The sequence below is a fragment of the Trematomus bernacchii genome, unplaced genomic scaffold, assembly GCF_902827165.1.
Source record: "Trematomus bernacchii unplaced genomic scaffold, fTreBer1.1, whole genome shotgun sequence".
Classification (NCBI taxonomy): domain Eukaryota; kingdom Metazoa; phylum Chordata; class Actinopteri; order Perciformes; family Nototheniidae; genus Trematomus; species Trematomus bernacchii.
The window spans coordinates 1,123,601-1,226,978 of NW_022987608.1; the positions used below are offsets into that span (position 1 = coordinate 1,123,601).

At 40.0% G+C, this 103,378-nt stretch overlaps 3 protein-coding genes and 1 long non-coding RNA gene across 6 annotated transcripts in view; 1 reads left to right on the forward strand and 3 right to left on the reverse strand.

Annotated features, from left to right (window-relative positions):
• Positions 1–6,580: 6,580 nt before the first annotated feature.
• On the reverse strand, positions 6,581–80,093 carry LOC117483291 (glioma pathogenesis-related protein 1-like). 2 transcript variants are annotated; one of them, XM_034131561.1, is made up of 4 exons: positions 79,377–80,093; positions 16,011–16,259; positions 12,286–12,404; positions 6,581–6,769 (listed from the first exon to the last, which is right to left on the reverse strand). In XM_034131561.1, exons 1-4 carry the CDS (start codon positions 79,386–79,388, stop codon positions 6,649–6,651), a joined length of 501 nt encoding a protein of 166 aa, XP_033987452.1. In that variant the 5' UTR covers positions 79,389–80,093; the 3' UTR covers positions 6,581–6,648. The 2 variants fall into 2 exon arrangements, with proteins under 2 accessions (XP_033987452.1, XP_033987454.1); XM_034131563.1 differs by lacking the exon at positions 6,581–6,769 and adding an exon at positions 10,168–10,716.
• Positions 67,184–70,666, reverse strand: LOC117483286 (zinc finger MYM-type protein 1-like). The gene is made up of 5 exons (XM_034131556.1): positions 69,414–70,666; positions 68,950–68,963; positions 68,598–68,697; positions 67,518–68,045; positions 67,184–67,481 (listed from the first exon to the last, which is right to left on the reverse strand). The coding sequence occupies exons 1-4, from the start codon at positions 70,638–70,640 to the stop codon at positions 67,518–67,520; spliced, it is 1,869 nt and encodes a 622-aa protein (XP_033987447.1). The 5' UTR covers positions 70,641–70,666; the 3' UTR covers positions 67,184–67,481.
• LOC117483292 lies at positions 71,683–73,740 on the forward strand. Of its 2 annotated transcripts, XR_004555969.1 has the most exons (4): positions 71,683–71,790; positions 72,782–72,873; positions 73,287–73,438; positions 73,610–73,740. It is a non-coding gene; the product is annotated as an uncharacterized LOC117483292 (long non-coding RNA). The 2 variants fall into 2 exon arrangements; XR_004555968.1 differs by lacking the exon at positions 71,683–71,790 and having other exon boundaries at positions 72,637–72,873.
• Positions 80,094–81,701: 1,608 nt separating the features above from the next.
• cmah (cytidine monophospho-N-acetylneuraminic acid hydroxylase) overlaps positions 81,702–103,378 on the reverse strand; it is a 24,937-nt gene continuing 3,260 nt past the window's right edge. The window contains exons 4-16 of the mRNA XM_034131455.1: positions 96,878–96,969; positions 94,914–95,023; positions 92,569–92,759; positions 90,483–90,563; positions 90,311–90,377; positions 90,119–90,200; positions 89,370–89,507; positions 88,216–88,351; positions 86,363–86,506; positions 85,338–85,512; positions 84,829–84,945; positions 83,444–83,559; positions 81,702–82,502 (exon numbers count right to left, since the gene is read on the reverse strand). Of these exons, the coding sequence (XP_033987346.1) occupies positions 82,403–82,502; positions 83,444–83,559; positions 84,829–84,945; positions 85,338–85,512; positions 86,363–86,506; positions 88,216–88,351; positions 89,370–89,507; positions 90,119–90,200; positions 90,311–90,377; positions 90,483–90,563; positions 92,569–92,759; positions 94,914–95,023; positions 96,878–96,969 (1,549 nt within the window). The 3' untranslated portion in view covers positions 81,702–82,402. The remainder of the gene's footprint in view (positions 82,503–83,443; positions 83,560–84,828; positions 84,946–85,337; positions 85,513–86,362; positions 86,507–88,215; positions 88,352–89,369; positions 89,508–90,118; positions 90,201–90,310; positions 90,378–90,482; positions 90,564–92,568; positions 92,760–94,913; positions 95,024–96,877; positions 96,970–103,378) is intronic.

Here is a 103,378-nt window from a genome sequence, read left to right on the forward strand (position 1 = left end):
TTTCTATGTAATTTTGAATCTTCATTTTGATAAGTGAATTTTAACAATAGCACCAAGTAAATATTACCTAAATTATTGTATTGACTGTACAACCTGTTAAATCTATTAAAATGTACATGGGAAATGCAAGTTAACTGTGGGTGACGTCATAGGAGAGTATTTCCCGCACGTTGCCCCCGCAGACATGCACGGACAGTCTACTCAGAAGGTTGACATTTGAGTGGAACTTGAAGACTGCTTGGTCGACCATTTCATTTGAATATTCATCGATGTGGAGTCATGTGAGTATGTTTATGTGCTTGGTTAACTTGTTACATTCCTATTAGCTTGTCAACTGAAGTCAGTATTTGGTTATTAAAAATGTAAGGCTAAGTTAGCTAACATTAGCTGGCTAACTAGCTCATTATCGTGCTAGCAAACTTAGCCCGGTTTCATGCAAGTTGCACACATCAGATATAATATTTTTTTTTTAATGGCTTATTTGAAGCTTCAAAGTTGTCGGCTACGACAACATTCGCCGTTTATAATGGAAACTATGGCGCACTTTTTAAAATTTGAATAGTTTTTTATTTCGGGAGAGGGGGGTGTTCATGGCTCCAGCTCGACAAAAGAAATACTCAACAGTATGTGCGACGCTACGTGATGCGGTCAGTTTCACTGCAGCCTAGAGAAGGACAAAGTGGTCAAGGAATATTATATTTGCAATTAAATATGAACAGCGCGATTTAAAAGGTAAGTGTGTCTGTGTGTTTGCCTCGATGGATTCACTGTTGGCGCTTTTCCAGTGCAGCACTTAGCACAGTTTGGTTTGACCCGGCCCGTAACAACATACTGATACCGGTTAGTAAAAACCATGAATTAATGCTTTGACAAGTCTGCGGTTTGTACTTGTTTCACTTTTGTCTAGTTTCTGAACAAATATGAGGAGCTGTGAGCTCTGAGTGCTAACAGCTAACGGCTGATGTTCCGGTGTGAACGCGGCTGTTGAAGATTCCTGCAGTACAGGAAGTGACGATCCTGAACACGTTTTTTTCCCGGCCCCCCGAAGGACTCATCACGGAGGTGATGAGTCCGCTCACCATGCACTTTGGGTCGGCCTTGGTCAAGCCCTTTTGACCCCCCCAGCCTGGTTCTCGTAAAAGCCATTTTTCGCTCAAATGATACCATGGAAGAATGTAACGGGAGTTGACAGGGGACTCTCCCCGCCTCACGAGTGCCTATTTTCGGACACTTTTTTTCACATTTTCCCCGGTTCTATTCATTTTTATTTTGTTGGCTATTTCACCCGGTTCCTTCTAACTGGGACACTGCCCGGTCCGGGTGTCCCCCCCACGGCCAGTGTCCAGCCCCCCCTCCCACTCATCCATATATTAACAGATTTTGACATGTTTTGTTGCATTTTTCTCCTCTCCGCTCTGTGATCGAATGGCAAACGCGACCCACCATGCCCACGGCCTAGTTCTGCTGCTCTGGCGGTTGGTTCTTCCGAACTGCGGGTTAGACTCTGATGACCGGGAGGGTGTGCTGCGTTGGGGTGGGGGACTTCCCCCACTTTGCGTGTCTCTTCCTTCCCGGCCGGCCGACGACGCACGGTCTGACGGGTCCCACCACGGGTCCCGCAGCGGGGTAGAGGTTCAGGGCTGGAACCTCCCCACCTCCGCCGCGGTGCACCCGGCCAACACGGTTGTTTGTCGAACCCGCCACTGTTGTCTAGCGGGTGTAACTATACAAGATATCGTTATTTATTTATATAAAAAAATATATATATATATATATATATAATAAGTGTCATTGCGATTTTATTTTGTATTAGCGTGCATTTCCTGTTCGGAAAGTGGTGCTGTACTGAGAGTAAACAATACAATTGAAACAGTCGAGGGGAACGTGCACCTTTTGCACACAAACAAATTGCGTTTGTTTTGCTAATGTACCATTAGCTCCTGGGTTTTAGGCGGCGGAAGTGACGTAATCTGCCACCCAGGACAAGAGATAAAAATAACGCCATACTCAGAGAATGTATTCCTACGGTTTAAAACACATTATTGTACATTAAAGTTACATTCTGATGATTAGTGACATTTCATTTTATTTATTTCATTATTTGAAAAACAAAACACTTTCCACTAGGGAGGAAAAGGTCGGCGCCCTTTATTGACCAGCCGCCACTGATAACAATACTATTTCTGTGTCTCATATATATTCATCCTTTCATATATATATATATATATATATATATATATATATATATATATATTCATCCTTTTTTACTTTATATTAATTGCAATGTCTTCTATAGTAACAGTGACTTTAATGATATAGGGCTAACTAGATGTGCTTGCATTATGTTAGCTAATCATGCTTATCTGTTCCCTTCCCTTTTCAGTTTTGTTTTGGTTCTTAGGCAACATTTCATTTGATGGTTGGTGTTTTCCTCCAGCAGCCTGTTGAAATTACAGTGCCCTCTCACTGTACAACAGCATCAAGTTACAACAGCAAGACAAGACACCTGACCATGGAGGTAACTTTACAAATAATTGTATATTGTGTAGGGCTAGGTAAATTAAAAAAGTCGTCAAAACCAACATTCTTAATCTGTTACCGACCAAATTTCAGTCACATCGATAAGTTATGTCTATGTCACTTAGTCTTCAGCCAACACCATACAAACAAAGCTAAATGTAAATACTGTCGAAAAATAGCAGATTAGCACAGCCTTTAAGTAGCGTTTAGTGTGCATTGGGTGGCGGAGGAAGGGAGATGGTGTGGCAGAGCTCAGAGGTATAAATTCTGCTGTCTGAGTAAATGTAGTGATACATTTACTCAAATTTGAAAAACACAAGGAGGTTAAGAAGCTATGGATAAAGCAGTTATGAAGAACCGGATGTCTGTCATTGTATTGAAGGGTTGTATTTTGGATAAAAGTATTATTACGTTATTTTTACTTTGCGTATTGATTAGCCTTGAATGCAGTGACAAGTTGTATGTATACATGTGTGATAGAATTATTTTTTTAAATAACATTTTACATGATAAAAATGGCTCTGAATGTATATTGATGTGTTCATATTTAAGCAATAAATTGCAAGACAGTAAGTTCTGTAATTTACATAATTAATTTATAATGTACTTTCTATATATTTCACAGGTTACCAAGGGAAATTGAGTCATTCAGCAATTTTGTCTTCGACAGCTAATGCAGAGTAAGTTGATCAACTCAGTACTGTTAGAAGTTTAAGTTGACATAAATGTTTTTGTAACATGGTTTAGTTTCAAGAGGTTTAAAGATTGAATTAATTTGTGTTTTTTTCAGATTCCACTAGATGGGTGTGCAAAACATGTAGCTTTGAATCTAACAAAAGGACAGGATTGTTAAAGCACTACAGGCTAAAACATGTAACTGGTTTTAAGTTAAATGTTTATCAACTCATTTGTATGCACAGCTTGATCCTGCTTTGCATCCTTGCACCTAGTTGGTGCCTTCTTTTGTAGCAGGTTCAATTGACCATTACGCAACATCTTTTGCTTTCTCTCTACAATAATGTACTTGTCTGTTTTAACAGCTACATGTAGAAGATAGACGAGATGCCATCATCCGCTGCTTGATGGAGTTCCTTGGAGAGTCTACAGAGGAACTCATCAAAGACTACCAGGTAAATGTTCTGATGATTGTTGTATCCATAAACATGTTGTCTGTTCTTCAATATTTGTAAATGGATATCTCTACAGGTTAGTGACTCATGCTAGTATGTGGAAAAGGCATGTCTTTTTAATTAAGTTTAACATTTAGATGAAATAAATTGGTATTTAATATATTTAAAATAAAAGCAAACATTTTACTTTATTCCATTCATTCTTTTTTTCATTCTTTCTCTAATGATCTTTTTTTACATTCTGATTCATAATTTGGTTTTCAGTAGAATTGAAGATTTGAGCCTTTAAACCTCCGATCCCACCTCATTTTTGCTAAACTGAATCCAGTACTATACCAGCTTTTACTTCCTGCTTGGAACAGAGCAGCTTTTTTAAACCAAGAAATAAAAAGTGACTACAAATTCCCTACATAACTTACCTCGTCTTTATCTACAAAAGGAAAGGAACTATAAAATCAATAGTTAGTTAAATACTAGGGCTGAACGATTAAAAAAAAAAGATGTAATTGCAATTATTTTAACTGATATTGCAATTGCGATATCAGGAAATGATCATCATTATTCTCATTTTCATTGAAACCTTTTTAAATGATCATGGTGTGATTTTTGCGAGGATTTGTAGCAAACAAAAATGTTTTCTTTAGACTGTAGAATATGATGTGTAGGCATCTCTGCAGCACGACAATATTACATTTAAAATGCTACTTTGACACACATTTTTCCTTTTACAAATATCGCACCTGCTGCGATTTGAAAATTGTTGTAGGCAATATTGCAGTTTCGATAACATTTTGATTGATTGTTCAGCACTTTAACCTAATGAATCACCTTTTGCATATTCAGTCACTTAAAAGAAAACATGTACAGTATAGTGTATCTCAACACCAATTCACATGTTTTGACAGGATGTGAGCAAAGAAATCGTCAGAGAGGACTATGCTGAGCACGTCATGAAAATAGTTGTCCTCCGTGGAAGTGCAGCACACGAAGGCCCTGCCGATGTGTCCATCATCATCGAGGGAAGTGAGGTTCTTGATGACTGCAGATGTGTGTCAAAGGCTTGCCTTCTGCTCATGGGCTTCATATATGCAATGAACTTAAGTTATCCACCGAAGATGAAATACACTTTTGAGGTATTTCAGAAGCTCTTTCTTGAGCTAAATGTCCTGAAGATGTCTCCAAAAGTCCATGCATTGTGCAACAAACTTGTAGCCTAAGTGTATGCAAAGGTGTTTCTTCAACTTGCAGTTCAGAGGAAATACTTGGTATTTATGGTGTCTAGCAACAGTGACCTTTTTCATATGATTTGCCTGAGCCCACTTTGTACAACTACATGTTTTGTATATTGTTAAGATAATGTTTCAAAACCTTGTTTAGGGGGTTCTTGACACAGCACTTTTTAGTTTCCCCTGGAAACAGTTTCATTTGTTGTGCTTTGAGTATTTGCAGCTCAATGAGGCACTTGTCAAATTGGTGAAGATTTTTTCTTCATTTGATTGTGTTTTGTATGTTTTCTTGAGTGCGTTGAATTCTCAGGGCCACTGTACAACTTCATATTGTGTAATTATTCTCTATAACCAGGGGTGCACACAACTTTCTCAGTGAGGTACTCAGATGAGTACCTGGAGTCAGTGTTTGGTACTCCAACTTCTGGCGATTGTCAACGGGGGGGGGGGGGGTAGTGGAGTACAGAGCTTCGGAGCTACAGAGTGTGCACGTTGTGATCAGCTGTTTTAGCGCAGGGCTGCTGTACAGACCGACGTTAACAGCAGCCCTGTCTGTGCACACGGAGACACGGTGATCTAACCGCCTTCTGGAAAAGCTTCACATGTACGTCGGTACGCAAATGCGCTTTGTGACACATGTGACGGTACGCATTTCAGATTGTTGCCGCGCATGCGTACCTGCGTACCAGTTATGTGCACCCCTGTCTATAACACTAAAAGCAAGGGATGTCAGGGATGAGTGATTGCACTTAGTTTTCTTGCAAAGTCATTGTACTGTATAGATGTGCTGAATATGATCAGGGCCACATGTGATTTATTTTTTTTAAGTCGGAATTCTGACTTGAAAACTAAAATAATTAATGTTTTGAGCATGGCCCTAATCCTATTCCATAAAAATGACACTTTTGTAAATGTCATTGGACATTTTATCTGAGATGTACTGAAATAGATCACTGTGAATTCTGTCCTCAGGATCAGCCAGAGAATGTTGTTTTAAGAATGTTTCATCTTCACTGAGACTATCGGTAAAAAGTGTTCTAACCATTCTGTTTAGCTGCACCGATGTAGGTGCTGTGTGCACCAGATTGCATATGTTTAAACCATTGTAAACTGTTGCTTAGTCCTGGCTGGTACCAGTGTTTCAAAACATAAAGTTGCTGTTTTAAAGAGTACATTGTTTCATGTTTTGTATGCCCATATTTAACAGGGTATTGCTGTTAAAGGTAGAATACATATTATGTAAATATTACTTATATATTTAAGTAAAAAATACTATGCAATAGTGAGTACACTTAAATAGAAGACGAAATATTATGTAAATATTACTTATATATTTAAGTAAAAAATACTATGCAATAGTGAGTACACTTAAATAGAAGACGAAATATTATGTAAATATTACTTATATATTTAAGTAAAAAATACTATGCAATAGTGAGTAAAATTAAATAGAAGAAGAAATATTATGTAAATATTACTTATATATTTAAGTAAAAAATACTATGCAATAGTGAGTACACTTAAATAACAAAAACAGAAAGCACAGTAAAGTTTACTTGTGTACCTGTTGTTAGAAACACTTCTGAACTGTAAGTAGAATTTACTTGAAATATAGGTTGTTAAATTTACTTACAATTTCTGCGTGGAATATTGTTACAGAGGTTTTTCTAAGTAAATGTCACTCCACTTTTTTTTCAGTGCACACACACACACACACACACTTTACCTCTTTGTTTGTGGAGGCATTGGACTACGTTGTTTGAAGACTCCTTTTAGAACATTATGGGTTGTATGATGATGATATTCATAATATGTGTATGATAATAATACACAGGCCACCTACACACACCCAATAAATGCAGTCTGAAGAGTTCCTCTGTTACCAACAGCCATCTGTAGAGAGACAAAATATAGACCATGACCAAAGACACAGGTAATCAATTTAAAAGTTAAAAGTTCCTGAACTGTGGTGTGTCAGGGTCATTCAAGGAGGAATTTCTGACGCCAGTGAAAAAAAGCATTTGATTGTTATTATTGTAGAAATATATCACGAGTCAATTTAGACTGTTTAGCTGTTGACCATTGTTATCAAGTTATCATATTGATGTTAGGTTTGTAATTGTACTTTTCTCATCTGGCCAACATTTCAATAGCCTCTAATGTAAATTGATTGGCTGAGACCTTCCCTTTTCCTCTTTTCCAGAATAAAGTGCTTGCTTTTCTGTTCAGATCTCTGTAGCACACATTGGTGCAGGGTTATCTGTCCTTCAAGCTGGAAATAGATTCTGTTAAATGCTTTATCTTTTCATTAAATAACACAACCTTGGTTTGAACTTGTAGATTTGTTCATTTCTTACCAAAAGGTGATTAAGTGTGGAATTTCCACCACAGTGATATTATAGAAACATGCCCAGTGTCTCTTCTCAATGTACAAGGAAATAGAAACTTCAAATGGAGACTGGGCTCCCCATAAAACCAGTTCTCCCAGAGTATATATATGAGTCTACAGATTGTTATTGATATTATAGACTTCTTTGAGTCATAGCATATAACCATATAATAAAATTGCGAGAGAATGGATTACCGCAACACTGAGCAACATTCACCTGTTTGTCTGCTTTTTTCCACATCACGGCAGCTTTAGCATTTCAATACATATTTGATGATAACTGTTTGACGAGAACTAAATTCTCGCCTTTGATTATCTGCAGTCAGACAAAGGACAAGAGAAAAGAACAGGATAGGGGCACGTCACAACAACTAAAACCAGAACATTCTGTTCACCAAGGTGGGGGAAATGTCCATGACTTTCATGTTGATGTTACCCATGATGCCAAAACACACCCTGGCCTTTTGTGCACAGTTTCACAAAGCATCAAGGCGTGGCTTTTAATTTAAATGTTATGACACTTTGTTCGAAAAAGTGGTGGGGACACTTTCTTTTATAAAAAAACAAAACTGCATTAAGCAAATTCTTGCTTTACACAATAAATAGACAAATGGAATAATAAGCTACAGTTCCCTTCCCTTATTTATTTAAAAAAAAGTCATGATGGAATATAATGAATCATCAAGAGGCAGGTTTGAATGTGCTTCTCTGAGTTGGATCAGGAGTTGTTTGCTTTATGCTTCCGTAAAACCATGTGCTGGCTATGGCCCAAACAAAGGATGCATTATAAGTTGCAGCAATGCACCAGTATCAGATGACAGACATCCTTTCTCTCTGTCAAACCCTCACTTGTTTTTATCCTTATCCGGTCATTGGATTAACTTACAAATAGACAAAAAAAAGTTGATATGATTATATGATAATGGAAATAGTGATAATAATATTAATTATAATTATAAATACTATAACAATGACTATTATCATGATTATCTTAATTATCAGTTTACGTAAAAATAGGATGAGAAATGAAACTGTCTTGTTATCTGAACATGGACTTGTAGGAATTTTTTGTTTAATTCATTATTTTATTTTCACCCTGCAAATGGGTGTATGTATGTACATGTGTATGTATATTTAGAATTGTGTTTATCTGTGTGAGTATTGAATTACGGAATTATCTTTTTTTACTTTATCCTGCAACAGGAGGGTGACCTCTGAATAAACTCTGCTTTCTGCCTCCTGCTTCTTTGTTTGTTTTTTGGATGTGTAAACTGTCTAATTGTGAAATAGGTGGAAGCACCTTTCATAGCTTAAACAATGAAGGCCATTGCTGTTCTCTGCGCCATAAACAACTCCATTTCAAATTAGATTGTACCATGAATGACATTAGGATACCTCAGATGTAGCATCTTGCTACAGTCAGTAAGGCTACCAAAACAGACGAGGATTAGGCAGGAACAGGGTCAGGACACGAAGCTGGGTCAGGTACACGTGGAATTGAGATACTTGGAATAAACACTGCTGGAACGCTAGGAATACCAAAGACGAACTGGCTCTGAGGGGAATGTGGACGCAGACTAAATAGACAGGGGGAGAGATGATAATGGGGCACAGCTGAGGATGAAAAGCAGGTGGAGTTCAATCAAGTGCAAGAAAGCTGAAACTGAAATGAGAGAAACAAAAATAGAAACAGGAATGATAACAAAAACATCAACATGCTGGCTAGGGCCTTACAACAGGGATAACTAGTTAGGTACTGTAAGGTAAGACACTTGATATGCTTAATATCCAGTGTCCAATGAACACAAGTAGAGATCAGTCAGTAAGGCTACCAAAACAGCCAAAGGACTGTTCCAATCTCCAGCATACTTGGAATTCCACCGAGGCCGCGTCCTTGGTTTGGGGGAAATTTCGAGGCTGCACATGGGTAGACTTTGCGTCCTTAACACTAGAACCACCAACGGGGTCAATTTGACCCCGAGCTGTTTTATATTTGATGTAACTTTTTTTCAATAAAATATTAAAGTCTCCCAGTCCGTGACTTTTCCTGAAAGTGTGTTATGTACCACCCTCTGTTGTTAAACATTGTCAATATGAAGTCAGATTGAAGAAATCACCCAAAAAATTGCCATTTATACCTATTTCCGCCAAGCGGGTCATATTGACCCCACCCCTTTTCATATAAACATGACGTGTTGCTATAGCAACGCCTTTTGTCTACTGCGGTTCCTCCTTATAGATTGAGAGATAGATTGAGAGAGAGAGAGATAGATGGATAGATAGATTGAGAGAGAGAGAGAGAGAGAGAGAGAGAGAGAGAGAGAGAGAGAGAGAGAGAGAGAGAGATAGAGAGAGAGAGAGAGAGAGAGAGAGAGAGAGAGAAGAGAGAGATAGAGAGAGAGAGAGAGAGAGAGAGAGAGAGAGAGAGAGAGAGAGAGTCTGTAGTGAAGGAGTGTGCTCCCGCTCACGGGAGACTGCTCGCACTGCGCTCCGCAGCAAACAGCTGTGGGGCGAGTTGAAAGTACGTTATGCTGGCCGCGGTGTCTAAATAATGCTTCCGGCCCAGCGGGCCATTTATAATGTCGAGCCCTGAGAGTCCACAGATTATATTGGTATACGTTTCATCCCTGTGCGATCAAAACTCTCTGTTCAATAAAAGAACATTTTACCTTGAAAATCAATGCATTCTAATAGCGGGTCAATTTGACCCAGGTGGCGGTTTTAGGTATAAAAAATCTCTGGCGGTTCTAGTGTTAAAATCCCCACAATGCTTTGCGCATGGACCAATTTCCCCAAATCTGTGGCGGAAGATGTAATGCGGGGCCTCTCATATGACGCACACCTGCACACTTGCTAGCCTGTTCCACTCTTTGTTTTCCGAATGCCAGGAAGTATTCTTGCCTTGCTTCTGAAGCAAGATGCTCGGCTCGGCTGTGCTACCAAGCCAGCATCCTCGCGATTGAGAAACGGCCTCTGTCTTCCCTCTGCTCTCCCCTACAGGCACCTGGTTTCGGTTGAGTATGCTATGAGTTTCTTCAGTTGCTATACTTTGTGCACTTGCAACACTCTCACACTCATACATGTCCATGCAAGCCTCACCCTGCATTTACACTACTGATATCACTGACATCCACACCTCATGCTTTACTTGTTTTGCACTTAATTCATTTGGCTAATTTGAACCACTTGCTTTAATGAACATATTTTGTTAAACCGTTGATATGGTGTGTCTCCTCTTTGTTGTGGCCTTTTGAGCCAGGTCATAACAGGTGTCGATGAATTCATTTAATCACTGCACGTCTGTCAGTTAGTCATCCGTGTGAGAAAGATGATGATTAAATACCAATGATGCCTACCATGAACCGCATGTCACGTGCAGGTGGATTGATGGATGACCGCGCCCTGTTGTGTTCCTCCAAACATTCAATAACAAACCTCTTTGAAGGGTTTTCTGGAAGTGAGTCCGAACACACCTGAGTGTTTAATAATCCAGGCCGACAAGAAAATCTGCTTTTTGTTTTTCACTTTGCCATCATTTTATTCTCCCGTTTTAGATATGGTAATGTTGCTGGGGTTGTCAAACTGCTCGTTCTGTGGGTAGTGGCCTAACCTCTATTTGAAATGTATTACATTTTTGTTTTTTAATGTCCGTGATTCATTGGGACATTAGTGCAAAACCACACACTCGTCTGTCTGTTTTTAATATGCTTAACATTGCCACTTTCCCATGTTGCTTCTGTACACACTTCCCCCATCCAACCACTATAACATCTATACTTACTACACAAGTCTACTGGGAAAACAACAACATCAAAAGAAAAAAAGGGGCAACCATTGAGCGTGAAATGATCATACACTGTAATGTATGTTGTGGATTTACTGGGTTATTGTTCAATAATGAGAAACGTATCACATGACTCTCTTTCTGACCACAAGTGCATTTTGAAAGTAACGACCATCCCAACTTTCTCTCATGACTCCATCACTATCTCAAGCTCAGTCTCCCTTTTTACTTAAAGAGTCCTCTCCTGCTCCTTTTCAGGTGTATATAATATCAGTATGTAGTGTCTCTACTTTAAAGAGTCCTCTCCTGCTGATGTTCAGGTGTATATCAGTATGTAGTGTCTCTACTTTAAAGAGTCCTCTCCTGCTGATGTTCAGGTGTATATCAGTATGTAGTGTCTCTACTTTAAAGAGTCCTCTCCTGCTGATGTTCAGGTGTATATCAGTATGTAGTGTCTCTACTTTAAAGAGTCCTCTCCTGCTGATGTTCAGGTGTATATCAGTATGTAGTGTCTCTACTTTAAAGAGTCCTCTCCTGCTGATGTTCAGGTGTATATCAGTATGTAGTGTCTCTACTTTAAAGAGTCCTCTCCTGCTGATGTTCAGGTGTATATCAGTATGTAGTGTCTCTACTTTAAAGAGTCCTCTCCTGCTGATGTTCAGGTGTATATCAGTATGTAGTGTCTCTACTTTAAAGAGTCCTCTCCTGCTGATGTTCAGGTGTATATCAGTATGTAGTGTCTCTACTTTAAAGAGTCCTCTCCTGCTGATGTTCAGGTGTATATCAGTATGTAGTGTCTCTAATTTAAAGAGTCCTCTCCTGCTGATGTTCAGGTGTATATCAGTATGTAGTGTCTCTACTGGGACATGTCTCCATGCTTTAATGTTCAAAAAGCTCTTTATCTTTCTCATACTGTCTGTTCTGCAGCACCTCTTTTCACCCTCTGTCAGAAACCAGAGCCCCGTCTGCTCTGATTGGTTAGCTGGCCGGCTCTGTTGTGATTGGTCAACCTCTTAGAGAAGTCCCGCCCCTTAGCCTATCACGCACAATGTGTTGAAGCACGAGTGTTACATAGTGATGTTGCTATGTTCCAGAAATGTGGGATTTTAGCCTTAGCAGACCATCTGCATGCGCACAAACCTATAGAACACACTACAGGAAAGGGCCTTTTTAAATATGTTTTCTTTATAAATATCACTGTTGGAGTGACTTCAACTGTTTTTCTGTTGTACTTACCTAGTAGCATAGTTGCACACAAAGATAGCCCCCTCTCTAGAAGCAAAGCTTGTGCGTTCGACTCCGTTCGGGCACAGCTGCACGGCACAGCCAACCTTGTAGCTGCTCGCCCACACAACCTGAAGGACTTCCGAGCAAAGGGTTAAAATGTGTGACTAAATATAAAAACATCACAACCAGTTCCTCTTTGCTTGTTGCCTCATGCGATCTCTTGAAAAACATTTCCCCAAAAGGAACGATCTTTGTTTCTACAGAAGTGTGCACATCAGAATACTTCCTTAGTCCTAAAGAGGGGACATGTATTTGTTAGAGAGGCATGCATCAAATATGGGAGAAGGTGAAGTAGCAATATTATTAAAATAAGTGTAGCATGTAGAAATAGTGTGATAGCAGCCGGACAGTGAAAATAAAAGTATATATTGCACAGTTTTTAAAGATTGTGTTACAGTATTTGAATAGTCTAAATAAGAGATAGCAGCCAGTAGAGGTGGGAGAAGTACTCAGATATTGTACTTGAGTAAAAGTAGAAGTACTCAGATCTTGTACTTGAGTAAAAGTAGAAGTACCAGAGTGGAATACTATGTTATAAATAAAAGTACTGTCTTCAAAATGTTACTTAAGTAAAAGTACAAAAGTATTCACATCAAAATATACTTAAAGTACCAAAAGTAAAAGTAGTCATTGTGCAGATTGGTCTATTTTAAGCACTAGTTATCTTTTAATTATTTGATTGATTTTATACAAATTATTTGTGCATTCATTTGTTCTTCCCTTAAATGTTGCACTTAGTAAAGGTGGGGTTTATTTGAATTACTTTACACACTACTGGGTAGCCTATAATAATGTGGATTTATATTTTCTATTATTACCTACATCTACAAAGTAACTAGTACCTAAATATGTAATATAAAGTAACAAAGTACCTACATGTTTTATTTAGGTACAGTACATTACACCACTGTATATATATATATATATATATATATATATATATATATATATATTAGGGCTGTCAAGTTAACGCGTTAATAACGCGTTAACGCAAAAAAAAATTAACGCCACTAATTATTTTAACGCGATTAACGCATGTGTATTTTTTGTCCTCGGCCGCCGTAGTTTCAGAGCGCATCGAGTGTAAAATACCATCGACAAGCTGATGCTGACAGCCCCGCTCCTGCTGCCCGCTTGTGGCAGACCACACTTCCACGCTCACTGGCAGGCCCGGACTGGCCATCGGGAGGACCGGGAGGGAGTGTGTATGTGTGGCGCGACTCGCGCGAGCGAGGCACACCTTACGTGTTGTTGTTGTTAGCATCTGGTGCTAGCTAGCTGCGCTAACGGATATAAGGAGCTGTTTCAATGACATTTCGCCGACAACTGCGCCGAGCACTTGACTTTATGCAGGTAGCCAGACAGTGGGACATTGTACGAAAAGTCAGCACACTCAGCACGGATAGTGCGCGCAACATGATTGCAGCGTCCAGGCAGCACACGTTCGAGCATATATGCCTTGAGCTGCACATTAGAGATGGGCGAGTCCTGATTCATCCGGATCATTAACCCGGATCCTAGAAATGAGCTGGTCATGACGAGTCTCCCCTCTCCATTAACCCGAGTCCTTGAGTCCCACACTTGGTGTGACGTACAAATTAAAACTATAAAGTGCGTCACTCGCTACTCTCTTTATAACATGTAAAATCACATTACAACGTACCCCAAGTCCATCTACCTACCCTTTAGCAAGTATACAGGATAGCTGCCAGAAGTGATCGTTTGGCTCAGGGGAGGGGACGCAGATCAGTGGAACTTCCTGCAGACTCGTGGGGACTCAGAGGAGCCGACGGCTCCAACAGCAGACTCGCAGATTCGCAGATTCGCAAATCCTGACTCGCTGCAACACACAGCGGATCAGACTCGTGCGGACTCGGAGCCGTAACCATATAGCAGCAGATCCAGAGATCCAGCAGACTCGTCCTCATGCACGAGTCCACAGCAGACTCGGATTCGCAAATCCTGACTCACTGTGTGTGCAACACACAGCAGAGCAGACTCGCAGACTCAGATTTGCCAAATCGCAAAATAACCCTTTTTTTTGTGATCAACATTTTTTATTAAAGCAAAATACACTGTGTAGCGGAGGTTAATATAACGTCAGTTTAATAGATAGATAGATAGATAGTACTTTATTGATCCCAAATTGGGAAATTGTTGTTGTTACAGCAGCATAAGGCATTTTACAATAAAACAAAACTACAAAATATGCAAGAATAGAAATAAAAATAAAATAAAATATAAAATATACATGTCGAAATAGAAAATATACATGCAGATATTATATATATATATATACAAATATATATATGTATATTCAAAATATATGGAATAATAATATGCTCGTGAAATGCAACAACTTTTCGGTTTCACCAATAGGATTTCTACGGTCTTGGTCATGCTGACTCATATGACTCAAATGACTCGTATGATCCGGATCTCTTCAATGACTGACTCAGAAGACCCTGAGTCCGTAAAATGATCCGGATTTGCCATCTCTACTGCACATAGCTCCAACGATCCATCACAGTGTCCACACACACACACACACACACACACACACACACACACACACACACACACACACACACACACACACACACACACACACACACACACACACACACACACACACACACACAGAGTATTATTGTATGAGAGAGGTTCCAGGTTGAATTGAGGCGAATATTTGTAATGTTCAGGTTGTTGTGTTTAATATTCATGAGAATATTTGTCATTGTTCAAATGATAATAAACAAATATATAAAGCATATTTGTCCACTCATATGTTGATAAGAGTATTAAAAACTTGAAAGATATCCCTCTAAGGCAGTGGCGAGCCGTGAGCTTTATACCTAGGCCCTCTGACCCCCACCCCTTCCTTCGAAAAAAAGACATTATTACGTCACAGCGTATACTTCAGCGGAATATCAAAACAACGGCCCAGGGTGCAAAACGCATCAATGACAGCGACCCTCTACCACACAAAACAACACCTGTGAACCCAATTTGTGTTCTTTGACATTGAAAATGATATTGCATTGTGTTTGTTACTTTCATTGCAGTTGTATGTCTTAAGTGTAATTTGGCATGCTTTTATTTTGAAGGCGAGTTCACGCTGTTGACAGGAAGTTGTTGTTGCTATGGAAACAAGAACAGTTTCACAGCGGGCGGAACTCGTCATAAAGTCCGCGATAATAAAACCCACCCATTTAGAGGGAAGATATGATTGGTCAATTGTACTGTCATTTGACATTACTCTCTCGTTCAGTTACTATAGCGGGCCCTCTGTGAATCGCAGAGAGGCCCGCTATAGTAACTGACATTCAAACAGAGACTGAACAGGCAGATTCGAAGGATTTATTTCTTTGGAAATGTTATTTTATTAAATCAAGTTTTTTTTCGGTAAAACTAATGAAAAATATAACAAAAATAATATTAAAAAAATATATATTTAAAAAAAATATATATATTTTTAATGTTTTTAAATATTATTTTTTGGAATATCTTAGGCCCTCACAGAGGGCCTAGAGGGCCCTAACGGCTCGCCACTGCTCTAAGGTACATTTAGAACAGATAAAAAATGTGCGATTAATTTGCGATTAATCGCGATTAACTATTTTAATCGACTGACAGCCCTAATATATATATATATATGTATATATTGAATATGCCTGTGTGTAGTGGCCACAGACGCCTGAGCATCTGTTTTGGTCGAAGTCGTATTTGTGTACTTCATCCACCCAACTTTTGATCGCTGTCGTCACGTTGAAATGTGACGCTGGGGATCCAGCCCAGAGGTTTTCTCCCACAGAGGAGAAGGTAGGATGCACACGGCGGACATCTTCGAGGTGTACGTTGTGTACAAACAAACAGTTCCTCGCCCACGCTGCTGCAGTGATGGCAAGACCCTCGTCCCACGTCTGATACAGAGAGAATATAAAGCAGCTTCCTCTCAATCAGACACTTATTTAGCTCCATAAAGCTTAGGCTAAATAACTAAATAACATAATAACATCTTCTCACTTACTCTCCATTTGTCCAGGATTTAAAAACGGCCCCAAAACAAGCAGAGGTTGGAAGTAACTAAGTAGATTTACTCAAGTACTGTATTTAATTACAATTTGGAGGTACTTGTCTTCACTCAAGTATCTCCATGTTATGCTACTTTGTACTTCAATCAGGAGAGACGTTGATGTATGGAATACATATTTATTACCGGGACACATAATATGAATGTAATAATGATTGCCACAATTATAACAGGAGAATGGAATGGTGTTTGGCGATTAGGCCCCAGTTTGCAGGATAATCATTCAGCAGGGGGAAGAACCGCTCCGATGAAACCCCCCGGGGTCTAGACACTGATGGTGGTGATAAGTAGGTGGGAACGGACTGAAGGGAGAAGGTTTAGCTTGGTCCTGAAGGAGACGGGAGGCGAAAGGGGTGGAGGAGGGTTGCGTTTTGTCACCTGAAATGACAGCTGACAGAGGGAAGAGCAGATATAAAGGGATTAGCGGGAGCTATGATAGGCTTGTGAGAATGGAGAGAGGAGAGATTGGTTAGCTGGGGAGAGACGCCCCCGATCACTTAATGAGGAAGGAGAGTGTAATCTGAATGAAGAGCTTGGTCTTCCTGATTGAACTTACGCTGAGCTTCATTTCTACTCCACTAGTTCAGAGGTAAATGGTGTACTTTTCCTCCACTACATGTATTTAATACCTTTAGTTACTTTACAGATGTGGATGAATGATGTGAAATATAATCAAGTGTTAAATCAGACTTTAGTTCCACCTGGAGTAAATTCACAAGCTACCCTGCAGTATACAAAGTCATTCAAACTAGCTGCACCTTTACCAGCTTTGAGAACACTTTGATGATTACATTGTGGGACATTCGTGCAAAACCACACACTCATCTGTCTGTTTGTAATATGCTTAACATTGCCACTTTTCCCGTGAAGCTACTGTACACACTTCCCTCATCCAACCACTATAGCATCTATTCTTAGTAAGTCCTACATGTGCAAGTCATGAGCAAGTCTCAAGTCTTGACCTACAAGTATCAAGCAAGTCCCAAGTCACTGTGGTGAGAGTCAAGTGAGTCAAGTCAAGTCATTGCTCAGGTCAAGTCAAGTCAAGTCAAGTCATTGCTCAGGTCAAGTCAAGTCAAGTCAAGTCATACAAAATGTTGATGAATAAGCCCAGTTTCCGCATTTAAATCAGTTAAAAGACAGTGGTTATGAAAATGGATTCAACCCACACTATGATCTTCATTACATACACAGTTAATCATTTGAAATCTAATTTAAACCGATGACAATCATATTAGATTCATATTAACCCTAGAACTGCAGACAATATAGCTAGGACTCAGTCAGTCTGTTCAAAAAGGCAGAATTCCAGGTAAGAAAATCATATATGGCATTTGCCATTACACATATTTAATTTACATGTCTGTTAACACTAGAACCGCCAACAGCGTCAGCACCTACATAGATATCATTTTCAAATCATTTAATTTGTTCCTCTTCATAATTTCCTTATAAACTAAGTAGGACGATTTAAAACTCAGTTCATTGGGTTAATTTAGAAATTGCTTCAGTTTATCATCATAACAGATCAAAAAGTTCAGATTCATTTTACAATAAATCAAGGAATGATGCACTTCTACAAACAAAAACAACATAATTAAAACATTTAAACAAACTACTAAAAGTAGATGAACTACATGATTCAACAGTTTACAGAAACTTCTGATAACACAGGGGAAATAAACGAGGCATCTCTTTTCCTCTCTCTCTCTCCCTCTCCTGACAGCCTGTCAGTATCAGGGTTAATTAACACTCTTAATTCCAGCAGGATAGCCAGTAACCCAGTCTGCATTGGTTTACGACATTATGTGCGTGATTCTTACAGTATTTGCTGCCTGAAGCTGCTTTATAGTATAATAAGCTCCTTCACTTAATGAAATCCTTGCAGCATGTAGAGCCTCTACAAAGAAAGAATGACACACGAGTAGATGTGCTGCAGGAGCGCGCACAGAGCAGTGCTGCAGGAGCGCGCACAGAGCAGTGCCGGTTACGCACAGTCTGGCACTGTTCACCTTCATTAGATCTGATTACAATGCAAATAGGCTTCTACGGAATAACCACTCCTAACTCAACACACACCAGATGATCGGAAATGACCATGATGTGCTTTTATGATGAACGATACGTTCACCAGGGCGCACCAGCCATGGGCACGCAATAGCCAGCAGCAGCGGTGCACAATGCTTTGTGAAATCATCATCAGCATAGTATTAGCAAAGATATCTTAACTTGGTAAGTAAGAACCAAACGTTAGCTTTAACGCTGTCGCCTCTCAGCGTCATACTAATGGTGATGTCACTTAACACAAAATGCTGTACAAAAATAAAACAAAAAATGTTTCGGTGCTCCGTATGTTTTATTTGTTTGTGCACCTGTAACCACATTAAAAGGCGATGCCATTTTGTAAAAACAAGATTTTTAGCATAAATGAGTTTCTGGTTACACAGACATATATATATATATATATATATATACACACACAGATATATATATACAGTTTACTGTACCTACATGTGTAATATGCAGATAATGTGTATTCAACTATATTAGGACCCTTTTTGTAATACTGTTATGTTCTTGTCATCAATTGAAATTACTTCCTTAAGAAAGATTTCGGAATTCCCTAAGGTGTCAACTTTTTGTGAAGAAATAAAGTGCATATGAGACATTGACAAATGTTGGCTCTCCATTTTGTTGTACTTGACACAAAATACTTTTCAGGGATTTGTTTAATAAATTGAGACACAGTTTCATGAGTGCAGTCCTTTACTTTCCACACTGATGACTATTTAAAAATAATTTCAAGTTTCAATAGGTTTTGTTGTGATTTTGATCAATCATAACTGCATTGGACAACGATCGAGTATTTCAAATCAAAAGTTACCAGCTGCAACATCCATATTTCAATAGTTTTATTTACAATTCTCAAATTGGGTTTCATGTTGTCATTAAAAATGAATCTTCAAACAATCTTCATAAATGTGTCTTACCTCATCAGATGCTGTTCTGTAGAAGGCAGATCTGGATTTCCGTGTGAGAGCTTGTTGATAATAATAATAATAGATATTAAGCATATATATCAGGTGTCTTACCTTTCCAGGTTTTTATGCTGATAATGCAGGAAAGTTGGTCTCTGTCCCAATTTCTGAAATGAAGTAAGTCTTCATTGCGGAACAGCTATTCAAATGAATGTAACGTTTCATGCAAATATCGCAAGCAAAAAAAAGAGGAAGTAGTCAGTTTAGCTGAAATAAATGATAATGTTGATGATGAGAAAAGTTAAAACCTACCTGCCTTCTGCCCCTGGTCCTGCAATTTGCCTCAGTGTCTCTTGTTCCTGTTGGTGTGATTTGCATTTGCAAATTACCTTTGTTTCCTGTTCCTCTGCCAAGCCCCGACCAACTCTGCCTGCTTCCTACTGGTTTGTTCTGCTTGGACATGTTTGTATTTCTGTGTTCAATACCTGCCCTGCTCTGTACCAGCTGAGTTTTTAAATCAAACTTCATTACGAACTGTTCCCGGTTTCCTGTGTGCTGCATTTGGGTTCCAACGCCCCCTGTTGCAAAATCTCAATGTAAGGGGCTATTACGGATAATGAATATCCAGGGAGCGGACATTGAGATTGTAAAATCTTCCAAAAGCCTGGGTGTTCATCTGAACAATAAACTGGACTGGACTGATCACTCTGCTGCTCTGTACAAGAAGGGTCAGAGCAGACTGCACCTGCTGCTTTTATGATGGGGTCTGCTGGGGCAGTACAGCTCGGCTGATGACAGGAAGAGACTAATTGACTGGTAAAGAAGGTCAGCTCTGTCCTGGGGAGTCCTCTGCACACTGTGGAGGTGGTGGGAGACAGAAGAATGGCAGCCAAGCTGTCCTCCCTGTGGACAATGTGTCCCACCCCCTCCAGGACAGCCTGCCTGCTGCACCCCCGCTGTCTCACGGAGAGATACCTGCAGCAGTCAGACTTTACAACCACCACGACCCCCCACACTGTACAGACTGTGCATCTTGTGCAATACAACTGCAATGTGCAATATAGACATTTTTTAATATCAATAATCACCTTTACGTGCAAACCACCATTGTAATACATGTCCCACCTACATTTTTCTAATGTCTCAAAACCTTACATTACATACACTGATAAGCCATAACATTATGACCACCTGCTTAATATTGTGTAGTTCCCCCTTTGGCGGCCAAAACAGCCCTGAGAGGTCTAGTTGATGGACTCAAAGACCTCTGAAGGTGTGCTGTGGTGTCTGACACCAAGACGTTAGCAGCAGATCCTTTAAAGATCTCCTATCTTGCTATTTGTTAGGCATATATTATAGGTCTCAGATATATAAACATTTATAAAAAAAACATGTCTATGGAGTGTTTTGCTCAAAATACCAAACAGATCACCCATTCTAGCCATGCCTCATTCCCTTCAGCCCTGTTGGAGAAGTGCTGAATCTGGGTCCTTAGCTTTAAAAAAAAGAAAAAGGGGGGAGATTATGCCTGCTCAGAATTCTACCGAGATACTCAGCTAAATGCTGCCGTGATGAAACGCCATATCATGTTAAAAACCACATCAACGATATTTCTGAAACAGTATGGAGCTCAAATGCTTTTTCTCTTGTGGGTTTACCACAATGTGGATACCTTTTTATATCCTGCTTTTTTACACATATTCTCTCCAGTACAGGTTAGATCTGAGTGTTAGCGATGCTTGCTCTTGTAAACAAAGACCATATTACTTCCAAAACGTTGCACATTGTTTCTGATAGGGCCGTGGGTGTAAAGCCAGCCCACATTTCCGATATTACGTCATATTGGCAGCAAATCTTGATCATCCCCGTTTTATCCCGGGTTTTAAGGCCCGGACACACCAGGCCGTATTCGGCCGTCTTGCGTTGTCTGGCGACAACGCGTTCCTTGTCGCCCAAAGTCAATTTGGTGTTTCCCAGCTTTGTCCCTCAGCCTTGTTTCACACATCATTGCACAGCCCAGACTGAGCCCTTTCCATAGACATCATGCATATCAATGTCAGACCTTGTTGGGACAAACGGTGACCAATAAAGAGATGTGAATTATGTTTTAAACGCCTATTGCAAAAAACACAACAGGTGTTTTCTAAGTGTTGACCTGCTTCAAAATGCACTTGCTGCACATATTCTGAAAGCTTGGGATCTCTACTCTATACCAAGCCTTTCTCTTTCCTTCCCTCTTATATTACAGTCCATCACTCACTTTTTTTTAATTCAGTGTGAGAATTGAGCAGGAGCTTGTCCTGCCAGGAGTTTAAATCTGGGCTGAAATGGTGTCAGGGCCATTCTCATACACACATGGAGGTGCTCATTGGTTAGCCTCGGTTAGGCTGCCCTGGAACGATATTTAGTTTTATTTTGATATTTTGATCCTGGTGTGACCTCAGTTCTGACTTGAGAGGGAATGTTTGGTCAAACACTTTGTGTTTTGTCTCATAGTGGCGTTTTGGCACTTTTAATGAGCGCTACGGTCTCTGAACAAATGAGACCAACCTGATCTCACCAGAATGCGTGACTCCACCACGACTCCTTAACACTGCATTGCGTGGTGGAGTCACGAACTTTGTTACATTTACGTGTCTGCACCACGCAAACAACGCCAATGTAAAGTGAATGAGGCTCCTTTGTCATGGTGCACACACGCATTTCTACAACGTCCAGCAGTGAGCTTTTATTCTATAAAACGTTGATAAAATCTACTGTATAGCTTGTAGTAACTCACAGGAGGCTTCTTTTATTTTATTTGTATTCATAATAATTTTTATTTTTCGTCAGAATGTATTATGGTGCATTATTCACCAATGTTTGTTCTCAAAAAACAATGTATTGTAAGTAATACAACTGTGATTTTTATTAAATTAGTTCGTTTTTAAGGAAGGCCAGAGCTTCAGCTGTGTCAAAGAGATTGTTCCCTGTAGTTAACGTTATTTAAAAGATAATTATATTCCTATTTGATTAAGTACCCTTTATTGTATTACGGACCCAAAGAGCTGAGCGTCCATTCCCATTGGATAACAGAGCATTTTACACCCGGAAGTAAGTATTCTCCTTACTGTCCATTGATTTTATTTACAGTGATATCTGCACTACTCATCAACTCAAAAACACCAGATTATCCTTGTTAATTACACAACATTGATTGGTTTAAATTGTGTACAATGCTTTTGTATTTTCCCCTTTCGATTCGGAGAAACAAATATGTTTTCGGAGTGTGTGGATGGTAGAAGACACTACACTACCCAGAATCCTCAGCTATAGAGTGGCGAAGTCCCTCCCACTTACTTCCGGGGTATGGGACCTTATTCCGGAAAAGTTATGCATTGAAGTCAATGGGGAGAGAAAACTTATCTTTCGATCCCGTTTGAATTGTGCCATGAATTACACATATGATGTTTGTCAATCTTAAAAAATCATTTCCATGTCAAAAAAGTCACAGTTTGTCGTAAAACTGTTGAAATATAAGACTATGAAAAATACGTAACTAGAAAGACTACAAATCCCAGAGTCGCGTAAGTGATGTCACAATTGTTTACCTCCACCATTCAGATACCTAAGATCAGCGCAATATAGATATAATCTATCTATATGGTGCTGGCTAAGATAAGATAACTTTAACAAGATGCCTGTGTGCTTAGTACCAGGTTGTTATTATACCAGCAATGGGTCTTGCTCGTTCTTTTGCTTCCCGTCTGATGAAACGACCAGGAGTGGCTTGATCAAGTTAGCTACCTAGCTAGTAGCTAGCACGTTAGTTAGCATTACAGCCTTGTCATTTTTATTAGCCTTAACATGAAGTAACATTAAGTAACCCAAAATGTTAAACAGTAAAAGTAGTAGTCATATTTCGTGAACCCTTTGAATAGTACTGTCACCGGTGTGATCATTCTATAATACACCATTTAATTCCGGGGGAGAAATGCTAACGCTGACGTTAGCATCGGCGATCTTTTCTACTTCATGCTATCTGCACAAATGGTTGACATTAAACATTAAAACGACCAGGCAGTTCAGAGAGAATCAAAGGAAGGCAGGCTTTGCATGACATTCTTCAGGACGTGTTTCATTGTGGTGATAGTAAGGGTAGTCAATCGTTTGTTGACAAGACAGTAGTGACGGCCATCTTGGTGACGTGTGTGGTTGACCAGAGATGTAGTTCATTGAGCCTTTCACACAAACAAATGTGTTACTTCACAGTTTTACGACACATTTTAATTTTTTTGACTTGCAAAATTATCTTTTAAATTGACAAACATCATATGTGTAATTCGTGGCACAATTCAAACGGGATCGAAAGATAATCTTTCTCTCTCCATTGACTTCAATGCATAACTTTTCCGAAATAAGGTCCCATGGGGCTCAACCGGAAGGGGAGGGACTTCGCCACTCTATTGTTCCGCTTTGCCTCAAGCTCTGTGATTGGTTGACCTCCAACTGCATTCCAATGAAAAAAACGTTTCGTCAAAGATCAAATCATACTTTATTCAGCAGTGCTTGCTTTACTCTTTGAAAGTCATCACATGAATGCATTGTAATGAATGGTTTGGCTGCATTAAACATTACACATCTGTCGTAGTTCTTTATTTATCTACAGAGATCGGGCCTCAGAATGGACCGGAAACTATTCTTTTACCGTTCTATTTTAATTTCACAATAAAGTTAGTAGTAATAATTTGTTTTGATATTATTGTTTTTTATTAACTACTAGACCGCTGGGTCATGTTAAGACCATCTTTTCTGTGTTGCTGTGGGTTTTTTACATCGCTTTTGTGTTACAAATATCAAAACAATAACAGAATATATCCGTCGTAAACTAAACCAGAAACAGCAGTATATTTTATTTTGTTAACACTGTAAACTTGACAGCTTTTTAACCCGCACCTCCTACTGGTTAAAGCACGTTATTACACGTTTAGAGTAATGCAATGCAGGTAGATTGGGTTGCTTTTTATTGACTGTTTTAAAATGCCTTTTTCTTAATGTCTTTCATTTTTGTAAAGCACTTTTGAATGTGTTATATTTGATGAAAACATTTCAATATTAAGAGTACATACTCTTAATATAGTGGGAAAGTGGAAGGTCAATGATATAAATAATATAGAATAGAAAATATCAAGAAGATACTGTAAGTGATCTCTACAATAAAACAGTTTAGTGCCTGATAGGAGGATGTGCAAAACAGACAAACTTATAAGGCTTTATTTAAACATTAAAGAATACTTTAGGTTAAGGTCGTCTTTTAAATAAGAAAAAAGCTTTGGGGGTATCTACAGATATTAAGCCTGACAAAGTACTTAACGTCTAATATATTGCATGGTTTGTTTTGGAACTTGACAATCAACTTTCCTTCAATGTTAACTATGTTGAAGCACTTATTTTAACTGATATTATACATATTAATTATACTCTTATAAGATGTATGTAGATAGTATAAGAAATGTGCAGAATATGTTTAATGGTGGAGGTACACAGATATCGATAGATGTCTTGTGATGCACTGTTGATGAACCTGTGACCCAAGTGTTTCATTCATTGCATAACTACACCGTAGTTGTGTATATGATATGTCAATAAACCTTAGAAAATCTTGAAATCTTGAAAGGGATGTGCAAAATAGCCATTATATACAGTTTTTAATGAACTATTAGTAGAGAATAACGAGTAATGAATATGCTTTAGGGATCTGCAGATACATATTTAGTCTTCTCAAGCACCCACTACCAAATATACCAAATATAAATACCAAAAACTCCACCAAGGCAAGGCTGCTGGCCCTGATGGTATCAGCCCCAGGGTCCTGAGGACCTGTGCACGCCAGCTGGCTCCTGTTCTCCAGTATATATTCAACCTGAGCCTGCACTTGGAGACCATCCCGGTGCTGTGGAAGACATCATGCGTTGTTCCGGTCCCTAAAAAGACAACTCCTTCTGGGCTCAATGACTATCGCCCTGTAGCACTCACATCTCATGTGATGAAGGTGCTTGAGAGACTGGTCTTGGCCCATCTCAGACCGCAGGTGAGATCATTCCTTGACCCTCTGCAATTTGCCTACCAGCCTCACCTGGGGGTGGACGATGCCATTATTTACCTGCTGCAGCGTGCTCACTCATACCTGAATGGATCGGGTTGCACTGTGAGAATCACCTTTTTTGATTTCTCCAGTGCATTCAACACGATCCAGCCTCGGCTACTGAGTGACAAGCTGCAGGCTATGAGGGTAAACTCGTCCACCATCTCCTGGATTACCAACTACCTCACGGACAGACCACAGTACGTCCGGCTGGGCAGTGTGCTGTCTGATGTGGTGGTTGGTAGTATTGGAGCCCCACAGGGGACTGTGCTGTCTCCTTTCCTGTTCACCTTATACACCTCTGACTTTCTATACAACTCAGAGTCATGCCACCTGCAGAAGTTTTCGGATGACTCTGCAGTGGTAGGGTGTATAAGGGATGGACGGGAGGAGGAGTACAGAGCGCTGGTGGGTGATTTTGTTGAGTGGACTGGAAGAAATCATCTGCTTCTGAATGTGGCCAAGACCAGAGAGATGGTCATTGATTTCAGGAGGAAGAGGACATCTCCTCCTCTGCCCCTGTGCATTCTGGGAGAGGATGTGGCAGTTGTGGAGGTCTACAAGTACCTGGGAGTGCACTTAGACAATGGGCTGAACTGGAGGATCAACACTGACGCTGTGTACAAGAAGGGGATGAGCAGACTCTATTTTCTGAGGAAGCTGAGATCCTTCAACGTATGCAGTAAGATGCTGGAGATCTTCTATCAGTCTGTTGTGGCTAGTGCACTCTTCTTTGCTGCGGTCTGCTGGGGGGGCAGCATCAGAGCCGGTGACACCTGCAGGATCAATAAACTGATCAGGAAAGCTGGGTCAGTCATCGGCATCAAGCTGGAACCCTTTGAAGCTGTGGTGGAGAGGAGGACACTGAACAGGCTGTTGTCCATCATGGATAACCCCACCCATCCTCTCCACCTGCAGCTGGACAGTCAACGGAGCTCCTTCTCCAACAGAATGCTGCAGCTCCCCTGTCACAAGGACAGATACTGGAAAACATTCCTGCCCACTGCAATAACTCTGTACAACAAATCACCTCTGGCTGGAAGAGAACTCTCTGCTCCATAGTTTCTCTAGAAATAAAACCACCTTGTACATTTTTACTCACACATAATCTGTTTCATATTTAATACTCCATAATTCCATATATTTTGAATATATATATATTTGTATATATATATATATATATATATAATATCTGTATGTATATTTTCTATTTTGTATTTTGACATGTATATTTTATATTTTATTTTATATTTTATTTTATTTTATTTCTATTCTTGTATATTTTGTTTTATTGTAAAATGCCTTTTATGCTGCTGTAACAAAAACAATTTCCCAATTTGGGATCAATAAAGTACGATCTATCTATCTATCTATCTAAATATCTCGCCTGATTGTTGGCTGAATTCACTGAATTTTACTCCGGTGTAACTAAAGTCTGATTTAAGGGTTGTTTATATTTCACATCATTAATCCAAATCTGTAAAGTAACTAAAATAAATGTAGTGGAGTAAAAATACCAGGTTAACCTTAAAGAAAGCCCTCAGGATTATAAAAGACCCCCATCACCCCACAAACTGTTCTGTCTGCTGCCGTCTGGCAGGCGGTACCGCAGCATCCGGACTAAAACCACCAGACTCAGGGACAGTTTCATCCCACAGGCCATAAGACTATTAAACACCTGAACTTAGAAACAACATCCATAACATTCATCTGGCTGCTACTTAGAAATTATTTATCTAATATATCATATTCCAATCACTTGTATATAGACTCTTATTGCACTATTTCACTTTTTACTATTTTACTATTTTTCTTTTTGTATTTACTTGCACTATTTGTTCTGTGTAGCCTATCTGTTTTATTGTGTTGCACTGTTGGAGGAGCCTGTGACCTAAGGGGGGGGTAGGACACGTTCTAAGCACATGGTGTAGTCCTATAGCTGAGGATTCTGGGTAGTGTAGTGCCTTCTGCCATCCACACACTACGAACAAATATTTGTTTCTCCGAATCGAAAGGGGAAAATACAAAAGCATTGCACACAATTTAAACCAATCAATGTTGTGTAATTAACAAGGATAATCTGGTGTTTTTGAGTTGATGAGTAGTGCAGATATCACTGTAAATAAAATCAATGGACAGTAAGGAGAATACTTACTTCCGGGTGTAAAATGCTCTGTTATCCAATGGGAATGGACGCTCAGCTCTTTGGGTCCGTAATACAATAAAGGGGACTTAATCAAATAGGAATATAATTATCTTTTAAATAACGTTAACTAAAGGGAACAATCTCTTTGACACAGCTGAAGCTCTGGCCTTCCTTAAAAACGAACTAATTTAATAAAAATCACAGTTGTATTACACACAATGCATTGTTTTTTGAGAACAAACATTGGTGAATAATGCACCATAATACATTCTGACGAAAAATAAAAATTATTATGAATACAAATAAAATAAAAGAAGCCTCCTGTGAGTTACTACAAGCTATACAGTAGATTTTAAAAACGTTTTATAGAATAAAAGCTCACTGCTGGACGTTGTAGAAATGCGTGTGTGCACCACGACAAAGGAGCCTCATTCACTTTACATTGGGGTTGTTTGCGTGGTGCAGACACGTAAATGTAGCAAAGTTCGTGACTCCACCACGCAATGCGGTGTTAAGGAGTCGTGGTGGAGTCACGCATTCTGGTGAGACCAGGTTGAATGAGACACACTGGTTCTGTGTGTTCAGTGGGCAGGATGAACATGAATGAGTCCGTCCACTCAGGGTTAAAAGCTCTGTTCTCACTGTCCACTTTCCTCTTCTTGGAGAGCGCCATGTGTCATTATTTGTCTCTCCCTGTCTGCCGCAAACACGCCTGTTCACTCTCCTCTCCGCTTCTCTCCCTGTATCGCTAATTATTCTCTTCGCTCACTTTCCTCTCCGCTTCTCTCTGCCGCTCTCTCGTCTCTTCTTCTGTGTTTCTCTCCCTGTATCGCTCACTTGTCTCTTTCGCCCCCTGTTGGCGGCGGTTAAAATAGAATCGCCCCGTCAAAATTGAATTCCCCTATTAATGTATTGATTATAGGTCCGGGTGTTGCCGACCCCTGGTCTAGAGGCAAGAGCTTCGGAGCTATGACGCGGCGTCGCTTACGTCGAGGCGTGCAGGAAACTAAACCCACCTCCCCTGAACAGAAGTCAGGCAACACTAACCAGGCTTCGTGTGATTCTGTTTATTTGTACCTTACTTTGACCATCCGTTCGCTGTTATTGATCATTGTGGAGAGCAGGCAGACGTTTTGTTTGTTATTATAGCAGCTATCGGATGGAATCAATACATGGGCTGCACAGGTTGTCATGTCCGACTATCACAAGTAGAATCATAATGAAAAATACGCCGGTAAAATGTGCCTGTAGAAAACGGCTTAGCAAGTAGTCAGTTTAGCTTCGGTTGCTATGCTAACATCACCCATGTTATACCAGAGAAACTTTCATAACAGCGTTGTGATGCCAAACAGCATCAATTCAGACTGACAAACATTCACTTAAGGGGAACTGGGGATATGTATCAGCTGCTTGTGTGACAGTCAGACAGTGAATACTTTAGAGCCGTGTGAGCTAACCCGGAGCTAACGGGAGAATAAACTCCCGTGGAAGAGCAGCCAGCACTGCAGCGGTCGGTAAATGCCGCTGAAACACATTAATAAACAATGAACCACGGCACTCAGGAGAAAAGTATAAGGTTGGAGAAGTCGTTATTTAATTTAATCTGGCTTCGTATGATTAAAAGCAACACGATCATCGACCCGACGCAGTCCCCCCCCCGTTGTTGTTGTTGCGAGCTCCGTTGGGGAGAAAATCAGCGATGTAAACGGTGACGTCATGACGCAGCAGCGGCAGCTGGGCGGTGTGAACAGAGTGGGAGCTTAAAAGGGAAACCGGAGCTGAACCAGAAAAGCTCTTGCTAGGAGCTAGAAAGGGAAAAGCGCTGGTGTGAAAGCCGCATGAGTGATACAAATATTTTTTACCATACGTTCTGAATAAAACAGATACTGTTGGACTCGGTACTAGTTGACTGCTACCAGAAATAAAAGGAAGTACTTTACTGTGTACTTTGTGAGTAATCCTCTGTCAGAGTCCCCTCCATAGTACATAATGCATGTTTTCTGCTATCTTTGATGAATGATAAAAATAAAATGTTACCATTAGTTCTAAATGAAATTGATACGGTTTGACTTTGTATTAGGAAGCCTACTACTAACAAACTCCATCAGTCCCAGTCATTGCATGTCTGTCAATAGAGCTTGGAAAAATGTGTCCAATTCAACAAAATGTTTTTGTTTGATTGTGTAATTACAAGGTGAGAGAAAAGAAATCCACATCCTCCTATTAAACTTATTTTATTTACTTTTCCATGTTGTATATACTTACTTGTATTACATGTTGAACCACATGCTGGATATCTTCCCCAGCCTCAAGGAAATACAATAAAATTAATGGATGCATAATTTAAAATGTTTATAAAAATGTATAAATTAATAATGTTGTGTGCAAACATTTCAAATTGAAATATAAAATGAAAAATAAGTTTACTTGTGAAATGATTTCTCACAAAAACCTTTCTAAATTATAGTAAATGATTAAAAAAGGTTTCGTCAATATACGTTTTTCTGCCTAAAATAGTTAAAATTGAACGTAAACTATATCAAACACCACATCCATGGCAATTATCCCATTTTTGTTAAGTTAATAACAATATTGATATTATATATAGCATATAATTGATGCAGTCTTTCTGAACATTTTTAAAATACTGCAAATTAAGAATATTTGTAATGTTTTACACAGATAGTTCCTTAACTTGAATTTGAAAACACGTGGCAACTTTATTAATACAGCAGTTGAAAAGATTTGTGGAAGGATAAATTCTTCATGGGCTTCAATGGCTCTCTAGATAAAGGGTGTTTTATGGTTGCTTGTATTACCCTCAGATAGTGGTTTGTTTAAATAACTAGTGACATTTTAATAAATATTGAAAAAGATGGCTCCAAAAAAGGCATATATATATATATATATATATAACCTGGCCGGCTTAACCAGTCTGTATTTCTTCAAGCACCACAAGATTCATAGTTTATAAAGTACAATTCTGGGCCATTGATTGTGTTATTTCTCCAAACACATACAGTAAACATGCCTGTTATGAAGCCTTAAAATGGTGCAGGAAAAGGACTTTACATTGGGTTATACTTAAAGACAGGACTATTCAGTTAAGAGAAGAGAAAAAAGGAAAGAAAATTGTTATAATGGGTGATGTTGTTGGGATGCGTGGAAAGGGTAGGACCCAAATGCAGACTACAAAAAAAAGGTAAAAAGGTCTAGAAACAAAAGCGAGCTTTATTTTAAAAGCTGAACAAAAACATGGCATGAAACACATAGGTAGCACAAAAACTGACCGTGACCAACATGGAGGGAGACAGGAGAGACAATGAACCAACAAGGCACACAGGGGAAGACAAGACTAAATACAGAGAGGGGTAATCACAAGACAAGACACAGCTGGGGTAAGGGAGGCAGAAACACAAGGGCTACAGGTGAACACAATGAGACAATCAGACACACCAGGGAAACTAACGACAGGAAGGCAAACACAGGAAGAAGGATCAGACAAGACACAAGGGCCCTTTCTCATGTCTTCAAATGTTCCTCCTCGACTCCCCTCCTCGACTCCTATCCTCGAGACTTAGTCCCGCCCACAGGAGATGCGAGCGGAGGACCCGAGGAGGGGAACCGAGGAGAGAGGAGGGGAAGCAGCAGGCGGTTAGAGAAATGAGAACTCCTCTCCTCTGAGCGGTCATTTTAAAGAGACGTCCATTAATGATGACAGGAGGCACAGCAGCCCTCTGTCCAAGCCCCCAGGAAGTGCGCCGGACTCTGATGAAAATATTCGTGCTGGCCAAACGGCGGTACTACACTTCCTTTTGGTTGCCAGGCCCGGAAACACTTTTTCCCATTGACTTACATGGGGAAAGAGTGGTCTGTAAATCGTTGGATAATTTTTTTTAAACTAAATAAACTACCCAGTATGAACACTTGTATAGCCCTTATTAAAAACATTCGTTCCTCAAGTTGTAAATATGTGCTAATAACGTTATTCTGAGAGTTATTTCCCTCTGCATTCTGAACGCGCATCTAACCCACGGGACCGCGCCGCCCTGCACGTTCATGTTACGTGTTCAGCACTAGTACTTTACCCATGGATGCACAATAAGAACGGACCCATATCGCCTTACTGCCAGCCCACGGAGCTGTAATAATGGATATATTGCACATGTTTGCTGTAATTCATCATTTGTAAAATATTATACTACATGGGCTGTATGATTAAATCTTGTACCGTAAATGTTGTATTAAATAAAGTTAATATTACCGACGTAGATTAACGTCCCTGTAGCTTCTTATTGCACTAAGAAGCTTATTGCACTGTGTATATATATATATATAGTGCAATAATTATTTCATGCTAAATGAAGCTCTGTTGCTTGGATATCACTAGATCCTGTTACAGCGTAATACAAAAGTACATAACGATTGATGTGTAAATTAGCATAATTACTAGCTAACCGCTAGTTGCTAACTGCCGCCTCGTTAATATCAAATCTATCATAACAAACATTACCATGCTGTCATGAACGTGCGGTGCTGTTACGTGTACGCAAATTGACGTGCTTGATGTGAACGAGCATTTTGGGGGGCATGGTTAAAGTTGCGCATGCGCTATGAGCGCACATACGGGTACTTCTCAGGCATGCCGGGTAATCTGTGACGTTTCGCTCTCTCAAAAGTTGGGCCATTTTATCATCATGCGCGAATGAGCAACTCTCATAGGAATGAATGAGGCCCCGCCTCCCACGCTGTATCCAGTTCTTATTATACATCCATGCCTCTGTCTGATGGACAGATGTGTTCATGACGACTTATATATTTACTTTTAATTCATTCACAGTGCGGTATAATGAGACAATAACAGGCTACAGATGCGGACATACACAGGAAATATTGGTGAGTATTTTTTCCAGAGTAATTACTATTTTGCTCTGAAATAGTGATATTTAATCATTTTGGAGTGTATTTATTACTCATAGCTTCTAGAGTGCGATCAAAAATGCAGAGTCAATTCTATTGGAGTTAAACCATGACCACGCTGTAACGGAGGTGATCTCTGGGGCCATAGATCTCGGTCTCCGTTACGGATTATATAGCTTCATTATTGGTGAAGTATATTCATTTGTTCCACGCTAAAACATTGCACAGGAAGCATGTGATTATATGTCCTTTATGCATATATTTGTCACAATCTGTCTATGTTTTAGTTTGTCTGTCTCTGTTTCCTGTTTTAGTTTGAAAAGTGTTCCCCCTCCCGTCTTGTCTGTTGCTGGTGATTGCGTTCACCTGGTGCCCTCTGTTTCTCCTCCCTCCTCACCTGTGTCTTGTTGGTTTGATTAGTCCTGTGTGTATTTAGGTTCTGTTTTCCTGTTAGTGTGTGTCTGTGAGGTCCTGGTGGCTGGTGACTGTGTTCACGTGAGACAGTCATATTGAGGCTGTGTATCCTGTACCACAAAGAGGAATAAATGCCCACACCGGGTTGTATTTGAACTCTCTGCCTCTGCCTCCTTGCTTGGTCGGGCCGCTCAATGGTCAGCTTCACACACGCCCACTCATGTTCCTTAAGCACTTTGGTTTATTGACCTTTTTTATTGTAAAGATCATTATGGTTCATTTATTCTATTCTGAGTAAAATTACCTTCTAGTTGGAGTGAAATTACGTTCGATTGGGAGTAAAATTACCTTCTATTATGAGTAAAATGGCAGTAGAGTTGTTTTTAATATACACTACATAGAGTAAATAACCATTAAGCAGAGTCAAATCTAAGCACATAATAGAGTAAAATGAACTCTAAAAATACAACTCTGAACAAAGAGTACATTTTACTCTATATAGGTTGGGACCAAATGTTATATTTTTAGAGTAAAATTTTCTTCAATTTGAGTCAATTTTACTCAGAGAAATTTACTGTGTACACACAGACACACAGACACACACACACACACACACACACACACACACACACATATATGTATATATTTATATAAATATATACAATTTCAGAATCAAACAGAGCACTCATAATAACGTAACACTATCAGAGACTGGATATATCCCCCCCCCCCTCTCTGGTCGCTACAATGAGGGAAATAAATGACGGGCCAAAAGTTTTATTTACAAGTATTACAAGTAAGCAGAGGACACCAAACCAACTGAGACCTGTCTGTCCGCTGCATCTACGCACACACTGTACCACACACACCTACACCACACACACGCACCTACAGCTCCTAAAGCATATAATCAGGCTACAGCCGTTGTGTATTTTATTATGTGAAGCACTAAATGGTTTTAGAAAAATATCGACTTTGTTTGTAGATATCTACTAAACTAAAGCAAATAAAGAGAGTAGGCCTGTTATACTGAGTGATATGATATATATTATACACACTGCTCTGCTTTCTGCATGGACCTCACAGCTGTTCTCACTGTAAACATCGCGTCGCGATGAAAGCAGTTAATAAAATAATATCCAGGGGATGCATGCAGAGCTGTCATTGGCTGAGATAAGTCCGGCCGTGCGTCTCGACTCTTTGAAACATCACTGTTGCCGGAAATGCATCCACGAAGGAGCCGTGGAGGACCCATCAGTGTATCCTCGGTTATAGCTCCTCCAGAGAGCCTCCTCGACGCTCGATGCTCGGTCCTCGATGTGCATTTCGAGAAATGAGATGTCCTTCAACATGGCGCGCTAAAATTCATTTCCGGGTCACTACCGGAGGACCGAGGAGTCGAGGAGTCGAGGATGGGACATTTGATGACATGAGAAAGGGCCACGGAGGAAAACATTTCAAAATAAAAGGTGGAAAATGAAAACAATCCAAAACCGTGACAGATGTAACATTAATGACCGACATAATATGAGGTCCTTGGCACTCAGACTTTCGAGGGGTAATTTTGTGATCATGGGGCATCACCCTTACAGCATCAGGACAATATCATATGGAGTCAGATACTGGAAGTGTGCTGGAGGCGTTAACTGGGACTGATGGAAGGATGAGGCTGATGAGACTGAAGAATCTGCGAGGAACGAACTAGCGGCAGAGGAATAATTATATATTAAAAGACAGCAGCATCATAAGAGGGCAACCATGTGACAGAGTGTGTTACTTTGCTAAAGGATATTTGTGACCAGCTATCCATTCCAGGCCAGACTCTAAAGACTTTCCAAGGTGTGAAAATGCTGCTGCCGGAGTACTGACTGGAAGTATTGCTGATATCATGTCCACCATATCCTCTTAAAATACTCTGTCCAATAATATCAGTCTCAGGAAGAAATGTTTTTTAACGCTTATTAAAAGAAAAACATGTATTCTTGTACTCAGGAGGGGACATTGACAGAGGATTACTGGAAAAGTACACAATAAGTACTTCATAGTACTTGTGGGGGTAGTTTCAGTAGTACTGAGTCCAACAGGATCAATCTCACGAAGAACTAATGGCAACAAAAAAGAATTCCCTCATCAAATTTCTCAAAAGATACACAGTAAAAGTACTTCAATGTATTGTTAGTAGCAGGCTTACTAATACAAAGTCAAACCGTATCAATTTCATTAAGAACTAATGGTAACATTTTATTTTTATCATTCATCAAAGATAGCAAAAAACATGCATGACTATGGAGGGGACTCTGACAGAGGATTACTCACAAAGTACACAGTAAAGTACTTCCTTTTATTTCTGGTAGCAGTCAACTAGTACCGAGTCCAACAGTATCAGTTTTATTCAGAACGTATGGTAACAAATATTTGTATCACTTATTGAATATAGCAGGAAAGAAAATGAAGAGCAGCTGATTGACCGAGTGCAGAATCGCTGTATAGTTTAAATCTCCTTAGTTACAATGTTGTCCATTTTAGACAAAAGTTTATTATATTTACAGCCCTCATAACATTCATTTTCTGGGCTCAATATGTGTCTTGGCTGTTTTCGTTGTGATCGCTAAATTCAGATCGCTGGATCGCTAGAAACACCGCTGTCATCAGGCTGGCAAGGGCTGTTCCATGCTCTGCTCAACCTCCCGCCTTCCCAATGGACTCAGTAGCGCCCCCTGCTGCCGTGGAGCATGTGTGAGTGAGCATGTGTGAGTGTGTATCAAGCATGGATGTATAATAACAACTGGATACAGTTGGCCGGGGCCTCATTCATTTCTATGAGAGTTGCTCATTCGCGCATGATGATAAAATGGCCCAACTTTTGAGAGAGCAAAACGTCACAGATTACCCGGCATGCCTGAGAAGTACCCGTATGTGCGCTCATAGCGCATGCGCAACTTAACCATGCCCCCCAAAATGCTCGTTCACATCAAGCACGTCAATTTGCGTACACGTAACAGCACCGCACGTTCATGACAGCATGGTAATGGTTTGTTATGATAGATTTGATATTAACGAGGCGGCAGTTAGCAACTAGCGGTTAGCTAGTAATTATGCTAATTTACACATCAATCGTTATGCACTTTTATATTACGCTGTAACAGGATCTAGTGATATCCAAGCAACAGAGCTTCATTTAGCATGAAAGAATTATTGCACTGTATATATATGTATATATATATATATACAGTGCAATAAGCTTCTTAGTGCAATAAGAAGCTACAGGGACGTTAATCTACGTCGGTAATATTAAATGTATTTAATACAACATTTACGGTACAAGATTTAATCATACAGCCCATGTAGTATAATATTTTACAAATGATGAATTACAGCAAACATGTGCAATATATCCATTATTACAGCTCTGTGGGCTGGCAGTAAGGCGATATGGGTCCGTTCTTATTGTGCATCCATGGGTAAAGATAAACGCATGTAGTGCTGAACACGTAACATGAACGTGCCGGGCGGCGCGGTCCCGTGGGTTAGATGCACGTTCATAATGCAGAGGGAAATAACTCTCAGAATAACGTTATTAGCACATTTTTACAACTTGAGGAACGAATGTTTTTAATAAGGGCTATACAAGTGTTCATACTGGGTAGTTTTGAATAGTATGCCGTCGATGGGTTTCATTACATTTCAAAGTGCTGTTTGACGCTCGGTGGAAACTTCGCGCACTTCTACACCAACATCCAATCACAGAGCTTGAAGACTAATCACAGGGTTTGTCCAAGCCCCCAGGAAGTGCGCCGGACTCAGATGAAAATATTCGTGGTGGCCAAACGGCGGTACTACACTTCCGTTTGGTTGCCAGGCCCGGAAACACTTTTTCCCATTGACTTACATGGGGAAAGAGTGGTCTGTAAATCGTTGGATAATTTTTTTTAAACTAAATAAACTACCCAGTATGAACACTTGTATAGCCCTTATTAAAAACATTCGTTCCTCAAGTTGTAAAAATGTGCTAATAACGTTATTCTGAGAGTTATTTCCCTCTGCATTATGAACGTGCATCTAACCCACGGGACCGCGCCGCCCGGCACGTTCATGTTACGTGTTCAGCACTAGTACATGCGTTTATCTTTACCCATGGATGTACAATAAGAACGGACCCATATCGCCTTACTGCCAGCCCACGGAGCTGTTATAATGGATATATTGCACATGTTTGCTGTAATTCATCATTTGTAAAACATTATACTACATGGGCTGTATGATTAAATCTTGTACCGTAAATGTTGTATTAAATAAAGTTAATATTACCGACGTAGATTAACGTCCCTGTAGCTTCTTATTGCACTAAGAAGCTTATTGCACTGTATATATACATATATATATATATATATATACAGTGCAATAATTCTTTCATGCTAAATGAAGCTCTGTTGCTTGGATATCACTAGATCCTGTTACAGCGTAATATAATTAAGCAATAGCTCACGACAGGCCGTGGTATATGGCCATCATATCACAGTTAAGGGGCGTGGTTCGGCCCGACGCGAAGCCAATCAGATTGCTTGATTTTACTTGTCCGTTTTATAAAAGTACATAACGATTGATGTGTAAATTAGCATAATTACTAGCTAACCGCTAGCTGCTAGCTGCCGCCTCGTTAATATCAAATCTATCATAATAACAAACCATTACCATGCTGTCATGAACGTGCGGTGCTGTTACGTGTACGCAAATTGACGTGCTTGATGTGAACGAGCATTTTGGGGGGCATGGTTAAAGTTGCGCATGCGCTATGAGCGCACATACTTCTCAGGCATGCCGGGTAATCTGTGACGTTTCGCTCTCTCAAAAGTTGGGCCATTTTATCATCATGCGCGAATGAGCAACTCTCATAGGACTGAATGAGGCCCCGCCTCCCACGCTGTATCCAGTTCTTATTATACATCCATGGTGTGTATGAGCACAACCACGGCGGAATATTACTGCCAAAAGTCACGTGAGTGAGTCACGTGACTTTTGGCAGTAATATTCCGCCGTGAGAAGAAAAAGTTTTGTACTTGTAAAAAGAAGTGTTGTAAAACCTATGCTGAATTTGTCTCTGAAACATGATTTATTAGAAAAATGGTATGTGTTTATTTGATAGATACGTTTTTTCTTTGCAAAACTAAATGCATTAGTTTGTTATGGGCTCAGAACAGTCTCATAATACACACATGCACACAGAAGGATTCACACTTGTATTTCATGATCCGCAAAAGGATTCACACTTGTGTTTCCGGATCCACACTTGTGTTTTTCAATGCACACACAAATGTGTTCCGTTTCATATTCATGTAAATAAAATCCAAATACAGAAAAAAGTTTTACATATGTATTTTTGATCCTCACATATTTGTTTTCTGTTTAAAACCGCTGAACCTGCAAACACAAACCGCTTTCTGTGCATGGATCGCTGTGCATTCGTGTGTGGGTTTTTTGAGACTCCCCTGACGGTGACCCGATTCGTACTTGTAATTTTTTCTATCTATAGCCAATCAGATGTCTCCTCAATTCTAAGCCAATCACATGAGCGCGCCCCCACGAGGGTAGATTTCTTGCGTTCATGACGTAGCGCTTCATGTACGCATTTTGCGCTGTCCGGAGCTGACAGGTCCATGGAGCCTGCCTGCAGGCGCTAATCTCAGGACACCTCCACTCTCAGTACATTGCCACTTTCCGAGCAGGAAATGCACGCAAATACAAGCCTTTATATTATTAAGGTACAGTGCCACTTTCCGAACCATTTATGAATGCTTGTGTACACAAAAACGGCAGGCAAAACTGTTTTAAATGTGTGTTTCCTGTATGGCGAATACAGCTGCTTTATTTATGTCTGTATGAAGTTGTTGTGAGTGTGGAGGGAGCAGCTACAGGTTAGCTTAGCCTAATCGATCAGCCAGTGCTAGACAGTGAACTGTCAACGGGGGGAGCCCCGCTGGTCATTATCGATATTCACTCTTAATAGTTTGATCGGTGCTCTCTATAAAGGCCGATCAGGAGAGCTGGATCTGATCGATATGGACATAAACGCGAGTGAAGTTTTAGCGAGCTGCATGAGAAACTGACGGGCTGTCAGGAGAGAGGGAGGGAGAGAGGAAAAGAGATGAGGATCAAAAATACATATGTAAAACTTTTTTCTGTATTTGGATTTTATTTACATGTATATGAAACGGAACACATTTGTGTGTGCATTGAAAAACACAAGTGTGGATCATTTTGCGGATCATGAAATACAAGTGTGAATCCTTCTGTGTGCATGTGTGTATTATGAGACTGTTCTGAGCCCATAGTTTGTAGATGGTGTTTTGTATTTGCAAACCACATTGTGTTTGTTAGTGAATCATGAGGCATTTGTAAAACCTGTTTAGTTTGTTTGTGGAGTTATGGCAGGAAGTTAGCTCCATATTAATGCATACCTGCCAACCCTACCGATTTGGGCGGTAGTCTACCGCTTTTGACATGTTTCTACCGCCTACCGACTTAGCTGACTCTCCCTACCGATTTTCAATCTTCCCAAACTATAACAAATAAAAATGACACTACATAGACACTGGACTCGACTTTTGGCGGACACCGTTTGCAGCGTGTCTGTGATCCCATCATACAAACAGTCCTCTGTGTTTCAGTCGATCGCGAGATGTGTCTAAAAATAGAACGACAATATTCTGTTTTATCGTTAATGTCCTATAACATAATCTTCCTGTGCCAGAATAATGCACTTGAACGCATCAAAGCTTTGTGATTTATCGGGGCGTGGCTGGTAGGCAGTGGGCACTAGTTTGCTGTGCAGTCCGCACACACAAGACCACAATTATGGCAGAAGCAAAATAGCCCAAAATATATAATTTTCACTCCGAGTGGGGAGGATGATTATTTTTGTATCTATTCCAATTCAAAGTCCATCTGTCTCATCTGCAATGTGAGCGTGGCTTTATCGAAGAAGGGTAATTTAGGAGCGGCATTTCAAAACTGCACAAACGCTACGAGACGGAATTCCCTCCTAATTCTGCCCTACGCTCCCAAAAGGTGAGGGACCTGAAAGGACAGCTAAATGCACAGCAGTCCATTTTCACCAGGCCCAACAACAAGAGCAAGGCTGCTACCATAGCATCTTATCGTGTCAGTCACGTTCTTGCAAAACACATGAAGTCTTTCAAAGACGGCGAAGTTGTGAAAGAAGCATTCCTGGAGGCTGCCGGCGCGCTTTTTGGGGACAGTAAAAATAACAGTATAGCATTTAAACAGGTTTTTGATATAATAAAAACTCGATACCGTTATTAATCAGCTGTAAGTTTTAGTTTGTTTGAACTTATTCATTATAATTATTGTACAACATGGTATAAGAATGCAAACTTTAAGATCTGTTCTGTTTAAATTGATTATAGTCTATTATCAATTCAGGTTAAGAAACTAGTGTTGCTTGCATCCTATTTTAAAGGCATTTATTTTTATACTACTAAAATGCAAAAAAAAGAAAAGGGTTTGATTCTATTAATTTTGTTTTTTTTATTGCACTCTGGCAGCAGATTCCTGTGTAGCTTCAGATCTGAGTTGTCTTATTAGTAAAACTAATTTATACTTTTGTAGCAACACTATTTTTATATAATGACAAAGAAAGGGTTCAGTCTTTTCTTTTTTTCCTGTGTCATATGTGGCAGCACTGTTCAATGTTTCTTGAAAACATTACCCACTGTAGTTTGTGACGTGTGAATAAACTCCCAACTCTGTATCAACAACACTGTTGTGTAACTTCAGTTAAATACTTGTGTGTGTGTAGATTAGAAAGAGGTAAGATAAAGGATCTGCAGTATTTTATGAAGTATTAATCGTACAAAGTCAGTTTTATACAAGTAGAAGTGTGTATTTACCTGGTAGTCGGCTGTCAGTAATGGCTGCGCCTCTCTAGTTGGACTGTAGATCTCGGCAGACTGGCCACTTTAAAAGTAGCTCTCGGTTCAAAAAAGGTTGGGCACCCCTGATCTACACTGTCAAGGTTCAAGGTTCTTTATTGTCAAACTAACATAGCTACAGAGTAATTATGTCGTTGAAAATCTTATGTCAATGTCACAGGCTTCTCCAACAATGCAACTGAAAGAGGACCAGAAACACATTAAATCGTTGGATAATTTTTTTTAAACTAAATAAACTACCCAGTATGAACACTTGTATAGCCCTTATTAAAAACATTCGTTCCTCAAGTTGTAAAAATGTGCTAATAACGTTATTCTGAGAGTTATTTCCCTCTGCATTATGAACGTGCATCTAACCCACGGGACCGCGCCGCCCGGCACGTTCATGTTACGTGTTCAGCACTAGTACATGCGTTTATCTTTACCCATGGATGTACAATAAGAACGGACCCATATCGCCTTACTGCCAGCCCACGGAGCTGTTATAATGGATATATTGCACATGTTTGCTGTAATTCATCATTTGTAAAACATTATACTACATGGGCTGTATGATTAAATCTTGTACCGTAAATGTTGTATTAAATAAAGTTAATATTACCGACGTAGATTAACGTCCCTGTAGCTTCTTATTGCACTAAGAAGCTTATTGCACTGTATATATACATATATATATATATATATATACAGTGCAATAATTCTTTCATGCTAAATGAAGCTCTGTTGCTTGGATATCACTAGATCCTGTTACAGCGTAATATAATTAAGCAATAGCTCACGACAGGCCGTGGTATATGGCCATCATATCACAGTTAAGGGGCGTGGTTCGGCCCGACGCGAAGCCAATCAGATTGCTTGATTTTACTTGTCCGTTTTATAAAAGTACATAACGATTGATGTGTAAATTAGCATAATTACTAGCTAACCGCTAGCTGCTAGCTGCCGCCTCGTTAATATCAAATCTATCATAATAACAAACCATTACCATGCTGTCATGAACGTGCGGTGCTGTTACGTGTACGCAAATTGACGTGCTTGATGTGAACGAGCATTTTGGGGGGCATGGTTAAAGTTGCGCATGCGCTATGAGCGCACATACTTCTCAGGCATGCCGGGTAATCTGTGACGTTTCGCTCTCTCAAAAGTTGGGCCATTTTATCATCATGCGCGAATGAGCAACTCTCATAGGACTGAATGAGGCCCCGCCTCCCACGCTGTATCCAGTTCTTATTATACATCCATGGTGTGTATGAGCACAACCACGGCGGAATATTACTGCCAAAAGTCACGTGAGTGAGTCACGTGACTTTTGGCAGTAATATTCCGCCGTGAGAAGAAAAAGTTTTGTACTTGTAAAAAGAAGTGTTGTAAAACCTATGCTGAATTTGTCTCTGAAACATGATTTATTAGAAAAATGGTATGTGTTTATTTGATAGATACGTTTTTTCTTTGCAAAACTAAATGCATTAGTTTGTTATGGGCTCAGAACAGTCTCATAATACACACATGCACACAGAAGGATTCACACTTGTATTTCATGATCCGCAAAAGGATTCACACTTGTGTTTCCGGATCCACACTTGTGTTTTTCAATGCACACACAAATGTGTTCCGTTTCATATTCATGTAAATAAAATCCAAATACAGAAAAAAGTTTTACATATGTATTTTTGATCCTCACATATTTGTTTTCTGTTTAAAACCGCTGAACCTGCAAACACAAACCGCTTTCTGTGCATGGATCGCTGTGCATTCGTGTGTGGGTTTTTTGAGACTCCCCTGACGGTGACCCGATTCGTACTTGTAATTTTTTCTATCTATAGCCAATCAGATGTCTCCTCAATTCTAAGCCAATCACATGAGCGCGCCCCCACGAGGGTAGATTTCTTGCGTTCATGACGTAGCGCTTCATGTACGCATTTTGCGCTGTCCGGAGCTGACAGGTCCATGGAGCCTGCCTGCAGGCGCTAATCTCAGGACACCTCCACTCTCAGTACATTGCCACTTTCCGAGCAGGAAATGCACGCAAATACAAGCCTTTATATTATTAAGGTACAGTGCCACTTTCCGAACCATTTATGAATGCTTGTGTACACAAAAACGGCAGGCAAAACTGTTTTAAATGTGTGTTTCCTGTATGGCGAATACAGCTGCTTTATTTATGTCTGTATGAAGTTGTTGTGAGTGTGGAGGGAGCAGCTACAGGTTAGCTTAGCCTAATCGATCAGCCAGTGCTAGACAGTGAACTGTCAACGGGGGGAGCCCCGCTGGTCATTATCGATATTCACTCTTAATAGTTTGATCGGTGCTCTCTATAAAGGCCGATCAGGAGAGCTGGATCTGATCGATATGGACATAAACGCGAGTGAAGTTTTAGCGAGCTGCATGAGAAACTGACGGGCTGTCAGGAGAGAGGGAGGGAGAGAGGAAAAGAGATGAGGATCAAAAATACATATGTAAAACTTTTTTCTGTATTTGGATTTTATTTACATGTATATGAAACGGAACACATTTGTGTGTGCATTGAAAAACACAAGTGTGGATCATTTTGCGGATCATGAAATACAAGTGTGAATCCTTCTGTGTGCATGTGTGTATTATGAGACTGTTCTGAGCCCATAGTTTGTAGATGGTGTTTTGTATTTGCAAACCACATTGTGTTTGTTAGTGAATCATGAGGCATTTGTAAAACCTGTTTAGTTTGTTTGTGGAGTTATGGCAGGAAGTTAGCTCCATATTAATGCATACCTGCCAACCCTACCGATTTGGGCGGTAGTCTACCGCTTTTGACATGTTTCTACCGCCTACCGACTTAGCTGACTCTCCCTACCGATTTTCAATCTTCCCAAACTATAACAAATAAAAATGACACTACATAGACACTGGACTCGACTTTTGGCGGACACCGTTTGCAGCGTGTCTGTGATCCCATCATACAAACAGTCCTCTGTGTTTCAGTCGATCGCGAGATGTGTCTAAAAATAGAACGACAATATTCTGTTTTATCGTTAATGTCCTATAACATAATCTTCCTGTGCCAGAATAATGCACTTGAACGCATCAAAGCTTTGTGATTTATCGGGGCGTGGCTGGTAGGCAGTGGGCACTAGTTTGCTGTGCAGTCCGCACACACAAGACCACAATTATGGCAGAAGCAAAATAGCCCAAAATATATAATTTTCACTCCGAGTGGGGAGGATGATTATTTTTGTATCTATTCCAATTCAAAGTCCATCTGTCTCATCTGCAATGTGAGCGTGGCTTTATCGAAGAAGGGTAATTTAGGAGCGGCATTTCAAAACTGCACAAACGCTACGAGACGGAATTCCCTCCTAATTCTGCCCTACGCTCCCAAAAGGTGAGGGACCTGAAAGGACAGCTAAATGCACAGCAGTCCATTTTCACCAGGCCCAACAACAAGAGCAAGGCTGCTACCATAGCATCTTATCGTGTCAGTCACGTTCTTGCAAAACACATGAAGTCTTTCAAAGACGGCGAAGTTGTGAAAGAAGCATTCCTGGAGGCTGCCGGCGCGCTTTTTGGGGACAGTAAAAATAACAGTATAGCATTTAAACAGGTTTTTGATATAATAAAAACTCGATACCGTTATTAATCAGCTGTAAGTTTTAGTTTGTTTGAACTTATTCATTATAATTATTGTACAACATGGTATAAGAATGCAAACTTTAAGATCTGTTCTGTTTAAATTGATTATAGTCTATTATCAATTCAGGTTAAGAAACTAGTGTTGCTTGCATCCTATTTTAAAGGCATTTATTTTTATACTACTAAAATGCAAAAAAAAGAAAAGGGTTTGATTCTATTAATTTTGTTTTTTTTATTGCACTCTGGCAGCAGATTCCTGTGTAGCTTCAGATCTGAGTTGTCTTATTAGTAAAACTAATTTATACTTTTGTAGCAACACTATTTTTATATAATGACAAAGAAAGGGTTCAGTCTTTTCTTTTTTTCCTGTGTCATATGTGGCAGCACTGTTCAATGTTTCTTGAAAACATTACCCACTGTAGTTTGTGACGTGTGAATAAACTCCCAACTCTGTATCAACAACACTGTTGTGTAACTTCAGTTAAATACTTGTGTGTGTGTAGATTAGAAAGAGGTAAGATAAAGGATCTGCAGTATTTTATGAAGTATTAATCGTACAAAGTCAGTTTTATACAAGTAGAAGTGTGTATTTACCTGGTAGTCGGCTGTCAGTAATGGCTGCGCCTCTCTAGTTGGACTGTAGATCTCGGCAGACTGGCCACTTTAAAAGTAGCTCTCGGTTCAAAAAAGGTTGGGCACCCCTGATCTACACTGTCAAGGTTCAAGGTTCTTTATTGTCAAACTAACATAGCTACAGAGTAATTATGTCGTTGAAAATCTTATGTCAATGTCACAGGCTTCTCCAACAATGCAACTGAAAGAGGACCAGAAACACATTAAAAATATAATAAAATGTGGAGACTTTGGGATATTTATCTCCCATTCTTTTACTTTTCGGGCATTTTACAGACCAAACATGTCGTTGATGTCACTGTTTACCAAACTACCACTTTTTCTGAAAAATGCATAAAATGATGCAATATATGTTAAATACATGGTTTATACATGTAATTACTGGGGTTCCATTTCTTCTGATTACCTAATTTGGGCGTGCACATTTGCCGCGAGCAAACCTACCTCTTTTGGATTTGGAAAGGTTGGCATGTATGTTAATGATCTGGATTAATCAGGACTCGCCCATCTCTAGAGCCTACAGTAGGTATAAAAGACACTGCAAGTCACGGCTCGCCAGTCGCCACTAGTGATGGGAATTATGGCTCTTTGAAGGGAGCCGGATCTTATGGCTCCGTTCCTTTCAAAGAGCCGTTCAAAAGAGCCGTTCAAAAGAGCCGTTTTTTTTAAGGTTACTAGGTTTATCTGCAAAATAATCACCAGGATAATGATTGACTGTATTGCCAGACCTAATGTCAATAATCGGCATTGTAAACATGACACAAGGTGGCGCCATATCCATGTCATCATGTCAGTGAATGTACTTTGAATTTACCCTCTGTATGTGTTAAGTAAATAAAGTTGCCTTGCCTTGAATGAAATTCATGCAACTCTTAATATTAGATACTGTGTTTTTAAGTGGCGATGGAGATTATTTGTTGACCCTGCTTTAAAGGATATTTTGCCTTTACAAATGGTGCGCTTTATCACTGCCTGGGTTTTGGTTGAAGTGAATCCAAATGCTGCTGCGTTTTCGCGTTTGGCTCATTTACCATCCGAAAAACACGTTGTCTACCTGTCCTGTACCACTTGTTATGACTTCTCTCTCTCGCGTATTCCGTTAAGACCCACCCCATCTCACTCCTCGTGCTGAAACCTACCAAACAGAGTAGGGGCGGATCTTCACAGAATACGTTTGGGGAACAAAATCAAGCTTTTTAAAAGGCGAGTGGATTTTGGCAGGCAGTGAGTGCGGACCAACGATTGAACGATAACAAGAACGGCTCTCACAAAGTAGGACTCGGTTCCCCTCGTTCGTACCAAAGAGCCGTTCAAAAGAATCGGCTCGTTCGCGACCGACACATCACTAGTCGCCACTGCGTTTGGATAAATCACGAGTTAGTTTACCGTTTGATACTTCATCACGTAAGCTCAGTCTGCGTGACTTTACAGCTTTTGGTTAACCTGGAAATCATATTGTTGTCATGGCGATAACACTTTGTGTTGTTTTTATACTGGTTGCAGCTTCTATTCACGACTGTGGTGAGTATCGTTTGGTCAGCATTAACCTGTAGGCCTACTATAACTTCTGGCCGTGTCAAAATGTTACTGCGTTATTATTTTGCAGGGTGTCCGCGGGGTCTTAAAAGTATTACAAGTTGATAAATCAATTTAGCGAAAATTAAGGCTATTAAAAAGTATTAAAGGGCATTTTCCAAGGTATTACATTTTGTAGCTTGTTTTCAATAAGTATAGAAATAGTCCAAAGAGGTTGTATTCTAAAGTTTACCTGAATGTAATCATTGCGTAGGTGTGTAGTGTGATTCTGTGTAGTTTATTTATGGCATCCCGTTGGATTTGACGTCATCTGAACAGGACATCTCACGCTCACTGCTTGATAGCGCGCGAAGGTCCGTTTACGCCGGTTGTTAAACAACATCGTTATGGGGAAATGCAAGTTTGCGTCCAAATGGTTGGAAGATAAGGAGGAAGGACAATCAATCAATACTGTATATAGTAAATGTGAGGTAAAGTGTGTCGCCAATGTAACCGGTTAAAACTCGAAGTGGAGATGAGGTCTTAAAATGTATGGAAAGGGTCTTAAAAAAGGTCTTAAAAGGTATTACATTTGACTTCAGGATTCCTGCTTATACCCTGTTTTCAAACAGAAACAAAAAGGCATATTTGCAATTGCACTTACTTACACTATCTCCAAAATCCCTAATTTATGTATTGTAATTTTAATTATTCTGCATCGCTTATTATTGTTTTCTCACCATGTTTATGTGTGTGTAGATGGGGTCCTGCGCTTTGCCTCCTACTATAAAGACCACATGGTGCTGCAGAAGTCTCCAGAGAGAGCTGTAGTGTGGGGCTATGGATCCGAGGGGGCACAGGTGACATTCACCTTGTCAGGACAAAAGCAACAGAACATCTCACAGGCCACTGTAACAAACGGTAAGTAAAACCAGTTTATTTCAGATCTGATGTTTTCATGCTGACAACCAGCGACGTGCAGTCAGTATTGTCATACTCCAATGTACAGTGGCGACTGGTCATTAGGGGCAGGTGGGGCACAGCCCCACCTAGTGTCAGCAGAACGTATTACACATAATGATTACAAAAAATGCAAAGAGATGCAAAAAAAGAAATAAAAACATATATAAAATATATTTTAAGGTCATGTTTAATCATCTGATTCGTCTGTACATTGCTGTTTTAGTCTGTGTTCTTCTAATTAGTGTCTACAGTGCCGTTTTGAGCCATATGGGACAAAACCTGAACATGCCCCTCCCTCTCACTGTCAAAGTGAACGGTGACTGTAAAAACTTCACTGCGCATGCTCAGAGTATTTTTCAATGTAATGTGTGTGGCAAAAAAAAAGACCATAGGGGCACAGAGCTGCCATCCCCACCATACGTCATCTCACATCATTCAGAGCTGATTGGCTGTAAGTACGTGTGCCGCGAAAAGTGTGGTGTGTGAAGAGGAGACGAGAGAGCTGCAGTGACGTGTCCTAAAACCAGGAAGTAAGCTGCAAAAAAGCAATGAGGTTTCTCCATAGGATTTTAGAAAATAGCTCGAAATAAGATCTGTGGGAAACGTACCTGTTAGATAAATGCACGTTTTGATTAGCCGGATAACATCCACATGTCTACCCTACTTTTATAATTTTTTTATCATAAATCTATCGATTAGATTTATGATAGACTTTTGAAACTACAAGAAGATAAGGAGGACTTTTACAAAAAAGTAATAGAAATGTTTGTCCAGAAGGATAGGCAAATGGACTTCATCTTCAAGTCAAGGTAAGACTGCAATTTTTTTTAAATGGGATCTTACTAAGAGAGAACAATTCAATATTTAAATGATAAAATTACATTTTTTGGGTATCCTTTTGTTGAACTGTCTGTTTAAAATTAATCGAAGCATCAGACAAAAAAAGCTTTTGAAAATAATATTATATTTTGGTTTAGGTCAAAATATAATATTTGTAAACCTGAAGAGTCAGTGCCAGTGCCTCACCAGCCATGAACCTCACTGCACGTCACTGCAGAAGCTTATATATAGACATCTAAGTTTTTTGTGCCCCACCACTTTTGTACATATAAAAACACCACTGGTTATAGGCAATACAATTCGAGCAGAAGAAATACAAATATTTCACAGAGAGCAATAACAATGAAACAAAAGCAGGTGAAAGCCAACAAAAGTGTAAAACATCAACCAGGAGAAGAAGACAGCTTACCGTTGAACACCATGTGAGCTGTGAGGATCAGAACTAACCCGAGAGGCTTTGACATGATGTTGTTAACCATGGCAGAGGAACTGTGTTGCTGGCAGGCCAGTGATGTGGCTCTAGACTATTTCTGATTTATATGAGCTGACAGTTTGATATTTCTATCAACGTTTGGTGCCTGAGCGGAGGAAACAGTTGACAGGAACTAGCACAAACACCATTTATCTACCAACAGCACCAGAAGCACCTCCTGTAACGGAAGTCTCCGAAGAGGTTCGTAGACATGTGGTGCAGGCGGTGAGGAGCTCAGCCGAGGAGGAAGACGCACACTTAATGTGTCCAATAACTTGGACTTATATAGCACCTTTCATGATACACAAGGACGCTTTGCAATAGGAAGGGGGCCGTAGGGGGGACAAAAAGAAAAACAGTGACACTGACTGGTGCAATACAAATTATTGTCTCATTGCATATTTAAACCTAAACTGTCAGAAAACTTCTAATACCAAAGATCATTGTCTGAATGTAAATAATCAACTGGGGAAGCAATATTTCTTAGTTGAAATGTTAACCTATTCACAGTGGGCCCTAAAGTTAAAACAAGTTATTTAGGAAACAACTCATTCAAAACATCATAATCAGGATTTTAAACAGATAAACTAATGCTTTTCTGACAGTAAAAACATTTACTTTGTTATGACTCAAAGTCAATGAGGGTGTTGTGCTTTGCCTTGGTGTTTTATCATGAGCTAAAGTAGTTTTCTGTCTGCTACAGAAACTACATTGTAATTTAGGTTTGTACATTTCTGACGCTGTTGCTTGAGAAACAAATGTGATCATTCCATTCTTATCATTGTATTTCTATGCCACCTTGTGGGCTGAATGGTACGATGCAAACTCGCAAAACACAGACACGTGATCGCACCTCCCTTTTCTCTCTCACACTCTCAGACTCATGCAGAAACATAGATGCTCACACTTATTGCCACTCGCTTCCCCTGTGATGTTATTTCGCATTTCCTGCATCACAGTTTATTGAAATGATTTCCCCTGTGCACCTCTTACTCCATTTTCTGTGCTGCTTTTATTATCCAACCAAAATAAAACGGCCTTTTTGTGATATTTCTTGAGATTAATTACTGCGGTGAACGTGTTTCTCTTGTTGCTGCTCATTTAAAAAAACGTTTCTCTCTCTTCGGCGTTCGGCGCATAGTGGTTCTGCTTCCCATTGAAGAGCAAAATGCGGGAAAATAGTACAATACAACAAACTCATCAGCAGTGAATCATTTTCTGTAACTTCAATAGAAAAAGTGTTGTGACCTCCTTGGGTTCAGGAACCAGGAGCTCAAGTGGGAGGTGTTTTGGCAGAGCCAGAAAAATCAAAATCTGGCTCCAGTCCAGCAGGTGGAGACAGGGAGCCTAGGGTCTGTGCTTCCACTGAGGAGGTGGCTCAAAGGAAGAGTGTGCCACTCCTAGTTAAGGAGTTTAATGCAACACACCTGGGAAGGCATACTCTCAGCAGAGAAGCAAACAATTCACTGTGGGAGAGGAGAAAGACTCAAGGATTCAACCAAAGACGCTGCTGGTGATATATTTTGTAAATGTATTTTTCTGTTGGAACCATGTTTTATTAAGATGAATTATTATTTCTAGTTTATGAAGTTAAGCTAAAACATAAGATGCTGGATTATAATTTACTTTGTTGAGATGCAATTATTTTTTGTTTAAGTGTTAAGTTTAATTATAACTTGAGATGAAGTGAATGAAAGTATGTTTTGTGTTTAAGGTTTTCAACCTGAATGAGCATCAGAAGGCTATCAAGAGGCTAAATGAAGCAGAAATAATTCTGCAAGAACTCGAAATAAAGAGGAGAATGATGCAAATCTGAGTTGTCCCATGTGTCCTTTTGGAGGGAATCGGGCCGTTTTCAAGTTTAGGCAGGAGTCAATCATGAAGACCAGATCATAACTTGACAAATATTATTACATAAATTCTCTAGTTAAATACAATTTGCGTTTGGTTACACAAGCCAAAACATCATTATGACATCAGCTCATTTTCAGACAGGTTTTTATATAAATGGATCAGGACAAAAAGAGAGAGAATCTTTTTTCCTTAAACTTTCAGAATCTCTTTCCACAGAGGGGACACATGTTGATGAAGAAGAAGAGACACATGTTGATGTAGAAGAGACATGAAGAAGAGGAGACACATGTTGATGTAGAAGAGACATGAAGAAGAGGGGATACATGTTGATGTAGAAGAGATATGAAGAAGAGGGGACACATGTTGATGTAGAAGAGACATGAAGAAGAGGGGATACATGTTGATGTAGAAGAGACATGAAGAAGAGGGGACACATGTTGATGAAAAAGTGGATTTTGCATAATAGGTGACCTTTAAAGTGGACCTATCATGCTATATTATAATAATATAGTGTAGGACCATACCTATATAAGGCATATTTATACTTTTTTTTTTTCAAAATACCAAACCGATCATGCATTTTAGCCATGCCTCATTTTGCTCAATTTGACATTTTTTAGCTCTGTTTTTGCAAGGGCAGTTTCTGTGAGAACAGCACCATCTACAGGCCTGGCATATGTACTACAGCGTCTCCAGCGCTTTCAAACGGCAATGGTCGTGGCTGTCTCCTCCTGATTGGTGGAGTTGGCCCAATAGCCGTAGCGCCACCGTCCTGACGTCAGGACAGTGTTCAAATCTGGATCAGTTTTTATCAGATCCGTTGCAGCCCCTTTTTTAGAGATTTGGGTATGGAGGAAAATAGAGAGGGTTGTGTTTTCTGACACTTGGTGAGTTCCCTGGAACACCGGGGACACATATTCATGTAGAAAAGACGTACAAAAGTGCATTTTGCATGATAGGTCCCCTTTAACACATACAGAGGGTACATTTAAAGTGGTACATTCACTGACATGAATGACATGGATATGGTGCCACCTTGTGTCATGTTTACAATGCAGATTATTGACATTAGGTCTGGCAATACAGTCTATCATTATCCTGGTGATTATTTCGCAGATAAACCGAGTAACACCACCCCCTTTAAAAAAACGGCTCTTTTGAACGGCTCTTTGAAAGGAACGGAGCCATAAGATCCGGCTCCCTTCAAAGCCATAATTCCCATCACTACTATGATTACATTAAGAAAACTCTCCTGGCAAAGAGTCTGTGTCATGGTTTTGGTTTTATGTTGTTTTCATTTTCCACCTTTTTTATTTGGAAATGTTTTCCTCCTTGTGTCTTGTCTGGTCCTGCTTCCTGTGTTTGCCTTCCTGTCGTTAGTTTCCCTGGTGTGTCTGATTGTCTGATTGTGTTCACCTGTTGCCCTTGTGTTTCTGCCTCCACTGCCCAGCTGGGTCTTGTCCTGTGATTACCCTTCTGTGTATTTAGTCTTGTCTTCCCCTGTGCTCAATGTCTGTTCGTCGTCCTTTCTCGTCTGATACCTGTTAGTCTCTTTGCTCTTGTCCATGCTACCTGTCACGCTACATGTTTGTTCCTGAGGTTTTTTGTCCTGATCCGTCCTCGTGCTCCTTGATTTCCTTCCTCGTACTCCCCCGGTTTTGGTATGTTAAGTTGTTCCTTGTTTTCTTTTGTCATTCAGCTTTGGGAAATAAAGCTCGCTTTTTGTTACCTGACCTTTTAGTCCTTTTACTGCATTTGAGTCCTATTTTTCCCCAACCCTGGAAGTCTGTTTTTGAAAGGCAGTAGAAAGGGAAACACACAAGAGGAACAGGGTGTGAACTAATTATTATTATTATTATTATTATTATTATTATTATTGTAATCCAGACCTTCTAGAGCAGGGGTGTCAAACTCAAGGCCCGCGGGCCAAATCCAGCCCGCGACCTCATTTTATTAGGCCCGCGAGAGCTCGCAAAGAATATAAACAGTTTATTATACGGTTACATGCCGTTTAAGCACGTTGCCCATAAACTGCATGTCCCAAAATGCATTTCGTTTTGTGACGTGCGCACTGAAGCGACTTCCTATCAGCAGCGGCACTCTGAGGCGGTGAGTGGATGGAAACATGGATTTATTATGTTTTAGAAAAACTCGTGTTACGGTTATTTCCGGTTTCTGGTTGATTAAAATATATGAGGTCTTGGCTTGCAGAGTATGAACGTCTTTTTGCTATATTCAGACGATAAATACTTATAAATACTTGTGTAAAGTTTGTAAAGGAAGGAGGAAAACTTCCGCGATCCCTGTCCCCTCTCACTCTGTTCCTCCTCAACACGCCGCCGCCCCCCCCACTCACTGCTTACTGAAATAGTGAGTGACAGGTGATAGTAACACAGCAGGATCTGGGACAGGGGGTTCTCAAAGTCTTGGCTTTCAGACTATTAAAATATTATTGCTGAATTCAAATGAAATATAGCCTACTTAAATAATGCTTGATATACAAAAGAAAAATACTTTATTATTCACAAAAAATAGATTTCACAAACATTGTATCTCTTTTTGATAAGATATGATGAGGCTAACTAAATTTCATAAATTCATGGGATTTATGTAACAGTAAGAGAGTGAAATGTTAGTCTGAGCCCACATACAGTATTTTTGTGTCTACATGCACAATACATCGATGCACAACCATGTGCTTTCAGACGTAGTTATTGCCCAAACCAATAATACTCCAATGCAGAGGCAATATTGTTATATAAAACATTATTTTATATATTTATATATGTATATTTATATAGTGTTAAAATTACAACCGGCCCTTTGAGGGCAACCATAATGCTGATGTGGCCCGCGATGAAATTGAGTTTGACACCCCTGTTCTAGAGGTTCCAGTGTCACCACATATTGAATGTACTCCATTTCCCAGTATTCTCTTCATGCTTTGAAGCTACAGTGAGAGAAACATCATTTTTGGGAGAAGTAAAAGTGTCTCCAGACGAAGTACACTAAGTTTACGTCACTAATAAACTTTTATTTGAGTTAAATGTTTATCTATCACCTGCTAAAATTAAGTATGCAAAAACGCCAATAAAGAAATGTCGTTCAGTAAGGCAAATTGACTATCTCGGATACAAGTACTGCTAAAGCTTTTGATCATTAGAGCAGAGGTATGTGTTTCTGTCTGTGTGAGGGTGTGTGAGTCTATGGGAGGTATTTCAGTGCGTGTGTCTGTGTGTCAATAATTGTACATTTTTAGATTTGCATACTGTATGTGTGAGAGATAGAGGGAGGCACATAGAGGAAGAGAGAGGTGGGGGATATACACCCAGCATGTGTGCCTGTGTGTATGATGTGGCTCTTTTTGTTACCTGACCTTTTAGTCCTTTTACTGCATTTGGGTCCTATTTTTCTCCAACCCTGACAGTATGAACAGACCAAGTATGGACCCAGCGGTAATTTTTGAGGATGCTCTTGATGAGCTTTTGTACAAGATTTTGTGTATTTTTGGAGTGTGGAGGAGGGCTCCTTGTAAAGAGGCTCAGGACGCTGCTCTTTCACATGCACGCCCGGAATTGGCAGATAAGCCCTGGCTGGGAAGCTCACTGCCAGAAATGTTGAGGACATTTGTGACTTCCCCAGACAGCCTGCATGCCTGCCTCAAACCCCGTGCCCCAGCAGCCAAGCTTTCGGCTACGGCCCCAGCACCCCAGCACCCTAGCGACCGGCCCGAGCCCAAGCAGCCTTAGTCCCAGCCCCAGTTCTGGCCCCAGCAACCATGGTTCCAGCCCCAGTTCTGGCCCCATCAGCCATTTTTTCCGGACCCAGTTCTGGCCCCAGCAGCCATGGTTCTGGCCCCAGTTCTGGCCCCAGCAGCCATGGTTCTGGCCCCAGTTCTGGCCCCAGCAGCCATGGTTCTGGCCCCAGTTCTGGCCCCAGCAGCCATTGTTTCCGGACCCAGTTCTGGCCCCATCAGCCATTGTTTCCGGACCCAGTTCTGGCCCCAGCAGCCATGGTTCTGGCCCCAGTTCTGGCCCCAGCAGCCATTGTTTCCGGACCCAGTTCTGGCCCCATCAGCCATTGTTTCCGGACCCAGTTCTGGCCCCAGCAGCCATGGTTCTGGCCCCAGTTCTGGCCCCAGCAGCCATGGTTCTGGCCCCAGTTCTGGCCCCAGCAGCCATGGTTCCGGCTCCAGTACTGGCCCCAGCAGCCATGTTCCCGGCTCCAGTTTCGGCTCTAGTACTGGCTCTCCGGCCGACGCCAGCCCCCTGTGTCCTGTCGGCGTTCCGACCGACGCCAGTTCCCCGTGTCCTGTCGGCGTTCCGACCGACTCCAGCTCCCCGTCTAATGTTGGCGGTCCGGCCCTCTCAAGTCGCCATTCAAGTCCCCATTCAAGTCCCCATTCAAGTCCCCATTCAAGTCCCCATTCAAGTCCCTTCTCAAGTCCCTTCTCTAGTCCCTTTTCGAGTCCCCTCTCGAGTCTCCTCTCGAGTCCCCTCTCAAGTTCCCTTTCGAGTCTCCTCTCGAGTCTCCTCTCGAGTCTCCTCTCGAGTCCCCTCTCGAGTCCCTTTTCAAGTCCCTTCTCAAATCCCTTCTCATGTCCCTTCTCTAGTCCCTTCTCTAGTCCCTACTCAAGTCCCAACTCATGTCCCAACTCCATGCTTTGTTCCGTTGGGGGTTCTGCTGGGGGTTCTGCCAACACCATGTCCTGTCCCGTTGGGGGTCCCGCCGACTGCTGTCCTGCCGGGGATTCTGCCAACCCCATGTCCTGTTCCATTGGGGGTCCAGCCGACACCTGTTTCGTCAGGGGGTCCTGCCAACTCCATGTCCTGTTTCGTTGGGGGTTCCGCTGGGGGTCCTGCCAACTTCATGTCCTGTGCCGTTGGGGGTCCAGCCGACACCTGTTTCGTCGGGGGTCCTGCCTACTCCATGTCCTGTTTCATTGAGGGTCCAGCTCGAGCCCGGCCCCCTAACTCTCCCAGCCGCTGCCTTCGCCCTCATGCCCGGCCCCCTGAGTTGGCCCGCTGTGGCCTTCGCCCCTTCTTGAACTCTGCCTTACCCCCTGGCCGTCCACCCGAGACCCCCTCCTCGAACTCTGGGTCTTGTCCTGTGATTACCCTTCTGTGTATTTAGTCTTGTCTTCCCCTGTGCTCCATGTCTGTTTTGTCGTCCTTTCTCGTCTATGCAACCCTGTCTCCTAAAAATTACGTTCCCACAGAACTAAACTGCATTCTCAATTACGTTTTAGCTAGAAACGTTTATTTTCTACATATCTTCTAGAAACATATTTTCTCCCACATTACGTTTGTTATGAACTTATCTCAAATACGTTTATTTTCTACATATCTTCTAGAAACATATTTTCTCCCACATTACGTTTGTTATGAACTTATCTCAAATACGTTTATTTTCTACATATCTTCTAGAAACATATTTTCTCCCACGTTACGTTTGTTATCAACTTATCTCAAATACGTTTATTTTCTACATATCTTCTAGAAACATATTTTCTCCCACGTTACGTTTGTTATGAACTTATCTCAAATACGTTTATTTTCTATATATCTTTGCCATTTATTGTCTTGCTTATAATAATGATAATAGTCATTTATAAATATCATTTTAGAGCACACATTTGAAATCGACGAACGGGCTTGATATCCTATGGTTAAATTAAAATCAGTAGGCGAGGCTGTAATTTCGCCAGCTGCGAGGCAGAGTTTTAACATGCCAAAAAGCTGCTGTGTCGTTTATTGCACCTCAAACACCTCAAACTTCCTCTAAGGACAGCAGAAGAGCTCTGTGGCTTCAGGCTTGATCGCCGTTCAAATGACAGCGTTGGTTTCCCCAAAAGTGGGTGGGGCTGTGACGTAGATTTTACTCATCTATTATTCAAAACCATTCTATTTATTCTAACGTAAATTACATGCCAGTGTTTTATCTTTTTATTAAGCGATTTGTTTCTGTTGTTTAACTCATAGATATATATAAACATATGTTTTTATCAGTGACGTGCGGTGAGGTTCATGGCTGGTGAGGCACTGACTCTTTCAGAGTCAGATTTACAAATATTATAGCCTATTTTGACCTTAATCGAAATATTCTGTTATTTTCAAAAGCTTTTTTAGTCTGATGCTATGATTAATTTTAAACAGACCGATCAACAAAAGGATACCCAAAATCTAAATATTGGATTGTTCTTTCTTAGTAAGATCCCATTTTCATTACAGTTGTGGTCTTACCTTGACTTGAAGATGAATATAAGTCCATGCTATCCTTCTGGACAACAATCTCTATTACTGTTTTGTAAAAGTCCTCCTTATCTTCCTGTAGTTTCAAAAGTCTAGTTTGTTGTTTGCGGTAGAATAACAGTAGCAACAAGAACCTGTGGGCTCACGTGCGCCCCCTTCAGTACGGCAGAGGTTATGGCTGCCTCCCCTGGTGATTTTTTCATTGCCGTTGTACGATGAGACCAACGAGCCTAAATATCATATATACGTGAAATAAGTTATTTAGAGACTATGGATGGCGAGGATAAATGTAATAAAGGGATCTACAAACATTACATTGGTGACCTACAGTGAGATGGGAACAGGCATGCGCTTAGGGCCCGCTTTCCAGCCAGTTTCTGTGGGGTGACGCATTCTGAAGTGAGGCAGGGCTCATCTGTGCCTCACCTCAGAATGCGTCACCCCACAGTAAATGGCTTGAGCGCGCTCACAAAATAAATGGCCGCGCTAAATTAGTGCCCGCGCTCCAGCAAGTTACTGTGGGCTTACGTGAGGCAGTGCTCGTGCCTGCCTCACTTCTTATCGCTCCCGTAGCGGAGCTCGGCAAATTTGCTGATTTTGACTATAAAATGCGATTGGAATCATACAGAAATCACATTTACACAAGATCAGTGGAGACATTTTATTATTATTATTTAGTTTTTCTTTAATTGTTTTTCCGTTACATTGGAGTATGACAGGTGAGGCTCTGCCTCCACTGACTGCACGTCGCTGTTTTTTATGTATATCTATGGTTTAACTGGGAATGTTTTCACATTGAACCGGAAGTACGTCACTTCACTTTGTCTTCTTCGTCCCTTTTACGTTCCAGACAATGCATGGCTCAGCGTAACAGACTGAACAGCGACCCCAGGTGTGTCTACATTGGAATTACATCTTCATTACTGAAGGAAAAATACTTTATCTAGTGTTTGTTAACTGGGTTTTTAATGCAGTTGGCTTTTCTTAATGGTTACAATATTGCTATGAGTTACAGTATATCTGAAGCAAATTATGTTTCTGAAGATGTGTAGTCAATTCCACCCTTCAATGTAGCATAAATGTGAACTCTCATTACAGGAACAATACCGGAAACAGACGTAGGAAAGATCCTCAGCTCGCTGATTGGATGTTTTAGCTGCAATGCACGTTGGGATATGGTGTTTATGCGATGTGAAATCCGAAAACATTAAAAAAAATAATAATAATACTTTATTCCGAGTGTTCTTGCTTTTCTCTTTGAAAGTCATCACATAACGGCATTGTAATACACGGTTCGGCTGCATTAAATATTACACATCTGCCATAGTTCTTTATTTATAGAGCCCTGATGAGAAGACTTCTGGACAAACAGGAAGAACTGCCGCCGAAACTGAATACGTGACGTGGATCATAAATATATCGACAATTAAACAACATCTTACATTTCTTTTCACACAATACGTCTCCTTGCAGTATCAATACTAATTCGGCTGACTTTTATATTTGATCCAATTGGTAGATAGGTTATATTTACACCATAACGGTGCACAGCTAATAGAAAAGGACTTGTAGTTTTTAAAGATATTACTGATTTTCTTTGAATATAAGAATGTAAATACTGAGTTGAGAGAATAGTCAGGGGATTTGGGTGATGGGAGACACATCTATGGAATCACAATTTCAATAGCTTACCATCAAATGACGGATATACCTTTCTGTCTGTGATGTTTTACAAATCAGATATTAATGTGTAGAAGTAAACATGAGAAATAATATAGCAATATCCTGTAAAAACATGAATAAAACTACACATCTTCAGATGTTATACATACATAAGTGTCCTACACTAATAATACAAAGTTATTATTAGTATACTGTGTGTACCTTGTGTGCACCGCCTAGTGGTTAAAGCACGTTATTTAATTATTTTTGTTGAATAATGTTATTTTTGTTGAATAATGTTATTTGATGAATAAAATATTAAGAGTACATACTTTCATAGGGGGAAAGTAGAAGGTCAATGATAGAAATATAGAATATAAAAAATCAAGAAGATACTGTAAGTGATCTCTACAATAAAACAGTTTAGTGCCTGATGTACACAGATATTAATATGAGGATGTGCAAAACAGACAAACTAATTAACCTTTATTAACACATTAAAGAATACTTTAGGTTTTCTTTCAAATAAGAAAAAAGCTTAGGGGGTATCTATCTACAGATAAATATTAAGCCTGACAAAGTACTTAACGTCTAATATATTGCTTTCCTGCAATGTTAACTGTGTTGAAGCACTTATTTTAACTGATATTATATATATATATTAATTATACTCTTATGTATGTAGATAGTATAAGACATGTGCAGAATTTGAGTTTAATGGTGGAGGAATACACACATATTGATAGTCTTGTAATGCACTGTTTAGGAACCTGTGACCCAAGTTTTTCATTAATTGCATAACTTCAACATAGTTGTGTATATATGTCAATAAACCTTAGAAAATCTTGAAAGGGATGTGCAAAATACATGTAGCTATTATATACAGTTTTTAATTAACTATTAGTAGAGAATAACGAGTAATGAATATACTTTATAGAGAAATGTTTAGTCTTCTCAAGCACCAATTAATATCTCTTCTGATTGTTGGCACTTGACAATCACCTTTCCCTGAATTTTACTCAGGTGTAACTAAAGTCTGCTTTAAGAGTTGTTTATATTTCACATCATTAATCAGAATCTGCAAAGTAACTAAAATAAATGTAGTGGAGTAAAAATACCAGGTTAACCTCTGAATTGTAGTGGAGTAGAATTCCAAAGTAACAATGAGCTGGCATGTGGGTATATATTAATGCTTCCCATTATGGACACAAGCGATTTTCACCCATTTATTAATTACATGTTTTACATTTGTACACACCAATTTGTTTCCTATCCCCTAAACCTCCAGGGCTGTACACAGTTTAATACTGTCAACTTCTAATTTTGGGAAAAACGGAAACGTCTTTTAAAACTACAATTCCCAGTAGAGACGTGCCATAGAACATGTTGCGAAACCCAATAGCCAGCATGTGTAGTTCTGGGGGGGCGTTCGAGTCCAGTTTTGGAAAGTCTGCTGTGGTTTCGTTCCATTTCAAAGAGCTGTTTGGCGCTCAGCGTAACCTTGGCGCACTGCCACTCCAACATCCAATCCCAGAGCTTGAAGATTAATCACGGAGTTTGTCAACGGGACTGTAGTCCCAAACGATAGCTGGGGATTATGGGTAGTGTAGTGTCTTCGGCCACCCTAAACTCAGATTTTTTTTTCGGATTTCATATCGCATTAACACCATATCCCGACGTGCATTGCGGCTAAAACATCCAATCAGCGAGCTGAGGATCTTTCCTACGTCACTTTACAGCCCTGCCCACTTTTGGGGAAACCAGCTGTCATTTGAACGGCGATCAAGCCTGAAGCCACAGAGCTCTTCTGTTGTATACTGTCCTTTCTTCTTAGAGGAAGTACAGAAACACGTAACTCTGGATTTGTTTTAATGTTTGAGGTGCAATAAACGACACAGCAGCTTTTTGGCATGTTAAAACTATTATTTTCTGCCTCGCAGCTGGCGAAATTACAGCCTCGCGTACTAATTTTAATTTAACCATAGGATATCAAGCCCGATCGTCGATTTCAAATGTGTGCTCTAAAATGATATTTATAAATGACTATTATCATTATTATAAGCAAGACAATAAATGGCAAAGATATGTAGAAAATAAACGTATTTGAGATAAGTTCATAACAAACGTAATGTGGGAGAAAATATGTTTCTAGAAGATATGTAGAAAATAAACGTATTTGAGATAAGTTCATAACAAACGTAATGTGCGAGAAAATATGTTTCTAGAAGATATGTAGAAAATAAACGTATTTGAGATACGTTCATAACCAACGTAACGTGGGAGAAAATACGTTTCTAGCTAAACGTAATTGAGAATGCAGTTTAGTTCTTTGGGAACGTAATTTTTAGGAGACAGGGTTGGTCTATGATACCTGTTAGTCTCTTTGCTCTTGTCCATGCTACCTGTCACGCTGCATGTTTGTTCCTGAGGTTTTTTGTCCTGATCCTTCCTCGTGCTCCTTGATTTCCTTCAACATAGTTGTGTATATGATATGTCAATAAACCTTAGAAAATCTTGAAAGGGATGTGCAAAATAGCTATTTTATACAGTTTTTAATGAACTATTAGTAGAGAATAACGAGTAATGAATATACTTTATAGAGATCTGCAGATAAATATTTAGTCTTCTCAAGCACCCACTACCAAATATCTCGCCTGATTGTTGGCACTTGACAATCACCTTTCCCTGAATTTTACTCAGGTGTAACTAAAGTCTGATTTAAGGGTTGTTTATATTTCACATCATTAATCAGAATCTGTAAAGTAACTAAAATAAATGTAGTAAAAATACCAGGTTAACCTTAAAGAAAGCCCTCAGGATTATAAAAGACCCCCATCACCCCAGCCACAAACTGTTCTGTCTGCTGCCGTCTGGCAGGCGGTACCCATAGACTGTATATATAAATGGACGTAGGGTCCGTGACGTCACCCATAGGATTCTGCAGAGTTGCCGAGAAGCCCTTAGTAGGCGGAGTCGGCCACTAACGGCTCGACAGTGACGTCTGAGTCTAACTCCCGCCTGCTCCAGCCTGCTCCAAATAAGGGCAAAGAGGCGGAGCCGAGGCGGGACCTCCTGCCTCCAGCTGGGAAGTAACAGAGCTAGCTCAAGCTAAGAAGCTAAGCTAACATGCTCCCCATCTGCACACTGCCGTCACATTTTACGTTTCTAAGGTAAGCGGACATGAAACTATTCAGCAAAACTATAAATAATAATCTAAGTTATTGAGTTTTTAGCATAATACTTCAGAATCTTAAAATCCCTTAACGTTTGTATGCAATGTGCTAAATGCAACACTGGAATCAAGCAAATATTAATATGTTTGCATGACATTAGTTATTTATATTTTGCTATCACTTAATTATACGTTTAATACATTTAAGTCAAGCTAAGGTACAGTACATGTGATGGTAGCTAGTTAGTGCTCTTACCTGTGAGGCCTCCTCCAAACAGCATTATAACCAGACTGTATCATTAAAACTATAAGTACCAGTTCTAGATCCTTGACTTTAGACAAACAATTCAAAAGATAAAATGTATTTAAAGACCAATCTTTATTTGAAGGTGCCTCTTAACCTGGGATATTAGTTATACAGTAATAGTATTGACAATCTAAAAAAACTGAGCAACTCAACAGTCAACTTTATATTTCTTATTGTCTAAAGCATTTATTATTTTCATTTTCCCCCTCTCATATTCAGTGTGGAGTGTGGACGGATTGAGACAGCGTGGTGTCCAGAGAGCTGCAGAGACTTCAGGGAGAAACCTCCGTGTGATGGACGTCCAGTCTGTTGGTTTGGAGAGGACTGAGGGTCTTTCCTCTGCGAGGAGGACCAGGCCTGATGGAGGAGCCCATGCTGGGCATAGCTGATACCAACTGCACAGGCCTTGTCTGTCACTTTATTTGACTAAATGTGTTTACTTATACATTTAATAGGTTTACACCTTCTGTCCATATGTGCTTTTTATTTAAAACATGTTTGATTAACTTTTGGTTCAGATTTCAATAAATTGAATTTGTATTTGCACTCCTTTTGTCCATTATTCTTACTGAAAATGTTAGATTACACATTCACATCCGACTGAAGATTGGCCCCATTTATTTGTGACGTTGCAAACTCTGCGGTACAAGGTACATGTTGTGAAGCTCATAAAGTGAGGCAAATAGAATTAATCAGCTGATGGAGTGTAGATGTGGAAATAGGTGCATTCGATCAGCTGACTTCACAATAAAAGTAGTTTCTTAGTGAATGTCCTGTACTGGTCTTAAAATCTCATAACATCAGCTTTTAATTTTCCTCTTGGATGTTCTTCTTGACCCTCAGAGAAGGAGAAAATGTTGAGTCGTGTCTTTCAGGCATGTCCTTTCCTAACAAAAATGACAGGAAACATAAAGCATATTATTGCAGAACAAGTGTGTTATTTATGAAAGAGGTGTGCTTGTGTTTAGGGGCTGTAGATATAATTATTTTGTAATTGTAATGTTTTTTTTTATTTCAACAGTGAGCTACAAAGACAATCAGATTATGAATGAACAGTATGAAATTCATCAACATTGAAATGTATTTTATTATCAAAATAATATTTAACTGTTATTAAAACAAGCTTGCTCTGTTGTCTCACTGAAAGAATAACTTTTACCACGTTTTTACAGACAATATTGAGAGATAAATAGCAGTTCTCACTGCGTTAAATATCTTTGCCTTTAATACCTTAAATTAGAAAGCTGACAGTCATATTGCTTGTTAACATCTAAATGTAACCCTTTGCATGGAAAAAACCCTCAACTTCACTGATGTGTAGGTGATCTAGTATTTAGTATTGTTTAATGGAATGTATATCAGTGTATTAAAGTCAATACTTCATTTATTTAAACCAATATCTTTCTTGATTCTTTGTACAGTATGAAAAAAGAGTATTTGTACCTGTGCTGAAGTTCACTGCTGTGAGGAGTCCAGTTCTGTCTTTCACTCTCTGGTCCAGCCTGTCGAATCACCTGGACACTTTAAACAAACAGATATATATGTAAAGTACCATGTGTACAAACAATATAACTTATTATCTTCTGTTGAACATGTTGGATTGTGTATTGTCTGAGTCAGGGTTCTTTTTATTTTACTGTAACTTTGGAAGTTGTGTTACCAATGCTTACTGTTTATTTGATACCAATTTGGTAATGCAATTAATAAAAACAACAAGGTTTGGGTTCGTTCTTCAGATGACTGTGATGTTAACGTGTAAGCTCAATAATGAACTCCAGCTCAACCAACCATATTGTAATATCTAAGTAATCATCTTGAAATATGACATTAATAATTGTAATATACACACATCTTATTTTGAGGTTGATTTCACATACACTACTTCGACGTTAGCTTGTCTACATACTTGAGCATAGCCAATTTAAATTAACCTAAGCGATGCATAAAGTTCCTACCTACATAATAAAATATCTCTCTAAGTTACAAGGATGACCTTATTTTATCAACCTCAAACAGAAGCCTTTTGTTCTACAGTATTATCCCACTTAACGCTTAACACTTGTCTATTTCGTTTTAACCTTTATATATACAGTCTATGGTTTTAAGTTAACTTGGAGGCTAAGATTAGCATCGTTAGCACCGATGTAGCTACCACTCGCTTACACGCTAACCCAAGCCTTAACATTCATTACGTAGCTGATTGAAATCATAAACACATAAATAAAGTACTCGAATTTCACTTACCGCAAAACGGCATTCATGCACCGTCTGTTTTAACCGCAGAGAGAGTCACAATAGTCCGATATATAAGCATGAAGAACAAACAAACACGGCCGGGGTCAAGTTGTGTTCCCTGGATGAACTGACCAGGCAGAGTCGCTGTAGCTTCACGGAGACGGAGCAGCTAGCAGAGAGACAAAAAGCTAACAGCAGCAGTCTCTCCCCATTTTCAAATCACGCCTCAAAACATATCTCTTCACACTCGCATATCCACCCTGATCATTATCCATCACACATCCTCTGTTTTTTATTTATTTGGTTATTTGATTGATTTATATACTGCATTGTCTTGTTTATGTTTCTTATGCTGGTGTTATCTATTGTGTATCTTGTTTTTTATGTATTTGTACGGCGACCTTGAGAGCCTTGAAAGGTGCCTATATAAAATAAATGTATTATTATTATTATTATTATTACTTGACAGAGCTGTCACTCAATGTGACCACACCCTAATTTATGCAAAAACTTTAAGACCTAATATAAATAAAAGGGTCATGCTAGAAAACAATTCACTCACAGATTCATAATCATGAAGGTGGAATCTAACTATATACATAATAAAATGTATTGCAGCCAGGGCTAGAAACGTTTTTTTTCTGCTGTGAAAATGGGCATTTTAACATGGGGGTCTATGGAAATTGCTCCTTTCTGCAGTCATCGCCTATCGGCCAATATATGAACTGCAGTTTGTGGCACTTCCGTATTGGCGTCCCGGCTCTTCCCCAGAGTTTGCCGCTTGGCGGTACCGCAGCATCAGGACTAAAACCACCAGACTCAGGGACAGCTTCATCCCACAGGCCATAAGACTATTAAACACCTGAACTTTGAAACAACATCCATAACATTCATCTGGCTGCTACTTAGAAATTATTTGTCTAATATATCATATTCCAATCACTTGTATATAGACTCTTATTGCCCTATTTCACTATTTTACTATTTTTCTTTTTGTATTTACTTGCACTATTTTTTCTGTGTATCTGTTTTATTGTGTTGCACTGTTGGAGGAGCCTGTGACCTAAGGGGGGGGGGGGGGTGGGACACGTTCGATTCCTGTTTTGAATAGTATGCCGTCGATGGGTTTCATTACATTTCAAAGTGCTGTTTGACGCTCGGTGTAAACTTCGCGCACTGCCACTCCAACATCCAATCACAGAGCTTGAAGACTAATCACAGGGTTTGTCCAAGCCCCCAGGAAGTGCGCCGGACTCAGATGAAAATATTCGTGGTGGCCAAACGGCGGTACTACACTTCCGTTTGGTTGCCAGGCCCGGAAACACTTTTTCCCATTGACTTACATGGGGAAAGAGTGGTCTGTAAATCGTTGGATACTTTTTTTTAAACTAAATAAACTACCCAGTATGAACACTTGTATAGCCCTTATTAAAAACATTTGTTCCTCAAGTTGTAAAAATGTGCTAATAACGTTATTCTGTGAGTTATTTCCCTCTGCATTATGAACGCGCATCTAACCCACGGGACCGCGCCGCCCGGCACGTTCATGTTACGTGTTCAGCACTACATGCGTTTATCTTTACCCATGGATGCACAATAAGAACGGACCCATATCGCCTTACTGCCAGCCCACGGAGCTGTAATAATGGATATATTGCACATGTTTGCTGTAATTCATCATTTGTAAAATATTATACTACATGGGCTGTATGATTAAATCTTGTACCGTAAATGTTGTATTAAATAAAGTTAATAATACCGACGTAGATTAACGTCCCTATAGCTTCTTATTGCACTAAGAAGCTTATTGCACTGTGTATATATATATATATATTTTTATATATAAAAAATTTTCGAGAAATGACCCCTTAAATGACTTCTGGTGATGTTAGAGGGGGGGGGGAAAGGAGAAATCGAGGCTTAAAAATATGAGAAGACTGATCAATACCTCCATAATCTTCAGTGTGGAAAATATTATTTATCAACCTGAACATCTACTACTTTACCAGGAATTTGTGTTCTCAGAACTGGTCTGTTTTTTTCTTTCTTAAAACTGTTCATGTTTTATGAACCAACACCTCCACCAAGTGGCTTTACAGTGAACTGCATGTGGGATATAAAATTAATAGCATCTTTTCAGTAGCATTAATTATAAATATTTAAGTGGTTCAATACAAGTCACTACAGCATTTCAAACTGAACTGTGAATAAATGCAATTTAAAAAAAATAACCACAGCACAAAATGTCATAAATTGTGTTTTTTCTTTGTTTCTCTGAGGATTATTTAGAAACAGGCTTATTTACATATAGCAATAACTCAGAAATGAAAAAGCTACATCGTCTAACACAAACAACCAGTTAGCATAATGATAATATATGTGTTATGTACAATGTAACTGGCAAGGCTAGAGCAAGAAAGAACATAAAGTTTGCAAAAGGTTTAAATAACTTCAAGTATCTGTCTTCAGATTACGTGGAGGTTTTAGTCCGATGAGAAGCAGATTTTAAGCGACACCGAAGATAAACCAAAAATGTGGTGGAGCTGCAAACCGTGTAGTGTTGCTGGGACAGGACAGGAGCTATAACCGTTGGAAAATACATCACAGACAATGCAACAAACGTGGAGACAGAACAATCACTTCTGTGATAAATGCCCACTTATTAATAAACTTCTAACAACCATGGAAAACCTCCTCTCTACATATAAAGTGATATCCAGCTTATTGGCCAATAGCACCTTTTTTACTGCTTTGAATAACAAAATGTGCAACAGGCAGAAAAAAGACAAAAGGAAACAAGAAACAACTGTTCCTCTGGGGAAAATGAGTCGAACGCAACAGGTTTCCAAACAGTACTCATGTTCCTGGACTTTGTGGTTGAACAAAACATCTTAGGTATCCAAAAGTAACTTCACAACATTCTGCGGCCGTTTAATTGTCTCTCTAATGAAACGCATTTTTTTAAGGGTCGGCCATCTGTGTTTGCTGCGAGAGCTTGTGTGTGTGTGTGTGTGTGTGTGTGTGTGTGTGTGTGTGTGTGTGTGTGTCTATTTGTAGAGGAATTTTGCCCTTCTCTCCTTCTGAGTGGCAAACCTCTCAATGACTCTGGTGTTGAAGTCAGGAATGCTCCTAATGAGTTTTTTCTCAATTGACAGCATAGCCAGAGCATTCAGGCGATCCTGTGTCATGCTGTTCCTCAAGAAAGTCTTTATCCTTTTCAGAGTGGAAAAGCACCTCTCTGCCTCAGCCGTAGCCATGGGTGTGGTTACAAGAACCTTCAGAAGACTGACAATCTCTGTGAATGTCTCCTGCAGATTATTGTCAAGGAAGAACTGGAGCAGAGTAACAGCACCACTGCAAGCCCTGAACTGGTCATTGTCATAGACGAGGGACAGTTCCGTCTTGAGCTTTGCCTTGTCCAGTAGAGGGTAGGCCTCCACAGTTGTTTCCAGCGCTGCTTCAGGGAATGTTCGGCTGTGCTGCTGGAACAGGTCTCCTTGCAGGAGGGTGGAGCTGATTAGGTGTTTGGTGAAGGAAAATCTCTCCTTTGCGTGACTCAGTATGGTATCACATACCTATGAAATAATGCACAATGAAAAAATCAAGACATAATAAATAACAGAATCACCTTTTCACATCTATCAGTCATAATGTCATTAGTGTCCCCTATAAGATGTGTAACAAACAAAGAGCTTTCTTGTGAATGGAACCTATCAGAATAACAGGACATCTATCTGAGCATCAACAGAACAATATTACTGTTTAAAATTAAGTCACTACAATATATACATTTAATGACTATGTTTACACTTCATTCATTTATTGTTGGGCCCTTTCTGTCCACTGTGGTTGCTTCTGGAAGCCTAAACCTTTTCTGATCTGTCTTGATCACCTTTGAAATGTAGAGACTGTGGGACACTTTTTGCAGTTTAGGCCTTGTTAAGTGTATACAATTCAGAATGTAATAAGCAATAGGCCTTTCCATGTGGATATTTTAACTAGCCTACCTATTTATTTAATTTACAGAAAATGGGCTTTCTTGTGAAATGTATCATTATTGTGATATGAAATGACCTATATTATGAAAGGAGCTTTTAGTCATAGAACACGTTCCTATTACTGCTTACCTCTCTAGCCAACAGCTGTTGCTCTTCATGTCCAAGTCCCCTCCGTTTCTTTGTGGGCAGCTGCTGAGATCCACTGCTTTCACCAGAAGGAATGGAGTCCCTGATCCAAACCACAAGTAACCATGTACAATTACTCATTGTGGCAAGAATTGACAAATTAACTTGACTATTTGAAATAGTAGTCAGAGATACACCTTATAAACGTTATATAATATATACATTTCCAGTAAGCCCGTTTAAGATATTTAAACAAGTATGTGTGAGTTGGTCTATTGTGTTCAGCTAAATCACATTTAGGTTTCACAGATTTCCTATAATAAGCACATCTCAGCCATTGTAAATAATGATTTACCTGATTGTTTGTATGTGTAAGGAATGCGTGGAAAGGGTAGGACCCAAATGCAGACTGCAAAACAAAGTAACAAGGTCTAGAAACAAAAACGAGCTTTATTCTCAAAGCTGAACAATAGCATGGCATGAAACACATAGGTTCTACAGAAACTGACCGTGACCAACATGGTGGGAGACAGGAGAAACAAACAATGAACCGACAAGGCACACAGGGGAAGACAAGACTAAATACAGAGAGGGGTAATCACAAGACGAGACACAGCTGGGGTAAGGGAGGCAGAAACACAAGGGCAACAGGTGAACACAATCAAACAATCAGACACACCAGGGAAACTAAGACAGGAAGGCAAACACAGGAAGAAGGAACAGAGAAGACACAAGGAGGAAAACATTTCAAAACAAAACAGGAAACCAGAGACAGAAAAAGACAAGACAAAACACAACACAGACAGATCGTGACAGTATGCTGCTGGTGAACCTCTTGATGAGTCCTGTGATGTAGACAGAGTCGATGTTCCTCTTCTGCAGTTGGCTAAACAGCATGTCTACATGTGGCATGATCTTGTGGAACAATGTCAGGAAAAAGCAAAAAACTTCATCTTTCATCATTCGCACAAAGCCCCCGGCTTCTCTCACTGTTATGGGATCAAAGTCACCTGAGTCTCTGATTGTCTGGAAACACCTCAGGATGTTCTCCTTGTGCTCATATACAGTGTTAACAGCACGACTGTGAAAGTTCCATCTTGTTGTGGAAGTGCCAGGAAGTCTGTGTGCCACCACTTGATCCAGGATCGCAGTTCGCTTGAATGACCTGGAGAAAAATGCAGCAAATCCACCAAGGTCTGAAAAAAATGTTCTTATCTTGGGGATGTGGGATGTTGCCTGCTGCATAATTAGGTTCAGCTGATGCGCATAGCAGTGGATGTAGTGCGCACTACTGTACACATCCTTCACTTTCCGCTGAACTCCACCTTTAGCTCCCCTCATCACCGCTGCACCGTCATAGGCTTGGGCGATTAGTTTGCCCTGTTGTCCATCGGGGAGGATAGTGCCCAGCCTCTCCATCAGCGCGGTGGCAACTGTGTCAGCATTCGCATTCTGAAGAGGAATGAACTCAAAAAAACGCTCCTGGACGTTGTTATGCGGGTCGATGTAGCGTAGCACAAGCACTAACTGGCAGTGGGTGGAAATGTCAGTTGTCTCATCCGCCTGAATAGCTAAATAACTGGCATTTTTTACTTCCTCCAGAATGTAGTCTTTACAAACTGATAACATGCAGTCCAAAAGTTCATTTTGCACCGTCTTTGAGGTGCCTTTGAAAACCGTAGCCGTTTTAAGGTGATCCTCCAACACGCTATCTAACGAGGCCAGTAGATTAACTAAACCCAGAAAAACGCCGGGGTTGTCGGATGTGTCAGTCTCGTCGTGGCCACGCAAAGCGAGGTCAAAGCCCCCACAAAATTTCACACAATCAATTATTTTAGACAAGACGTGCCTATTCGTGCCCACTTCTTCATTGTGCTTTTTCACCGACATCTTGTACCCTTGATCTAGCTGTGCGGCTATGTTAGCTTTGCCTAGCATGGCTAGCTTAAAGGTGTTTGTCATGTGTGCCTTCGTGCACTCGTGCTTTTTAATTCTTTCGGACAAATGCTTCATATCATGTACTCCCATCACAGTCCACGGGCACATCGTATCTGTCCCCGGCTGTTTGAAGAGCAAGCATGGGAAACAAAAAACAGCATTTACCTGTTTGCATCCAGCTAGCCAAGCCTTTTTTGTGTACCAGCTACTTGCGAAGCCTCGTGTATAAGTTTTGTCTTTTTCACGAGATTGCTGCGATATATTCAAATCGGGTTGGTCCGGTCCAAGGTCTTTAAGCAACAATTTATCTGCCAAACTTCTCCTTTCGAAAGGATTGGAGATTAGCTCTTGAACAGAATTAGGCGGGGACCGAGGTCCGGAGACTCCACCTGCACACGAAGCCATCCTCATCAACTACTGCGTCAACCGGATACGAGTCACTGTCCAAACTACTCACAGACTGCACGGGGCGCTGACATTGGCGCCCGGTGACCGTCATATTTGACGATGCTGATTGGCTGAAATTATGTTTTCGCGGCATAGTTTACACGTTACAGATAGCAACAGTCAGCTGCTAGTGGCTGCTGCTGCACTGGTTGAGGGCTCCTCTCTTAGCGCCCCAGACGAGAGAAGGTACACGGGCAAGGCCAGGCAGGAAACATGTGACTTATCAGTAACTTTAGACATCGTAACACAATTTTAAACGAGATTTTATTGTAGATTATACATTTTACTGATACCAATTATATAATATTTACCTTGTTCATTAAAAATAAAAATAAAAATATATATATTTTTTAAAATATATTTTTTATTTTTATTTTTATTTTTATTTTTTAATATGGGAAGAGGTGGGGCGGCGCCCCTAGCGCCCCTATGGACCGGCCGCCACTGGTATATACATATATACATATACACATCACATCACACCAAGTACTTTCCCCACAGTAGTTCATGAGAACTTTAGTTCATGAGAGCTCTTTTAGTTCTGATGAACTAAAGCAGATTGCGTTCACATCAAAATGAGTTCCTGGGGGTGGATTAGGCAAATGAGCCGCTGAACGTCACTTCTTCTTCTTCTGCTTTGGGTTTACTGGCAGGCCGCAAACAACTTCATGGCGAGTACAGTAGGTGGCGGTATGCATAGATATATATAAACACTAGATGGCTCATGGGAGATTTTCCAGCGTAGCTCACTGGCCGCCATCTTGCTACAGTCAACAGCTACTCTGGTACGCGCTATGGTAGCTGTTGTAAGGTGAGTGATCTGCACAAAAATACTCTTAACTCGCTGAAATCTTGACTGATTTACAAACGGTTTGGTTTATTATAAACATTATTAGCATGGCTATGATACAGGATGCTTGGACATGTTGAAATTGCAGCTTTTCTTTGTGTATGTGTGGTTGTATTTATTAGCTGGCTAATAACAAGAGGCTGTGAGTGAGACCTAGTATTACAAAGTTGACCCAGCAACTTTCAACCCAGTCTCACGGCATTTCGTGTTATTAGTCACGAAATTAATTTAATCTATTGATTCGTGTTCACCAACACGATTTTCACCTTTTTTTCGTGTCACACAGAACGATTTTAAAAGCAATGTATTTCTATTGGTAGTATGTTTCGTGCCTGCAACACGTCTTTTTGTCCGGTCGGGTCTTGGAAGACCAGAAGCTGTGTGGTTCATAAAAACATGTTCTTACTCAATATCTTACCCTAAGCCTAACCCTATCCCTTTTATTTTAAATTGTATAATGTCTGAGTTTTTTTGCCGTCCGTGAGGAAAAGAAATGGCTCAGAGCCTCAGAATACTGAAATCTGTATTTTATGTCATCTTTTTTTCCTTCTAATTTGTTATTATTTGGTGCAGGCACGAAACATACTACCAATATAAATACATTGCTTCTAAAATCGTTCTGTGTCAGAATACTTAAATCTGTATTTTTTTAAATGTCTTTTTCCTTCTAATTTGTTATTATTTACATTGCTTTTAAAATCGTTCTGTGTGACACGAAAAAAATGGCGAAATCGTGTTGGTGAACACGAATCAATAGATTAATTTTGTGACTATAACACGAAATGCCGTGAGACTGTGTTGCAACTTTACACCAGTGGGAGAGGCAGAACTGCTCTTTCTTTTCAACATAACTTAAGTTACACATGATTTCTTCCAAGTGGTTTGGCTTGTTAAAAACATCTTACATTTAGATACATTATGATACAGGAAATTGCTGGCTTTGTGTTTACAGAAGTACCTGACTATGCCGGACTTTTGTGCAGCCTACGGATGCTCTAATCGCCGCAGTCTGGAAACAAGAACCCGTGGAATCACCTTTCACGTGTAAGATATGACAATATTATGACTATAATTCGGATAATCGTTAATTACTTAGTGGATGTATGTACATTACAAGTTCTGCTACACAGGATCAGTGGGGCTATGTGAGATAATAGTATTGCAAGATTGTTGTTGACCCAGCCTCTTTAGAATATGTTGCTACCATTTCTTTACACAATTATTTAATGTTTCTTTTGGACACCTTTTTTATAACTCTTAGTGTGGTTGTCTTATTCTTAAAGTATACATACATACATACATACATACATACATACATACATACATACATACAATTACCCCAAAAATATGATAATTTCGGTGTGTATTTTTGTCCTTACCCTTAATGTTAAAGGAAAGAAGGGAGGAAAATGTTGACAATCATTTATATATCTGGCTACCTTTCTCATGTTTTTAAGGTTTCCCAAAACCGGAGAGAGGAGGAGGCAGTGGGAAGTTGCCTGTGGCAGGACACTTCAGTTGTGAGGACTTTGACAGGACGGGGCAGACTGTCCGGCTTAAAGATGGTGTTGTGCCAACAGTATTCAACTTCCCAGCTCATCTTCAAAGGGTATGTGTATCATTGGCCAACAAGAATTCAAGGTGTATAAGATTGATATATAAATATGTGATTAAATGTCACACTTTAGTTTTTCTTTCTGCACGTTTAGGAATAAATAATGTGTTGTGTATTACAGCACATTTTAAACACTCAAAATGTCTTTAATTATGTTTATTTTAGCCGGAAGCAACAAGGAGCACAACCACTTCTAGAAGAGCGGAAGATGAACCTCAGCCTAATGTTGTGAGTATTCTGAATGTGGCCAAGACCAGAGAGATGGTCATTGATTTCAGGAGGGTGAGGACGTCTCCTCCTCTGCCCCTGTGCATTCTGGGAGAGTGGGTGTGGCTGTTGTGGAGGTCTACAAATACCTGGGAGTGCACTTAGACAATGGGCTGAACTGGAGGATCAACACTGACGCTGTGCACAAGAAGGGGATGAGCAGACTCTATTTTCTGAGGAAGCTGAGATCCTTCCACGTATGCAGTAAGATGCTGGAGTCTGTGGTGGCTAGTGCACTCTTCTTTGCTGCGGTCTGCTGGGGGGGCAGCATCAGAGCCGGTGACACCAGCAGGATCAATAAACTGATCAGGAAAGCTGGGTCAGTCATCGGCATCAAGCTGGACCCCTTTGAAGCTGTGGTGGAGAGGAGGACACTGAACAGGCTGTTGTCCATCATGGATAACCCCACCCATCCTCTCCACCTGCAGCTGGACAGTCAACGGAGCTCCTTCTCCAACAGACTGCTGCAGCTCCCCTGCCACAAGGACAGATACTGGAAAACATTCCTGCCCACTGCAATAACTCTGTACAACAAATCACCTCTGGCTGGAAGAGAACTCTCTGCTCCATAGTTTATCTTGAATATAACCACGTTGTACATTTTACACATATATATAATCTGTTCAATATTTAAAGGTGGGGTTGGTAAGTTTGAGAAACCGGCTTGAGATACACTTTTTGTTATATTCCATGGAATGCTCTTAACATCCCGATAGCAATGAATATCTTAAGTGCTTTGACAAAAAATCCATAAAAAAATATCATCTGTGGAAGCCGTAGTACTGTAAAAAGCACGACCAATCATCTGAGCCGGCCCGGCTAAAATAACTGGATGGCCTACCTGCCTGTCAGCCTTCCATCTGCGCACAAACTTATCTCGTGCCCTCATTGGTCATGTGCGCGTTCGTGTGTGTTGGAGGAGGGGCTCTGTAAGGAAGTGGCAGATTTTTTCCGGCTGTGTATTTTCAAATTCTAGCGCACTCAAGCTGGTTTCTCCAAAACTACCTACCCCACCTTTAACATTAATATTCCATATGTCTTATATTTATGTATATGTCTATTAGATATATATAATATCCTGCCAAACTCAACATGTATATTATTTTCCTCTTTCTTTATTTTCTTTATTTTTCTAATTTATTGTAAAATGCCTTGTCCCTTATGCTGCTGTAACTAAAAATGTTTTCCCAAATTGGGATCAATAAAGTACCATCTTATCTTATCTTATCTTATTTGCATGTGGAATGTCACTAACAAATGAGAGCATCATATGGCTTGTCATATTAAATCCTTTATCTCGGTGGTACCCAGGAAGGTCTATGATGGTGTTACTAGGAGAGCCCAATATCATTTGAGGTGGTACTCTGTGTAAAAAGTTTGAGAACCACTGGCCATCTCACTTGCTCTATGTCACTCATACACTTGAATAAACATGTGCAAACATTGAAACTACACCCAGGGGTTGGCAACCTTTACAATCAAAATAGCCATTTGTGTCCAGAGCCTCAAAACATATTTCTGCCTTATAAGGGGACAAGCCTATTAAGATCAATTTCTTAAAAGTACGCTGAGTTGTGTTTTCTGTTGGAGAACGTAAACATTTTTTAGGAGAATAGAAACCACACCAAGTTGTTCTTCTTAATAATAATACATTTATTTTGGGGGGCCGCCTTTCATAACACCCAAGGACACCTTACAGGGCAGTGGGGCAATATAGGGAACAATTAAAACTGGATTTAGTGAGATATCAGCCGGGGTAAGACAAGACAAACAACAGTAAATGGACTACAGAAGGACACAAAAGGACTACAAGAACTCAGCGCACCGTGCTGTGAAGTGGTAACGTATTTCAAAGGTTCTGGATTTGTTTACAAATCTAGAAACTAAATACAAAACTAGGACGATATGAAGATCTCATGTCAAAAATAATTGTGATAAATGAGACAGAACTGGCCTGTCTGTGGGCTCATTTTATGTTGGTTTGGTTCTTCTGATAAAGGTGTGAATATCTAAATAATATACCACCATATGCTATTGTCATTAGTTGTGTCCCTGTTCTTCAAGCTAAGGCATTGCTAAATTAACAACTCTTGGCTTACAGAGTGGTAACATGAGACCGATTTTTATATATAAAATATAAATATATTTTAATTTTATAATTTATTTTAAATATTAACAATATAATAAAATAAATGGAAATATATACACCGGCAAATATTTAATATAAATACCTTGTGTGTGTGTATAGCTATTGCTTTATCTGCTTAATGTTATTTTCATATGAAAGTCCATGATTATAAGTATGCAGTATCATAACTACATCTTTGATGTTTATAAAAAACCAAACCGTTTGAAAATTGGTTGAAAATTGAGCAAGCTATGGTTATTTAAATAGTAAACCATAATGTTATGAATGAGAGCACTGCCTGTAGCAAGATGGCGGCCATGTGGCAACGTCGGTCTCCATTGGCCAGCAGCGCGGGTGAGTCATCTAGTGTTTATATATACCTATGGTGTCGTGTACTTGCCGCGGCCGCAGCTAGACCATATTGAAACAGCGAGTCTGCATCGGTGCTGACTTGAGACTGGTCTCTACCTGACCGGAGTCACGCTGTGTGTGTCCGTCAGGAAACACGCTGTTTACAAACAGTTCCAGCAAACATCCACTGATAAATTGCGATGTTAACAACCTCATGATAACCTCATATTTTTTTAACTTAGGATCGTACCTGTGGTTAGTCTAGAAAAAGGTAAATGTGTGCATTTTATTATAAAATTGTGTATATTTACAGACTGTTGCAAAAACTAAGAAGCTTATAAACATCAGGTTTAAAACTAAAAGAGCTTTACAAAAAAGTAACACAATTAAAGATGTTTGGAGTTTTATTTGAGTTATTGATTTACATTTTTTGTCTAAGAGATGCTGATTTGAAACCGTTGTTACATACAGTTACGGCATTTCCTGTTTCTGCCGGAGAGAGGGGAGGCCGTCCCAAAGCTTGCAGCTGTATTTACTCCCTCCATCTGACAGGAGGGAGCCCGTTGAGCTGCGAGTGTGGCTACAGACGGAGTTCACTCCGTCACGGAGGGGTAGGGTCGAGGGAGTGGTTTGGGTTTGGGCCTCCATTGCCCTCTCCCGGTTTCCTCCCGGGGTCATATTTCTCCCGCATTTCTTCCGATTTCTGACAAAATCTGATTTACTCACGACTGTTTCCACTCGGACTTTAATACAGCTACACCATTGTTTGGTTTCCATGGTAGCACGTCTCTTTAGCAGCGCGCGCAACTCAAAGTCTGAGAGGGTGAGGAAGATGAAAACTGAACAAGAATCGACAACTCGACCCTCTGCTCACTCCTTTCCTGTAAAATACAGGTCCAGCCCACACATATGCTCCATGGTGCTACAGGCATTGCCCTTACAACTACAATAAGCATGTACATGTTAATCTACAGCTCCGGCGATCCACTAGTCTCCACCTGCAGACGCAGCCATCCTCGACAACTACTGTAGCGTCACCTTGGATACGAGTTCAAACAACTCACAGACACACAGGCCAGGGCGCTGACAGGGCGCCCTTTGAGCATCAGATCTGACGACGCTGATTGGATGAAATTATGTTTCGGCGGCATAGTTTACAGATAGCAACAGTCAGCTTGTTGGCTGCTGCTGCTCTGGCTGAGGGCTCCTTTCTTACCGCCCGGACGAGAGAGGGTAATGATACACGCTGCGGACAGGCAGGAAACATGTGACTTATCAGTAACTTTAGACATTGTAAAACAATTTTAAACGAGATTTTATTGTAGATTATACATGTTATTGATACCAACTATATAATATTTACCTTGTTCATTAAAAATAAAAAATAAAAAAAATATTTTTTTTTAAATATATTTTTTTATTTATTTTTAATTTTTAATGACAATCAAACATGTGGGAAGAGGGGGGCGGCGCCCCTAGCGCCCCTATGGGCCGGCCGCCACTGCACTTAACATAAACTAATTACAATATATATTAATAATACGTCCAGAAATGTACAATGTTCCCATGAAAAGACCAAAATAATTTAGACCATCTCTCAATACTTTCTGATTTCTGTAATGAGCTCTCAGTCTCGAGCCCATTGGTTCATCCTTAAAACTTTACAAAAGATCGACAAATAGACACTTTTAAAGCTGATTTTCTAAAAAAAACAAGTCACTGCTTCAGCAAGTGGTTGACACCTTCCTTTGCACCAGAGTGGATGCTTAACCACATCCTCAAACACCCTGAGAGCAATGTTGAGAGGTGTGAAGGAAAATACCCAAGTTGAAAAGACACTTTGTAGACTATGATTAACAAGAGGACGTATCCTGCTGATGTTCAGGTGTATATCAGTATGTAGTGTCTCTACTTTAAAGAGTCCTCTCCTGCTGATGTTCAGGTGTATATCAGTATGTAGTGTCTCTACTTTAAAGAGTCCTCTCCTGCTGATGTTCAGGTGTATATCAGTATGTAGTGTCTCTACTTTAAAGAGTCCTCTCCTGCTGATGTTCAGGTGTATATCAGTATGTAGTGTCTCTACTGGGACAGGTCTCCATGCTTTAATGTTCAAAAAGCTCTTTATTTTTCTCATACTGCCTGTGCTGCAGCACCTCTTTTCACCCTCTGTCTGAAACCAGAGCCCCGTCTGCTCTGATTGGTTAGCTGGGTCGGCTCTGTTGTGATTGGTCAACCTCTTAGAGAAGTCCCGCCCCTTAGCCTATCACGCACAATGTGTTGAAGCACGAGTGTTACATAGTGATGTTGCTATGTTCCAGAAATGTGGGATTTTAGCCTTAGCAGACCATCTACATGCGCACAAACCTATAGAACACACTACAGGAAAGGGCCTTTTTAAATATGTTTTCTTTATAAATATCACTGTTGGAGTGACTTCAACTGTTTTTCTGTTGTACTTACCTAGTAGCATAGTTGCACACAAAGATAGCCCCCTCTCTAGAAGCAAAGCTTGAGCTTCGACTCCGTTCGGGCACAGCTGCACGGCACAGCCAACCTTGTAGCTGCTCGCCCACACAACCTGAAGGACTTCCGAGCAAAGGGTTAAAATGTGTGACTAAATATAAAAACATCACAACCAGTTCCTCTTTGCTTGTTGCCTCATGCGATCTCTTGAAAAACATTTCCCCAAAAGGAACGATCTTTGTTTCTACAGAAGTGTGCACATCAGAATACTTCCTTAGTCCTAAAGAGGGGACATGTATTTGTTAGAGAGGCATGCATAAAATATGGGAGAAGGTGAAGTAGCAATATTATTAAAATAAGTGTAGCATGTAGAAATAGTGTGATAGCAGCCGGACAGTGAAAATAAAAGTATATATTGCACAGTTTTTAAAGATTGTGTTACAGTATTTGAATAGTCTAAATAAGAGATAGCAGCCAGTAGAGGTGGGAGAAGTACTCAGATATTGTACTTGAGTAAAAGTAGAAGTACTCAGATCTTGTACTTGAGTAAAAGTAGCTGAAATGAACATATTTTGTTAAACCATTGATATGGTGTGTCTCCTCTTTGTTGTGGCCTTTTGAGCCAGGTCATAACAGGTGTCGATGAATTCATTTAATCACTGCACGTCTGTCAGTTAGTCATCCGTGTGAGAGAGATGATGATTAAATACCAATGATGCCTACCATGAACAGCATGTCACGTGCAGGTGGATTGACGGATGACCGCGCCCTGTTGTGTTCCTCCAAACATTCAATAACAAACCTCTTTGAAGGGTTTTCTGGAAGTGAGTCCGAACACACCTGAGTGTTTAATAATCCAGGCCGACAAGAAAATCTGCTTTTTGTTTTTCACTTTGCCATCATTTTATTCTCCCGTTTTAGATATGGTAATGTTGCTGGGGTTGTCAAACTGCTCGTTCTGTGGGTAGTGGCCTTACCTCTATTTGAAATGTATTACATTTTTGTTTTTTAATGTCCGTGATTCATTGGGACATTAGTGCAAAACCACACACTCGTCTGTCTGTTTTTAATATGCTTAACATTGCCACTTTCCCATGTTGCTTCTGTACACACTTCCCCCATCCAACCACTATAACATCTATACTTACTACACAAGTCTACTGGGAAAACAACAACATCAAAAGAAAAAAAGGGGCAACCATTGAGCGTGAAATGATCATAATGTATGTTGTGGATTTACTGGGTTATTGTTCAATAATGAGAAACGTATCACATGACTCTCTTTCTGACCACAAGTGCATTTTGAAAGTAACGACCATCCCAACCTTCTCTCATGACTCCATCACTATCTCAAGCTCAGTCTCCCTTTTTACTTAAAGAGTCCTCTCCTGCTCCTTTTCAGGTGTATATAATATCAGTATTTAGTGTCTCTACTTTAAAGAGTCCTCTCCTGCTGATGTTCAGGTGTATATCAGTATGTAGTGTCTCTACTTTAAAGAGTCCTCTCCTGCTGATGTTCAGGTGTATATCAGTATGTAGTGTCTCTACTTTAAAGAGTCCTCTCCTGCTGATGTGCAGGTGTATATCAGTATGTAGTGTCTCTCCTTTAAAGAGTCCTCTCCTGCTGATGTTCAGGTGTATATCAGTATGTAGTGTCTCTACTTTAAAGAGTCCTCTCCTGCTGATGTTCAGGTGTATATCAGTATGTAGTGTCTCTACTTTAAAGAGTCCTCTCCTGCTGATGTTCAGGTGTATATCAGTATGTAGTGTCTCTCCTTTAAAGAGTCCTCTCCTCCTGATGTTCAGGTGTATATCAGTATTTATAGTCTCTACTGGGACTACAGCCCAAAAAGCTCAATAAGGCCTCTTTAAAGCTGCAGTAAGAAAAACCTGTATGTCAGATCTTAGTCCTTCCTTTGTGTCTAGTTGAATATCAGTTTGCAAAGACTTAGTTTCTGCAAAGGCTAAAATCTACACATGCTCAACAAGGAACTCCAGAAACAGTTTTTATCAAGTATGTTTTTAATTTTAATTGAAAGTGCATCAATTGATTATTATTATTGACATGATTAATACTTAACAAAGAAACCCTTAGTGTGATCCTTCACCCTCACTCTTACACTCACATAAATACATTGATACTTTTTCATTTTCAGGTATGATTTCTATGCTTCACCAGAGTCAGGATATTTTCAGAAAAACACTCCATGTCTCCACATACAGTGCTAATTAAATATGGACCAATAACATTATCAAACCTTATACTTCATTTATACCAACACACTACCCTGATAACCAATCAAAAGCTTGTTGAATGCCCCTGATTGTATATATGTAATTATATAAAGACAACATTGGACTAATTAGGGATGATTGCACATGTAACCGTTTTGGGGTTTTAGATAGATAGATAGAATATGTATCACACATACATGAACACAGCACACACACAGTGACATTTGGTCTCTACTTTTTACCCAACCTTTTTCCATGTTTGCTCTTCAACTTTAACTTGTGACGTGTTTCACATAGTGTTTCAATTAAACTTAAAGGTCCCCTATTATACTGTTTTTAATCAATATATTATAGGTCTCAGACAAAACAAAACAAAACAAAACATGTCTCTGAAGTGTTTGGCTCGAAACACCAAACAGATCATTGCAGCATCCCATAATCCCCTCTGTTTCAGCCCTGTTTCAAAAGTGCTGATTCTCTGTCTGTTACTCAGGTGATAAGGTGTGAGGGGGGGGGGGGGGGGGGTTATCTTGGTTGGTGATTGGCTAATGGTTACACAAGCCAAAACATCATTATGACATCAGCTCATTTTCAGACAGGTTTTTATATAAATGGATCAGGACAAAAAGAGAGAGAATCTTTTTTCCTGAAACTTTCAGAATCTCTTTCCACAGAGGGGACACATGTTGATGTAGAAGAGACATGAAGAAGAGGGGACACATGTTGATGTAGAAGAGACATGAAGAAGAGGGGACACATGTTGATGTAGAAGAGACATGAAGAAGAGGGGACACATGTTGATGTAGAAGAGACATGAAGAAGAGGGGACACATGTTGATGTAGAAGAGACATGAAGAAGTGGATTTTGCATAATAGGTGACCTTTAAGGTATTACATGTATGTTACTTTGGAGCTTAATTGTCTACCCTTTGTCAGCATGTCACTTGCAGGTGGTTCCTTCACACATTTGTTAATTGACCTCTTTGTAGTGTTTGTGTAAGTGAGCAACACTCCCTATGATTAAATTAATAAAACTCTCCTGGAAAAGAGTCTGTTGCATTTGAAACGCAGTAGAAACGGAAACACACACAAGAGGAACAGGCTGTAAACTAATAATAATTATTTTTATGAATTATTATTGCATTATTGTATTCCAGACCTTCTAGAGGTTCCAGTGTCACCACATATTGAATGTACTCCATTTCCCAGTATTCTCTTCATGCTTTGAAACTACAGTGAGAGAAAAATCATTTTGAGGAGAAGTCAAAGTGTCTCCAGACGAAGTACACTAAGTTTACGTCACTTATCAACTTTTATTTAAGCTAAATGTTTACCTATCACCTGCTAAAATTAAGTATGCAAAAACGCCAATTTCGTTCAATTTGCCTTACTGAACGAAAGAAATGTCGTTCAGTAAGGCAAATTGACTATCTCGGATACAAGCCCTGCTAAAGCTTTCGATCATTAGTTACCATAAGCAACTGGTCATACCAGACCCCAACAATAAGTCATATTCACATCAATTCACAGGACGAACCCATCTCTGCCTGCTGCAGGAACTCGTCCCAGTCTGGCGCGGAAACTGGTAGCTCTGTCTGGAAGTGGTTCCAGAACCTAGAGACCGACAAGACACATTAACGTTAAAAACATTTACAATAGAGTGCTGCAGTGATGACGTATATTTGGAGGCCGACCCGGAAGTAAGCTGCGCATGGGTTCCCTCGACAAAAAAACAACGGGATTTCTCCATAGGATTTTGGAATATTGTAAAAAATAAGATCTGTGGAAAACGAACCTGTTTGATAAATGCACGTTTTGTTCAGCTGGATAATCTCCACATGTTTACCCTACTTTTATCATTTTCTAATCATAGATCTAATCGCCAGAAGCAAAATGCTAACGTCATGCTATAAAGTAGGGTCGCACGACTTCAACGTCACGCCAACTTAAGATCCATATTCAAAAATACAGATTCAAAATTGTACAAGTTGAAGTGTTGTTTGAACAGTTTGCAGGAGGCAGGTACTTGCTTTCAAGCAGAACAGGGGCAAACAAACTTAGCGGGTGTGTTTACGTGTTCGGCGTAATGACGTACAACGTCCTCGACAACTTCTGTAGTCCTATTCAGCCACTTGTTAACAACCATCGTTTTTCCGACACGTCAACTCTTCAAGAATCACCAGTGGGGTCACTGCTGATGTATTTAATGTCGTAGAACAGAACATGATCCGTCTCTTACATTTGTGTCAACCACAGACCTTATTTCCAGATATTTTCCAGAAACTAGTTCAAAAAACCCATTGACTCTGAGACGAGGGAACAGGAAGTGGTACAATGCTGACTCACTTCCGGGTTTCAGGACTCGTTCCTGCACCACTCTATAAGTTGGCATGTGTAACTTATTATCTCAGACCTGTGTCTTGCTATGAAAACCTGCGTCATAAGTAGAACAGAAGTGCTCAGAAGTGCTGAAGTAATCGAAAGACTGCTGGGATTTTTCTGGTGTTTTCTGTTTACTACTGAAATACATTTCAAATGAGACAAAGTGTGTTTACTTGTGATGGTAGATATCCGGGTCTCGGCTTATGTGGTTCTGGAAGCCGATGTACAGATCATCCCAGAGACGGCCGTGCAGCACCGCAGATCTCATCACGCTGATCCGGTTTTTGATCTTCAGGGATGAAACCAAGAAAACATTGAAGCTGCATGAACGAAACAGGAACTCTGATGAGTAAAATAATGCGCCGCACAAGAGTCTACGACAGACCGTTCATGGGTTACAGAGGTGGGACTTAACGAAGTACATTCACTCAAGTACTATTTTGTCGTACTTTACTTGAGTATTTCCACTTAATGCTACTTTATAGCATGGCCTTCTAGTCAGAGCGGAGCATGACACCTGAATATTCCCTGTGTTTTTGTTTTTTATATTTCTGTTGTAAATTATTGTCTTTTATTGTGATTGTAGTAATGTGTTTTTATTACATGTACAGCACTTTGGCTCGACCAAAAATCGCTTTTAAATGTGCTATATAAATAAAACTTGATTTGATTTGATTATACTTTTACTCCCCTTACATTTTGGAACATTAAGTGTCCTTTTTACTCCACTACATTTACTAACAATAATAGTTCCCAGCTATTGTTTACATATAAAACATATGACGTTTTTATATGATATCCTGCAGTACGTTACTACAGATTTATTACAAAACAAACTTAAATTGTCTTAATAATGTCCTACATGTATTTGTAAGCAATAAAAAGAACGAATCACTTAAAGGTGGGGTAGGTAATTCACTTCAGAAACACTTGTTGTTATATTCCATGGAATGCTCTTAACATCCCGATAGCAATGAATAAATTAAATGCTTTGACAATAAATACATAAAAACATTTCATCTGTGGAAGCCGTGGCGCTGTAAAAAGCACGACCAATCATCTGAGCCGGCCCGGCTAAAATATCTGGATGGCCTACCTGCCTGTCAGCCTTCCATCTGTGCACAAACTTATCTCGTGCCCTCATTGGTCATGTGCGCGTTCGTGTGTGTTGGAGGAGGGGCTCTGTAAGGAAGTCTGAAGGAAGGGGCAGATTTTTTTCGGCTGCGTAGTTTCAAATTCTAGCGCACTCGAGCTGGTTTCTCCATTCTTACCTTCCCTACCTTTAATATTCCATAAAAATATAATACTTACAAAACGGCCATGGTGCATGTGTACTTTGGATACTTTAAGTACATTTAGCTGGCTATATTTCTACTTAAGTAGCATTTTGAATATCGGACTTTCAGTTGTCATGAAGTATTTTCAGACCAAAGTATTTATACTTTTACTTAAGTAAAGGATCTAAGTGCTTCTTCCACCTGATGAGCATTGAGCTGGATTTCTTTGTAAATGACTTGATTTTTTGTGTATTAGAGTTTAAATATTTCCTATGTCTCACCTCAATGTAGAAGTGCTCTCTGCCAGGCCTGGCGGTGGGAAAGGACAGATCCAAAAAGTCCACCAAGTAGTCGTAGCCACCAGCATGGGGTTCAAAGTTGTCCTTTGTCTCGATCACCTTATATATTTGTGTGAAAATATTTGCTCTGGATCAAAAACACATCAACAAGCAACAGCAAGAAAGGACAAGAGGGCTAGCTAGTTTCTGTTGAGCTAGTTATTAGCCATGCTAGCTGCATCTCGATAAAATATAATATAATAAATGATCTCAGGCATTATATTTAAGATTGCCAGCAAATCATTAACCCACATTTCAACACGTGTTTCCAAATATGCTGCACATTTCAATGTAATTTTGTTTATTGGTAATAAGCAAATGTTAGCATGCTCAAATGCTAAGCTAAGATGGTGAACATGATTACTTTACAACGCTCAGGAAGGTTTTGCAAAAGTATCTGCGATTCTACAAAATAACAGAAAGAGAGTCTTCTATGTCAAGTTTATATTTACCCGCATGACAAGGTTGTAGTTTTGAAAGCCTGCCCAGGAGTAATAGAATTTGATCCAGCTTTTATGTTTGAATATCTCAGAGCCGATGGCGCCGTTTAGTTCATTCAAATACAAGTTGAAATCCCATCTGTCCTTGTAGATTTGTGCATTAGCCGGGGGATCAGTGATGGCCGCTCTGTGTTTGGTTGTGTAATAAAAGAAATAAACACATACAAAGAAGGTGAACTTATGATGGGTCTCCATGTGTGTAGTTTAAATTATCATATTAATCAGCACAATCTTTATATAGCCTATTTTGTAATCTGGGCACGATTCCTGTTCTCTGTTCTCAAAAATGCTTTGAGTTCAGACAGGGGTAGACAAAAGCCTTTTTAACAGTGACTGGCAAATGTACGTTTTTGTGAGTTAGAAGAAACAACTGTGACTGGCACATTTTCTAAGCCATAGTTAGCTAGCTTTTAATGCTAACAACTGCTAATGCTAAGTCTTAAATATTTACCAAGAAAAGGGCAGCCGTAGCTAGCTAGCTTATTAATGCTAACTCTGTAAGATTGTTTGAAAGTGCTGTCAGAGAATCATTTAAAATCAAGAACCATGTATATAGGTTTTGCTAGTGGAATTAATGACAACATCCATAATGTTATGCTCAAAGACAAAGCCTAAATGCCTAAAAAAAAAGGACAGCCGTAGATAGATAGCTTATTAATGCTAACTGCTAATGCTAAGTCTAAATGTCCGAAAAGGACAGCCATAGTTAGCTATCTTATTAATGCTAACGCTGTCAGATTGTTTGAAAGTGCCGTCAGACTTTCATTTCAAAACAAGAATCATGGTAATGGGTTTTGCTTGTAGAATAATGTGTTGTTATATACACACACACACACACACACACACACACACACACACACACACACACACACACACACACACACACACACACACACACACACACACACACACACACACACACACACACACACACACACACACACACACACACACACGCACAGGAAAGCATTGTCAACCTGTTAGTGGGGTCTCTCAGAGCGAGGCCGAGGTCCAGCACACTGCCTGGTTTGGGCGTCCATGTTTTGATGTCTGGTGCAACTTTATTGATCAGCGCGTTGAGGTTCTCTGCACTGTTCTTGATGTTTGTTTCCCTAATGGATCTGTATGCACAGAACACAGTAGAGACTTATGAAGACGGATGAACAATGAAGATAATAAGTATTTCTCAGTGTCTCCTGTCATTTGAATTTAAGAACGCACCTGTGGCAAAACGCCCTTAAAATATGACTGTGACTCAACTTAAATTAAATCATTATCGGATAAATTGATCGTCTGACATTTTAGGATTAAATCACATAAAACAAATAAAAACTCATATTTAATAATACACACTTTCCTTTGACGTTCTACTGGATTATGTCATTTCCTGCACACCCTACCAGCTAATCCATTCTCTTTCCTGTTGTTGTGAAAGAAGGCCTTTCTAAATAATAAAAAATGAGCGTTTACAACTGCAAACAGATGCAATTACAATAAATGTTCTTTAAAGGTCCCATGTCATGGCCATTTCTACTGATCATATTTCCATTGTTGAGGTCTACTAGAATAGATTTAAATTGTGCAATTTTCCAAAATCACATTGGTTTCTCATACAGCATCTCTGTATAGTATGTGTATTCTCTCTCTGTCCTACACGGCTTGTTGGAGCTCCTGCCGCCCCTCCCTGTGAGCCCAGTGTGCTCTGATTGGTTGGGATGTTGCGAGGCTCGTTGCTGCTCGCCGCTGCTGCGAGGAGCGGACAGGTTTCCGGGTCGGCGATACAGCGAGAACAAGCAAAGCTCATCCTGAGCACACACAAACACTCACAGCCGAAGTAAAAACAATAAGTGTGGCTTGATATTGAGCAAGAAAAAGGTTTATAACGCTGTGAGAATGGGTCTGCGGAGAGCATTTCTCCGCCATCCCAACTCGTCTATTACCAGCGTTCAGGGAGCTCTATGCAAGTCAATGGGACTCCCTGTTAGTTAGCCAAGGGATCCTGGTGTGTGAGGTGCTCCGCGGATTGGTCCATTTGGGCCAATCCGGTCATTTGTTGTTGATTTGGGTGTTCACACGTCACAGAACCCAGGAAGTAAACAATGGAAAATGAGAAATCTCCAACGAGGCGTTCTGGGGCAGCACAGACAGGTCTTTTCTGTGTTAGAGTTTTACTCGCTACAGGTTGTACTTTGAGGGTTTGTGACTCTGCAGACCGTTTACATGCAGAAAAACCTTCATAACACACAAGGGGACGGGTAATAACCGGTAAAGCATGACATGGGACCTTTAAAATATATATTATTCTGAAATAGGCCACTTCAGACATCCTTTTACTGTGGTGCAATGTCAAAAGGACCGCTCTTCTTTAGGTCAATGATTCACAGATATTATTGGTATACTACATATGATATACTATATGGACGCAAATCATTCTTATTGGGACTTGGCTTGGGAACCAAAGGGTCGCCGGTTTAATTCTCCGGACAGACCAAAGTGTGGGCTGTTACTTGGAGAGAAAATTATCATTCACGTTTATTTCATTTGCTTCTTTCCATCTTAGCCAGATATAAATGATTAACTTCCTGAATTTGTAGTCACATGACATTAGATAGAACGTTTTCTGGAAACAGGGTCTGGGTCAACTTATCATCGTCTCTCCTACTTTTTATTCACATAGATCTCTCCAAGCTAAACTACACATGAACTAAGTCTGATTTAGAGCTAAACATATCATCTTCATTTTTCAACCGGGGAAAAATAATGAGCTTTTAAACCCATGTCTTATTTATCATCCACTAGTATTCCTCTACGAAATCTGAGCAAGTTCTACCTGTCTGATGGATGAGCTTCCACGAAATAGCCAGCGAACGGGCAGTAGATCTTCGGCTCCAGGGACTTCACCAGCGCAGATTTGTAATTCAGCAGCTTCACCCTTTCGTTTTTGATAAAAGTTTCCTTCCAGGAATCTGGTGACAAACATGAGGGCATCACGGTTATTTTCTACATTGAGGGGCTTACTAAACATAATGTGGCCATGGGTGAACAGCACTCATTTTGGGGAGGATTTGAACACATTTTTCTTACCCCTGTTCCCAACTTATTTAAGGCTGCCTGCCTTCTTGTAAACTACGCTGCAGCTTCAAATACGATGCAAATATAAACACACAAAAACACATGCAAATGAAAAAACATAACCACCAAGTTGACAACACATGCGCTTTCTGAATGGTGCTGCGCATGTGTTGTCCAGTTAGTGAAGATGTTTCTTGTGTTTTGCCACATTTGTGTTTTTAAATTTGCAGCGTTTTTGAAACTGAAGCGTGTTTCTGCTAAAGGAAATGTTTGGGCCGTGGTTGATAAGTGGTTGAAAGACAAGGACAGGATACATATATCATATGTCTGTCATGGTTTTGGATTTATGTTGCCATTTTCCACCTTTTTATTTTGAAATGTTTTGCTCCTTGAGTCTTGTCTGGTCCTACTTCCTGTGTTTGCCTTCCTGTCTTTAGTTTCCCTCCTGTGTGATTGTGTTCACCTGCTGCCCCCCCCCCCCCCTGTGTTTAACCTCCCCTCTCCAGCTGTGTCTTGTCTTGTGATTACCCTTCTGTGTATTTAGTCTTGCTTTCACTTGTGTTCCTCGTCCGGTCGTCCTCAATGTAATCTGCATGTTCCTGGCCGTGAGTTTGTTCTTGTTCCTTGTGCCTTGACCTTGTTTCACTCGGTTAGTCGGATAACTCACTAGCACTTTCAGTTTTTGAATAAAGCTTGCTTATTGTTACAACCTGGATAACCCCTGTCTGTGTTATTTTACCCAAACCTGACAATATCGCACGGAGACAGACAAAGAAAGAAACAGACAGAGCCTACAGGGCTTTAGGTTTTAACAACAGGGCATCCCCTGTCTTGTGTCTTTGATGGAGATCTACCTTATTATGTTTCTCTACTTATTCGGAGCATGATAGTGTAACATGTAATGAGTCTCACCTGTGTATTTCCCCCCAAAGAAGGTCATGGGAAATCCAGATGCTCCTCCAGCAAAGTCACTCATCATTAAGTCCACATTGTTGGGTAACTTGCCTCCATTTGGCCTGGTGCAGTCCACAGTGTTCAGGATCATGTGACCTAAAACAGAAACACATGGTCATTAATATGGACAATTATTTGATTGCTTTTTATAAATTACACCCATATTACAAACTTATTTTACCCATGTTACAATGTTAATAGACCTATATTACACCCATGTAACACCAATATTACACCCATTTGACACCGTAATAACACTGTTATTACAACTCTATTACACCCATTTTACACCCATATTACACTGTTATTAGACCTATATTACACCCATGTAACACCAATATTACACCCATTTGACACCGTAATAACACTGTTATTACACCCATATTATACCCATGTTACACCCATATTACAATGTTATTAGACCTACAGTATATTACACCCATGTAACACCAATATTACACCCATTTGACACCGTAATAACACTGTTATTACACCCATATTATACCCTTGTTACACCCATATTACAATGTTATTAGACCTATATTACACCCATGTAACACAGTTCTTACACTGGTATAACACCCACTTTACACATGGACACAGCCTGTCAAATGTCACAGGATAGTGGATACAGACACCATTTAAGGGTTATCTTATGGAAGTCATGCATCTCTTGTAATAACATTTAAAATTAAACAAAAATGCACCTTTATATTCAACAATGAGGCAGGTGTCAAGTTCGGGGTGCACACCGTCCATCAGGATCATGAATCTTAGGTGTTCGTTCACCTGAAGCAGACCAAGGGACAGTATAGTGAACAATTAGCGGAGTCTATTCATTATTATTCCATTATAACAGCCTATCTTCACACATATTTTATGAAAGTATTTGTCATTACATTTTGCCAGACTCCAAAAGGAACAACATTGATGTTGGTCAGTGGGACTTGGCTTTGCTCCAAATACCTGTTGTATCAAGGAACAAAAGGGGCATTAAAACACATTTAAAGAAAAGTATTATTTTAAGCAACAGATGTAAGGAATTAAAGCGAGCTCAAAGACTTTACTAACCAGAAGACAGGTCTCGACGTGTCCCCAACATAAATGGGTACATCTGGCCTCCTCTGTGCCAAGTCTTTCAATGTTGGGTAACTACAAAAGAAAGGACGGTTCAAATCACAGATATACATAGAGCTCGGGAAAAATGACCACTGCAAAATCTACTGAAGAATACAGAGTTATTGGCAAAGTCCTAATCACAATTTATACAAAATTGCTAGTAAAACCTCCTCTCTGAATAGTCTTCTGGTAACTAGAAAAGACAGGACAGGTCATCTTAGTGACGGAAAAATAAGGTAGGCTATTTCGCACCATGTTTCTGTTAGTAAAAAACAATAATAATTGAATGACGTTATGATAACCAGCTATTAATGCTTGTTTTTTTATCTATTTATCTAAACCTCTTTTGCGGGTAAAAAAACTGAAAATTAATTAAATGTATCATATCAACACATTTGTATTAGGTTAGTTGAAAGCAATAATATTAAGATGAAGCAAATATGTTTTGATTTAAACGTAATATTATTGCTTTCAACTAACCTAATACAGTTATGTGAAATCTGTTGACGTAATACATTTGATTAAAGTCAACGTTTCAGTTTTTTCAGTGCAGGTACCTTACCCGGTGCTCTATATATATCTATACTTCAACATTTGTCAAAACTGGTTAAACTAGAAGTATGTTATTGAACACTTTGTACTTTGAAGTATCTGTTGTTCCTGCTTCTGCTAATCTCCATTCTTGATTTTCAACACCTGCAAATACAAATATGTAGAAACGTATACGTACGGCCCTTATGGATAATGCCGGAGGGTTTGTTAGTCTGTCGAAGGTAGCAAACAAGGCACCTGTGCTGTTTTTGTTTCTGGAATTTATGTCAGAGAAGGTCATGTCTCTCTTTACAGATTTCAAAATGAACCTGGAGATTAGTTTTTCGCCACCTGCGTTCAGCTTTTTCGACACTCTCTTTTTTCTGTTCTCACCGTCATGGCCTTTCTCCATGGAGGTATTTTCTTGCCAGTCACTTCCTTTTACCTTAGTTGCCATCTAATTAAAATGATCTACCAGCTCATTTACTGAGATGTCACGGAGGACACGTGTGGAAGAAATTCTGAGTAAACAGTTCCCTTGTGTTTTCAGATAAATACTGTTTTGTGGTTACCTCTTTTTGAAGACAAAGAAAACACAGGAAACAAAGAAAACACAGGAATGATCAGAGAGCGCAACATCAGTCATCACAATGTCAGAGATATTCAGACCCATAATTAAGAGTGGGCCCCTTATTGTGCACAGCATTTAGAGAGCCGACAGTTTCCCACAGATATTTAAAGTCTTCTTCCAGCACTTCTGAATGTTGCTTCACAACATTTTTAGTACCACATTTGTCACAGTCAGGTGTTCAACCCTCCCCCAAGTTTTACGACAAAACGGCTAGTAAAGTAATGGAAACTGTCTGACAGGGATTGTCTAAATATATGTATGAGTTCTGCTATGTTAGAGGGCACTGCTGAGAGTCTGAGTGAGTGAACTCTGTATAAAGTGTTTCCTCAGACTGCAACCCTTAAATAGACATTCATATAATATTTTGGAAAATTAATTGATTGCTACGTTACACCCATGTTACACTCTTATAACACCTAGACAATAATACCACCTTTAACACCCCTATTTCACTATTATTGCATCCCTATTATACCCACGTTAGACCACTTTATGATGTCATAACGATTTGTTGGCTTGTGTAACCATTAGCCAATCAGCAACCAAGGTAACCCCCCCACCTTATCACCTGAATCTCCTCCTAGAGCACCATTGAGTTCTTTTTAACCAAATCTCTCTCAGAGGGGCGTGGGGAGGGGCTCCTTATTTTCATCTAAAGTAACACACAGAGAATCAGCACTTTGGAAACAGGGCTGAAACAGAGGGGATTATGGGATGCTGCAATGACCTGTTTGGTGTTTCAGCCAATCAGAGACATGTTCTGTATATATCTGAGACCTGTAATATATTGATGAAAATCAGTATAATAGGGGACCTTTAACTCCTTTTTATGGAGTTATTATAAAAGGTGACGACAGTGTCTATGGAAGAGTTTACCTGAGGTGGTCCGAGTGCATGTGGCTGATGTAGATGAGATCTGCAGAGCACAGTCTGTCCATGGCATCTGCTGGAGGCTCGTGGAGGAGCCACCATCCTCGGGCAAAAGCAGGACCCTTCAACCACGGATCGAACATGAAGCAAGTCTCCCCAAACTGCAGCTTCATGCAGGCGTGGGTGATGTACGTCACCTGTGGGGTGTTTAAAACATGCTTTATATAGGGTAGGGTAAGGGTTTGTAAGACAAGATAGAAGGGAACAGACATTTAACAAAAACATCACTGAAGAGAAAAAACATGCTCAAGACTCTCTAAGGTACATGTTATCTAGGACTTAACCATTTTAATTTAAGGATTGTGCAGAAAGGAGGTCTTTAGTTTAACCCTATTAAAACGCGAGACCCTGTGTCTCCAATTTGATGGAAACAATTCATATTCGCTGTTCAGGAGCTGATGTTGGACAGCCTCAATATGTTGTTATGGTAGGCTGAATCCTGGAGTCGATGATTGTGTTGTGTCAAAATGGACACTGAGGGTCAGTCTGGGGCCTCATTTAACGTGGCGTACTCAAATTGTACGCCAATTTCTAAGTAAACAGCTGCAATCAGCTGTTTGCTTAGAAATTGGCGTACAAACATAAAATAAATATAAATCGTTTTTATGAATAATAAAGCCCCAACTGTTTTCTACTTCAATGTGCAAACCCAGCTTGAATGCATCTGGTTTTCTGTCATTCCTTGAGTCGTTCCTGTGCGTCTGCAGGTGGAATTAATAAATATGAATATGGGGTGTTTCACTGACCCTTTTTATGCAACAATGGGCGTTACACATTTCAAGTTGGTTGTGATGGAAACAAGTGTATTTCTTCCTGTGTTTCATCAATTTTTTAAATGAAGCCCCCTGCCGTGATGGAGGATTCTTTCAAATGATGTTGTCACTTTTGGAAATAGGAGTTCAATATAACCATAATCATAGAGGAGTAAAACTGAACATTAACTCAAAGGTAAAACTGCCTCTGAGGCACCGGAGATCGAATCGTGCGCAGGGAGTGATCCACGTCCAGACAAGATCGTAGTTTTTGTGCATTTATTACATAATCCATTATTACCAAAATACATTTTCCTTTATCTTTGACCCTTTTCCTTTCCTGTGGCCTCCTTGTGTTTTCCCTGGTAAAAAACAATACAGTATGCCATACTGGTGCACTAATCCCACAACCATCCGTCTCCAATATATACAATTACACCAGGTGCCCAGTGGCGGCGCCAGGGTATGGCTGGGGTAGGCTACAGCCATACCAAGAAATGGCTTAGCCCCAACATAGCCCCACCATGAAAAGTGATGCAAATTCAATTAAATAATAAGCGAAATGCTAAATGTTGAGAACACGGATTGCGAAAATATACGGGTCGTGTCCACAGCACACAAACTGATCCTGCTGTAACAACAAGTGCACGTTACTGATGCAATATGGTTGAGACCATTCGGGCTTATGCTATAAGAGGGGTGCAAGGAATAGTCTAAGTAGTGGGGGAGTTTTATACACTAAAGGTGTGGAAATTCTCTGGCGTTATAATATCAGCGCGGCCGCGGTCAGATCAAAATGCCTCCGAATGCAATTTGAATAGACCTACAGCCAATCAGAGCAACGCAACGTTGGATCTGCGTCATGCCTTATTGATTGAGATCAATCGAAACCGCCATTCAGTATCCCCATTGGATCTTCAACGTGTACTATCATACGTCACGTTCACAGTGATCCCTTTTTATTTACTACAAGACAAATGTGCCGTTTTATTTCATACAGTTCCATTTTGATTGAGACAGGGAAATAATCTAAACCTCACGCGTGGCGTTTCACTGTCAAGGGGGGCGATATAGCGTGTATGTAATTACATTGCAAATACTGACTTGAGCACCACCACTGTATGGGTTAGCCCTACCATAGATTACCCAACAAAAATGCTCTGGCGCCGCCACTGCAGGTGCCCAAATCAGTGCCCAAAGATGCCTTCAAGGTTTAAATATCCTAATTCTGGGAATCGAAAAGAAACGTGGTTTAAAGGTCAAAGATGGGTTCGGGTAACAGTAAAACAGGAAAATGTGTTATCTGGGGATGCAAAATGGATGAAAGAGAAGGATGAAAGGAAAATAAAAGGGTTAGAAAACTGTCAAAAGAACCATAATTTAACGGGAAGACTATAACTTTTATTCATGTACCTGTGTTATTCATTTTTGTAAAGCACTTTGAATTGCCTTGTGTTGAAAAGTACTATATAAATAAACTTGCCTTGCCTTGCCTTCAAAATAAAAGCATAAAAAACGACTGTGTCACAGGGAACAAACCTTCACTTCTCCTTCCTGGAGCTCCTCGGGCTCTCGAGGGTCCGCCAGCCAGGGGTCGACGGGGCTCAACTCAACCAACTGAAGCCCCCCATCATCCAAAATCTCTACTTCTGTAAATGAGATAATACACACATGCTCAGCTGGTGAGGGTCAGAATCACTGTCTAACACACTGGGGAGCAGTACTGTACTTAAGTTCACATTTGAGGTAGTACATTTTCAGTCAAAGTATCTTCTTCTCCACTACAATTCAGAAGTAAATTGTGTACTTCGACTCCACTACATTTATTTAATATCTTTACAGATCTGGATGAATGATGTGAAATATAATCAAGTGTTAAATCAGACTTTAGTTCCACCTGGAGTAAATTCACAAGCCACCCTGCACTGCAGTATACAAAGTCATTCAAACTAGCTGCACCTTTACCAGCTTTGAGAACACTTTAATGATCAATCATTATAAAACATATCATATATATTATTCTGAAATGGACCAATCTGCACAATGACTACTTTTACTGTCGCTACTTTCACTATATTTTGATGAGAATACTTTTCTACTTTCACTTGAGGAACATTTTGAATGCAGGACTTTTACTGTAACAGAGTATTCCTACACTCTGGTACTTCTACTTTTACTCAAGTACAAGATCTGAGTACTTCTACTTTTACTCAAGTACAAGATCTGAGTACTTCTACTTTTACTCAAGTACAAGATCTGAGTACTTTTTCCACCTCTGTCTAACACTGGGTAGCCCTACATGTTGAACTAAGCTCCAGGAGTCACATGTGTTCAAAGTTAGTAATTCAAACTAACACCTGGGTTCATTCAGTGGTAACATAAGGGCAAACATAAAAAACCTTGGTGTAACTTTCGATCAGTCTATGCTACTAGACAAACACATAAAACTACTGACCCGTACATGTACGTGTTTTTTCCATCTCAGGAACATTGCCAAGCTCAGGGGGGTTCTATCCAACGCAGAAATGGAGATGGCTATCCATGCCTTTATTTCATCCCGGCTTGATTATTGTAATGCTCTGTTCTCCTGCCTCAACAAAACATCAATAACCCGGTTACAACAGGTCCAAAATGCTGCAGCCAGATTGCTCACTCGGTCCAAAAAGACATGCCACATCACTCCGATCCTTTCTGCCCTGCACTGGCTCCCTGTCCATCTCAGAACCCAATTCAAAGTATTGGTCTTCACATATAGAGCTGTCCATGGCCAAGCCCCAGCCTACATTAATGACCTGATCCACCCTCGCAGCACAACTCGGGCCCTGAGGTCCTCTGAGCAAGGCCTCCTAAGGGTGCCCCGGACCAGGCTAAAGACTAAGGGGGACCGTGCCTTTGAGGTGGTGGCCCCAAGGCTTTGGAACAAACTCCCCCAGATAATAAAAACCTCTGCCTCAATAGAGATTTTTAAGGGGCAGTTAAAGACCCACCTTTTCCGACAGGCCTTTGGGGCGTCGGAGGAGGTGAGTTAGTGGCTGTCTTTTATTGGTGTTTTATCGTATGTTTTATCCTATGTATTACCTGCTGCTGTTTTATGTTGAGAAGGGTGCTATATAAATAAGGTTTTACTTACTTACTTACTGGTTATGTTGAGGAATAGTAAAAACTGTTTTGTTGGGGTAAGAAAATAGTGGTGGTTTCTGTTGAAATAGGTATGATCAAACAACTGTGTGAGCCCAGAGATCAAATGTTATCATGGTGACAACGTTATCAAACACCTGTGTGAGCCCAGAGATCAAAGGTTTTCCATCATGTGCTGAAAATCCTGAATATTTTGATATTTGAATGGTTTCTGTAGCTGAAGTTATTGAGAGCCAAACTATTTGGTTGAAATAATAAGAAGTGGAAGTTGAAGAATAAAGATTTGAAGAACAGCAGTGTGAATGCTGTGCAAAAGTTCACACAGACAACTATTCATGGACATCAACAAAGAAAATGTAATTTACCAAGCTCGTCCTGCAAGAAACTGTCAGGTGGGTTCACATATTTCATCGTTGACACGTTCAACTTCCAGTTGTGCTTCGTGCATTTCACAGTCCTGTGAACAAAGAGACTGTCAGTGGTAATTGAAGACATGTAGACACCTCATAATCCCAGTTTTGTGATTATGGCAGACACATATAGACATACTGGAGCCACTCCCCACGCCCCTCTGAGAGATATTTGGTTAAAAAGAACACAATGGACTCTAGGAGGATATTCAGGTGATAAGGTGGGGGGGGGGGGGGTACCTTGGTTGGTGATTGGCTAATGGTTACACAAACCAAAACATCGTTATGACATCATAAAGTGGCCAAAATCTGATCAGCTCATTTTCAGACAGGTTTTTATATAAATGGATCAGGACAAAAAGAGAGAGAATCTTTGTTCCTGAAACTTTCAGAGTCTCTTTCCACAGAGGGGACACATGTTGATGTAGAAGAGACATGAAGAAGAGGGGACACATGTTGATGAAGAAGAGACATGAAGAAGAGGGGACACATTTTGATGTAGAAGAGACATGAAGAAGAGGGGACACATGTTGATGTAGAAGAGACATGAAGAAGAGGGGACACATGTTGATGTAGAAGAGACATGAAGAAGAGGGGACACATGTTGATGTAGAAGAGACATGAAGAAGAGGGGACACATGTTGATGTAGAAGAGACATGAAGAAGAGGGGACACATGTTGATGTAGAAGAGACATAAAGAAGAGGGGACACATGTTGATGTAGAAGAGACATGAAGAAGTGGGGACACATGTTGATGTAGAAGAGACGTGAAGAAGTGGGGACACATGTTGATGTAGAAGACATGAAGAAGAGGATTTTGCATAATAGGCGACCTTTAATGCACTGTAACCCAGCGACGTGCAGTCAGGGGAGGCAGGGGAGGCAGAGCGGGCCCGGTGCCACGAGGGGGCAAAAGGGGTCATTGCCCCCTCAGTTGTCTTATTTGCCCCCTCACTTTGAGCATCATTCATCCATCGAAAAGTAAAATAAATGTCACAATTATTAAATAACTTTAAATAATTATTTCCCCCAATACACGTTACTATGTCTAGATCAGATATGTGGGCAGGCAGTCAAGCAACGTGTAAAAAAGCCTCAACCCCAAGTGAGCTTGTAGTCTTAATTAATGTTAGCGTGTGTGCTTAGCTGTGAACACAGTCGGATGGGTGACCAAAACGTCCCCGTTTTCCGGGCAAAGTCCCCTTTTTCGGTGGCCGGTACCCGGTTGAAACTCCCGATAATGTTCCAGTTTTTGAATGTGCGTTAAAAAACATAGAGCAAGGTGAAATAAAATGTTACATGTCAGCAGGGGTTAAGTTGGGATTTGATATGTGGGGGGGCTCTGTGTGGAGGTGCGAGAGGGGGGCGGAGGTCGAGGATCTCATTATTTGACCTTAAGGGATATACACTGTGGCCCTAAAGCAACTGCTCCATTATCTGTATCAAATGCACACATTGATGCCACCAAATGTCACAATACAAATAGAAAGTACTACAAATAAACTGGAATTCATTTACATCTTAAATTATTAATATACCGGTATATACACAAAAAAAGGTTTACAAATATCCAACCTTCAAATTGCTTTTTTAAATCAACACTGCTCTGCACACTTGCTAAAGAACATTTGTGTGGAAATCTCAATTCATTTGTAGGGCTGCGTGAGTATGGCCAAAAGTATGGGAGTAAATCTCACTGTAAGCTATGTAATCATCACCAAATTCTGTGTGTTATTATGACCGATCATAACTCAGCTTTATGCAGACATACATTTAGCATGGTCTACAGGGCCGGTTTTTGGCATAGGCGACATAGGCGGTCGCCTAAGGGCGCCAGATCTGGGGGGGCGCTGCGCTGGCAGCTCTGTTTGCGCTCATCCTAATTTTCGGCCTTGATGTAACAACATTCATAATTAAGTAAATGTAACACCCTTTTCACCCCGGTTACACTTTTCATTTGCCCTGTACGATGGGCGCTGTAAGTGATGAAAATGGGGGGTGTTGGCTTATCAGGCGCCCACAGCTCACAGCCAAAGTGGGCGTGGGAGCGAGCGAGAGAGATAAATGCAATTTATGTAAACAAATATTTCCAAGGCACTCCTTTATAATTATTGGGATAAACAGGTTTGAAATCATTTCAATGTATGCTATAGGACAGTAAACCAGAAATATCGTTTAAAACTTGAGAGATAAAAAATATGCATAAATAAATGTTAACTAGGTAAAATAAGATATGAATGAACAACAAAAACAAAATAAATTACATTTATTTGTTATTGGCTGTGGTAGGTTATTGGTTATGTTCACATATTTGATTATTAAAATGTAAACCGATCTTTTTCATATGGGTGAGTTGTACCCCCTAGATCAGTGGTTCTCAAATGGGGGTACGCGGACCCCTAGGGGTACGTTGGAGTACTGCAGGGGGTACGTGAGATGTATTTTATATTAATGAAAAAACAACATAAGTAATGCATTTAAACAAACTACTAATAGTAGATTAACTACTTTATTCAAAAGTTTACAGTAATTCTGGATAATAAAATGGGAAAAATAAACGGGGTGCTCTCTTTTCCTCTCCCTCTCTCTCTCTCTCTCTTTCCCTCTCCTGACAGCCCGTCAGTCTCGTGCAGCTCGCTGAACCTGTACTAAATGACCCGACAGTAAAGAATACATATATTTCTAACTAGTTTAGCTAGTTCCAGAGTGTGTTTCTAAGTGTGTTAGGTCTAACTCTTAGTGTATTTTGCTCCGCTCACCGGTCCGTCACAGCGGGGGAGCTGTGATCCGGAAGACCTCCGTGTTCTCCGTCAGCAGCAGCTGATCTGATCTCTGATCTCTCTCTCGTGTCCGGTTATACTTCACTCGCGTTTATGTCCAAATCTATCAGATCTAGCTACTTCTAGTTAATTATATGACTGCCTGCTTATCAAAGGACCTAAACAATAAGCGATGCTTGGCAACGGCGTGTGGCCGCAAAGTATAGCGCAGCATTATGCATATGTTTGTATGAGGGGTCAAAATCCCATGCTCATAAAATGCTCATATATATTTTTCTCTTCATTCCCCACGCCCCAAAATAAATAAATATACCAATTTTAGGAAAAGTAACGAAGTTTGAGCAGTGTGGGTTTTATATTAACAGAGTTACATATATTTCAAAACGCGAAGTGTAATAACTGCAGTTTGCCTCCCTGTCAGAATGACAAAGATCCTCAGTGAAGCACAAGCCCATGTTTCTCACTACATTGTAAGTACAACTTATTAAAAAGATCAGTTCAATGCAACTAATGTCGTCTTAGCGTTTTGGTTTGCCATGAATTTAGTGATGGATTGTAAACATTTGAAATGTAGCATTTAAGTGTTACAAGGTTGTTGTTTTAATAAATCAGACACTGATGGTGCAGCGCCCTACTGTACCTCTTTATATAGGCTTTTTTCCCTAAAAAAATGTTTTTGCGCTGACCAGGGGGTACTTGGCTAAATGTTCTTTTCAAAGGGGGTACATTATTGAAAAAAGTTTGAGAACCACTGCCCTAGATAGTCTCTAGTAATGTGTGCTTAAAGTGCACCAGATTGAAGCATTTTACTTTACATTTTCAAACATTTCTTCCCGGGGGGGCATACCCCCGGACCCCCCCTAGAGGATGTGACGTCCACACCCCAATTAAAACATGTTCATACAATACTGAATACATTTGAAGCCTTTTTGATGTATATTACCTATGTCAATAAGTTTCAGTTTTTGTAGTGTATTGGTCTTTTGTAGAGATTTTTCATTTATTCTTTATATATTCTATTGTGTATTCCTTGGATACTTTTATCTTTTCTACTGTACGATTGAAGTAAATGTGGGAAGCGTTTAACAACAGCCATTTACTTCAAAGATTTTTCTCAATGTTATTCTTATTTTTGTTAATCCTGGAAGAATGCCAGAAAAAAAGACATTCTCTTCAAGAATAAAAGAAAACATGACATTATTAATTGTGATAACAAATTAAATAAGTTGTTAGGTTAAGTCAGGGCCGGTTTTTGGCATAGGCGACCGCCTATGTTGCTTATGCCAAAAACCGGCCAACAACAAAAATTAAATAAGTTACATTTATTTGTTATTGGCTATGGTAGGTTATTGGTTATGTTCACATATTTGGTTATTAAAATGTAAACCGATCTTTTTCATATGGGTGTTTAGAGTTGTACCCCCTACAGTAGATCAGGTCTCTAGTAATGTGTGCTTAAAGTGCACCAGCTAAAATCTCGCCTAGGGCAGCAAATTGGTTAGAACCGGCCCTGATGGTGTAGGAAACGGGCTCCGTGTTACAAGACAGGTCGGGGGTTTGGCGGTACCACTGCAGACTCTCTGCACACACACACGCACACACCGCTGCAGACTCTCTGTACGAAGGAGCCGCGGTGCTGCAGCTCCTGATCGGAGCAGAGACACACGTTCACTAAGCGGAAAAACTATATCCTCACAGAGATCTGCTATTTTAAAGTAAAGTCAACACATATCGACCCTAAATAAAGTCTATATTAAGAACGTGAGATGTTTTAACATATGGCTTAAACAAATGACAAATGAGCGAGGGTGATAACGTCAGAGCATCGTCCTATGTGCCGGGGCTGAGCCCCGGACAGCCCCGGCCCAATTTAACCCCTGCATGTCAGTAAAAACAGAGTAACAGTGTTGTGCCTGTTTGTAGCGTTAGCGTATTTCTTCTTCTACTACTTCTTCTTCTACTACTTCTTCTTCTTCTCCCTCTACTTCTTCTTCTTCTACCTCTACTTCTTCTTCTTCTACCTCTACTTCTTCTTCTTCTACCTCTACTTCTTCTTCTTCTACCTCTACTTCTTCTTCTTCTTGTTCTACTTTCTTATTATGGTCCTTGGTCTTGGAATGACCTTCAATCAAGCCTAAAACTGATGGCACTTGTCTCTATATCATGTTTTAAATTGAAGTTGTCTGAAGTCCTCACCACCAGCTGCTCTTGCAGTAATAAGTAGTGTACTTTTCTTACTGTCCCTAATGTGCACAATGTAGTGACTGCTTTTTCGTCTTTTGTTTTCTTAGTTATGTTCTCTGTATTTTATATGTTTGTGTTATGTGTTATGTGTAACGTTGCTGCCTTCTTGGCCAGGTCAGCATTGAAAATGAGATTCTATCTCAATGTTTTTATCTGGTTAAATAAAGGTTAAATTAAAAAAATAATAATTCAATGTACCTTCCCGCAAAATATTGGACAAAAGAAACTCGGCTAGTAGTGTCAACTAAATCCATAGTATTAGAACAAAAGTGCTTTAAACGAGGTAAATTACGAATGTATGTTCTCAATCGCCAAGTACGGGATTTAATATTAAATGAGTTTAGATTAGATTTATTGTCCCCAGGGGGAAATTCATTTTCACAGCACTGTGAAAACAATATGAAATCGACAAAAAATAAGACAGACATCTACAGATAGCACCACACATGATGGTTACTTGTTATTATTTAGGGTTGCCTGTATGGATCAGGATTTTGCCAAAGCGAGCCCTTTTACTATAATAATAATATGTTATGTATTATATAAACCATGTTGGTACAATGAGCGACAGTGACGGATTTTGGAACATTGATTTGATTTTTCTCATGGCAGTTAGACTCTAGAGACAAACCAGGGGACTGTATGTTTAATCTGTGTCTGTCCATTTGGTGTAGTATTTTATCCAATATTACATTTGGTTTATATATTAGTCACTTTGTTATGAAATGCCAGGTTTTAGGCCTTGGTTTGAACATTCAATCCTGGAAATAAAAAATCAACCAGATTAATTTGTCTTTAATCCTGATATAGAGTAGATAGTAAGTAAGTAAGTAAATCTGTATAGGAAGACGAGTTAAGAGATAGAGGAGAAAAGGTTATGGTATAATTACAGAGCCAGTCAATTTATACATTGAGGAAATCAATGTTAGTCTGTTAACCAAAGTGCAGCCATCTAATAATGTACTATCGTTAAAGATCAGAGGAAAAGAACCGAATGAGAGGGGTAAATCCGGAATACAAATAAAGAAGCAAAGAGATTGTAGAGCAGTGAGAAGGAAAAAAGCTTGGTGTGTCAATTCATTACATTGCCAGTATTTTTCGTTGTTGTGAAAAAAAAATCGCCCCCTCGGATTTGTTAACAGCCCCCTCAGTCATTTCATCCTGGAGCCGGGTCTGAGGCAGAGCCTCACCTGTCATACTCCAATGTAACGGAAAAACAACTAACGAAAAACTAAATAGTAATAATAATAAAATGTCTCCACTGATCTGTGTTGAAAGTGTGATTTATGTATGATTCCAATCGCTTTTTATAAAAATCAGCAAATTTGCCGAGCTCCGCTACGGGAGCAATGAGAAGTGAGGCAGGGACGTGCTCTGCCTCTCGTAAGCCCACAGTAACTTGCTGGAGCACGGGCACTAATTTAGCGCGGG

Bases quoted from the DNA above. Each gene is read 5' to 3' on its own strand.
- LOC117483291 (XM_034131561.1), bottom strand. The intron at 12,405-16,010 runs GCATATTCAATA...GAAGTCCTTCAG, and splicing joins TCTGTGGCCACTACACACAG to GTTGTGTGGGCGAGCAGCTA. The intron at 6,770-12,285 runs GTAAGTACAACA...GTCTCTCTACAG, and splicing joins GTGTGCAACTATGCTACTAG to ATGGCTGTTGGTAACAGAGG.
- LOC117483286 (XM_034131556.1), bottom strand. From the start codon at position 70,640: ATGTGCCCGTGGACTGTGATGGGAGTACATGATATGAAGCATTTGTCC. The intron at 68,046-68,597 runs GTAAGCAGTAAT...ATTATTTCATAG, and splicing joins AACAGCTGTTGGCTAGAGAG to GTATGTGATACCATACTGAG.